Below are 144,179 nucleotides of genomic sequence, written 5' to 3'. Positions count from 1 at the left end.
ATGTGTGTGGCCGGCCACACTAAAGAGGGAATGGTTTTCATTTAGTGTGTATTGATGTGTGGTAATTATTTCATCTTCTTCCTAGCTTCTTCCTCCTCTTCTCTTGTTGTTGCCGTGGGTTCCAAGGGATGATGAAGGTGGTTGAGTGAGTTCCAAGAGCAAAGGAAGAGTGAAGATCACAAAGGAGGGATACTACTTCTTGAGTGTAAGACATTCCTTTTGCATCCTTTCTTTTCTTCCTTTTAAATCCTACCCGAGAGCCTTAGAAAGTGCTAGCACACTTGGGGCTCTCTTCTCTATCCTTTGAGTGTGAGAGACACTCCTTGTTCGTGTGGATATCACTAGAGAAGTATCTACCTTGATACTTTGGAGATCCGACACGTACCTTGGACGAGCGGGATTTGCGAGGGCACGCACCAAAGGTATAAAGTGTTTTCTTTGTAGATCTACTGTAGATCGTTGTTTATAACTCGTACTTGTGTTTTCTAAATTTTTCCTTGCACGGATCCTACGGCTTTGGGTGATTCGGGGTTTCCGCGACGCGAAAAGCGGTTTTCGCGGCCCGAAAAATCCAACACTCGGAGGACTCGGCACATCCTCCAAGAAGTACAGCAAGGATCGTGCGGAGGGCATCCGGGCGGACGATCATTGGCCAAGAAGATCCTCCTGGCCGGGTACTTTTGGCCGACTTTACCAGCAGACGTCGCTCGGACCGTGTCGACGTGCCTTTCATGCCAGAAGTACCATAACTTCAACCACCGACCGGCAGACGAAATGAAGGCATCTACAGTCTCGTGTCCATTCGACCAATGGGGAATGGATATCGTTGGTCCATTTCCTATGGCAACCGGACAACGGAAATTTCTACTAGTGGCGGTAGATTATTTTTCCAAGTGGGTGGAGGCCGAGCCGCTAGCCAGGATCACCGAACAAATGGTCAAAAAGTTCATATGGCAACACATCATTTGTCGGTTCGGCATCCCTCGCCGACTGATTTCCGACAACGGACGGCAATTCACATGGAAGGTTCTGGAGGATTGGTGCAAGAGCTACGGCATCAAGCAACACTTCACGTCCGTGGCTTATCCCCAAAGCAACGGTCAAGCCGAAGTAGCCAATCGGGAAATTCTTCGTATTCTGCGCGCTCAGCTCGACCATTTGGGAGGAAGTTGGCCGGATGAAGTGCCGGGCGTCTTGTGGGCCATCCGGACGACTCCGAAGGAAGGGACGGGCGTCACACCATTCCATTTGGTGTATGGTGGCGAGGCAATTATTCCGGTCGAAGTCGGCGTCGAGTTCGTCCGGATTCAGAGTTATGATGATGGCAACGCCGAACGGAGGAACATGGAGCTGGAGATTCATTAAATTAAAATTGACTTGAGTCAAAGGTTGGATTTAACTCAACAAGGAAGACAATTGGTCAAGTTTGACTTGACCAAGTAGAAGTTGAAACATCAAGTTTGACTTGATGTGTTGCCACATCATAAGGATGACTCATCCTTGCCACATCACATGCCACCTCATGGAGGTTACAACACTTCCCATTCCATTTAATGTGGCCGGCCACATTAAATGAGGGAGTTATGTGTGTGGCCGGCCACACTAAAGAGGGAATGGTTTTCATTTAGTGTGGATTGATGTGTGGTAATTTTTTGATCTTCTTCCTAGCTTCTTCCTCCTCTTCTCTTGTTGTTTCCGTGGGTTCCAAGGGATGATGAAGGTGGTTGAGTGAGTTCCAAGAGCAAAGGAAGAGTGAAGATCACAAAGGAGGGATACTACTTCTTGAGTGTAAGACATTCCTTTTGCATCCTTTCTTTTCTTCCTTTTAAATCCTACCCGAGAGCCTTAGAAAGTGCTAGCACACTTGGGGCTCTCTTCTCTATCCTTTGAGTGTGAGAGACACTCCTTGTTCGTGTGGATATCACTAGAGAAGTATCTACCTTGATACTTTGGAGATCCGACACGTACCTTGGACGAGCGGGATTTGCGAGGGCACGCACCAAAGGTATAAAGTGTTTTCTTTGTAGATCTACTGTAGATCGTTGTTTATAACTCGTACTTGTGTTTTCTAAATTTTTCCTTGCACGGATCCTACGGCTTTGGGTGATTCGGGGTTTTCGCGGCCCGAAAAATCCAACAGTGGTATCAGAGCCACGTGCAAGGCTTGTACGAGTTTGATTTTTGGTTTTATGAAAACTAAAGTTTCTGTAATTTTATGTAAAATTATGATTTTATAGTTTTTTATGGGTAATTTTTCCGTAGAAGCGAAGCACAAGTGTCTCGGCACTTGTAGGCTTCGGCTACCGGAAAGATTTTTCAAAACGGCTTCGTTTTGCCCCAAATCCATTTGGGACAGCGGGCTTGGGTGCCATTAGATCGCAAAGGAGCAACTCACAATGGTTAGATCGTGGGTAGGGGTACTTCCCCTAATCCCGCAAGGGGATTTGCTCCGCGATTGCACCCGAAATCGCTAAAAACGAACCCGCTGGGAAGATTTTTCCGAAACGGCAATGTCTCTGCCCAAATCGTTTTGGGACAGCGGGTTTAGGCGCTATTGGATCACAAAGGAACCCTCGTGATGGTTAGATCGTGGGTAGGGGCGCTGCCCCTGGGCCCCGCAAGGGAATCCGTTCCGCGATTGCGCCCGAAACCGCTAAACGGGACCGCCGGGAAATTTTACTCGTAAAAATTGTAAAAATTATTTTTAAAATTATAGAAAATTATGATAATATATAATTTTGAATTATATATTAATTTTGTGATAGTCATGGCCCAAAAACCCAATATGATTGGTTGTGTTGTAATTCATAATACGGCCTGCGTGCCGTTATGTGTTTGTGCGTGTTGTATGTTTTTATTTATTCGCGACCTGCCCGTCGTGCCTTCTCTTATATTCTTGTTGTAAATTAGATTCAGACTCGAATGTAACTCGAGTTTCAAATTGTAATGTACAACTTGGAGCGGTGGAGGGTCCACACGAGACGGAGTTCCGAGGCGGGCACGAGCAACACAAGGTGGTCAAAGGGAGGAGCTTGGAGAAGCTGTTGACCCTAGGTTGACCATTCGATCTTCTCATTGGCTTGAGAATATCGTAGTAGGGCCATGACTAAATCACAAATATATTAATTAGTTAATTGCTTATGTATATGATGCATGTTTAATAAGTAATTAATTAATTAGTGCCTTACGATTAGATTAGATCTAAGTCGTGCACATGATGCACCCTTGCGATTAGATTAGATCTAAGTCATGCACAAGATGCATCCTTTTCGATTAGATTAGATCTCGATCGAACCAACTCTAAATGCCTAACTGTGTCGTGATACCTATCACTACCTCGATCACATGTATTGTTGAATCTGCCAAAGCAGAGCAATACATATTATCTTGGTAGGGTATGGAGGGACAATCTTGGTCCCGCCTATCAACGCATGGGTGAATACAAACTCAATTAGATTGAGTATTCCTAGTTACTCGGTTGGATCGAGTCAACTATAGGCATTCTTCCAATAGTTGGAATGATAGGTCAAAATCACATCTTTATTAACTCTCGGGCGTATTAGCCAAAGCTAACTCGAGTTTTAATATAAATGCGGATATTGATTTTATAAACAAGAGTTGCATAGAGATGTAATTGGTAATCGTTACCTACCGATCATACTAAGCCTTGGGCGTATTAGCGAAAGCTAACTCAAGGGTTAGTATGATGTGGATCTTGTCTCACAAGAATTATAGAATTCAGTGGGAGCATCATTTAATTAAAGGTCTAATTAAATGATTTTAAAAGAATATGATATTTATTTCTGCAAATTTTCTGTTGTAGATAACCATGACGTCGAATACGAACTCTTTCTCCTGCGTTCTGTCCTTAAGAAGGACAAGCTCGAAGCAAATTTCCTGGTACAGGAACCCGAGAATAGTTCTCACTCGGGACGTAAACAGTACGTTCTGGAGCATTCCGGAGGCTCCTCCTGCCAACGCCACGCGAGCTGACCGGGATGCTTACAAGAAGCATCAAGATGACGCATTAGATGTGTCCTGTCTTATGCTCGCAACCATGAACTCTGAGCTTCAGAAGCAACATGAGTTGATGAGCGCTTACGATATGGTTGAACATCTTTGTCACCTATATCAAGGACAAGCAAGGCACTGGAAGAGGAACTCCAAAGAATACCTGGAAGATCTTACGAAGAAGAGAAATAAGATTTCTACTTCAGGTATACATGTTATAGAAGTCAACCTCTCTATTTCTTCATCGTGGGTATTAGATACCGGATGTGCTTTGCACATTTGTACTAATGTACAAGCGCTGAGAAATAGCAGGGCATTGACAAAGGGTGAGATAGACCTACGAGTAGGCAATGGAGCACGAGTTGCTGCTATTGCTGTAGGAACTTATCATCTATCTCTTCCCTCTGGGCTTGTACTAGAATTAGATGATTGTTGTTATGTGTTTGCCTTGACTAAGAACATAATTTCAGTTTCTTGTTTGGACAAGAAAGGGTTCTCGTTTATAATAAAGAACAAATGTTGTTCTGTCTATTTAAACGATATGTTCTATTGTAGTGCACCTCTGATAAACGGACTCTATATTCTAGACCTTGAGAGCCCTATCTATAACATAAATACCAAGAGGTTCAAGTCAAATGACATGAACCAAACCTACCTCTGGCACTGTCGCTTAGGTCATATAAATGACAAGCGCTTATCCCAGCTCCATAAGGATGGTTTGCTGGACTCATTTGATTTTGAATCATATGAGATATGCGAGTCATGCCTACGAGGCAAGATGACCAAGACTCCCTTTAGTGGGCACAGCGAGAGAGCGACTGATTTGTTAGGACTCATACATAGTGATGTATGTGGCCCTTTCAATGTCGCTGCTAGAGGCGGTTATAGGTACTTCATCACATTTACTGATGACTTCAGTAGATACGGTTATGTGTACTTAATGACACATAAGTCCGAATCCTTTGAAAAGTTCAAAGAATTCAAGAATGAAGTACAGAACCAGCTTGGCAAGAGTATTAAGATACTTCGATCCGATCGAGGTGGAGAATACCTTAGCCATGAGTTCCGTGACTATCTAGCTGAGTGTGAGATTCTATCCCAACTCACTCCTCCTGGAACACCACAGTGGAATGGTGTATCCGAACGGAGGAATCATACCTTATTAGATATGGTACGATCTATGATGAGTCACACAGATCTTCCAACATATCTATGGGGATATGCTCTAGACACGGCAGCTTTTATTCTCAACCGAGTTCCATCCAAGGCCGTGATAAAGACACCATATAGGATATGGACTGGGAGAGATGCCCAGGTATCTTTCATGAGGATTTGGGGTTGTGAGGCTTACGTTCGACGTCAAGTCTCAGACAAGTTAGGACCCAAATTCGACAAGTGCTATTTCATCTGATATCCCAAGGAAACTAAGGGATATTACTTCTACATTCCCAGTCAGCACAAGGTAGTTGTGGCAAAAACTGGGGTCTTTCTAGAAAGGGACTTTGTTTCTAGAAAGACTAGTGGGAGCGCGTTCGATCTTGAAGAAGTTCAAGATGCGAACAATAGCACTGAAGCCTCGATGGAAGTTGAACTGGAGCCACAAAGTGTTGTGGATGATGTTCCACAAGGAGTTGAGGAACAACAACCGGTTCAAGTAGACATACCTCTTCGCAGGTCTGATAGGGTACGTCGTCAGCCTGAGAGATACTCATTTCTCTTGTCTGACCATGATGACGTTATGCTCATAGAGGATGAGCCTACCACCTATCAGGAAGCTGTGATGAGACCAGATTCCGAGAAATGGCTAGAGGCCATGAGATCCGAAATGAAATCCATGTACACCAACCAAGTATGGACTTTGGTTGATCCACCTGAAGGGGTAAAACCCATTGGGTGCAAGTGGGTCTTTAAGAGAAAGACTGACATGGATGGACTTATCTATAAGGGTCGCTTGGTAGCTAAAGGTTTCAAGCAGATTCATGGTATTGACTATGATGAAACATTTTCTCCAATAGCGATGTTTAAGTCCATTCGGATCATGCTTGCTATTGCAGCCTACCATGACTATGAGATATGGCAGATGGATGTCAAAACCGCGTTTCTGAATGGAAACCTGCTCGAGGATGTGTACATGACACAACCTGAGGGTTTTGTAGATCCACAGCATACTAGCAGAGTATGCAAGCTGCATAAAGCAAGCTTCTCGGAGCTGGAATCTTCGTTTTGATGATGCAATCAAACAGTTTGGTTTCATCAAGAACGAAGATGAGCCTTGTGTCTACAAGAAGGTTGTAGGAGATATAGTTGTCTTCCTCTTATTGTATGTGGATGACATACTACTCATTGGGAAGGACATCCCTATGCTTCAGTCTATCAAGACCTGGCTAGGGAGTTGCTTCTCAATGAAGGACTTAGGTGAGGCATCCCGCATTCTAGGGATACAGATCTATAGGGATAGATCTAAGAGATTGCTTGGCCTAAGTCAGAGTACATACATTGACAAGGTACTCCTTCGGTTTGCCATGCAGAACTCCAAGAAGGGATTTCTGCCGATGTCACATGGCGTGAGTCTTTCGAAGACTCAAGGTCCCTCTTCTAGAGAGGAGAGAGACCGTATGGATCAGATCCCTTATGCCTCAGCCATAGGATCGATCATGTACGCCATGCTATGTACTCAACCTGATGTCTCGTATGCTTTGAGCATGACGAGCAGATACCAGTCAGATCCAGGTGAAAGTCACTGGATAGCGGTCAAGAATATTCTTAAGTACTTAAGAAGGACTAAAGAATATTTCTTGATATATGGAGGCAATGATGAGCTAGCTGTAAAGGGTTATAGTGATGCTAGCTTCCAGACCGACCAGGATGACTATAGATCACAGTCGGGGTTCGTGTTTTGCTTAAATGGTGGTGTTGTGAGCTGGAAGAGTTCGAAGCAGGACACAGTAGCTGATTCTACAACAGAGGCCGAGTATATTGCTGCATCAGAGGCAGCAAAGGAGGCAGTTTGGATCCGCAAGTTCATCACTGAACTTGGGGTGGTTCCTAGCATCGCTGACCCAGTTGAGCTCTATTGTGACAACAATGGAGCTATAGCACAGGCGAAGGAACCTCGCTCACACCAGCGGACCAAGCACATACTACGGCGTTTCCATCTCATTCGAGAGATTATCGATAGAGGAGATGTGAAGATTTACAGAGTACCTACAGAGGCTAACATCGCAGATCCCTTGACCAAGGCTTTGGCACAGAGGAAGCATGATGGTCACACTAGGTCGTTAGGCCTTAGAGCCTATACTGATTGGCACTAGTGCTTGTGGGAGATTGTTAGTTAGAGCCCTAGAGCCAATCATTTGATGATTGTATGGACTCATTGTATTATATTCTTGTATATTAATAAAGGCATTTGTTTGGTTATTATACTTATTTGTATTAGTGCCAAATAGACTAAGTATAATAGCGTCATTGAGTAGAAGGTTCATACCTATATCAATCGATTAGTTGAATCGATATTGAGATGATATAGGGAACACTACTCTAAATCATTCCTAGTCGAGTATTAACATTCAGGGACAATGTTAATACAATAAGACTAGCATGTAGGTCAGCTCGATGACTTGATCTCACAAGTCATGGATATAGAGATAACAAGCTGACACATGGGTATGCATTAGAGAATGTATACTGAATGACCCGCCATGAGAAAGTATCATGGATCGTTATATGAGTGTCATATACTTTCTCATGTGGCTATTAGTATGACTATTAGTCCTTAGACCTGAAGTCACCATGGATCCCTACATAAGGAGTTATGTACTTTGGTTTCGTCAAACGTCACCCGTAACTGGGTTGACTATAAAGGCGATTACTGGGTATGTAACGAATTATGCAGAGGGATGTGAGTGATGTAGATGGGATCTATCCCTCCCATATGACGGGAGCGACATCGATATTCTTGATAGAGTAAGACCACGAAGTGTATTGCCATACCCAAATGAGTCAATATGAGATATTGAGCTCATTTGATTGAGTGAGTCTACTTGGAGTTCAAGATTTAGATTGGTCAGAGGATGACACGGTCTATGCCTCACATTGATCAATGTAGATGTCTAGGATAGAAGGACACTTGTCATATATTGTGAGGAGTCACAATTAATAGTCACAAGGTGATGTTGGATCTCAACATTCTTGTAACTTGGGTAGCAATGATGTATTGCTAGATGCCGCTCATTGCTTATGTTTCTAAAGGAGTTTAGAAACATTGCCAACGTTACAAGAACCTATTGGGTCACACACAAAGAACAAGTGGATGGAGATTGAGTTCATATGATGAACCAATTGGATTCAAATTAGACTTATTGAGTTAGACTCAATTAGATTCAATTGTTGAATGAGTCTAATTTAGATTTGATTCATTGAGTCAATTTATATTAATGAATTGAGATTCATTAAATTAAAATTGACTTGAGTCAAAGGTTGGATTTAACTCAACAAGGAAGACAATTGGTCAAGTTTGACTTGACCAAGTAGAAGTTGAAACATCAAGTTTGACTTGATGTGTTGCCACATCATAAGGATGACTCATCCTTGCCACATCACATGCCACCTCATGGAGGTTACAACACTTCCCATTCCATTTAATGTGGCCGGCCACATTAAATGAGGGAGTTATGTGTGTGGCCGGCCACACTAAAGAGGGAATGGTTTTCATTTAGTGTGGATTGATGTGTGGTAATTTTTTGATCTTCTTCCTAGCTTCTTCCTCCTCTTCTCTTGTTGTTGCCGTGGGTTCCAAGGGATGATGAAGGTGGTTGAGTGAGTTCCAAGAGCAAAGGAAGAGTGAAGATCACAAAGGAGGGATACTACTTCTTGAGTGTAAGACATTCCTTTTGCATCCTTTCTTTTCTTCCTTTTAAATCCTACCCGAGAGCCATAGAAAGTGCTAGCACACTTGGGGCTCTCTTCTCTATCCTTTGAGTGTGAGAGACACTCCTTGTTCATGTGGATATCACTAGAGAAGTATCTACCTTGATACTTTGGAGATCCGACACGTACCTTGGACGAGCGGGATTTGCGAGGGCCCGCACCAAAGGTATAAAGTGTTTTCTTTGTAGATCTACTGTAGATCGTTGTTTATAACTCGTACTTGTGTTTTTGAAATTTTTCCTTGCACGGATCCTACGGCTTTGGGTGATTCGGGGTTTCCGCGACGCGAAAAGCGGTTTTCGCGGCCCGAAAAACCCAACACTCGGAGGACTCGGCTTACATCCTCCAAGAAGTACAGCAAGGATCGTGCGGAGGGCATCCGGGCGGACGATCATTGGCCAAGAAGATCCTCCTGGCCGGGTACTTTTGGCCGACTTTACCAGCAGACGTCGCTCGGACCGTGTCGACGTGCCTTTCATGCCAGAAGTACCATAACTTCAACCACCGACCGGCAGACGAAATGAAGGCATCTACAGTCTCGTGTCCATTCGACCAATGGGGAATGGATATCGTTGGTCCATTTCCTATGGCAACCGGACAACGGAAATTTCTACTAGTGGCGGTAGATTATTTTTCCAAGTGGGTGGAGGCCGAGCCGCTAGCCAGGATCACCGAACAAATGGTCAAAAAGTTCATATGGCAACACATCATTTGTCGGTTCGGCATCCCTCGCCGACTGATTTCCGACAACGGACGGCAATTCACATGGAAGGTTCTGGAGGATTGGTGCAAGAGCTACGGCATCAAGCAACACTTCACGTCCGTGGCTTATCCCCAAAGCAACGGTCAAGCCGAAGTAGCCAATCGGGAAATTCTTCGTATTCTGCGCGCTCAGCTCGACCATTTGGGAGGAAGTTGGCCGGATGAAGTGCCGGGCGTCTTGTGGGCCATCCGGACGACTCCGAAGGAAGGGACGGGCGTCACACCATTCCATTTGGTGTATGGTGGCGAGGCAATTATTCCGGTCGAAGTCGGCGTCGAGTTCGTCCGGATTCAGAGTTATGATGATGGCAACGCCGAACGGAGGAACATGGAGCTGGATTTGGTCGACGAGGAGCGAGCCAAGGCGTCCGTTTGGCTGATGGCGTACCGGCAGCGGATGAAACAAAATTACAACCGCCGTGTAATCCCCAGATCATTCCAGGTCGGCGATCTTGTCTGGAAGAAAGTCAAGCCGGTCGGCGATGTCGGCAAGTTAGAAGCTCCCTGGGCGGGTCCCTTCAAGGTTATTGAGAAGCTCTGATCGGGAGCATATTATTTGGAGGATGAAGACGGGCGGCAGCTGGATCGACCGTGGAGTGCGAATCATCTCCAGCCTTATCGAGCGGGATGAAAGGTGCATGAATGTAAATCATTTTTGTATATATTAGTCGCCCATGTCCTTGTAATGCAGGAAGCAAAATTAATGCAAAGGATGGCCAATGGATTTGCCGATCGGCAGCGTCAAAATTAACCTTGAAGACCGTCGAGCTCCGACGTTAAATATCGAGAGACGAGCCGGTGTCTATAAACGTCCGAGTGGAAGACCGTCGAGCTCCGACGTTAAATATCGAGAGATGAGCCGGCGTCTATAAACGTCCGAGCGGAAGACCGTCGAGCTCCGACGTTAAATATCGAGAGACGAGCCGGCGTCTATAAACGTCCGAGCGGAAGACCGTCGAGCTCCGACGTTAAATATCGAGAGACGAGCCGGCGTCTATAAACGTCCGAGCGGAAGACCATCGAGCTCCGACGATAAATATCGAGAGACGAGTCGGCGTCTATAAACGTCCGAGCGGAAGACCGTCGAGCTCCGACGTTAAATATCGAGAGACGAGCCGGCGATTATAAACGTCCGAGCGGAAGACCGTCGAGCTCCGACGTTAAATATTGAGAGACGAGCCGGCGTCTATAAACGTCCGAGCAGAAGACCGTCGAGCTCCGACGTTAAATATCGAGAGACGAGCCGGCGTCTATAAACGTCCGAGCGGAAGACCGTCGAGCTCCGACGTTAAATATCGAGAGACGAGCCGGCGTCTATAAACGTCCGAGCGGAAGACCGTCGAGCTCCGACGTTAAATATCGAGAGACGAGCCGGCGTCTATAAACGTCCGAGCGGAAGACCGTCGAGCTCCGACGTTAAATATCGAGAGACGAGCCGGCGTCTATAAACGTCCGAGCGGAAGACCGCCGAGCTCCGACGTTAAATATCGAGAGACGAGCCGGCGTCTATAAACGTCCGAGCGGAAGACCGTCGAGCTCCGACGTTAAATATCGAGAGACGAGCCGGCGTCTATAAACGTCCGAGCGGAAGACCGTCGAGCTCCAACGTTAAATATCGAGAGACGAGCCGACGTCTATAAACGTCCGAGCGGAAGACCGTCGAGCTCCGATGTTAAATATCGAGAGATGAGCCGGCGTCTATAAACGTCCGAGCGGATAGCCATTCACATGATACGATCAACGATAGCTTGGTCGTTAAGATCAACATACGGCTGAGCGGCTCGCTTATCAAATGTGTGCGGAAAACCTCTTTGGGGGTAAGGCACAGAGCAAAAGTTGGTCAGTAGAAGTTAAAAGATATTAGCGTGTAAACGCCGAGCGGCTTCGTTAGAATGCCGAGCGGCTGCTCAGTCGCATGATAAAAGACATTAAAAACAATCGACTTGTCTGGTAGAGCGTGATGCCGAGCGTGGTGCCGAGCGGAAGAGTTTTAAAGAACACTTCAGTCGTGTCGAGAAAAAAATTTCTTGCCAAAACAGAAGTTGAAGGAACAGAAAGGATTATCTATTATACACTGGGTGAACCAAAAAAGTTACTACAAAAATAAGTTCCAAACGGCGGATACACGTCGAAGTCAAAAAGAGTGTCGGGATGGCGCCCATCACGGTCGCGAGGTCCTCGGGATGGATGGCCAGCTCGGCGGGCAGGTGACCACCGCCTTGATCGCTTCTTCGAAAGTGAGGGATATCTTGTCGGTAAACTTCTCTCCGAAATCTTCCGAGTGGAGATACGCCTTCCTCACTTCGTCAGAACGGGCCGACTCCCCCTCTTGATATTCTTTGAGCGCGGCGTGGGCAGCGTCGCTGGCGGCTTGGAGATCCTTCAAGTCTCCATCAAATCTTTGGAGATCAGCCGAGCGGCTCTCCTTCTCGGTAGCCAGCAGAGCATCCAGATCCTTGATGCGTTGCTCCAGCCCTCGGATCTCCACCTTCATCCGGTCCATATCCTCGATGGCCTGGAGCTTCCGGGTGGTCGCCGTCTTGATCTCCTTATCTCGTTGCTTGATCATCGCCTCAAGCCGAACGACCTTGCTCGCCAGATCGGAAGCCCTTTTCCATTCGGCTTCCAGTGATTTTTTGGCCTTCTCCAAAGCGGCCGTCGATTGTTGGTTGTCCCCAGCGGCTTTAAGTTTTCGCAGTTCGTCCTCCAGCTCGGCCAACCGATTGCTAATGGCAATCTGCTACACCCAGTTCTATGAGCAAAGGTGAATAGGTTAAAAACTTAATTCAACTACACGAATAAAGAAGAAGAGCATACCTCGGTGGCCTGTTGGAGGTTGCTGTCGCCGAGCAGCCCAAGAGTCATCGCCTTTATGCGACGCCGAGCGTCCTCCCAAGCTTTTGCAAGGGGGCCCGTCAAGGTGATCTGCTGCTCGGGGACCACTGGCCGATCAGTAGCAGGCATGTATTTCTCTGAGGGGAGGCGCAGAACGGTCTTAATTAAATTCTCGCCGCTCGGCTCGCTCTGAGAGGCATCGGCCTTACCGGTGGACGAGGAGGGAAGGTCGCCCAAACGCCTGATACGGCGCAGAGTTCTAGAAGGGCTGGATGGCGGCACCTCAGAGCTGGCCCTCGAAGAGCCATGTGGGGTCGGAGTACTCTCGAGGGAAACCGTCCCGGACAACATCGGAGCATCCGCGCCCCGCTCGGGCTGTGGCTCATCAAGTGGAGTGGAGGCAGACGCAGATTCCGGGCGACGGCGCTTCCGAGTGACTAGCGGAACATCGTCGGCCGAACGACCCTCCACCTCGGCTTGGGTAGGAGGTTCGGTGTCGCCCGCTGCCTCCTCGTGGGAGGTAGTAGCTGCTACGACTTCAGGGGCATTCTGAGTCCCCTCACTTGCTTCGCCGATCGGATCAGCTAGACCAAGGCCCCGCTCGGCGACCTCTTTGTTCGTCACCGCCTCAATCTGAGCGGCTTTCAACTTGAGCTTCTCAGTCGCCTTGGCGCGCCACATGACTTCAGCTGCAGAAGCAAAAAATAAATCAGTTAGAACAAAACAAACGGGTAGATAAGGGAACTTACTCATACTGCAGGGCAGATCGGCTGTGGTAGAGGACAAGCCAAATATGTGCATTACTCCCGGAAGGAGCAGCTTGTCAATATGATAACGCTGACCAACCAGCCGTTCGGCTGCATGAAGGTAGGCCGCGTCGCCTCTAAATTTGCCGAGCTCCGGCTGCGCTGGCATCGCCGTCTGCCACTTGGTACGAAAAGTTGGCCGCTCGGGAAAACGTATATAGAAAAAGTGCTCCTTCCAATGTTTGTTGGAGCTCGGCATGCCGTCGAAGAGGACGAAACCTATCCTAGATTGAAAAACAAAAGTTCCCCACTCGGCCTGCTTGGGATAATAGAAGTAGTGGAAAATTTTTGGGTCTAAGGGGATGCCGTTCAGTTTGAACAAAACTATTACTCCGCTCAGCAGCCTTATAGAATTGGGAACTACCTGGCCGAGCGGAATGCGGAAGTAATTGCAGACTTGCAGGAAAAATTCATGAGGTGGGAAGCGTAGTCCGGCCAGAAATTGGTCTCGGAAAAAAAGAACTGTGTCGATCGGCGGTTAATGAGGCCGATCGGCCGGTGTGGCTAATACTATTTGGTGGTCGGAAGGAATGTCGTAAGTCCGAGCGAGACGCAACGCGTCCTCCTCGTCAAAACGACTTTCCCTGGTCGAGTACCATAGACCCGGAGCACCGCCGGTCGACTGCGAGGTGCTAGTCATGGTCAAAAGACAAGAATGCGGGACAAAAGGGGAAGGTTCAAGCAAGGAATGGGTGGAAACCGACTGAAGGAAACAATTAACAGAAAGAAGAAAACGCTGGGAGCAAGAAAAAGGGTCTTACAAGCAAGGAATGGGTGGAAACCAACTGAAGGAAACGATTAACAGAAAGAAGAAAACGTTGGGAGTAAGAAAAAGGGTCTTACAGCAAGGAAGATGGTCTGAAGAAGCTGTAGGGTCGCCGGAAAGCCGAAACGTAGGGTCGCCGGCGAAAGGAGGAGCAGCGGGATGTCTGGAAACGAGGAGGTCGAAATGCGGCGAAGAGCAGGGGTTGGGAGCTTTATATGGGCGGCCGCCATCTATTTCCACCGTCCGATTCAGGTCACCGATATCAAGGTCGTCATCCAGCCGTTCATTTCAAACGGCGACTGTCCCATTGGAAGTGATGCCACCGCCATACGCTGACAAACGCACGATCGCCACATGTCAGCAGGATACTGGCCGCATTTAATGAACTCCCCTTACCGTGCGCAGCGCACGTGATGGGTAATAGGGGAGAGCATCGGACATGGATTCCAAGAAAAACACAAGGCATGGGCAAGATACCGCCGAACGGATGAGCATCCTTACGCCTGGCCGAGCAGCCCAATGTAGCAATCATTGCTCAGTCAGATCGGCAGTCCAGTCAGTCGGACTCGAGGGGGAGGCAAGTGATCCGGTGGTAAGAGCCCGGGACCCCCTAACGAGGGGTCAATGCCACGTGGAGGTCAAAGGGCCAGGTGGTCCGTCGAAGAAGGGTGAGCCGACCGGACGCATGACAAAAGGGCAGGCCGATCGGCATGCCCGTACACGTCTGATAGTAAAAGACGCCCTGACAGGGGTCGGGGTTCCGACGCTCAATGAAGTAGTAAATGACCGAGCGGAAGGCCTAAGAGAAGGCAGGACATAATGGGCGCGCCGGCCGGCTGGCGCCAGAAATTAAGGCCGTCCGGACGACGCTCTTCGCGCCGGCCGGCCGGACGGACGTCCCGGCCGGGCGGTGGGTGAAGGATAGGAACATATTCTGACAGCCGTCAAGTCCTATGGCTAGGCCATACTCTAAGTCTGACTCTGTTGTCCCATCGAAGACGTGATTGAACTGTAGCAGTATGGTGTCAGGTAAGCTCTCTGACAGGTACATACCGAGGTATGGGCTGCGGACACGTATGTGCCTCGGTGGACGTGCATTAATTCTTTCACCGCTCTATATAAAGAGCCTCTTCCTTCGACGGAGGTACGCATTCTACAAGTTTTGGAGCCACCTTTTGTTGTCCGCTTACCTGACTTGAGCGTCGGAGGGTCGCCGCCGGGAACCCCTTCCCGGCCCGACTTCTGTGCAGGTTCGCCGGAGATTCGTGCGACCAGACGGAGGCCTACACCATCGACTAGGAGTGCGCCACATGCCCAGCGCCCTTTGGTTCGGCGATTCGGACAGGATCACCTCGCTTTTTCTTTATGCTTTTAATTTACTGCTTAGTTTATTTATGCAAGTGTAAGCTTAAAGAGTTCGAGGAGGGTTTGCTTTTTGACCTGAAGTCACCATGGATCCCTACATAAGGAGTTATGTACTTTGGTTTCATCAAACGTCACCCGTAATAGGGTGGACTATAAAGGCGATTACTGGTATGTAACAAATTATGCAGAGGGATGTGAGTGATGTAAATGGGATCTATCCCTCCCATATGACGGGAGCGACATCAATATTCTTGATAGAGTTAGACCACGAAGTGCATGACCATGCCCAAGTGAGTCAACATGAGATGTTGAGCTCATTTGATTGAGTGAGTCTACTTGGAGTTCAAGATTTAGATTGATTAGAGGATGAAACGGTCTATGCCTCATATTGATCAATCTAGATGTCTAGGATAGAAGGACAATGTCATATATATTATGAGGAGTCACAATTAGTAGTCACAAGGTGATGTCGGATCTCGACATTCTTGTAACTTGGGTAGTAATGATGTGTTGCTAGATACCGCTCATTACTTATACTCCTAAATGGGTTTAGGGCATTGCCAACATTACAAGAACCTATAGGGTCACACACTTAGGACAATTAGATGAAGATTAGGTTCATATGATGAACCAAGAGGATTAGATTCATTTGATGAATCAAATTGGATTAAGAGTAATCCTAATTGGGGTAACTTGAGTTCGACTCAAGTTGATTCATGTGTTCAATGAGTCTAATTTAGATTTTGACTCATTGAATCAATTTAATTAAATGAATTAGATTCATTATATTAAGTTGGCTTGAATCAAATGGTTAGATTAGATCAACCATGAGAGAGATTAAGTCAAGTTTGACTTGACTAGAGAGGAAGAGGAAGATTCAAGTTTGACTTGACTCTTTACCACATCATGAGTGATGTGGCAAGATGTGGACCGATGGTGTTGTTCCACATCATCTTGCTTTGCCACCTCATGGAGGTTACAAGCCTCCATTGTATTTAATGTGGGTTGGCCACATTAAATGAGTGGAGGTTACTCATTTGCCACATCATTGTGAGGTGGCAAGATGTGGACCAATGGTAATGGTCCACATCTTCATGATGTGCCACATCATAGGAGTTACACAACACCTCTTAATGGCTTCACATTAATTGTGATTAATGTGGAATGCGAGTTACACTCCATGGAGTGGCCGGCCACACAAAAGTGGTGAATGAAATTTGATTTTATTCAAGGCATTACTTCTTCTTCTTTCTCAAGAGAGCTCTCTGCCTCTCCTCCTCTTGCCGTGACCACACAAGGTGCTAGCACACTTTTTGTGTGTTTTCTCCATCTACGTGTTCGTGTGGATACTTCTAGAGGAGTATCTATTTTGATACTCTAGAGATCCGGCAATTCCTTGGACGAGCGGGAACGCGAAAGGGCACGCTTCGAAGGTATAACTCTCATCTAGTGTAGATCTAGAGTCTTTGAAACTCGTACTCGTATTTTCATTCGTTTTTCCCTTTACACGGATCTACGGCTTTGGGTGATTCGGGGTTTCCGCGACGCAAAAAGCGGTTTTCGCGGTCCGAAAAACCCAATAGTGGTATCAGAGCCACGTGCAAGGCTTGTACGAGTTTAATTTTTTGTTTTATGAAAACTAAAGTTTCTGTAATTTTCTGTGAAATTATGATTTTTATAGTTTTTATGGGTAATTTTTCTGTAGAAGCGAAGCACAAGTGTCTCGGCACTTGTAGGCTTCGCCTACCGGAAAGATTTTTCCAAAACAACTTCGTTTTGCCCCAAATCCATTTGGGACAGCGGGCTTGGGTGCCATTAGATCGCAAAGAAGCAACTCACGATGGTTAGATCGTGGGTAGGGGTACTGCCCCTAACCCCGCAAGGGGATTTGCTCCGTGATTGCACCCGAAATCGCTAAAAACGAACCTGCCGGGAAGATTTTTTCGAAACGGCAATGTCTCGACCCAAATCGTTTTGGGACAGTGAGTTTGGGCGCTGTTGGATCGCAAAGGAACCCTCGCGATGGTTAGATCACGGGTAGGGGCGCTGCCCCTGGCCCCGCAAGGGGATTCGTTCCGCGATTGCGCCCGAAACCGCTAAACGGGACCGCCGGGAAATTTTACTCGTAAAAATTGTAAAAATTATTTTCAAAATTATAGAAAATTATGAAAATATATAATTTTGAATTATATATTAATTTTGTGATAGTCATGGCTCAAAAACCCAATATTGTTGTAATTACTCTAGAGATCTAGCAATTCCTTGGACGAGCGGGAACACGAAAGGGCACGCTTCGAAGGTATAACTCTCATCTAGTGTAGATCTAGAGTCTTTGAAACTCGTACTCGTATTTTCGTTCGTTTTTCCCTTTGCATGGATCTACAGCTTTGGGTGATTCGGGATTTCCGCGACGCGAAAAGCGGTTTTCGCGGCCCGAAAAACCCAACAAATCACTCTCTCGAAAGAATTTTGCGATTTAGAAATTGAGTCACCGAAAAGGTGTTTCGGATTAAGAAATCTATTGTTAATAGATTCCTGTAAATTAGAATTTTTGTTGTTAAAAATTCTTGCAAATTACAAAATATTCTTTCGAACGAATTTTGCACATTGCCGAAAGAATTTTTTATATTGTTGAAAAATTTTGTCAAGTTAGAATCTATGCTATTTGAATATTTTTGTGAAGTTGAAATTCAAAAAATAATAGAAATTAACATGATACAAATTATTGCATGTTTAATATCTGTGGCTTTAAATTTGAAAAAGTGTAATTTGAGATGTTATGAAAAATTGAAATGGAAATTTAAGACTTGCTGATATAAGTATCAGTATAAAATAAATAAATAAATGCATAGAATTTTTTTTTTAATACTATCAATTTTCTTAAATTTTCTTGCATAAATTTTTGGGCTTAGAAAGATTTATTTTTGGTGAAAACTTAGAAATTTTTCAAAAGTCATTCTTTGACTTAGAAATTTTTTTTGGAAATATTTTTTCTCTGAAAAACATTGAAATAGATTTCTATAATTTTTTTTGTGTCAAACCCTTAGATTGTTTTTCTTGAAACCCCATTTTTATTGTGATCAAAGGGGAAGAAGGGAAAGTATAAGTCTAGGGGGAGGTAGAAAATTGAAAATTGAAAATTAAAATTTGAAAATTTTGAAATTCAATTTTTTCTATCATGTTGCATGTTATTGCAATAAATTGTTTTTATTCAATGTCTATTTGTAACCCTAGCTTAAAATGGGTTGATCACACCAAAATGGGGGAGATTGTTGGAACCCCAAGGTTGTTTTGGTGTGATCAACAAGTTAAGTTAGGTCTTGCGTTGTTTTAACCTTGTGTGTAAGTGTGCAGGAGCATAGGAGCACAGGTACTCGAGCGGAAGACGCAGCTAGCGAGAAGGACGGCACGCGGTGCGTCCGAGGGACGAGGCACTGCGGAAGAGTACCCCGATGGACGAAAAGGAAGCGTGCGGTGGTTCCGAGGGACGAAAGTCGGAGTGGAAGATTGCTCGGGGAGCAAGAGACGCAGCTAGCGAGAAGGTCGGCACGCGGTGCGACCGAGGGACGAAGACTACGGATGATTACGCTGGTGGACGAGAAGGAAACACGCAGCGATTCCGAGGGACGAGAAGCCGGAGCGGAAGGCTGCTCGAGAAGACCGGAAGTTGGGTTCGGGTGAGTCCTTTTCCGGATGGTAGAGATCACCCAAGTGAGCGGATCCGGAGGAGAAGAACCGGACCAAGGCGGGACTGAACCAGAGAAGAGGTCTCGGACGAAAAAGTCAATGCCTGTTGACTTTGGGCTCCGGGGCGCCCGGAGCCCTCCGGGGCGCCCGGAACCCTTCCAGGCACCCGGACCCTGATTTTGACCAGGATCATGATTTACGCGATCTGAACGTTGGGGGATAACGTTTTATCCCCCCAGGGCGCCCGGAACCCTTTCAGGCGCCCCGACCAAGGCTATAAAGATAGCCTTGGTCCAGAAGCTTCTCAACGAACTCATTGATTGTAAATCCAGTGCTTGCACACTCTCTTTTAGTCTAAGCTTCTATTTTCTGCGCTTCAACATTGTAAGAGGCTTCTTCGCCTGAAGGAGTTTTATTGAGCTTAATCTTCCTTGGATTAACAACCGCATCGGTTGTAACCAAGTAAATACTTTTATCTCGCTTTTTCTTTATGCTTTTAATTTACTGCTTAGTTTATTTATGCAAGTGTTAGCTTAAAGAGTTCGAGGAGGGTTTGATTTTGTTTTTTTTTACAGGGCTATTCAACAACCCCCTCCTAGCCGGCCCAACAGTCCTACAGGATTTAAGATTTTTGTATAATACTACATGATAATCCACCTCCAAGTAGATAGTGATGACTCTGTGGGTTATGAGCTCACCCAACTTCCGCTACTCTAATATTTCCATCTATTATGATACTCAGAAGAATACCATAAAGTCTGATAATTTTTTTTATAGTATAACTTTGCTAAATGATCTAAAGGATTTGTCCTACAGATCGGCAAAAACAAAGCAACTTTGGTTAATCAATCCATGATTACTCAAATTGTGTCATGCTCTTTCCATGTTTTGGGTAAGCCTACAACAAAGTCCATCATGATATGCTTTCATTTCCGTTCTGGTACCTGAATCTTCTAAAGTAAATCCACTGGTCTCTAATGTTCGGTCTTTGTTACGAACCGTAAGTGCATGGATTCGTCGTCAGTAATAAAAATATCGATCCCACAGGGACTGGTTATAAGCAATAGCAATTATTCACTTAGGTTTAGCTAGGCTACCAATGGTTGGGAACAATCTAAAGAAGAAAGGTCAGGAAGAAGAATCGAGAACTGGTAAGTCGAAGTGTTAAACTTGGTTATGAGTGTTGGATCGAGATGTGCTAGAGGGGGGGGGTGAATAGTGCTTGTGGATTTTTCACTTTTCGTATTCTGAAATCGTTCGAGAGTTTAAAGCAGCGGAAATAAAAGATAACACACGCGAACACAAGTATTTACTTGGTTCGGAGCCTGTGGCGACTCCTACTCCAAGGCCCACGCTCGTTGAGCGTTTACGGTGGGCAACAACTATATTTCGTAAAATCTATTACAAGTTAAGTACAAATTAACTGTAAATGAACTTTATACCGACAACAGCAAAATGAAAACTGAAGCTTCAGGCCGTCGGGATGTTGTTGCAGCACTTCGGGATCGTTTCGTAAGCAGCTTGCAGCGTAAGGATTGCTTGGAATTCGTTGATTGTAGCTGCTGCTCGAATACCCCTTTTATACAGTGCTGGAGGCGCCTCCATGCCTGTTCGAGGTGCCTCCAGGCCATCGAGTCGCACGCGTGGATCAGCTCTGAGCTGGTCACGTCTTATCCCATTGAAGGCGCCTCCAAGCTGCTCCAAGGCGCCTCCAACGCCTGGTCCAAGGCACCTTCAGCTTCCTCCGAGGTGCCTCCAGCTCCTCTGGACAGCTGGCTTCGGCTTGCACCCGAGGCGCCTCCAAGCTCCACGGAGGCGCCACGGACACTGTTCATCCGAGGTATAAATTGCTTCTTTGTTCCTGCAAAATGTGTTAGTCCCAAATACATACCCTGCAAACACAAAGTTAGTACAGAATAGGTATACTAAATGAATATTGACAATCAACAGACTGTCCGGATTTGACTTCGGATTTCCATACGAAAATCCTAGGTCGACCCGACGCCTACTGTTCCCTCTACGGGGAACGCGCCCTCGCCTACTCCTCTCAGGAGAATTACCTATTGCAAGTGCAATCATCCAGATCGACTGGACTTTTTCTCAACGTCCGATGCTTCCGGTCTTCATGCTGGATGTCCGGTCCTCGACCCATCCAGTCTTCTACCTAGTTTGCGACACCAGGATTTGAACCTAGGGTTACCACCCCCTAGAATTTTTGCCCAAAGCTTCGACCCGCCAAGACTTTCCGCATAGGGTTACCACCCCCTATGACCTAGGGTTACCACCCCTTAGGATTTTTCACCTTGCCTAACTGCAGCTAGGACTTTTGCCTAAGAAACCTTAGGACTTTTCTGCAAACTTGTTCAACATATTAGAAAACAAAACATTTTAACTTTGAACCCTTTGACATAATCAAAATATAGGTTCGATCGTCGGATGTTTCTCGTGTAACGCCCGCCCTCCCTGCTAACCCTAAGGGACGGGGCTACGATACTCTACATACATATTACAGCGGAAGACTTAAAATAATTTTTCTTAGATTAATAAAACTTTTCTTTTGTTTGCATACCCGAACTACACTAATATGGTTTCCATAACATGATAACAAGATAAATAGAAACATAACATCAAGTCACCCATTTAGTACTACAATTTAAGAAACCAAAGCGTAATTCTTAAAAGTTCTTAAAGCAGGTTCTTATTTGGTTGCCTAGCCACAGCCACACACATCTCCTTGCCTCTCCTGCTGCTCCTTTAGCACATCCATCTTTTTCCTTTATCTGTGGTACAATGAAAGTAAGCTGTGAGCACTCATGGCTCAGTAAGTTCCTTTCCTACTCACTAAAACCGAAAATCATCACATGATCAAAGAATATCTCAACATAACATGATCTCAACTAGTCATGGCATAACATATCATACTCTTTAAGCATATCATGCAACATAACAAAATCATATCTAATCAAGGCACATCATCTCTTAAAGCATAGCATGATACATAACATAATCATATCTAATCATGGCATATCATAGCATCATCATAAGGTAGCATGGCATATCAAGCATAGCATGAAATATAACATAATCATATCTAATCATGGCATATCATAAATCATAGCATCATCACAACATGATCATAAGGTATATGCAATATGATTTTGAAAACATGTATCCGAAAAACATGTGTATGTCTCATGTTCTTTAAAACCATTTCTTCTTATATATATATTTGAACGTAATATCAACATATTCAGGGCCCCGGATTGTACCATACATAGATAACATAGATGCACGCGTCCTAAGTATATCAAAGTAGTAAGTCTTGAATCATACTAGGAACTAGGTCAGGATCACACAGCCATAGACCTAGGGGCGTACTAAGGAGCCCATCCCTTACTAGCCTGGATCACACAGCAAGGCCTAGGGGTACTAAGGAGCCCATCCCTTTATTTTTACTAGCCCGGATCACACAGCCAAGGCCTAGGGACTGATTAGGAGTCCACCCTTGGTACAAGCCTTACAAAGTAAAGTAGCATGTATAAAAATGCATCATTTAGTCACATAGCATATCATAGAAGTATGCATCACTTAGGCATACATTATGTCATAAAAGTATGCATCACTTAGGCATACATCATATCATAAAAAGTATGCATCACTTAGGCATACATCATGTCATAAAGATATGCATCACTTAGGCATACATCATATCATAATATTATGCATCACTTAGGCATAGATCATAAAAACATGCATATCTTAAGCATAAAGCATATCATCAAGCATGCATAATTTAACCACATAGCATATCATGAAAGCATGCATATTCTAAGCACATCACATATCATCAAAGCATGTATATTTCTATCCACATAGCATATCATGGAAAGTATAAATCACAAGCATACATGTTTAAGCATAAGGGTGTATCATGTGATTATACTAACATAAGAAACATGGTAACATAGTTAACTTGGGTTCTAAGCTTCCTAATCCCTTGGGTTCTTATCATGGCCGAACCCCCTTAGATCTCAATTTAGGTAAAAACAACTTCCAAGCATGTGGAACCTAAATTATCATCACATCAATTTCATAGGAAGCATTATAAGCATGATTACCTTGGTTTCTAAGTTTTCCAAGTCCCTAAACTCATGTGGCCAAACCCTATCAGATGTGAAACAAGGTCTCAAATGTCATGAAAGCATGGAAACCTTAAACCATATTTATAGCATTTTTTCCAAGTGACATAGTAAGCACATTTGAGCTAGTTACTAAGTTCTTCAAGCCCTTAACATATGTCATGGCCAAACTTTTAACGAGTATTCCTTAGGGATAAAAACAAGTATACAAGCATGTGAACTTGAACTAACATCATGTATAAATTCATAATAAGACATCATACAATAGGTATGGCCGAAACTTACCCTAACCTCATTTAAGTCACTAAATAACATATAGCATGAGAACTTTGGTTTTCTACTTATCATATTTCATGTAGAGTGACATAAGCATATTTAATTTTTGTTCTAGGGTTTCTAGGGCATCTATCCCTTCATGGCCGAAATATACAATGGTCCATTTAGGTCATGGAAAAATTATACAAGCATGTGACACAATCAACATATTATCATATTTCCATAAGAAGCATTTTTAACACCATTGGTTTCAATTCTAAGGCTTCTAGGTCTTTTAAACCCTACTTGGCCGAGACTCATCAGTGTATAAACTTGCTTCAAATAGCCTAAAAGCATAAGAAGTCTTACAAGTCTCATAGCATATATAAAGACAAGCATAATAAACATACATGTGAATTGTGTCTTAGGCTTCCTAGGTTTCTTTCTCTTTTTCTTTTATTTTTCCTCATGGCCGAAACCTACCAATCCCTAAACTAGGTTTTAAGTGGCCTAAAGCATGGAAACCTAAGTAAGTTTCATGGTAAAAATTACTAAGAACATCATATACAAAGTTGGTTCATAAACAAGTTAGGACCCTTGTGATCTTACATGTCATATATCACGTAACTAAATTTTTCTATACTCTAATTAAGCATAAGAGCATCAAACAACTTCCATATCATAATATTACAGAGGTCTTGAGCATGTTAAAATTTTGTTTAAGCTTTTCTAAGCTATCCATCTTATCATGGCCGAAAATCTAAAATAAGAGTTCATGAATTTCTAGCAATATTCAACATGCAGTTCTTTAAGAGAACTCTATATTCTATCATACAAACATGGTTACTTAAATTTAAAGGTCTTCCTAACCCTAAGCCCTTTTCTTGGCCGAAACATATGAGTGGATTTCTTTTGGTTCCAAGTAACTTCCAAGCAAGAAAACCAATAAAAGACCCTTTACTGTTCATGGGGGAAATCTTGTACTAGTTTGGTTAAACAATGATTTCTCCAACCTTTTGAAAATATTTTTGGCCAAAATTCTAAGGTTAGGTACTCCTCTGATCAAGCATCATATAGGTATAAAAACATGAAGGAAAAACCTTCCTACATGGCATAGAAAAATATCATGAAGTGAGGACTTGTTTAAACCTTCCTAGATTTGAAAAACTCTTCTTTCGCCGAATTTTCTTAAATTCTTTTCTAGGTTTTCTAATCCTCATAAAATCCGAAAATCATATAAAAAGCCTTGTACCACAGGTGAGGGGAAGCTTACATCCTTTTCGCTTGTGGATCTAAGGTGTGATGATGGAAGAAGTAGCCTCTTCTTCTTGTTCCCTTCCCTTGATTCCCTTGCTAAGTCCTCCTTGTATCTTAGGCTTTCTTAGGAGAAAACCTTGGCTTGGGGCCGAAGATGGAGGAGAGGGGACTGAGGTTTCGGTGAGGGAGAGGGTGAATGAGAAAAATGAGAGAAAATAGAATTTTCCCTTTACATATTCTCTTTTATGTTAAGGGGGAAGAGGTAGCAAACTTGGTTTTCGCTTTCCTTCTCCCTTAGCCTTTTTTTTATTTTTTTTATTATTTTATTTTCTAATTTATTCTCATCATTCATGATGAAACAAGGGGGAATGAATCCCCTTAATTCTTCATTTAAGGTCACGGCAAGAGAGGGAAAAGAGAGAGGAAGGGAGGAAGGCAAATTGCCTTTCTCTTGCTCTTTTCTTGCTTTCTCTTCTTAGATCTTTACTCCTATCTTTATCATGCATTCCCTTTCCTTGCTATCAATATCTTCTCTCTATCCCAATTGGTTTCTACTAATTAATTCTATCTATTATAGTATAAGAGGTTCAAGGTTCAATCCTTGACCTCCTCTTCTTTTTATTTCACTTTATTTCTTTTTGCTTCAACTCACTTCTTATTATTTTTCTAAGGCAAAATTCATCATTCTCTTATTTATCTTAAAAGCTTAGTGGGTGTTACATCCCACACCAACAATGAGGAGTCCTAGGAGGTCGGTTTCATTACGGCGGTGTTGATGTGTCACGTTTTATCCTACACTCACTGTCCTTCAGCACGCATTTGTTGGAAGCTAAAGCGACTATTCTTATATACTAGAATAAAGAGGAACCCTAAGAAGTCCTATTACGATTTACCCCTTTCACTAGGGCGCCTCGGCAAATCTTGAGGACACAACTTTAATTGGTAATGTTAAGAATAGAGAATCAGATCTAAGCTTGGTCTCTCACTTCCTTGAGGGGAATTTGCCTCTCCTTTTAAGGAAGTATGCTAGATGTCTGTGAAAGGGTTACCCCTATCACTAGGGCCCCGTGGGAGTAAAATCTAGAGATAATCCCTCTACGAGGCTAACAAATTTCCACACAATCAATCGACATGCAATTAAGACAAAGCATAAGAGATCATCTAATGAGTATAAACATAAATACAAGTTTTACATCAAACCGAGCCACAACTACTCCCTAGTTGTAGAACAAGGAATCTACTTCATGAGTGCCAGAAAAATCCCCGAAAACATAATGTAGATAGACATACAATCTTCAAACATGAAGAAAGAAAGAAAAGATGTGCTTATCCAATGACAACGAGTGGCTTTCGGATCCAATTCTCTGCTCTTGGATTCGATGTGGTGATGGAAGATCGCTGGACAGAGGTCCACGACGGCGTGGGATGACACCAAGATGTTCTCCAACTGACGGCTCGTTTCCCCTCGCAGCCTCCCTGGAGACAAAGGGTTAAAACCCTTATATAGGCTAGGGCACGACTGCGGCGGCACGGCCGTGCCCTTTCCCTTCTCTAATCGCACTACACGGCCATGCAAATTGGCACGACCGTGTGGTGTCTGGGCTCGGCTCCTGGAGCACGGTCGTGCAAGGATGCACGGCCGGGCACTTCCTGGTCTCAGTCAAGGGGTGGCACGACTGTGTAGGGTTGCACGACCGTGTGCTGATCTGCCTCGGTCTCGGTTGCACGACCGTGCAGGGTTGCACGACCATGCACTTCTCCTCATCGGTTTGGTCACACGAGCATGCAAGATCGCACGACCATGTTCTTTGGCTTGTTCCGGTGCGTCGATAATCGTCGTTTTCGCTCCAAAAGTTGTCCCTGTCAACATAAAACCAAACAAAGAGTAGATATCCAAACAAAAGAGTATATATAATGAGTACAAGATGAAAGAGGCAATCATGCAATGAATATGTATGCATAAAGTAAGTAAATGTGCGCTAAAACATGCGTAAATGATCATAATATTTGCGTACATCACACCCCCAGACTTGAACCTTTGCTTGTCCTCAAGCAAAACACTACAAACTATGTTTATAAGTTTCTATAGTGCTTCATAATCCCTAGTGTATTCGCCTAAATCTATCAACTAGTTTCATTGATAAGCATGACTGTGGAGTAATCTAAGTATGGCCTAAGCATAAGTCCTTTGTGCTCGGTGCAGTAAGTAGCTCAAACCCTTAAAGTTTCAATTCTCTGTCCTAGTTAAGTCGTCATACAATTGAGTTCCTAATGTTCCCGGTGATAGGCACTTACCTGCCACACACTTGGTTCATTTTCCTTAAATCACACAAGGTCTCAAAGGATACTACTCAGAATCAAGAGAAACATAACATTCATTTCCCCAGTAACCTAACTTGGTCTCAAAAGGGTGAATTGTTAGTTTCCACTCATGACAACTGTTTTTTTATCCCTTATGCATCATCATTTTTTTAGACAAACACACATGCGAGCTACATATGTTGGGATTTAGAATTTTTCCAATGAGCTTCCATGATCCGAGGCCATCCAGTAACCAAAATGCAAACAAGGAATCACCATGGAAACAAAAGTACTAAACAATTTGGATGAATCATAACTATTTCAAAAGCATATCTACTATTCAAGCTTGAGTACTTAAGTGTAGTGAAACAATGATCCTTAAGGTTAGGCCAAAACTTATACCAAAATCCATAAAATACTTAGCTTATTTCATGCTACTAAAGATAGAGAAAGGAGATCCACCAAACATACTAACACTATTTGGACAACTCATGAACTAATAAAATGCTAGCCATTTTACTATCGGACAAGTAGCAGAAAAAGTAGACGGTTGATGTTCTCAAATATGCCATAAAATGGAAGGAAATTGCAAATGAGATGTAAAATAAAAATATGAAACAAGAAAAATGCAAAAAATATGAAATATGCAAAGCAGAAAGAAGATGCAAAAGAAAAGGGAAAGAAAACACGAAGAACCGACTCAGGTTGTGTAGACAGACACAACACCCCCCAGACTTAGACTTTTCATCATCCCGATGAAATCAATATGGTGGCGGAGGTGGGGGATAAGGGGGTCCCCGATGTGTGTTAGGGGGAAATCTAGGCATACCAGGAAAATGGCCAAGGTGTTGATGATATTGATATAGGGCATCTACTTGTTGTCTAGTGATATCTATATTATCCATAAAATTTCTCATCCTTTCCTAGTTAATATCATAATCCTGAACGAACTCTGTCACCTTACTATAGAAGTCCCTAGTGAACTAAAAATAGTCCTGTACCTCCCTAAACTGGTCGTCAGATAACTTGAAGCGACCCTCCAACAATCGTTGTTGGGTATTTTGTTTCTCATGAAGGGAGTCTAAAGAGGTACGGAAATCAGAAAAATCAAACCTAGAGGATCCCATGTCATAATCAAAAGAGTGTCTAGGAGGTTCTGGATATCCGGAAGGTTGCGAGAATCCTGATGACGAGGGCTCTTGGTGGTACTCAGGTTCTTCTACAATGGAAGGTACAATCTCGGAGTGTAAATCAGTAATCACCCAATTCGCGGGGTCACGAACTGAAGTGCACTCGGGGGCAAGGAAGGGGTAATGAAAAACCATTAGATCAAGGGAAAGCAAACCCATTCTCATACTGACAAATCATCTTCATAGCAAGACAAGAATCGATGTCAATCTTGTCATTACCATGAATCACCTCTAATCCATCAAGTGCACAACCCAGATTGAATGCTACTTGGGTAATTAATCCTCCAAACACTATCATCCCCAAAGCTGCCTTAGATGCCTTAGCTGCCTTCCACAAAGTTTGCAAGAAATGAAACCCCGAATCAAAATCAACTTTCTTTAACATCGCACAAAGAGAATACAGTTCTATCTTTCTAACCATCCCATCACTCTCTCCTCGACCAAAGATTATTTTTCCCATCACCCGGTGAAGGTATCTAAAGTCGGGTTTTGAATGCTGGATGCTTTGTCTCTAGAGGGCTCATAAGGGTCTTTTGATCCGGTTATCGATGTCCAAAATTCATTCCACCTAATTTCATTATCAAATCCTCGGGCACCACCAATGGGTAAACCAAAAAAGTTATAGAAATCACTAAAATTCTATCGAACTTCTTTATTCATCATCCTAAAAGTTATGATCCCTACATAGTCATCTTTAGAAGAGAATTTAACATCAAGTGAGCTCAAAAATTCAAGGACTAGGCGGGGGTAGGTCGGTGCATGAGCGTACATAATATCATTCCAAACTAAGGAGCTTATCATCCAATCTACATCATCCCTAATTCCTAACATGTCCATAGTAATAGTATCCATATATTTAGTGCATGTAATTTTCCTAGCGACAAGTATATCATTTCTAGCTTTTTGTTCATGATTTCTAAAATGATATTGAACTCATTTTCATTACCTTCGTCGCGTGCCACCTTTTTTCCTTTTCCTTTTGAAGTAAGAGTCTTCCCTTTGCCTTTGTCGCCTCCCGGTGTGTCTCCTTCGCCAGACCCACCGCTTCCTCGACGAAGTCTCTTCAAGATCTGCAACATGGTGCAAGGCTTTGAGGAGTTTCTTGTGGAAATGGGTCTTGAGGATGGAAATAGAGAGGAGAAGGAAGGGAAAAAAAGGGAAGTTTCCTCTCTCTTTTCAGTTTTGTGGCTTGAAGAATATTTAGATCTGGATGTAGATCTAAACAAAAGTGAGCTCTAGAGGTGGGAAATCAGGGATTGATAAGGTGTAGTAGAGAGGAGAAGGCTTTTGGGCGAGAGGGAGATGGAAATAGGGTTTCTTGGAAGAGGAGGCGAAGCGCGCGAGTTAAGACACGACCAAGTCAAGCGAGATGTCGCACGACCATGCCGATTGGCACGCCCCTGTCTTCTTCACTTCTGCATAGGTCGCGCGCTCGTGCCAATAGGCACGGCCTGAATCTTCTTCCTCTCTAGCAGTGTAGCATGGCTGTGCCAACTGGCATTGCCTGTGCCCCTTTGTTCTCTACACAGGCCACACAACCGTGCAGGGTTGCACAGCCCGTGGCTTTTGTTTCTCCGTTGGCTCTGCACGGCCGTGTGGAGTCACACGACCAGCTCCTTTAAGCTCAAAGTGATTCACCCTTCGTCATTTTGGTTCCTCCGATGCCTCCACGCCCATGAGACGCTCACGGTCAGCTCGTGGAGGTTGTGCACACCCTAAAAATGAAATTCCCAAAGTAAAATACTCAACTAAACCAACTAAAGGAATGAAATGAATAACGGGACAATAAATCGAAATGAAAAATCCTTGGGTTGCCTCCTAAGAAGCGCTTGTTTTAGGTCTTTAGCTCGACCCCGTTCAGTAAGTGTGGACTAAACCCATGGAAGCACGACCCTCCTCCTAGGGTTAGCGCTCCAGTCTACGCCTTTAGTTTTGCTCGTGCAAGACATATATACTTCTTATTGTTCACTGGAGGTGAACTCTGATAGGAGCTACATGCCTTAGCTCTATGCATGTTCATCCTGCTAGAGTTTTCCTGAGAAAAAGAGGCGCAGTTGGAAGAGTTGGATAAATCAAACTCAATCCTCTCCTTGTCGATCTCCAAGGATAACTTATGACTCTTCACATCAATTAGGGCTCCAGCTGTGGCAAAGAATGATCTTCCAAGGATGATCAATATCTTGGGATCCTCCTCCATATCCAGAATAATGAAATCGGTAGGAATGATACATCCACCCACCTCTACTGGCACGTCTTCTACTATTCCCATTAGATATCTACATGAGTGGTCAGCTAATTGTAGTGTCATGGTAGTCAGTTTAATGTTCTGGAGTCCTAGCTTCTTACATAGAGTATGGGAGTAAGCTAACGCTAGATCCCAGGTTGCAAAAAGCTTTCTGTATGAATTCAAAGCCGATTTTGCAAGGTATGGAAAAGCTCCCTAGGCCCTGAAGCTTTGGTGGAGTGTTCACCATAAGTATAGCGCTACAATTCTTTGTCAATGCCACGGTCTCGAAATCTCCTTTTTGCCTCCTGTTAGATAAAATTCCATTTAAAAATTTTAAGAACTTCGACATCTGGTGCAGCGCATCTATTAGTGGTACTTCTATGCAGATCTCCTTGATTTTCTTCAGGAAACGGTCGAACTCTTCCTCTTTCTGAAATACTATCAGCTTCTGAGGGAAGGGAACTATCTTACTCTGTGGAGGTATTTGAAGAGTCTTCTCGGTGATTTCCTCTCCACCCTTGTTCTGGATCTGGTTGGGCTCTCCCTCTGAGTCATGTTCTTTCTGGGAAATAATCTGGGGATCTCCCAAAGTTCATCCGCTCCTTAGCTCGATGCGGTTGCAATGTTCTACTCGATTTATATCAGGCTTTCCTGGGAACGTTCCTTGTACTCTTGAGAAAGATTGAGCTATCTGGCTGTCTTGCATCTTTTGATGTTTTTCAAAATTTTCCAGCCTCTGGGTCAGTTGCTTGATCTCATTCTTCATCTCCTTTTGTTCTAAGAGATCTTCCTCAAGCATCTCTTCAATTCTGGACAGTTGTAAAGGTTGCTGCTGTTGATAAGTCTGTTGTCTAGATTGGTACCCCTGTTTCCCAGGCTGATGACTTTGATGTGCTAGTCCTTGGTCATGATTATTCCGATATGAGAAATTGGAGTGGTTCCTCCATCCAGGGTTGTATGTGTTGGAGTACATATTATTTTGCCTCTGATTGTAGTTGGCTATTGCATCGCATTTCTCAAGTTGGTTCATCTGTACCTGAATCGGCCCAAGGGGCAAGTGTCTTGAGCGTGATCCGTACTTCCACAAGTGTCGTGGACACATGCTATTGCATTAGCTGTGTTGCCTCCCATGGCATCAAATTTCTTGGTCAAAGCATCCAGCTTTGCAAACATGAGTGTGACTGCATCCACGTCGAATTTCCCTGACGCTTTAATTGGATTCCCTATGAAAGAGCCACTAGATCTTTCAGACGCCCACTGATGGTGGTTCTGTGCCACATTCTCTATGATCTCTTCAGCTTCATCAAGGCTTTTGTTCATCAGTGCTTCTCCTGCTGCAGAATCGAGAGACACCTTCGCGTGATAATTGATTCCATTGTAGGTGTGTAAAACCAACTATTTTTCAAGGCCATGATGGGGGCACTGTCTCATCATGCTCTTGAATCTGTCCTAAGCTTCAAATAATGATTCTAAGTCAATTTGTTTGAAGCTAGCAATCTGGTTCCTCATGTGAGCAATTTTGCTAGGTGGGTATAACTTATCCAGAAATTTCTGTTCACATTGCTCCCAGGATGATATGCTATTCGCTGGAAGGGAGTTCAGCCACTACTTGGCTCTGTTTTTCAGGGAAAACCCGAAGAGAAGTACTCTAATTGAATCCGGGGGGACTCCATTTACCTTCATAGTGTAACGCCCGCCCTCCCTACTACCCTAAGGGACGGGGCTACGATACTCTACGTATAAATTTTTCTTTTTAAAAATAGCGGAAGACTTAAAATAATTTTCATAGTTTTAATAAAACTTTTCTTTTAAATTTCTTTTGAACTATACTATCACATGGCATCAAAATCATAACATCAAATCTAGTGGAATCATAATGTCAAGCCACACATGTTTAGGTATCACAAGTCATAAAATACCAATGCATAGTTCTTTAAAGAAACTTTAAGCAGGTTCTTAATTAGTTGCCTAGCCACCGCCACACACATCTTCGTTGCCCCTCCTGCTGCTCCTTTAACTCATCCAGCTTTTTTCCTTTATCTGTGGTACAAGGAAAGTAAGCTATGAGCACTCATGGCTCAGTAAGTTCCTTTCCTACTCACTAAAGCCAAAAATCAGCACATAATCAAGAATGCATCAACAAATCATAATCTCAACTAATCATGGCATAACATAGCATTCTATTCAAGCATATCATGCATCATAATATAATCACAACTAGTCATAGCATATCAAGCATCACCATGGCCGAAACATATACATAGTGCATTGCATAAAACATAGCTAGACATGGCATAACAAACAAGTATCATGGTATATCAAAGCATGGCCGAAACATGTATATCAAAGCATCATACTATGGCCGAAACATATACATCAAGGCATCATCATATCCATGGCCGAAATCTATATATCAAGCATCAACATATCCATAATCGAAACATGTCTATAAGGTATAGCATGAACATAACATAATCATACCTTATCATGGCATATCATAATCAAGAGCATAACATGAAACATAGCATAATCATAAGGTGTATGCAATATGATTTTGGAAAACATGTATCCGAAAAACATGTGTATGTCTCATGATCTTTAAAACCATTTTCTTTTACATATATATACTTGAAAATAATCTCAACATAAGGGGGATCCCGGCTATGTACCACTTACATATTGCGCGCAACCTTGTAGGTCCAAGGTAGCAAGTCTTGAACCCTACGAGGCAAACATACTAGGCCCTTAGTCCTAGGGGCACTTAGGAGCCCATCCCTAACGAGGTCCTTAGTCCCCGGGGCGCTTATGGAGCCCACCCTTGGTACAAGCCACTCACATATAAAGTAAAATACATGTCATACATATCATGTATCATAAAAGCATGCATCACTTAGGCACACATCATATCATAAAAGTATGCATCACTTAGGCATACATCATGTCATAAAAGTATGCATCACTTAGGCATACATCATATCATAAAGGTATGCATCACTTAGGCATACATCATGTCATAAAGGTATGCATCACTTAGGCATACATCACTTCATAAAAGTATGCATCACTTAGGCATACATTACAGCATCAAATCATACATTTTTAACCACATATCATAACATAAAGCATGCATTCTTTTAAACACTTAGCATATCATCAAAGCATGCATATATTAACCACATATCACATTCTAAAGCACGCACATTTTTAAGCACTTAACATATCATCAAAGCATGCATATATTAACCACATATCACATTTTAAAGCATGCACATTTTTAAGCACTTAACATATCATCAAGGCATGCATATATTAACCACATATCACATTTTAAAGCATGCACATTTTTAAGCACTTAACATATCATCAAAGCATACATATATTAACCACATATCACATTCTAAAGCACGCACATTTTTAAGCACTTAACATATCATCAAAGCATGCATATATTAACCACATATCACATCATGAAAGCATGCATATTTTAAGCACTAAACATAGCATCAAAGCATGCATAATTTAACCACATATCATAACATAAGCATGCATATTTTAAGCACAAAGCATATCATATCATAAAAGCATGCATATCATATCATAAGTCATAAATCACAAGCATACATATTAAGCATAAGGGTGTATCTTGTGATTATCCTATCATAGGAAACATGATATCATATTTATCTTGGTTTTAATCTTCCTAAACCCTTGTGGCCGAAACCCTTTAAAGCTCAATTTAGGTTAAACACAACATCCAAGCATGTGGCACCTAAATTATTATCATAACATTTTTATAGGAAGCATTATAAACATGATTAACTTAGTTTCTAAGTTCCTCAAGTCCCTAATTTCATATGGCCGAAACCTTAAGGTGTAAAACAAGGTTCCATATGACATAAAATCATATTTATGTCACCAAAGAACAAGGTAAACACATTTGACACATTTGAATTAGTTCCTAAGTTCTTTAAGCCCTTAACATATGTCATGGTCAAAATTTAACAAATTCTCATTAGGGCTACAAACAAGCATACAAGTATGTGAACTTGGACTAATATTATGTATAAATTCATACAAGGCATCATCCAATAGTTATGGCCGAAACATACCCTAGCATCATTTTAGGTCATAAAACAACATATAGCCATTGAACCTTGGCTTTCTACTTATCATTTTTCATGTAGAGTGACATGAGGATAATTAATTTAAGTCCTAGGGTTTCTAGGGCCTCTAAACCTTCATGGTCGAGACTCACAAAGGTCCATTTAGGTCATGGAAAAATCATACAAACATGTGACACAATCAATAGGTTATCATATTTTCATAAGAAGCATTTTAACACCTTTGGTTTAAATTCTAGGGCCTCTAGGTCATTTAAATCCTTCTTGGCAGAACCTCATCAGTGTTTAAACTTGCTTCAAGTAACATAAAAACATATGAAGTCATACAAGTTTCATAGCATGTGTAAAGACAAGCATAATGAGCATACATATGAATTGTGTCTTAGGCTTTCTAGGTTTCTTTTTCTCTTTTTCTTTTATTTTTTTCTCATGGCCGAAACCTACCATTCTTTAGCTAGGTTTTTAAGTGGCCTAAAGCATGAAAAACCTAAGTAAGTTTCATGGTAAAATTTACTAAGAAACATATATATAAATTTGGTTCATGAACAAACTTGGACTCTTGTGATCATACATGTCATATGTCATATAACAAATTTTTCTACACCCTAATTAAGCATGAGGGCATTAGACAACTCTCATATCTAAACATCACAGAGGTCTTGAGCATATTAAAATTTTGTTTAAGCTTTTCTAAGCTATCCATCTCATCATGGCCGAAAAACCCTAAGAAGAGTTCATGAAGTTCTAGCAATATTCAAACATACAAATCTTTTAAGATCTTTGTATTCTATCACATGAGCATGTTTATTTAAATTTAAGGGTCTTCCTAACCCTAAAACCTTTCTTAGCCGAAACATATGAGTGGGTTTTCTTTTAGTTTCAAATATCTTTTAAGCAAGAAAACTAATACATGATCCTTAATATTTCATAGGGAGAACCTTGTACTAGTTGGGTAAAACAATAAATTTTCCTAGCCTCTTAAAAATATTTTTGGCCAAAATTCTAGGGTTAAGTACTTCTCTGATCAAGCATCATATAGGTATTAAAACATGAAGAAGAACCCTTTTCCATGGCATAGAAAATCTATCATGTAGTGAAGACTAGTTAAACATCACTAGATTTTTGAAAGCTCTTCTTAGCCGAATTTTCTCAAACTTGTTTCTAGGTTTTAAAATCTTCTTAAAATCCGAAAAGCACATAAAAGCCTTGTACCACAGGTGAGGAGAAGCTTACATCCTTTTTCGCTTGTGGATCTAAGGTATGAAGAAGAAGAAGTAGCCTCTTCTTCTAGTTCCTTTCCCTTGATTCCTTTGCTAAGTCCTCCTTGTATCTTAGGTTTTCTTAGGAGAAAACCTTGGCTTGGGGATGAAGATGGAGGAGAGGGGACTGTGGTTTCGGTGAGGGAGAGGAGAGAATGAGAAAAATGAGAGAAAATAGAATTTTCCCTTTACATATTCTCTTTTATGTTAAGGGGGAAGAGGTAGCAAACTTAGTTTTTGCTTTCCTTCTCCCTTAGCCTTTTTTTTTCTATTTTATTTTTATTTTTATTTATTTATCTATCCTCATCATTCATGGTGAAATAAGGGGGTATGAATCCCCTTAACTCCTCTTTAAAATTTCGGCAAGATCTAAGAGGAAGAGGGAGAGGAAGGGAGGAAGGCAAGTTGCCTTTCTCTTGCTCTTTACTTGTTTCCTTTTGGTTAGCTTTTACTCTTACCTTTATCATGAGTTTCCCTCCTTTTCTATCAACATATTATTCCTATCCCAACTGGTTATTACCCATTAATCCTATCATTCACTTCATGAGAGGTTCAAGGTTCAATCCTTGACCACTCCCTATTTTTATTTCTTTTCATTTCTTTTTGGTTCAATATTCCACTAATATTTTTCTAAGGCAAATTTACCATTCTCATGTTTATCTTTAATGAGGCCATGTCCTCATTCATCCCCCATGAAATGGAGGAGGGGGAAAGGAAGGAAATTTGCCTTTTTCTTGCTCCCTCTCTTAACCATGAAAAAGAGGAAGAAGACTACTTGTTCTTTTCTTGCTCCTTTACTAAATTATTCTCTTACCTTTAACATGAATTTTTCTTCTTTTCTTTCCATCTATTATTCCTTATCCTAGTGATTATCATTCATAAATTTAATTCTATTATTAGTGGGAGGTTCAAGGTTCAAACCTCAACCTCACCTTCTTTTTCTTTCATTTTGCTTTCCATTCCCCATTTCCCTATTTTATTTTATTTTATTTTCCTTTTATCCTTAGGAAAATACTCTTAGGTATAGCTTAGCATATCGTGGGTGTTACACATAGTGCCACAGATCTCGTAGAACAGCTCTAGGTGGTGGTTTGGGTCCTCATGCGGTCCTCCTCCGAATTGATTTTGCTGGACCATGTGGATTACTACTGGCTTGATTTCGAAATTGTTGCATTCAATGGGCGGTCGGGTGATACTGGACCGAACCCCTCGTGCATATGATGTTGCGTAATCTTTAAATAGTTTGTCGGCCATTTCTGAGGATTCCTGTGTTGCTTGGAATGCCTTTTGTAGATTTCTTCTTCTCAGAAAGGCCCTGTCGATCTCTGAATCGAATGGTAGTAGTTGTCTTGAAAGGTTAGCTCTTCGCATGCAATAATAAGATATGGAATGTAGCAGCAGAATAAAAAGTACAAAAAAAATGCAAAAAATGAAGAAAAGAAGCAAAGCCTAGTCTAATCCAATATGATTTTGCTAATGTTATAGACGCAGTCCCCGGCAACGGCGCTAAAAACTTGTTACGAACCGCAAGTGCACGGATTCATCATCAGTAATAAAAATATCGATCCCACAGGGACTGGTTACAAGTAATAGCAATTATTCACTTAGGTTTAGCTAGGCTACAAATGGTTGGGAACAATCTAAAGAAGAATGGTCAGGAAGAAGAATCGAGAACTGGTAAGTCGAAGTGTTAAACTTGGTTATGAGGAGTCCTAGGAGGTCGATTTCGTTGTGGCGGTGTTGATGTGTCACATTCTATCCTACACTCACTGTCCTTCAACACGCATTTGCCGAAAGCTAAAGCGACTATTCTTATGTACCAGAAGAAAGAGGAGCCCTAAGAAGTCCTGTTACGATTTACCCCTGTCACTAGGGTGCCTCGGCAAATCTTGAGGACACAACTTTAATTGGTAATGTTAAGAATAGAGAATCAGAGCTAAGCTTGGTCTCTCACTTCCTTGAGGGTAATTTGCCTCTCCTTTCAAGGAAGTATCCTAGATGTCCGTGAACGGGTTACCCCTGCTACTAGGACCCCTCGGGAGTACGATCTAGAGATAATCCCTCTACGAGGCTAACAAATTTCCACACAATCAACTGATATGCGATTAAGACAAAGCATAAGAGATCATCCAATGAGTATAAACATAAATACGAGTTTTACATCAAACCGAGCTGCAACTACTCTCTAGTCCTAGAACAAGGAATCTACTCCATGATTGCCAGAAAAATTCCCGAAGACATAATGTAGATAGACATACAATTTTCAAACACGAAGAAAGAAAGAAAAGATGTGCTTATCCAATGATGACGAGTGACCTTCGGATCCGATTCTCTGCTCCTAGAGTCGATGTGATGATGGAAGATCGCTGGACGGAGGTCCAAGATGGCATGGGATGACACCAAGATGTTTCTCTAACTGACGGCTCGTTTCCTCTCGCGGCCTCCCTGGAGACAAAGGGTTAAAACCCTTATATAGGCTAGGGCACGACTACGGCGGCATGGCCGTGCCAATTTGGCACAGTAGTTCCCTTTCCCTTCTCTGATCGCGCTGCACGACCGTGCCAATTGGCACGGTCGTGTGGTGTCTGGGCTCGGCTCCTGGGGCACGACCGTGCAAGGACGCACGACCGAGCACTTCCTGGTCTCGGTCAAGGGGTGGCTCGGCCGCGCAGGGTTGCGCGGTTGTGTGTTGATCTGCCTCGGTCTCGGCTGCACGACCGTGCACTTCTCCTCATCGGTCTTGTCATTCGGCCGTGCGAGATCGCACGACCATGTTCTTTGGCTTGCTCCGGTGCGTCGATAATCGTCGTTTTCGCTCCGAAAGTTGTCCCTTTCAACATAAAATCAAACAAAGAGCAGATATCCGAACAAAAGTATATATATAATAAGTACAAGATGAAAGAGGCGATCATGCAACGAATATGTATGCATAAAGTAAGTAAATGTGCGTTAAAACATGTGTAAATGATCATAATATTTGCACATATCAATCTTCACTTATTAACATACTAAATATCGAACTGCAAAGTCTGTAATAATCTTCATCCTACTATTCCATTAATAGGAGCGCTTTGTGTCTTGATACAGTTCCTCGTAAGTATCCTGTGAATTATTATTGATATGCTTCTCAGAGTAGTTTTATGGTTAGGATATAACTACCAAACTTCAAGGACAACCCTTAATTTATTGACTAGAAGACAATACCTCCCTTGATGGAATTGATACTGCTAATTCCAAAACCACGAGGGCAACTAGTATCTGTCTCCATCATGACCTAATAATGATGTGATACTAAGGAAAAAATCAAACGCCGGATTTGTCACAAAGACAATCCACGACATTTAAGCATTTCACTTTTTCATCCTTAAACTGTTGCAATCTTAAGTGGGCACTCACAGAATGCATGACAATTGACATCTAGCTCAAAGGCAATAGCAGAGTGACTACAAATGACGAGAATCAATATAGCTAGTACATAAAAGTTGAGCAGTCCTAGAATCACATCTAGACCTCTGCAAAGTCAAGGAAGAACCCTGGATTGTGATTATTCTAATAATTATTAATCAAAAATGATTTCAGCATCCAGGATCACTAACAGACCACAATATTCAAGGACAACAATAAGTACATGGTAATATTGTTAAAAGAAGAATAGAAAGAAGAAAAAAATATGAGAGTAATAATTAATCTTATTATTCATTGATATTTGTTCTCAAGATAATATAATATATAGGGTTTAAACAAGTCCTCGGTCAATTAATCAATTAATAAATAACAGAATAATTCTAAAAATTATTCTGACAATTATTTTAATAATTATAATTGAATTATTAGAATAATCCAAAAATTAATTTGATTTGATTTGATAATTTGATCCGGTCAATTTTGATAATTTTCTTTTATCTCTTTTACCCTCGACAAACTTAACGGGAGATCTTTGACGTTGAGTTTGCTTGCTAACTTGTTGAAACATTGTCTGAATAATGGCTTAGTAAAGATATCAGCAATTTGATTTTCAGCAGAGATATAAGAGACGGATAATTGTTGAGTTGTCACACGTTCATAAATAAAATGAAAATTAATCTCCACATGTTTTGTACGAGCATGAAAGATTAGATTTGCTGTGAGATATGTTGCTCCAATATTGTCGCACCAAATGTTTGGTGCAATATTTGATGCAAGATGAAGTTCAGAGAGAAGTGATTGAAGCCAAATAATTTCAGACGTTGTATTTTGCTATAGCTTTATATTCTGCCTCAGTACTTGAACGAGATACCGTAGGTTGCTTCTTCGAATTTCATGAGATAAGATTTCGTCCAAGAAATATTGCATATCCACTATCAGAGCGTCTATCTTCAGGAGAACTTGCCCAATCCGCATCACATAGGCATGTAAATCTCAAGACAATTGACGATATAAAAGAAGACAATGTAGAATAGTACCTTTGAGATAGCGAAATATTCTTTTTACATTATCCCAATTTTGTTCAGTTGGAGCATGCATGAATTGACAAGCACGATTTACTGTAAAAGTAATATCAGGTTGTGTGATAGTGACATATTGTAAGGCTCCAACAATGCTTCGATAAATCTGTGGATCAGATGGAATAGGAGAGGATGAAGATGGAGAATTGTTTATAGCAATTGGTGTAGAGACCGGACGTGCTCCTTCCATTTTGGCTCTTTGAAGAAGTCCAGTAATGTATTTGCTCTGAGAGAGAAGATAGTCATACTCATGTGGAATAAGCTCAATACCAAGAAAAAAACGAGCAATGCCCAAATCTTGGGTAGGAAATTCTTGATTGAGAAGACTTAATAAAGTTATGATACCCTTGTGATCATTACTGGTTATCAGGATATCATCCACATAAATAAGAAAAAATATCATTGACCAATCATTATATTTGTGAAATAGAGACGAGTCAGTCTTTGATCCAGAAAATCCTTGAGCTTGTAACCAATTGGATAGTCGATGAAACCATGCATGAGGAGCTTGTCGAAGACCATATAAGGATTTCTTAAATTGGAAAATAGAATTATTAGAATAATCCTAAAACTAATTTGATTTGATGATTTGATCCGGTCAATTCTGGTAATTTTCTTTTATCTCTTTTAAATACTACACTAATACTAATCGCTTTGATATTCCATATCAATCATTACTGGTCCCTGTTTAAGACAAATTACAGACGATGATCCAACTCATTAAGAAAGCAATCTAGAAAAATAAACAAAAGCATTTCCCATTTACACTCATGTCTATGTCAATCCGATTAACCACATTTACAAACTCTGAAGTCCATATTATCAGATTCACAAACCATAAATCATCAAGTCTATCAATATCCCCTAGACAATATCAACAACTTCTTAATTACAAAACTATAGAATTAAACATCCACTAATAAACCATCAAAAGCAATATTTCACAAAATCTCTAAATTTCAATTCATCCTCGACATCAATATCTAAATCGTTCATTAATACCATTATACAATGTATGTTTTAGGTCACCCCAACGAATCAGTTGGCAGTAATTCAGATAAGAAGTTTAAATTCAATACCACCAATATTTGACCTAAAGTAACAAATGGTGAACCATTGGCTTGTACTGTATCGACTACATTTTTTTTTTTTTCCTATTAAAAGTATGTCAAGTGCTCATGCTATATGCATGCTAGACAAAAGTTGCATGTCATCCTTAAGAATGAATTCTAATCCCACAAGAACTATTAAACTTCATAAGAAGTCTAAAAGAGAAAAAAAACCAGATATATAAGGTCATTGCTTTCACTTCTCCCTAACCTATCTAATGCAGTCATTCGCATTCATCAAATTAACTATTTTTAACCAAATCTATTATTTATTCAGATGCTATATTAAACATAAACAGCATATAACCAAGATAAATTTCCTTCATCATTACAGCAAGACATACATGAAATGTAGTTAACAATTAGTAGATCCTTTCTCTTATATATGGAAAATCAAGATATTATGTAGGCATGTAACACATATGATCCATTTGTCTGATAATTAATGCACTTCAAACAACTATTTCCATCAAAGGACTGCGTAATAAACTAATCCCTTGTAAATAGTCCGAGGTACACTCCGAGGTCATCGATCAAATTTGTAAGTCTACGCGCAACACGTATCCATCCATGAATGCAATCAGAAGAAGAAATGAGGAGCTAACCCTTTAGCTATCTCACTTACGACAACTACTTTGATCCTACTTGCAACATTGTTGATCTCCATCTCACTTACTGCAATCTCCATTCGACCGTGCAATTAGCTTGCAACATTGTCCTGATGTCAGTGTATCCTCAAAAACTGTCAATGACTAATAATTTATTGAAGATATCTATATGTTTTCAGACATGGAACCACAATGGCTAGTTCACAAAGATGACAATGATATCAACAATACTGCTAGAGGAATAAAGTTATTTTTGAGATTAATTAAAAACCAGACAATATAATTTGATTAATGAATATTGGAATCTACCTTATGTTCTCATTGTCATTGATTTTGACTTAATCGACTTAAATGTTTACCATGTTTTGCTTGCAAATGTATCATTTGATCTCCAATAGGTTGTTGATAGACCCGACCCCTCATCCTAACTTGGTATCAATTGGCGCCAAAGAAGAATCAATATTCTCAGCCTTAAGTTCGCGTTTTAATTTAATGTATCAATTGGTCGCTTTCATGGTCGACCCCAACCATGATTGCTAATAGGGTTCACTCACTAAGTGTCATTGTGCTAAAACTAACTCAGCGAGTAATTAATAGATAGGTATAGAACTATCTACACAATCTAACTAAATTGGAGAGCATCAAACCAACCATATCTTAATTTCTACCACATTCAACTTGTCTAATAGTAATTTAAACAAGTAACGAACACAAAAGATAAGATAATCACTAGAGGTATACCTTACTTTCCTATAGCTCAGAGATGTCCTTCGGCTTGTCTTGTCCCAAAACTCAAAAAGTCATATCGAGAGAACAAACCATGAAATTCGAAACAAAAAAAAATAGGTTTCACAACCTGGACTCTGATACTAATAAAATTATCATGCCCCAAAGGTATAATTGTCCAACGAAACTAACAGTACACCCTAGTGACAATATATGATACAACATGCAATATAACAAATATGACTTTCTGCAGCACATCATCAACGACACACAATTAGTGCATGCCGTTAATAATAATTTTTATGGCGCACCCAATTATATGCGCTACAGATAGTATAATGTTTATATAAACGTCGTATAGAAAAAGTATATTGCTAATAAACTTTTCTACGACGTGCAAAGTATACCGTTAAAACTTAATATTAACGACATGTGAAGTGCACTGTTAATTTTATTATACTTATATAAATGGTAGCATGTAAAAAGTCAATAAATATTATTTATAAAAAATATTAACAGCATGCTTTGGACACTGTTAATATTATTATTATTATTTTTTTAATCCCTAAAACTTTTGTTCCCACCTCGCAACGAATCCTTAGCCAAATTCATTCTGCCAAATCCCTAAAGCCACCTCGCGACTCCCTCTTCACCAAAATTTTTACGCGACAAACCTTAATCCCTCTTCACCAAAACCCTTCCTCTTTGCCCGAAACCTTCCCCTCTGTCGAAACCTTCTGTGCTCTACCTCTGTAATCCACCTTCATCTCTACGGTGCTCCTCCTTCCTCGCTCTCATAGTTGCCCTAAGTCGCCGCAGGATAACTACACTCTCGCACTTCGATCCTTATGTTCTTCAGTGCCTAGCGATGTGAGTCCTCATCGACAGTCTCTTCGAAAAAAAGGATTTTGATTGGATAAAAAAATGTTCCTTTTACCCTTGATTTCTTTTGCAAGGAGGTTGATTACCAAACGCAACAATGTATCATGGATGGGGAACTCCGGTTTGAGGGATGGCCTCTCCGATCAATCGTATGGGAGGAGTCTCAGTAGTGGATTCTATGATGTTGGAGACATCATCAAGCTTACCTTCCCCCTTTCCTTCTCCATGACCATGCTCAGTTGGAGCATTATTGAGTACAATGCCAAATATGAATCCATCGAAATATGAATCCATCGAAGGTCTCCACCAAGTCAAGGAGGTCATAAGGTGGGGCATCAATTACATACTGAAAACCTTCAATTCTTTTGCAGACACCACTAATAACATCATTGTAGAGGTAAAGGAAAGCAAAAAAAAAAAAAAAGACAGTTTTTATAGAAAGAAACCCTAAATGGTGCTCTTAAATATTTAGTTTTTGCAGGTTGGGCAAGGTTTAGCTTCAAGTGGATCTAAGATAAATGACCACTACTGTTGGATGAGGCTAGAGGACATTGATTATCGATGCTGGTTGCCATCTGCTGGGTTAGGTGCTCCAACCTCGCCACAGAGGCTGCTGTTGTTGCGCTGCAGCTTCCATTGTCTTCAAAGACGACAAGGCCAACTCCCACAAGCTCGTCCATGGCGCTTCCACTCTTTGGAAGTTTGCCTCTAAAGACATCAAGCACAAAAATGTATATATTGGACAATGGGATGCCACCTCCTACAATTAGACTAGTTTAATTGCTTCTTTGAAATGAATTCAATTCCACTTCAATACATATTCATCAACTTACAATGAGATATTCACTATTCCTTGGATTCTTTTATGTGGTAGTTTGTTCTCTTAGACAAACTTATGATATTAATGTTATAGTTAAAGGAATGTGAGATTGTCTTCAATTCATAGGCATCTTTTAGTTGAAAAGATGGAAGTATGCATGCAAAAAATTCACAAAGAATTGGAAGTAGAATCTTAGATGTGCCCAAATTGTATCGATATTTATGTGGTAATGTCTTTATGTTTGAGATGATTGCTAGAACAATGATGTTTGTGATATTAGAAATACAATGTGTTGAAAAAGAATGAGGCAATTAGCAATGTGGTTGAGGGTTGTTTGTCATGCTCTAGGGTTTGTAGATGGTTAAAAGGAGATTTTCAAGAAGTGATACATGGAAAATGTACAAAAAGGGAAAAAAGAGAGGATATTTTCAAGTGTTACTGTAGTATCTTGTCACAATTTTGTAAATATTTTAAATAGAATTTGGTGCATCTATTTTAAATTTTTTGTAATACAATGTGCTACATTAGAGTTTTAGCTATGTTTGTGCTGTTTTTTCTCATCTAATCATAGTAGTATCTACTTTGCTCGTCAACCAACATTTTATGTTATGACCAAATTACTATTTTGTATGTGTTACTTGATTCTTTTTATATAATTAATGTTCACAATATTCTTTCTATATAATGCTCACAATATGTAGACATAGACGTAGGGTTGTTTAATCTCTGAACTATAAATTATTTTTAGGATAAAAATATTTGATGCTTTGTTTCCTTCATTATGTCTTGATTCTCTTTGTATAGTTGGCAATTTCTATGCTTCTCTTTGTATAACTACTTTTGAGATTCTAACTTTGTTATGTAAGTACATCTAGTAAATATTCACATTTGCAAGACATGATATATTACTAGTTTGGGTTAAAGACAAGTGCTTCCCTTTAATTTTCAATCTAGCTAATTCAGATTCTTTACACTCCTGTCAATATGTTACACTTTACTTACAATCCAGGAGATTGAATGAACAAAGTGCCTCCTCACAAAGAAATTTTGCACTAGGAGTAAAATATCAAATATGAAGTTAAGTATCCTCTCTTCTTTTCATTCTATTTCTTGCTTATTTATTCTCTTCACTAGGCCTTGCTGAATAGTACTTTTCTTTGTATCTCATGGGTGACTAGGTTGCAGAAGTAGATCCCTGAAAAGAAAAGGTACAAAAGGAGAACAAAAATGTGGAGAAGCTGAAGGGAGAGATCAATGAGAAAGTCCAAGATAAGATAAAGGCTAATATGAAAGTTTTGAGAATGACACGAACATTGATGGCTAGTGGAACGCTATTGGATGCATATTAGATTGAAGCAATGTTGGAACAATATTGATAGTGAAATCTTTGATTGTTAGTGATTCATGATTTTTTGATTTAGAGAAATTTGTGAGCTTTGTAAAAGAATTATTAGATGAATAAAAATTATGTATTCATATTTTGACTATATTTTATAATATTTTTATTTCTATTTTAAGTAATGGATGATTATAATAATATCTAAATTTTAAATTTAGAATATATGTAATAAATAAATATTAGTGATAATTATATGATATTTTAACTGCAGCATGTATCATGGGCTATAAATGCCCTTAACCGCAATGTGCAGTACACACTGCAAATGCTCTTAAGCGTAGCATGCAACCAGTGTTACGAATGTTGTTAACCATAGCGTGGGGCGCATTGTGAAAGTTATCAATTGCTCTTAACTGCAACACATGCCACATGTTGTCGATTGTTCTTAACTGCAACACGTGGCATGCACTGCGAATGCTTAACTATAGCACATGGTGTGTGCTGTCGATGTCTTATGACTTTTAATAACTTATAATTGTGTAGCGTGTAATGCACGATGTGAATAGTATAATCGCGCACTGTGAAAGTTATATTTATTGTTGTGATGGTATGAGTCCATAACACGGACATAAATAAACAGCGAAAGATAGAATATAGAGACAACAATAAAGAGAGATTTACACAATCCTCACACAACATAAAAAATATAAATGACTGCATGTCAGCATGGCTTAACACAACAAATATTACAACTGAATTAAAGTACACTATAAGACTAAAATCCACAAATAAACTCAAGTGCAAATATAAAGTACCAAAACATAATGTGGAAAAATGAAATATCGAGTGTGATGTGGGATTGACAGCCAAGATCTCTGAGCGGCATAATACATTCTCTATCTATTAACCTAAAAGACAAAGGAAAAGTAAGGGATAGTGAGTACAACAACTCAATGGGTATAAGAAGATAGTGCATATACTAAATATGAGGAGATCAAAGGATACAAGCTTAGGTAAAATACTTACTATAAAAGTAAGAATGTCGATATAATCGTCTGCTAATGAAAAGCATAACCAACAATAAAATGCTCCATTAACCTGCTTAACCAAGTATAACTAATAGATCGAGAGTACATACCATACATCCAAACCTACATAAATAAACACATAATCATCATATAGCAAACATATAACCAGTCCTGACTAGTGCAACAATATTCGATCATGAATGGGTCTTGTGGATAGTCAGGATATATAAATAGTCATTGTCCATGAGAGAACGTTTTACCACGGATGGTCCTATGGGCGGATAGAATGAGGTAGCTATCTAGCTTCTCAACCACTGACTACGGGAGAATGCTCTACTACGATAGTCCCGTGGGCAGTCAGGGTATGTCAATAGTAACTATTTACGGGAGAACGCTCTACTAGGGATGGTCCCATGGATAGTCTGGGTATGTCAACAGGCACTATCTATGAGAGAATGCTCTACCATGGATGGTCTCTTGGGCAGATATATGCATTATGATTGCTGATGACTCTCTCAGCCATAAATGGGAGACAATAGTGACAGGATATATTAATTGTCACTAACGACTCTCTCAACCATGAATGGGAGACAATGGTCGTTAGGATATAACAATGTAATGATAAATAAAAAGTCAATAATCACATCCAATATAACCCTCTAGAATCATATCTCGATCTAACTTTACTAGTGTATAGACATGAGCCTAAAGAACACACAACGGTCTAATAGGATACTGGATATCCTATAATATGGTATGATCTTACTAAATTATAGGCTTGCACCTAAATAACAACCAAGAATCTAATAGAATACTCGATATTCTATACTACAGTATAATCATACTAAAGTATAGGCCTGAGCCTATGTAGCAACCAAGGGTTTAATAGGATACTCGATATCCTATAATACAGTATGTTAGAACTAATACACAGACATGAATAAATATTAAGCTAGTAACCTAGTTCAATATTTTATAGCTATGTTGAGGTATAGTACCACTAGCATAAAAGGACAAACATAAATGACCATAAATAGCATGAACAATAATGAGACTACATGAATATCAAATGGATCAAAACATAAGCTCAAGTAATAAAAGATTAAGCTCAAGAAGTAACAGAGTAGATATCAAGGTAAAATAATGACTACTCAATCAATACAAATAATAGAATCATGCACTAAGGTCAAAGATATAAAAAAGACAAGAAGAAACTATCCACCTCAAATGTAGCTCGTGCTAAAGTAATCTCACGTCAAGACGCTCATCTCGAATCAAAGTCTTGAAATCAAAGAATGTACAGTTTAGCTAATCTCTTATACAACATCTAGCTAAACAAAATCTCAAACTAATTAGGGAAACCCCTAAATAAAATGATCATTAATTAATTCTAATTAATGATTAACTTCAATTAAATCTCCATTTCCTTGATCAATTAGTTAACATACAACCCAATCTCTTTTCGATTAAGAAAACCCCTAATTTAATTGATTAACCATGATTCACCAAATCCATTGATTGAATTAGATTTAACCCAACATCATCAACTCATTAATTGATCCATGTAAAAGTCCATTTACTAATAAGTCAACTCTTACTTTAATCAATTCTACAGCCATGTAATAAACCGATCAATTAGATTTGTCACTAGCTTTGTTCACATCATTAATCACTTAATCAACCTATTCAACCATTACCAATTAATAAAGGTATGAAATCAATAATTATTAATTAATTACATATCACTATTAACCACTTATTAATTAACCTATTAATTCAATCAAACTCTTTATAAATTAAACATATAGATTAATATCATGATCAATTGCTAACCAACCCAAATCTGATAATTACTCTAATCATTGATCAACTTAGGGTTAACCATACTATCAAACCTAATTAATCCATCCTATTAATTAGATTAGGTTTAACTCACATCAACCATAATCTTTACCCTTACTGTTAACATATGTTTTCAATTCAATGAAACCTAACTCATCCTCTCACTGTTAACTAGTGTTGCTCAACCTAAAGCACCCATAAATTCTGAATTCATGTAGTGAGATTGATGATTGTTAACAAGTTAATTCATCAGTTAGTTAACTATCATCACATATCAATTATAGTTAATTGAATATAGAGCATAACTTACCCAAATTCGAAGTGATGGATGATGGTATAAGCTCTCCTCTTCAAATCCGAAGAGGAGATGGCATTGCTGATGGTTGTCCTCCTCTCCAAATCTATAGTGGGAGGAGAAACAAAACTCCAACCGACGGTTGGTGCACAAGGAGCGACACTGGTCGTTTGATGTGTGTATATTATATATATTTTTATGTATTTTCTGATGCACATCTACTTATATTTTATACATATAATCTATATTTACTGCACTCTATTTTATGATTATGTTATACTTCCATTCTATTTGTTCATAGATTTGCTTTTTGTTTATTTTAATTGATAAGATGTGTGTTCAGAGCAAAAATGGAGTAAAAAAGCCTTAGAATGTGAAGTTGTAGGAAAGAGCACGCTCACACAAAACATACACAAATGAAAATTATTTCAAAACACTTTCAAATTAGAGATTTAATCAAAAACATATACTCTAGCCATGTTACTTAACATGTGCATGATCCTAGGGAAGAAATTTGATGGAAAATGGAGCTTAAATAGAGTCTAGAGCCTCCAAAAGGTTCGGGTAGTGCCTATGAGGCACGACCATGTGACAATTGTAACACCCGTAAATTTTCTTTCCTCTAAAAGAGCAAAAAGAAATAGAAGAAAAGAAAAGAAATAAAAATATATATACACAAATAACTCGAGTTAGGATTTGAACCCTAGACCTTTGATTTAAGATTGGTTTAAGTAGCCATTAGGTGGTGGTAAAGCATCACATTAGAAATAGGAAACTATTCATTATATGTTGATTTTGTGAGAAGAGATGCTTCAACTTCCACTTAGTATAAAAGGGAAGAGAAGAGAAGAAAACCTAATTCTTCATTTTCTCTTCTCCTCCCTAGCCGAAATTCCTCTTCTCCTTTCTTTTGGTTTTTGGCTAAGAACCCTAGGGTTCCAAGGTTCCAAATTTTAAAGCTTTTCAAGGGAAGAATCTTAGAGGAGGGTTTCTCCCAAGGAAGTAGTACGCGTGTGAGGGGCTATCCGGAGAGTAAGGCATACAAGAGAGGTCGTTCTCCCTAAACCCTAACGGTGTAAGAGTAAGAAATAGCAAGAGGATGTATGTACTACTCACCTGTAGTATAAGTTGCTTCGATGATGCATGTTGTGATATCTTTTATGCCTGATTAAGAAGACACATGTTATGATATGTTTCTTTTTACATGTTAAAGAAGATGTATGATATGATATGTAAGATTCCCTCTAAAGTTTTAGGACTAAGAGCATGTTTAGAGTATCTTGAATTGCTTCCCATTTAGTTTTGGGGTTAAGAAGCATATTCAAGTGCCCTAAAGTGTTTCCTTATAAGTGTGAGGGGATTAAGCGCACATAAGGTGTTTGTTTAAATGGCAAATAAGTGCAAGTACAAGAAAGCAATATTTAAAATAAAGTATTTTACTTTAAAGTGGCATGTACTGCACACAAGGTCCATGTGTGGGCTCCTAGATCGCCCCTAGACCCCTAGATCGCCTAGTTGTACCTTAATAGGTTCGGGATTAACTACCTTGGTGTTAGCTAGAGCCCTAGAGCCAATCATTTGATGATTGTATTTTGGACTTGTTGTATCATATTCTATATAAATAAAGGCATTTGGTTTTTGGTTATTATACTTGTATTGGTGCCAAATAAACTAAGTATAATAACGTCTTTGAGTAGACAATTCTCACCTATATCAATCGGTTAGTTGAACCGATAGTGAGATGATATAGGGAACACTACTCTTAATCATTCCTAGTCGAGTATTAACATTCAGGGACAATGTTAATGCAATAAGACTAGCATGTAGGTCAACTCGATGACTTGATCTCACAAGTCATGGATATAGAGATATCAAGTTGACACATGTGTATGCATTAGAGAATGTATACTGAATGACTCGCCATGAGAAAGTATCATGGATCGTTATATGAATGTCATATACTTTATCATGTGGCTATTGTTGGTTGCTACTCGAAAAATCTAATGGTTCCACTGTACAAAAATTTTGTACAAAGGTCTGAACCTTTTTCCTAGCTACCATGTGTTCTTTTAAATTAAACTTGGATCGCCTGCGGAACTTAACATGTTTGATCCAAATTTAATCTATTTGTTCTTTTAGGTTTTGACTTGGATCTCCTGTGGAACTTAACACGTTCGATCCAAATCACCTAGGTTATTAATTCCATTAAATATTAATTTCCAAAATTGGTTTCCAGTGTTGACGTGGCGAGGCACATGGCCTTCTTGGATATGGGAGCAACCACCACCGACTAGACAAAACCTTTTAAGGAAAACTAATATTTAATTTCCTAAAATAACTTTAGGTCAACCGAAAAGAACAATCAAATCACAAGGAAAAGAAAAACAAAAGAACATTACATCGAAAACAAATTTGAAACACTAAAATCGTATGCCTCTTGTATTTGGTATTATTTCCAAAAATAACTAGTATGATGCGGAAAGGAAAAATACTAGTTATACCTTCTAGAAAGACCTCTTGATCTTCTACCGTATTGCTCTTCTAACCTCGGACGTTGTGTGGGCAACGATCTTCCAAGATGAGGACCACCAAAGCACCTTCTTCTCCTCCTTGCTAGGTTCGGCCAAATCAAAAGCTTCACCAAGGATGAAGAAAAACACCAACCAAACTCCAAGGGATGAAAGCTTTCTCTCCTTCTTCTTCTTCTTCTCCAAGTAGTATCCGGCCACCACAAGAGCTCCAAGCAAGAGAGGGTTTCGGCCACCACAAAGAGGAAGAGATGGAGAGAGGATGGCCGGCCACAACACCAAGGAAAAGAGGGAGAGAATAATAGAGGTTGTGTCTCATGAAGGCACCCCAACCCCCTCTTTTATATTCCTTAGCTTTGGTAAATTAGGAAATTTAATTACAATAAAATTTCCTTAATTTTCCTTGACATGAATTAATTGAGAAAAATAAAATAAAATTTCCCAATTAAACTTGTAATGGCCGACCACCTCATGGATAGCAAACAAGACAATTTTCAATCAACAATTAAAAATTCCTTATTTGTCTTCGGAAATTTTAAAAAATAAAATTTCCCTTTAAAATCCCTTCATGGTTGATAAAAAGAAATTACTATAATTTTAATCTTTCAACATGTGAATAATTTTCAAAAAGAAAAAATAAAATATCTTTCCTATCTACAAATAAGGAAAGAGATCTAATCTCTTTTCTTAATCTTTTGTAGAAGAGATATTTTAATTTTAATTCTCTTCAATAAATTATTTCTTCCACATAAGAAAAATTTAAAATTAAAATTCTTTTAGATTTAATGGGGGCCGGCCACCTAAGCTTGGGTTCAAGCTAGGGCCAGCCACCCATGAACCAAGGCTTGGCCGGCCCTAGCTTGAACCACAAGCTAGCTTGGTCGGCCCCCTTATCATGGGTATGAAGGTGGGTATAGGTGGGTATAGTACTCTATAAATAAGAGGCTACGATAGGGACCGAGAGGAGGAATTGGTTTTGGTCTCCCGATAAAATTAAGCATCCCGTGTTTGCCCCGAACACACAACTTAATTTTATCAATAATAATTCATTCCACTAGAGAACTATTATTGAACTACCGCACCAATCCCAAATTACATTTTTGGGCTCCTTCTTATTATGAGTGTGTTAGTCTCCCTGTGTTTAAGATGTCGAATGTCCACTAATTAAGTGAGTTACTGACAACTCATTTAATTAATATTTTAATCCAAGAATAGTACCACTCAACTTTATCGTCACGTCGGACTAAGTCCAACTGCAGGGTTTAACATGACAATCTTTATGGGCTTATCTTGGGGATATTATCAACCTAGATTACTAGGACACAGTTTCCTTCTATAATCAACAGCACACACTATAAGTGATATCATTTCTCAACTTATCGGGCTTATTGATTCATCGAACTAAATCTCACTCATTGATAAATTAAAAAATAAATATCAAATATATGTGCTTGTTATTATATTAGGATTAAGAGCACACACTTCCATAATAACTGAGGTATTTGTTCCTTTATAAAGTTAGTATAAAAGTAACAACCTCAAATGGTCCTACTCAATACACTCTAAGTGTACTAGTGTAATTATATAGTTAAGATAAACTAATTCCTAATTACACTACGACCTTCCAATGGTTTATTCCTTTCTATTTTAGTCGTGAGCTACTGTTTATAATTTATAAGGTACTGATAACATCCTCTTCTGTATGTGACACCACATACTATGTTATCTACAATATAAATTAATTGAACAACTACAACTAAATGTAGACAATTTGACCAAATGTGATTCTTTATTCAAAATAAATGTTTACAAAAGCTTAGGCTTTCAGTATACACTCTAACAGCTATTAGTATGACTACTAGTCCTTAGACCTGAAGTCACCATGGATCCCTATGTAAGGAGTTATGTACTTTGGTTTCGTCAAACGTCACCCGTAATTGGGTGGACTATAAAGGCGATTACTGGGTATGTAACGAATTATGCAGAGGGATGTGAGTGATGTAGATGAGATCTATCCCTCCTATATGACGGGAGTGACATCGATATTCTTGATAGAGTGAGACCACGAAGTGCATGGCCATGCCCAAATGAGTCAATATAGGATATTGAGCTCATTTGATTGAGTGAGTCTACTTGGAGTTCAAGATTTAGATTGATTAGAGGATGACACGGTCTATGCCTCACATTGATCAATCTAGATGTCTAGCATAGAAGGACACTTGTCATATTTTGTGAGGAGTCACAATTAGTAGTCACAAGGTGATGTTGGATCTCAGCATTCATGTAACTTGGGTAGTAATGATGTGTTGCTAGATACCGCTCATTACTTATGTTCCTAAATGGATTTAGGGGCATTGCCAACGTTACAAGAACCTATAGGGTCACACACTAAGGTCAATTAGATGGAGATTAGGTTCATTAGATGAACCTAAATGATTACGTTCATATGATGAACCAAATTGGATTAAGAGTAATCCAAAGTAGGTTAATTGAGTTGGACTCAATTTGGTTCATGTGTTAAGTGAGTCTAATTTGGACTTAGACTCATTTAATTAATTTAATTCAATGAATAGAGATTCATTAAATTAAAATTGACTTAAACCAATGGTTAGATTAGATCAACCAAGGGAGAGAAGTGGTCAAGTTTGACTTGACTTAAGTAGAAAGATGAAGAGTCAAGTTTTGACTTGACTTTGACTTGACCAATGCCACATCATCAAGACTTCTTCATTTGGTCAAGTTTGACTTGACCAAATGCCACCTCATGGAGGAGATCAAGAGACTTGACTCTTGATATTCCATGGGGGTTACATGCCTTGAAGTGGCCGGCAACTTTTAGGTGGAATGAAAATTGATTTTTCATTCAAGTGGTTGTAACTCCATCTTCTTCTTCCTCTTGAGTTTTCTTCTTGCTTTCCCTCTCCTCCCTACTGATCTCTAAGGTTGCTAGCACATCCTTAGAGATTTTTCTCCATCTCTTGCTTGTGTGGATACATATAGAGAAGTGTCTACTTTGACACTTTCGAGATCCGGCGAACCGAGGACAAGCGGGATTGCGAAGGGCTTCGCATCGAAGGTATAAGTCTTTCTTCATGTAGGTCTAGGAGTAGATCTAAGTAGAAACTCGTACTCGTATTTAAATTATTGAAATCTATCCTTCGCACGAGATCCAGTGGCATGGGTGATTCGGGGTTTCCGTGACGCGAAAATGTGGTTTTCGCGGCCCGAAAAACCTAACACTCGGATCTTATTAGGGATGCGCGTAGAGTGGTACAATGCCCGGCCCAAGCAAGTTTATTATTATTTTCACTAATTATGTAATACAAAGTTTCCAAACTTCGTTGTTTGTCTTAGTGGAAGTTTTCCTAAGGTTGAGAACCTGAGTTATAAAGTGCAACATTGATGAACTCTATAATATGCTAAGATTCCTGTTTTCATTACATTACTAGCATGCTTTTAAGTTGATGTTTTGCATGATAAACCTATTTAAAAATACATGCCATTCACATATTTCCGAATTATGCGTTTTAGCGTAAATTACTGTCAAGTGCATGTTTGTGTTTTCCCCAAGCAGTTTGAAAAGCATGTTTTCATTGTTTGTGTTTTCCCCAAGCAGTTTTGAAAAAAGTATGTTTCCCTTTTGAATGTTTGTTTTGTGAGTAGATGATATTTGCTAAGCATTCGCTTATAAATTTACATTTCCTTATACTGCAGATGAAGGAAAAGGACAGGTCGAGTAGGAGGAGGCAACAGGAGCTGTGTTTTGTGTGTGTGTGTGACGGAACAGTGGAAGAAGATCAGGAACTTGTTATTTTATGGAACATGTCGGAACTTGGTGTTTAAGTAATTTCTTTTTTTCGCTCTACCTGAAATACTATCACTAATTGCCTAGGATGAAGTTGTTAGTTTGATGGTATAAGAGTGGCGAAGAGGGGAGCTCTTGGGTCTCCCCAAAGGGGAGAACAAACTCTTTTGTAGAGGAGGGTGTGACCTCCACACGGCCCTTGTCACAGCCGTGGGAATCCACACGGCCGTGTCACGGCCGTGGGAATCCACACGACCCCCTACTTCTTGCTCTCGACCAAGGTGACACGGCCGTGTGGATTCACACGGTCGTGCACCTCTTCCTCTCGGCCAAGGGGACACAGTTGTGTGGATTCGCACGGCCGTGCACCTCTTCCTCTCGGCCAAGGGGACACGGTCGTGTGGATTCACACGACTGTGCACCTCTTCCTCTCGGCCAAGGGGACACGACCGTGTGAATTCACATGGTCGTGTAGCTCTGCTTGTCTCCAGGTCATGTCCTATCAGTTGAAACAAGTTAGAGTAGATCTATGGACTGAGCAGTACATAATGTGTAAGAATGCCAAAATTTAGATATGGAAAGGGTAACATCTGTCCTGATAGGTAAGAGTGTGAAGGTCAGACGTTACAGTTTGGTATCAGAGCCAGTTCCACCCTTCCGCCACACACACATCAAGCAGTGATCCTGCAACTTCCAAGTAAGAAAGTACTTTCCACAACTTTTATGCATTTTATTCCTATTATGATTAGTAAGAACTATTTGTTAAGGTTAATCATTCTTATACTTGAAAGTATTACTGGGCAGCAAGTAAGAATGATGGTGGACTGACGTATGTCTCACTGGTTGATTATGAATATATAGATGGCTAGAGGACGGCCGGCTAGACAGCCAAAAGTTAATAAACCTCAAGTAGAGACAAATAAGTTTGTACCACCGGCCAATCTTTTAGAAGTAGTAACTCAGCTGCAGAGACAATTGGCAGAACAATAGCAGGTTATAGCCACCCTGACTACTAACCAGCGAACTCCTCCCATAGTCCCACTGGAAGCTAATGTGATGGCACCAATTGCAGCCGAGGTTCCATCAGTTACACCTGCAGCCCCTGTAGGGGTAGTGAGGCAGGAAGCATACCTTATTCAGTGGTAGAAACTAAAACCAGAGAACTTCTCTAGTACCAACGAACCGTGGGATGCTCAGGCATGGTTCAAAACCCTAGAGAGTATAATGGAGTTACTGCACTGGCCAGAGGTAGAAAAGATAAAGTGCACTTCCTTCTGCCTCACTGGTGATGCAAGAATGTGGTGGGAATGGGTCAAGGCAAAAAGAATAGTGAATCAAATGACCTGCTCTAACTTCGAGACTAAGTTTTTCAAAGAGTTCTTTCATATGCGAGTCACGAACAAACATTACGATGAGTTCATGGTATTCTGACAAGGAAGTTTATCAGTTGATGAAGCCGTGAAGAAATTCAATAGGTTGGCTCGCTTATGCCCCGAACTGGTCAGCATAGAACGAGAAAGGGTAAGGCTAATGCTCAAAATATTGAGGCCAGAGATAGCTCTGAATGTAGCTGGTGGAATAAATAGACCGTAGACTGTAGAAGAGCTGGTTAGTAGTGCCTTGATCACGGAGCATTACCAAAACAGTATCAAGCAGCAGAAGCCAGTACTGATTGAGAATAAAAGTCAAGGGAGTTCTGGCACTCAGAAACCTCAAAGCCAAGGTTCAACCTAGAAGGTGAGCTCTAAGAGGAAGCAATGGAGTAATAAAAAAGGAGGATCCGTAAGCAAATAGCCTAGGTATGCTACGTGTCCCACGTGTGGAAAGATGCATCCCAGAATCTGTCGCAAGGGCACTAGTGCTTGTTATACATGTGGTCAAGAAGGACATATGGCCAAGTATTGCCCGACCAAGATCAACCTACCTCTAGCACAACTTATGCAGTATGGAGGAAAGCAAGCACATCTACACCAGACGCAGGCTACGTTGGAGGGTCCTCATATTAGCAAATGCAGACTGGAGGCTCCACCAAGTTCTACAAATGCTCGAGTTTCCTCCCTTACCAGAGAGGATGTAGTAAACGCCTCCACTGTTGTCATAGGTCAAATATGCATTTTTAGTCAATATGCAACTGTGCTATTTGATACTGGGGTTGTTGGTGTTGGTTAGTCCTAGGAAAACGTACTGATTCCACTGTACAAAAATATTTTTGTACAAGTGTCGAACCTGTTGGATCGTGAAACATCGATAGAGGGGGGGGGGGGGTGAATATCGATTCGAAAAACAGTGTTAATAAGAGTTAAGCGCAGCGGAATAATAAAAAACTAAGAAAAGCTGAACACGGTGTTTTTTACTTCGTTCGGAGCCTGTGACGACTCCTACTCGAAGGCCCGTACTCCGTGAGAACTTTCGTTGGGCAATCACTATCAATTCAAATATTACAGAGTTAAGTACAAGAATTGACAGATAAAGAAAATACCAACAATAGAATTAAAACAAAACCATCACTGAGTCGAAGAGCTTTTCGTGGCGTCGCAAGAGCACAGAGCAGCAGATCTTGGATTCTGAGTTCATATCTAAGCTCTACCCTTGCCCCTTCTTTTATATGAAGCTCAGGGTGCCCCGGATCCCTTCCAGGCGCCCTGGTGAGACGTGGCAGGTCCAACCAGTGACCTCCACGTGGCAACGCGCAATCGGGATAAAACTTGCCTCCCGGGCGCCCGGATCCCTTCCGGGCGCCCGGATCCCTTCCGGGCGCCCCAGAACAGGTCCTTCTCCTGCAAGACAAGGTTAGTCCGAGGCAAGTAAAATAAATTTCCTGCAAAACAAAGTGTTAGCACAGTTCATGAGTTTGACATGAAAAAGTATGACTTAGATTCCGTCTTTCAGAGACCGGAATCTAGTCACGATCTCGACTTAGATATCCGAAATGGATCTAAGCCGGATCGATGCCTAATGTTCCCTTCCCGGGAACGCGTCCTCATAGTCACTCCCTTCTAGTGACTTACCTTTACTCACCTGCCAGATGTCCGGTCAGCCCTTCGACCCGTCTGGACTTCTCGCCAGCTATCCGGTCAGCCCATCGACCTAGCTGGACTTCTCGTCAAGCGTCCGGTCAGCCCGTCGACCCGCTTGGACTTCTCGCCAGCTATCCATTCAGCCCGTCGACCTAGCTGGGCTTCGTGCCAGACATCCGGTAAGCCCGTCGACCTGTCTGGACTTCTCCTGCACACTCGATCAGAGTGTTAGACAACAACATACTAACTTAACCTGATTTGTCATTCATCAAAACCTGGGTTAAATCGTTAGTGCTAACCGCACCAATAATCTCCCTCTTTTTGATGGAATTACAACCTGGTTAAGTTAATGAAAACATATGCAAAGAAAACATTTAAAGGGTTTTTTAAGTTAGTTTTGTATTTTTAATTCTGGTTTAGCTAACTTAACCACCTAACTCTCCCCCTTTGGCATTCATCAAAAATAAGCATGGATTAAGTAAGCATAAACATAGACTTCAGTAAGAAATTGTAAAATACCGGAAAATATGCGAATATTAATAAGGGAGTTTTCCAGAATTTTTGGAAATTTTTCGGGAATTTTTCGGAGCTCGTATGGAACAGTTGACGGGGATAAAAGCGGGGTCCGGAAAAAGCCAGTTTAGGCTATCCATTTAAGCGAGGAAATGTTTATAATTACATTTTCTTTTTCTTAATTTCTTTATTTGTTCTTTCTCGTCGAAAAATCCCCGCGCGCCTCTCTTCTCCCTCACTCCCGAACCCGAGGCTAAAAGGAGCCCTAACCGCCGGCCACTCGGCGGTTCTCTCCTCTTCTCCTCTCCTCTGCCGCCACCACAGCCGACGCCGAGCATCGGCCACAAGAGCTCCAGCGACTGCCTTTGTGCCCTAGCATCGGCCCGCCGCCGAGCCCTAGCCGTGTCGTCGCCACTCCGACCCAGAACCGCCGATGTCCGAGCCCTAGCGCCGACCTCTCCCTCTCTTCTTCCTTTACGAGCCGCACTGGACGGCGCCACCACTTGAGGCCGAAGGGAGCAACGTCGCCGTGATTTTTCTGCCCTAGCGCCGGCTGCCACCACCCCTGTGCCTATCGACGCTGCCACTTATTCCCGAGCCACAGGCTCCGCGTAGACCGCCGCCTGCTTCGGTCGATCTCAGCCGAAAATCGAGTATCTGAACTCTAGATTGGGTTTCTGTGCACCGTCCGAAGCTTCCCTTCTTGTGTCTCTGCTTGACAGTGCCGAAGACAACACAAAGTTGTGCCCTAGCCGGATCTTGGAGGTAAGTATGGTTGGTATTAGGTTAATAGGGATTTAATTCTATACGGTGTTGAATCCCGAATCTGAATGTGATCTTCACTCTTGACCTCACCTTTGATCCGAACAGGGTATAGGAATTCCAGATGAGGATAAGACTTGCTGTGGGGTTTTTTTTCTTGGATCTGGCAGTCACTGCTTCCAGCAAACTCTTTGATTTCCAGTAGCAAGAACGACTGTGGAATTTGAGGTAAGGGAAACACATTTCTTTTTGTGGCTGGATTGAAGTTGTGAGTGGATTTCTAGGTTGATTTATGATGTTCTTTGGATCTGGGCTGTGAGGAAGAGTTTCTAGCCAAGCATTGTGCGTTGTGGGGAAAATTTTAGCAAGGAGGTCTCGGTTGAAGAATTTGGAATCTGTTGAGGTGAGTTTGGGAAGATGAATTGGATGATTTCGATGGTCTGAGCTATTGGTATTACTTCTGTTATGTAAGCATAAGGTTAATTATATTAAATCCTGTGTAGATCTTATATGGTGACTTCCTTTGCAGACCTTGTTGGAGAGAGAGAGAGCACTAACCGCTGTGATCTTCCTTTTGTTTGATCCAGAGGTAAGGCTTAATGAATACAATCAAATATGTTGGTTGACTTTGATTGATGGTGTAATTAGGGTTAATGAAACTAACCCTAGATGGTTGATGGATTAGGAATTTATTTAGCTATTTGTTTATACTTAGCTAAATTGTAGGATTTATCACAGGACCTTGACGCGAGACGAGTTTTTCGACGTCCGGATTTGGACTGATTGGACCTTTCTTATTGAAGGCGGGTACTTTTGACTTTTTGTCTTTGATATGCTTAGTAATGAAATTAACATGTTGCATTAATTGTGTTTCTTACCTGTTTCAGCTAATCACTACCTAAATCTTGGTACATGCTTGATTGATTGATTGGTTTGCATCTCATGTATATTTTACCTGTTTATACATGCTTATAGGGGTAGTGATATACCATGCTTTATCATGTTCAGGACCTAGGTTTTATACCTTCTGTGTACCTTTGGATTGTTTTGGTTCGTTGACCTATGATGCATTTTTATATACATGTGGATTAGGTCAGGATATTTTGTGGTTAGTGACATGCACCATTTTCATGATTGCATGCTGTACGATAGTCCGCTCCATTATTGTTGAGCACATCGCCAGTTACATGGATCTGCACACACCACCACTCATGGGTTAGTAATCAATTCTGGCTGAGTGTGTTGCAGTAGGGACTCTGTTAGGCACCGTTGGTCCGCTCATGGGTAGTGTGACACAACGTGTTATCCGGCAGGGATTCCTCCCCGTCTTTGAGTACCGGGAGATGAGAGCATTGCGCTCTCCCATTTATGATTTGGGGTAGGAGGATAGGTGTACTCCGACAGCATCCCGTCCACTCGGTCACTCATCAGGAGTAGTGACGACAGAGTGCACGGTTGTCACAGCCCTACCCACTCGGCCTCACTATTGTGTGTGAGATGATCGACTGGCGTCAGGGGTTACCAGGACGCATCATTGGCATCATATGCATGATGCATTTATTGCTTGTGTTTGTGCTTGCTGCATTTATATGCTGCATATTGTTTGGATACCTATGTTTGACATGCATAAATGATTCCTATACCACTCGGACTGTTTGTCCTTATACTCAGGTCCTGGTTAGTACAGTTCCTCTCCTGTTTACTTCAGATGCATATTTTTATCTTTCTTATATCAGGAGACTGTACGCATGATTAGTGTTAGGTGTTATTTCTTTACTTTGCATATCAATTGTACCTGCTGAGTGTTGGACTCACCCTGCCTCCATTGTTGTTATTTTTAGGTTGATGCTGTCCGGAGGGAGTTCCAGTCGCTAGTCCTCACTGCACGTAGTGCTAGATCCCTGCAGACCTCGAGGATTTATTTACCATTTGGTTTGGTTTTTATTTGCTTATGTGTGTACTTGGTTATTTGGATACTTGGACATCGTATGTTTTTCTTTTGATATTGATGGATATTCTATTCGATATGTTTTTACTACATGCCTGCCTGGACGGCAGAAGAGGTGAGTTTCGTCGGATTTGAGTTTTACGAGTGTAGTGGAGTAGGGTGGATTTCGAGTCAGTGTAGTATTGTGATGTTACTATTATAAACTGCGTGGTGAATGTTTTTATTTATTGTTATTATTCCAGCCGCCTGTGGCTGAGGTATATGAGATGTAGAAAAGTTTCAGATTGTCCACCGTACAGGGGAGATGCTGCCGAAATTTTTCTCGGACAGGGACTCCTCTGGGGCGTGACAATTTAGTGGTATCTGAGCACAGGTATACGATCTTTTGTTTTCGTATTTTTGATGTTTAGGATAACCTGATACCAATTTATTTACTTGGTATCAGAGTGCCAAGTTTGGCGATACTTGTTGGATTTTTGTATTTTGGATTTTCGAGATTTATCTGATACCAATTTATTGGTATCAAAGCAGGTTATGGATACCTGCTTATGGTGTTCTGGATTTTTGGATGTCTATTTCGATTTGTACGGATTTCCGTTATGGTTATGTTTCGGACTTCCGTTTCAGATTTATATGGATTTCCGGCGATTTTCTCATTCGGAATTTTGAGGTCGGAAGTTTGGGACTGGACAGCGATGGAACATCTCCAGATGGAAAATAGGTATGATGTTTATTTTATGATAGTTAGGACATCTATTAGCACTTTATCTTTATTACCTGTCTGGTTGTTGTAGCCATATTACATGTGATGGGTTAGCCACTGATCTTGGTCGACCCTAATAGAGATCAAGGATTATAGTCTCTGGTGATTTTTCATATCATACCATCAGTAGTTTTAGCTTCTGTTACTACTATTAGGAGATGGAGGCACATATCAGCCTCTGCTATTGTTAGCTGGGTAATGGATGATACATATATATTCCTGTGGACTTAGCCAGTAGAGTTTTTATACTCGTATCTTTTGGATATTAGGGTATCCGATACGATGAAAATTGGTCATTGGAGAGTTATCATGTTTGATCATTGTTGAGAATGATTTGAGGTTGAGGGATATTGGGAGATCAGATATTGTGATGTGTTGATTTCTAAAGATTTATGAGAGTAAATGTTATGTGGTTGTTTGATGATCTATTACTAGATATTTGTTTTGATGGTCTATTAGTGGATAATTATTTTGATGATCTATTATTTGGTTGACGTTGATGGTGACATAGTGAGTGTCATGTATGATATTCACAGGTTTGATGATTATAGTTGGTGATCAGATATAGAGCGGGTGCTAGAGAGTTTACGGTTGAGTGTGCCTATAAATTTTAATAAATCTGGTTAGTTGTGGTTAGTTAACAGGATGATAAAATTGATATTTGCTTCCTCTGATATTGGACTATGTGGATAAATAATGATTTAATGTTTTGAATGCTAACTTGCTTTCATGGGGAGTAGAGACTGATTCATCTGATATTATGTGGGCTGATATTTTTGAGGATAAAAATGAGTGTCTTGATGTTTTTGAATTCTGACTTTATCTTTTGGGTCGTACATATTTATACATATGATTATTGTGGGTTTCTAGTTGATTATACCCGAGTGGTTAGACATACATATCTGATTGTTTATTGGAGGTATTTGTCAATTAAAAACTATGTTGTGATATGTGCAGATGTGTTCGGTGTAATATTTGAGGTATCTTGTTTATTATATTTGATTTGTGGATGCACTTGTGTCTATTAGGCTTTGTTGGAAGTATTACGTTGATTATACTCTTGACATAGGTGTATATATGCCAGGTGAGGTTGTTTGAGGTGTATTGTCGATTATACCTATGTTGATATATGCACACGGGTTCGATAGGTATTGTTGGAGGTATCACACTGATTTATACCTGTGTTATGAGTGTGTTTGGTGTGTACAAATTGGAGGATTATGTCGATTATACATATGTTGTGTGTGCATGTGTACCAGGTGTATGGTGGGTAGCATCATGATGATTCTACCTATGTTGAATGTAGAATGCTGAGTGTCTACATTATGTTATTGGTTGTATAAATCTGTCAACTAATTCTCCTATTAGTGGATGACCAACCCACTAGGATGATGATAGAGTTGACTATAGATTTGATTTGTGTACTAGGTTGTTTATACCTTTGGCTGCCCACAGTGATATGTGGTTGAGTGGTCTCGGGCAGCCTCTAGTTGGATAGTTAGGTGCCTTGGACACTTATGGATCGTTTGTGGTGGAGCGGAGCTCCCACATATACATATTTCGGATTGCTTGTAGAAGAGTATTTCTTCCATATCTATTGCAGATACATGTTATGGATTATTTGTAGTGGAGTGTTTTTCCTACATATTGAGGATTTCTTGTGGTAGAGCGTTGCTCCCACATATGTGGTGTTTTCTGTGATGGAGCATTGCTCTCACACGGGTAGATCTATTCTTGGTGATTTGTATTGTGGTGATTATATTTCAGACATATTGTCAGGGATCTTATGGTTAGAAATGTCTGTGATACGGACATTATGGGTCATGATTTTACCATTAGGGTTTGGGAAGTCTTAGATGTTTTCAGAGACTTGATGATTTTGGTATTCCCAGGATGTTTGGATTGGTTTCCAATGTCTTTGTTGACGATGTTGTGATCTATTTCGGATTCACGGTGAGTCACGCACATCATCTTTGCATAGTTCCAGAGATGTTTCGGTGGAAACGTCTAGATGTGAAGATCAGTAGTGCGTATTATGGTTGTCTTCTGTGAGATGTTTGAGACATACGGTCACCAGTAGGAGTATACCGTGGTTCCATAGGAGAACGAGGTTGTTACCGTTGGGAGTAGACGGAGTCTATAGAAGAGGCTCGCAACTTCTTTTGTTTGGCTCGATATTTCCGGAGATACGTTGAGGATTTCTCTCGGATAGTTATGTCACTGACACGCTTGACCTGGAAAGACGTGAAGTTCACTTGGATTGAGGATGACAAGACCAGTTTCTAGGAGCTGAAGTGGAGACTAGTGTCGGCTCCGATTTTGGTTTTACCTTCTGGAGAGGACGGATATGTCCTCTACACCGACGCATCTATTAAGGGTTTGAGCGCTATTCTGATGCAGCACGATAGAGTAGTCTCCTATGCTTCTCGTCGGTTGAAGGAGCAGGAGAAGAACTGCCCTGTACATGATCTAGGCAAGTCGCCATTATTTTTGCCATGAAGATTTGGCGACATTATTTATATGGCGTTACATTTGAGATACTCACTGACCATAAGAGTCTCAAATATCTGTTTACTTAGAAGGAACTTAAATCTCCAACAGAGGAGATGGATGGAGTTCCTGAAGGATTATGATTGTACCATTAACTATCACCTGGGGAGAGCTAATGTGGTTGTCGATGCGCTTAGCAGGAAGTCCGGAGGGACTTTAGCTTGCCACCGAGTTGTGGTCACAGACTTGATTTAAGGTTCCTCCGATTTGGGCCTTGAGGGGTAAGGACAGACAGAGCAGGGTACTCTGGTTACCATGGGTGCTTAGTCGTTGATCAGGACGAGGATACGAGAGCCCTAGGCTGCTGATCAGTATTTGTAATTTATTTGCAACCAGATAGCTTCCGGGCAGCAGACCGAGTTCACACGAGACGAGGAGGGTGTTATTCACTTCCGAGGTAGATTATGCGTACTTCAGTCTCATCCGGTCTTATAAGAGTTACTTCCGGAGGCTCATCGCCCATGATTTGCTGTCCACCCAGGCGGTACCCGTATGTACCAAGATTTGAGGCGTTCCTATTGGTGGAACGACATGAAGAAAGACATCGCGGATTTCGTAGTTAGATGTCTGCTTTGTCAGCAAGTGAAGGCTGAGCACCAGAGACCTACAGGATTACTTCAGTGGATTACTATTCCTGAGTGTAAGTGGGAACACTTTACTATGGACTTTGTGGTGGATTTGTCGAGGACACGACGAGGCCGTGACGCGACTTGGGTAATTGTTGATCGATTAACCAAATATGTGCACTCGTTAGCGATCCGGAAGACTGATTTCCTGGATCGATTGGTAGATCTGTTTTGCCGGGAGATCATCAGATCACGTGGTGTCCCATTGACTATTATTTCGGATAGAGACCCACGGTTCACATCTTGTTTTTGACAGAGTTTGCAGCAGGCCTTGGGCACGCAGCTCTGTTTCAGTACAACTGTCCATCCGCAGACAGATGGACAGTTAGAGCGGACTATTCAGACTTTAGAGGATCTACTGAGGTCATGTGTTATGGATTTCGGAGGCAGTTGGGAGGACTATCTGCCGTTGGTAGAGTTTGCTTACAACAACAGCTTTCATTCGGCTATCCAGATAGTACCGTTTGAGGCGTTGTATGGTAGACCTTGTCGTACACCCGTCCTCTGGGATGAGGTTGGAGAGGTCCAGATGTTGGGACCTCATAGAGTTCAGCATGAGGCAGAGTTGGTTCGTACTATCAGACGGGGGATGTCAGAGGCGTAGGACCGCCAAAAGTGTTATGCTGGTCGGAGACGCAGACTCCTAGCGTTCTCCATTTGCGCCCATGTATTTCTGCGAGTTTTACCCACGAAAGGGGTGAAGAGATTTGATCTCAGAGATAAGCCAGCTCCGTGATACATTGGATCTTTCCAGATCTTGGAGAGGATTGGAGCGGTAGTTTATCGACTGGCACTATCGCCGTCCCTGGCAGGAGTTCACGACGTATTCCATGTGTCTATGCTGATGAGGTATATATCCGACTCGACACATGTACTAACAGATATCACAGCGTCGTTCAGCCTGACGTCACCTATGAGGGGTTCCGTTACGGATTCTGGATCGGAAAGAGCGTCAGTTGCGGAACAAGACTATCCGGCTAGTTAAAGTCGGATGGCACCATCATTCGGATGAGGAGGCTACTTGGGAGCTCGAGGATACGATCCGAGCTCGATATCTCCATCTTTTCACTTGAGGTATTTGATTTATTTACCGTTCAGCATTCATACTTTCTACTTGAAGTTAGTACTTGCTGATGGTAGATAATGAAATTTGGGGACCAAATTTTTATTAGTGGGGGAGAATGTCAAATACCGGAAAATAGGCGAATATTAATAAGGGAATTTTCCAGAATTTTTGGAAATTTTTCGGGAATTTTTCGGAGCTCGTATGGACGAGTTGACGAGGATAAAAACGGGGCCCGGAAAAAGCCTGTTTAGGCTATCCATTTAAGCGAGGAAATGTTTATAATTACATTTTCTTTTTCTTAATTTCTTTATTTGTTCTTTCTCGCCGAAAAATCACCGCGCGCCTCTCTTCTCCATCACTCCCGAACCCGATGCCAAAAGGAGCCCTAACCGCCGGCCACTCGGCGGTTCTCTCCTCTTCTCCTCTCCTCTACCGCCACCACAACCGACGCCGAGCATCGGCCACAAGAGCTCCAGCGACTGCCTTTGTGCCTTAGCGTCGGCCCGCCGCCGAGCCCTAGCCGTGTCGTCGCCACTCCGACCCAGAACCGCCGGTGTCCGAGCCCTAGCGCCGGCCTCTCCCTCTCTTCTTCCTTTTCGAGCCGCACTGGACGACTGCCACCACCCCTGTGCCTGTCGACGCTGCCACTTATTCCCGAGCCACAGACTCCGCGTAGACCGCCGCCTGCTTCGGTCGATCTCCGCCGGAAATCGAGTATCTGAACTCTAGATTGGGTTTCTGTGCACCGTCCGAAGCTTCCCTTCTTGTGTCTCTGCTTGACAGTGCCGAAGACAACACAGAGTTGTGCCCTAGCCGGATCTAGGAGGTAAGTATGGTTGGTATTAGGTTAATAGGGATTTAATTCTATACGGTGTTGAATCCCGAATCTGATTGTGATCTTCACTCTTGACCTCACCTTTGATCCGAACAGGGTATAGGAATTCCAGATGAGGATAAGACTTGCTGTGGGGTTTTTTTTCTTGGATCTGGCAGTCACTGCTTCCAGCAAACTCTTTGAGTTCCAATAGCAAGAACGACTGTGGAATTTGAGGTAAGGGAAACACATTTCTTTTTGTGGCTGGATTGAAGTTGTGAGTGGATTTCTAGGTTGATTTATGATGTTCTTTGGATCTGGGCTGTGAGGAAGAGTTTCTAGCCAAGCATTGTGCGTTGTGGGGAAAATTTTAGCAAGGAGGTCTCGGTTGAAGAATTTGGAATCTGTTGAGGTGAGTTTGGGAAGATGAATTGGATGAGTTCGATGGTCTGAGCTATTGGTATTACTTCTGTTATGTAAGCATAAGGTTAATTATATTAAATCCTGTGTAGATCTTATATGGTGACTTCCTTTGCAGACCTTGTTGGAGAGAGAGAGAGCACTAACCGCTGTGATCTTCCTTTTGTTTGATCCAGAGGTAAGGCTTAATGAATACAATCAAATATGTTAGTTGACTTTGATTGATGGTGTAATTAGGGTTAATGAAACTAACCGTAGATGGTTGATGGATTAGGAATTTATTTAGCTATTATTTTATACTTAGCTAAATTGTAGGATTTATCACAGGACCTTGACGCAAGACGAGTTTCTCGACGTCCGGATTTGGACTGATTAGACCTTTCTTATTGGGGCGGGTACTTTTGACTTTTTTTCTTTGATATGCTTAGTAATGAAATTAACATGTTGCATTAATTGTGTTTCTTACCTGTTTCAGTTAATCACTACCTAAATCTTGGTACATGCTTGATTGATTGATTGGTTTGCATCTCATGTATATTTTACCTATTTATACATGCTTATAGGGGTAGTGATATACCATGCTTTACCATGTTCAGGACCTAGGTTTTATACCTTCTGTGTACCTTTGGATTGCTTTGGTTCGTTGACCTATGATGCATTTTTATATACATGTGGATTAGGTCAGGATATTTTGTGGTTAGTGCCATGCACCATTTGCATGATTGCATGCTGTGCGATAGTCCGCTCCATTATTATTGAGCACATCGCCAGTTACATAGATCTGCACACACCACCACTCATGGGTTAGTGGTCGATTCAGGCTGAGTGTGTTGCAGCAGGGACTCTGTTAGGCACCGTTGGTCCGCTCATGGGTAGTGTGACACAACGTGTTATCCGGTAGGGATTCCTCCCCATCTTTGAGTACCGGGAGATGAGAGCATTGCGCTCCCCCATTTATGATTTGGGGTAGGAGGATAGGTGTACTCCGACAGCATCCCGTCCACTCGGTCACTCATCAGGAGTAGTGACGACAGAGTGCACGGTTGTCACAGCCCTACCCACTCGGCCTCACTATTGTGTGTGAGATGATCGACTGGCATCAGGGGTGACCAGGACGCATCATTGGCATCATATGCATGATGCATTTATTGCTTGTGTTTGTGCTTGCTGCATTTATATGCTGCATATTGTTTGGATACCTATGTTTGACATGCATACAGGATTCCTATACCACTCGGACTATTTGTCCTTATACTTAGGTCCTGGTTAGTACAGTTCCTCTCCTGTTTACTTCAGATGCATATTTTTATCTTTCTTATATCAGGAGACTGTACGCATGATTAGTGTTAGGTGTTATTTCTTTGCTTTGCATGTCAATTGTACCTGCTGAGTGTTGGACTCACCCCGCCTCCATTGTTGTTATTTTCAGGTTGATGCTGTCCGGAGGGAGTTCCAGTCGCTAGTCCTCACTGCACGTAGTGCTAGATCCCTGCAGACCTCGAGGATTTATTTACCATTTGGTTTGGTTTTTATTTGCTTATGTGTGTACTTGGTTATTTGGATATTTGGACATCGTATGTTTTTCTTTTGATATTGATGGATGTTCTATTCGATATGTTTTTACTACATGCCTGCCTGGACGGCAGAAGAGGTGAGTTTCGTCGGATTTGAGTTTTACGAGTGTAGTGGAGTAGGGTGGATTTCGAGTCAGTGTAGTATTGTGATGTTACTATTATAAACTGCGTGGTGAATGTTTTTATTTATTATTATTATTCCAGCCGCCTGTGGCTGAGGTATATGAGATGTAGAAAAGTTTCAGATTGTCCACCGTACAGGGGAGATGCTGCCGAAATTTTTCTCGGACAGAGACTCCTCTACCGAAAGACAAACGATATCTAATTTTTCTTTCAAAAGTTCCCCCCTTTGCCTGATTGGTGGTTGCACCAAATCAGGGCGGTACCTACTCTGATACCACTTGTTGGATCGTGAAACGTCGATAGAGGGGGAGGGGTGAATATCGATTCAAAAAACAGTGTTAATAAGAGTTAAGCGCAGCGGAATAATAAAAAACTTAGAAAAGCTGAACACGGTGTTTTTTACTTCGTTCGGAGCCTGTGAGGACTCCTACTCGAAGGCCTGTACTCCGTGAGTACTTTCGTTGGGCAATCACTATCAATTCGAATATTACAGAGTTAAGTACAAGAATTGACAGATAAAGAAAATACCGACAATAGAATTAAAACAAAACCAGCACTGAGTCGGAGAGCTTTTCGTGGCGTCGCAAGAGCACAGAGCAGCAGATCTTGGATTCTGAGTTCATATCTAAGTTCTACCCTTGCCCCTTCTTTTATAAGAAGATCAGGGTGCCCCGGATCCCTTCCAGGCGCCCTGGTGAGACGTGGCAGGTCCAACCAGTGAGCTCCACGTGGCGACGCGCAATCGGGATCAAACTTGCCTCCCGGGCGCCCGGACCTCCGGGCGCCCGGACCACCTTTCTCCAGAACAGGTCCTTCTCCTGCAAGACAAGGTTAGTCCGAGGCAAGTATAATAAATTTCCTGCAAAACAAAGTGTTAGCACAGTTCATGAATTTGACATGAAAAAGTATGACTTAGATTCCGTCTTTCCGAGACCGGAATCTAGTCACGATCTCGACTTAGATATCTGAAATGGATCTAAGCCGGATCGATGCCTAATGTTCCCTTCCCGGGAACGCGTCCTCACAGTCACTCCCTTCCAGTGACTTACCTTTACTCACCTGCCAGACGTCCGGTCAGCCCTTCGACCCGTCTGAACTTTTCGCCAGCTATCCGGTCAGCCCATCGACCTAGATGGACTTCTCGCCAAGCGTCCGGTCAGCCCGTCGACACGCTTGGAATTCTCGCCAGCTATCCGGTCAGCCCGTCGACCTAGCTGGGCTTCGTGCTAGACATCTGGTCAGCCCGTCGACCTGTCTGGACTTCTCCTGCACACTCGATCAGAGTGTTAGACAACAACATACTAACTTAACCTGATTTGTCATTCATCAAAACCTGGGTTAAATCATTAGTGCTAACCGCACCAACAGAACCTTTCCTTAAATAACCTATTGTGTTCTTTAGAAGTTAAATTAGGAATCACAGACGGAACTTAACATCATTGATTCCAAATTTAACTTATCTGTTCTTAATGGTTTAGATTTGAATTGAAAGCGGAACTTAACACTATTGATTCAAATCTACCTAAGTTATTAATTCCATAAATATTAATTTCCAAAATTGGCTTCCAGGACTGCATGGCAAGGTACATGGCCTTCTTGGATATGGGAGCAACCACCGCCGCCTAGGAAAAGCCTTTTAAGGAAAGCTAATATTTATTTCCTTAAATAACTCTAGGTTAACCAAAAAGAACAATCGAATCACAAATTCGAAAAAGAAGAAAACATAAAATTGAAAAATAAATTCGATAAACTAGATCTAATTGCCTCTTGTATTTAGAATTCATACAATGAAAAATAACTAGTATGATGCGGAAGAAAAATACTAGTTATACCTTCTCTTTGTAAGCTAATGACCTCAAAATCTTCTGCCATATTCCTCGCCTCGCCTTGGACGTCGTGCGGGCGACAATCCTCCAAGATAAACACCACCCAAAAGCTTCCTCCTTCTTCTTCTAAAATCCGGCCACCACCACCACCAAGGAGAAGAGAGCAAAGGGAGAGGAAGGAGGGTGAGGGCCGACCACCAAGAGATCACCCAAGCAAAAGAATAAGAGTTGTGTCTCATGAAGCCCTCTCACCCCTTCTTTTATATTACTTATCCAAGGCAAATAAGGAAAAACTTTTTATAAAAAATAAAATCATCCAAGAGTTTTTCCTTTTCCCTTTTTATTTTTTCCTTTTCTTTCCTCTTGATTGAATCAATCACCAAATTTAATTTTGTGATAATTTTAAATAATTTAATATGGCCGGCCACTTGCTTGGGCACCAAGCAAGGTGGCCGACCACCTCATTAAGGGGAAAAAGGAATTTTATTTTTATAAAATTTTACAAGAAAAACTCTTATAAAATTTTACAAGCTCTCTTTCCTAAAATAGGAGTTAAAAAAGGAAAGTTTCTAAAAATTAAAACCATGTTTTAAAATTTAAAAACTCTCTTAAAAATTTCATTTTTTAACATGTGTATAGAAAATTTTAATTTTAAAACTTATCTCATTTTTTTTTCCTAAACCATGAGGATGGTTAAAAAAAGGAAAGTTTTAAAACTTTTAAAACTCTCTATTAAAACATGTGGCCAAATTCAAATAAGGAAAGTTTTAAAAATTAAAATCTCTATTTTAAAACTTATAGTTTTCTACAAAGAGAAGATTTTAAAAATTCAAAACAACCCTCCTATTAGAATTAATATTGGTCGGCCCCTACAAGCTTGGTCACCAAGCTATAGGGCCGACCCCTATAAGAGGATGTGGTCGGCCATTGCTTGGTCACCAAGCAAAGGTCCGGCCCCCTTCTTGGACACCAAGAAGAGCCTTACATTTGGATGGACTTGAGGCTATAATGAGGCTACGACAGGGACCTAGAGGAGAAATTGGTTTTGGCCTTCCGATGAGCTTGAGTATCCCGTGCTCGCCCCAAACACACAACTCAAGTTCATCGATAATAACTCATTCCACTAGAGAGTTATTACCGCACTACCGCACCAATCCCAAATTACATTATGGGCTCCTTCTTATCATGAGTGTGTTAGTCTCCCTGTGTTTAAGATTACCAATGCCCACTAATTAAGTAAGTTACTGACAATTCACTTAATTAATATCTAGCTCCAAGAGTAGTACCACTCAACTTTATTGTCATGTCGGACTAGGTCCACCTGCAGGGTTTTTTAACATGGCAATCCTTATGAGCTCCTCTTGGGGACATTCTCAACCTAGATAACTAGGATACATATTCCTTCTATAATCAACAACACACACTATAAGTAATATCATTTCCCAACTTATCGTGCATATTGATTTATCGAGCTAAACCTCACCCTTTGATAAGTCAAAGAAATAAATATTAAATATATGTGCTTGTTATTATATTAGGATTAAGAGCACACACTTCCATAATAACTAAGGTCTATTTCTTTTACTAAGTCAGTACAAAAAGAACTTACCTAAATGATCCAACTCAATACACTTAAAGTGTATCAGTGTAATTTATTAGTCAAGATAAACTAATACTTAATTACACTACGACTATTCTGATGGTTTGTTCCTTTCCATTTTAGTCATGAGCAACTTGTGTATAATTTATAGAGAACCGACAACATGATCTTCTGAGTGTGACACCACACTCCATGTTGTCTACAATATAAATTAATTGAACAATTACATTCAACAAATAAATGCAGATATTGACCAATGTGATTCTTTTATTTCAACAAATAAATATTTACAAAAGCTAGGCTTTTAGTATACACTCCGACAATCTCCCACTTATACTAAAAGACTAAGCTGCCATATCTGTTGCCTTACATCTGATTCCCATCCCCTCCACATGTCGATCAAAAGCTTTCGCTGGAAGGGCCTTTGTGAAAGGATCTACTAGGTTATCTTCTGATGCAATCTTGGTGATGACAACTTCTCCTCGCTTGACGATGTCTCGTATCAGGTGGTACTTGCCCTCTATATGTTTACTTGCCTTATGAGCTCGTGGTTCCTTCGAGTTTGCAACTGCACCGCTATTATCACAGTAACTTGTGATGATCTTGGGCAAACTAGGAATCACATCTAAGTCCATTAGAAAGTTCCTGAGCCATACAACTTCTTTGGCTACCTCAGGGCTGCCACATAGTCAGCTTCCATGGTTGGGTCCGAGATGCATTTCTACTTAACACTCCTCCATGCAATGGCTTCACCTTTTAGAGTAAGCACATAGCCTGATGTTGACTTACTATTGTCCCTATCTGATTGGATGTCCGAATCCGTGTAATCCACGGGGAGCAACTCGTCTGCTTGGTAAATTAGCATATAATCTCTAGTCCTTCTCAGGTACTTCAATATATGCTTTACCGCAGTCCAATGTCCTTTTCCAGGGTTACTCTGATATCTGCTGACCATGCTCACGGTAAAATAGATATCAGGTCTCATACACAACATTACATACATAAGGCTTCCTACAGCCGAGGCATAAGGAACTGACTTCATGTCCTCTATCTCCTTTGATGTCTTCAGAGACATCTCTTTAGATAAATCTACTCCATGCCTAAAAGGTAAGAAACCTTTCTTGGAGTTCTACATGTTGGTTGCTACTCGGAAAACCTAGAGGTTCCATTGTACAAAAATTTTGTACAAAGGTCTGAACCTTTTCCTAGCTACCATGTGTTCTTTTAAATTAAATTTTGGATCGCCTGCAGAACTTAACACGTTTGATCCAAAACTTAATCTATTTGTTCTTTTAGGTTTTGACTTGGGTCTCCTGCGGAACTTAACACGTTCGACCCAAATCACCTTAAGTTATTAATTCCATTAAATATTAATTTCCATAATCGGTTCCCAGTACTGACGTGGCGAGGCACATGACCTTCTTGGATATGGGAGCAACCACCACCGACTAGACAAAACCTTTTATAGAAAGCTAATATTTAATTTCCTAAAATAACTTTAGGTTAACCGAAAAGAACAATCAAATCACAAGGAAAAGAAAAAACAAAAGAACATGACATCGAAAAACATATTCGAAATTCTAGAATCGTAAGCCTCTTGTATTTGGTATTATTTCCAAAAATAACTAGTATGATGCGGAAAGAAAAATTACTAGTTATACCTTTTAGAAAGACCTCTTGATCTTCTACCGTATTCCTCTTCTAACCTCGGACGTTGTGTGGGCAACGATCTTCCGAGATGAGAAACCACCAACCACCTTCTTCTCCTCCTAGCTAGGTTCGGCCACAAAAAGCTTAACCAAGGATGAAGAACAAAATACCAACCAAGCTCCAAGAGATGCTAGCTTTCTCTCCTTCTTCTTCTTCTTCTTCTCCAAGTAGTATCCGGCTGCCACAAGAGCTCCAAGCCTTTGAGAGTTTCGGCCACCACAAAGAGGGAGAGAGGAAGAGGATGGCTGGCTACTCCAAGGAATAAAAGAGGGAGAGAAATAATAGAGGTTGTGTCTTGTGAAGGCACCCTCACCCCTTCTTTTATATTCCTTGGCCTAGGCAAATTAGGAAATTTAATTACAATAAAATTTCCTTAATTTCCTTGACATGATTTAATTGAGAAAAAAAAATAATATTTCCCAATTTAATCTCTAATGGTCGGCCACATTAAAAGAGATAAATTAGACAAGTTTTACTCAACAATTAAAACTTCCTAATTTGTTTCCGAAAATTTTTAAAATTAAAATTTCTCTTTAAAAATCTCTTCATGGTTGATAAAAGGAAATTTCTATAATTTTAATTTTACAACATGTGAATAATTTTTAAAGAGAAAATAAAATATCTCACCAATCTACAAATAAGGAAAGAGATCTAATCTCTTTCTTTAATCTTTTGTAGATCTTTTACAAGAGAGATATTTTAATTTTAATTCTCTTTAATAAATTATATCTCCCACATAATAAAAAATTAAAATAAAAATCCCTTTTTAAATTAATATAGTCGGCCCCTCTAGCTTGGGTTCAAGCTAGGGCCAGCCACCCCAATTTATACCTAGGCCGGCCCTAGCTTGGTTCCCAAGCTAGCTTGGCCGGCCCCCTATTGGTGGGTATAGAAGGTGGGTATAGGTGGGTATAGTACTCTATAAATAAGAGGCTACGATAGGGACTGAGAGGAGGAATTGGTTTTGGTCTCCCGATAAAATTAAGCATCCCGTGTTCGCCCCGAACACACAACTTAATTTTATCAATAATAATTCATTCCACTAGAGAACTATTATTGAACTACCGCACCAATCCCAAATTACATTTTTGGACTTCTTATTATGAGTGTGTTAGTCTCCCTGTGTTTAAGATATCGAATGTCCACTAATTAAGTGAGTTACTGACAACTCATTTAATTAATATCTTAGTCCAAGAGTAGTACCACTCAACTTTATCGTCATGTCGGACTAAGTCCACCTGCAGGGTTTAACATGACAATCCTTATGAGCTCCTCTTGAGGACATTATCAACCTAGTATCTCTAGGACACAGTTTCCTTCTATAATCAACAACACACACTATAAGTGATACAATTTCCCAATTTATCGAGTTTATTGATTCATCAAACTAAATCTCACCCATTGATAAATTAAAGAAATAAATATCAAATATATGTGCTTGTTATTATATTAGGATTAAGAGCACACACTTCCATAATAACCGAGGTCTTTGTTTCTTTATAAAGTCAGTATAAAAGAAACGACCTCAAATGGTCCTACTCAATACACTCTGAGTGTACTAGTGTAATTATACAGTCAAGATAAACTGATACCTAATTACACTACGACCTTCTAATGGTTTGCTCCTTTCCATTTTGGTCGCGAGCTACTGTTTATAATTTATAAGGTACTGATAACATTATCTTCTGCATGTGACACCACATACTATGTTATGTACAATATAAATAAATTGATCAACTACAACTAAATGTAGACAATTTGACCAAATATGATTCTTTATTCATAATGAATGTTTACAAAGCTTAGGCTTTCAGTATACACTCCAACAACCCTAACCCTAGCTTCTTCTTCTTTCTGTAGATCCGCCTCTTGACTTGGAAATGCATCCAAGAACCTTCAAGATCTGGCGGTGAGAACTCTGTGGAGAAGCACTGGAATCGCTGTGAAGATTAGAGATGAACAGTGCAAGTGTTGGCAGAGAAAGAGCTCGATAACGGCTTTAATCGACACCAACGATCAAATCCCAATCGATTGGATTGCTCCCAATCGATTGGGGAGGCTTTGGATCGATCGGCTGATCGATCTAGAGTGCCTCTGTGCTCTCGGAAAGTGTTTGGATCGATCGACTGATCGATCCAGGGCTTATCGCGCAAACTCGCAGCTCCCAATAGATCGCCCGATCGATTGGAGGCTCCCAATCGATCGGCTCATCGATTGGGAGGCTTTATGTTCGTGCGACACTTCTATCCAATCGATTCACTGATCGATTGAGAGGAGGTTTGTCGCGGGACTCACCCAATCGATCAGTTGATCGATTGGGCATGAGTCAATCGATCGGTTGATCGATCCAGCTCTTGTTTTTGCCCCAAAACAAGTCCAAGGTCCCCTAACCCAACATCCAGTCAACCATGACCTGTTGGTACATCATGCCTAACATCTGGTCACCCTTGACCTGCTAGAACTCCCTCACCAAGTGCCCGGTCAATCCCTTTGACCCACTTGGACTTTTCTCCTCGTGCCAAATGTCCGGTCATCCTTGACCCACTTGGACTTATCTCCACTAGGTGTCTGATCAACCTTGATTCACCTGGATTTCCTGTGCTTAAGTATCCGGTCAATCCCTTTGACCTACTTGGGCTTTCCAACACCAGATGTCTGATCAAACTTGATCCATCTGGATTTTCTGTGTCTGGCTTCACTCACCAGGACTTTCACCTAGCTTCACTCAATAGGATTTTCCTTCTGCCTAGCTTCACTCACTAGGACTTCTAATTTACCTGGCTTCACTCACCAGGACTTTCGATACTGCCTAGCTTCACTCACTAGTTCTTTCACCCGTCTTCACTCATCAGGATTTTTCGGCTGCCCGGCTTCACTCACCGGGACTTTCACCTAGCTTCACTCACTAGGATTTCCCATCTGCCTGGCTTCACTCACTAGGACTTCCATTTTGCCTAGCCTCACTCACTAGGACTTTCCCATCTGCCTGGCTTCACTCACCAGGACTTTCCTTCTGCCTAACTTCACTCACCAGGACTTTCCCATCTGCCTGGCTTCACTCACCCGGACTTTCCAGTCATGTATCCGGTCAACCTTGACCTACGTGACTCTTCTTCACAATCTATCCACATGAACAATTGCACCTGCAATCTCCATGTATTGTCAAACATCGAAACCCAAACATCAAGACTCGAGCTTGAACCAATTCAAGCTCAGTCAACCAGGTCAACCTTGACCTAGTGAATATTGCACCAACAGAGCTCAATGGGCGTCGATGCCGGCAGAGAAGATCACCGGAGTTGGAGCCTTGCTCCCGTCACCGTCGCTCGTTCGCGGGAGAGAACAAAGAAGGAAGAGAGGGGAGATCGGGGAAGGAGGTCGGGTCGGGTGGAGAGGAGAGTTCGGGATCGGAGATATGTTGGGGAAATAAGAAAAGGAATTTATAATTAAAACATTTCCTCACTAAAATGGGTATCCGAAATAGGCTTTATCCGCACCCGCCAATCGATCTCCTCAAAACCCTCCGTTCGAGCTCTGAAAAATTCCCAGAAAATTCCTAAAATTCCAGAAAAATTTTATAAGGTTATTTCTCAAATAACCCCATTTATTTAAATTTTCCGATATCTCACAATATTTTCAAAGTATTAATGATAATTAATTTTTAAAATCTTAATTAATTCTCCAATCATATTTTCAAATTATGATTACAAACTCAATTAATTTTTAATATATTTTGAAAATCTTTAAAATTTTAAATGTTTACTTATTTAGAATTCAAACTTATTTTAAATATAAATATTTTTTAAATGTTGGTAAAATTAAAGACAACTCCATCTCACACTCACTCATAAGCTGAACATGCTTGATAACCTAGAATGGGTGAGATGGAAAATTAAAAAAATATAAAATATTTTTTATTTTACATGCTGACTCTAGAATCCTCAAAATTTTTAAGCATTAATTAAGGGGGGCCAAAAGAAAAACTAAACTAAGTTTTGATCATTTTTTTAAAACTAAGCGTTTTATAATTTTTTAAGACAAGGTATTTAACTAAGTATCTCTGTACGTGATTCCAACTTATCAGTATCTCCCTTCAGCACATGTGCAGGACTACCCCTTATCCGGATATGATTCAGACTAGGCTTATGCTCATTCCATAATTCCATGGGAGTAGAAGGACTGTTTTAGAAGGTACCATATTCATAATGTACACTGCTGTTTCTAAAACATATCCCCAAAACGAATTTGGTAATTCTGAATAACTCATCATCGATCTAACTATTTCCATAAGAGTCCTATTCCTTCGTTCTGCCACACCATTCTGCTGGGGTATACCAGGTGTAGACAATTGAGATTGAATCCCAACTTCTGATAAGTAATTCCTAAACTCTCCAAAGAGGTACTCGCCACCACGGTCAGACCGTAGTGTCTTGATACTTTTACCAAGATGTTTCTTCACATCAGCCCTATATTCTTTGAACTTGTCAAAGCATTCAGACTTGCGGCGCATCAGGTAAATGTATCCGTATCTTGAATAATCGTCTATAAAAGATACGAAGTATTCATAACCACCTCTTACCTGGATAGACATAGGACCACACAAATCAGAATGAACCAGTTCTAATGCATCTTTGGCTCTATACCCCTTGGCCTTAAAAGGTCTCTTGGTCATTTTTCCTTCCAAGCAGGACTCACATATTGGAAAGTTTCCAACTCTAATGAACCCAAGAGTCCATCGGCTACAAGCCTTTGAATCCTACTTAAGTTAATATGTCTAAGCCTTAGATGCCAATGATACGTTTGGTTCATTTCCAAAGGTTCTTTTCTCTTATTAGAGTTAGAAGATGAGTTATTAATTTCCATATTTTACTTTGTGGGAGAAATTGGATTTAAAGTGTATAAATTGCCAACCAATGCACCAGAATAAATAATTACCTTATTTCTCTTTATAACGACATTGTTACTAAAAGAAACTGAATATCCATCCAAATACAGTTTAGAAACTGAAATTAAATTCTTTCTAAAACTGGATACATAAAGACAATTTCTTAAAATTAAATTTCTATTCCTATCAAAAGATAAGTAGATGTCTCCCACTGCAACAGTCGCCACTTTAGTAGCATTGCCCATGTAGACGGTTATCTCTCCATCAAATAGTCGTCGGGTTTCCTGGAACCCCTGCAAAGAATTGCAGACATGATCAGTGGCTCCCGTATCTACACACCAGGTGCTGGTAGATAACACCGCTAAACATGTTTCAACTACTAAAGTATGAGATATACCTTTATTATTCTGATTCCTACAAGGACAGTCCGCTTTCCAATGTCTAGACTGCTTGCAGATGAAGCACTTGCCCTTCGGCTTCTTCATTCCAGCTTTCTATCCTGTACCCTGAGGTTTATTCACCTTCTTTGCTGAAAAGACCTGTTTCTTCTTCTTCTTGCCTTTCGACTTAGAAGTAGAACCATTTTCAGCATAGTGAATCTGAGAACTGTGTTGAAATATTCCTTCTGCTGCCTGTAGTTCTGTCAGAAGTTCCGCCAACGTATACTCTCTTTTGTTCATATTATAGTTCAGGCGGAACTACTCAAAACTTCTAGGTAGCGTTTGGAGAATTATATCGACCTGGGTTTCCCCATCGATTCCTCCTCCAAGGACTTGTATTTCATTTAGATAAGCCATCATTTTGAGGATATGATCCCTTACGGGTGTCCCCTCAGACATGGTGGATGTCATTAGCTTTCTCATTACCTCTTGTCTAGTAGTCCGACTCTGGTGCCCAAAGAGTTCTTTGAGATTGTTCATTATATCATAAGTTGTTGGTAAATCTTGATGTTGATGTTGCAATACATTTGACATTGATGCCAAAATGTAACACCGCGCTATTCATCAGCTTTTACCCATTTCTTATGATACTCAATCTTTTCTGGGGTAGAGTCACCGTCAGGTGTATCAGGGCAAGCCTCAGTCAGTACAAACTTATAGCTTTCAGCAGTAAGAATAATCTCCAGGTTTCTTTTCCAATCAATATAGTTGGAACCAGTAAGTTTGTTCTCTTTCAGTATAATGGCTAGTGGGTTGAAAGTCATCCTAAGAATCACAAAAATAAACTTTGATCAAGACTCTAAATTTAGAATAATATTGATTCCTCAAACAATACTATTTTAAATTAACCAACACCTCAAATCACCATGAATATTGCATGCCACGTTAGTGTGGACGTATACAAATTCATCATTTGTAAGAGGAGGGTGTGACCCATTAATTTATTATCTTGTCATCCTAACTTTATGACAAATAAAATTAATAGTTGGTTTCACTTTAGTCACACAATACAATAGTAGTGACTCCGTTGGGGAGGATACTATTGAATGCGTCTAAGTGTATGCCATTACTTGATACTAAGTCCATTAAATAGGATTGTGCCCCTTTAGTTAGAGAAGATCACACACTCCTAAATAATTTTCTATAACCATCCATAAAAGGAAGTTTGATCTAGTGATCCGCAACAAACCCATCCGTTGTGGAGGGAGGCACTCAGAGCCAACACGCAAGCTTGTTGCATCACTTACAAACCAGTAATGGAGACCATGAGATTTATTAAAATCCCTCTCCCACTTAGTTATTTAAAATGAGGAATTTTAAACTATCCTAGCATACAAACATCACATGCATATAAACATCACAATAAATAAAAGCAATAAATTTGGAAATTAATTTTCCAACTATTATGACCTTTTTCATCACTGTCTTCAGTATTCTCCAACCCTAGCTACTGCCATCTTTAGCCACCGCCATCGGGTCGAGTTGTCACATCCATCTTGCTTCTTATTCCGCTGCACCTCTGGTGCTCCAAAAGTACCACACCTTGCAAGAATCTGATCCACAACAAAAATAAAATTTTACATATATCGATCCTATATTCCACGAGGGAATGTACATGTATTCTAGATCGAACAAAAAATAAAATTCTAAAAATAATACAGCTCCTGCTGTATTTTATACATACAATCATGCACACAATTAATGCCCTTGACATGTCCAAGGGTCCAATCACACACAATATCAATAAGCCATAATAGTTGGAGCCTGCAACCAAAGAGTTAGCACATCCTACTACTATCCAGCCTAAATTATGTATGACATGTGCAAAACCTATTTGAATTCTAAAAATACGCAGAGGCAAACCCTAGATTTGATACCAATTGTTGGTTAGTCCTAGGAAAACGTACTGGTTCCACTGTACAAAAATATTTTTGTACAAGTGTCGAACCTTTCCTTAAATAACCTATTGTGTTCTTTAGAAGTTAAATTAGGAATCGCAGATGGAACTTAACATCATTGATTCCAAATTTAACTTATCTGTTCTTAATGGTTTAGATTTGAATCGCAAGAAGAACTTAGCACTATTGATTCAAATCTACCTAAGTTATTAATTTCATAAATACTAATTTCCAAAATTGGCTTCCAGGACTGCATGGCGAGGCACATGGCCTTCTTGGATATGGGAGCAACCACCACCGCCTACTCAAAGCCTTTTAAGGAAAGCTAATATTTATTTCCTTAAATAACTCTAGGTTAACCAAATAGAACAATCGAATCACAAATTCGAAAAAGAAGAAAACACAAAATCAAAAAATAAATTCGATAAACTAGATCTAATTGCCTCTTGTATTTAGAATTCATATAATGAAAAATAACTAGTATGATGCGGAAGAAAAATACTAGTTATACCTTCTCTTTGTAAGCTAATGACCTCAAGATCTTCTGCTGTATTCCTCGCCTCGCCTTGGACGTCGTGTGGGCGACGATCCTCCAAGATGAACACCACCCAAAAGCTTCCTCCTTCTTCTTCTAAAATCCAGCCACCACCACCACCAAGGAGAAGAGAGCAAAGGGAGAGGAAGAAGGGAGAGGGGCGACCACCAAGAGATCACCCAAGCAAAAGAATAAGAGTTGTGTCTCATGAAGCCCCCTCACCCCTTCTTTTATATTACTTGCCCAAGACAAATAAGGAAAAACTTTTTACAAAAAATAAAATCATCCAAGAGTTTTTCCTTTTCCCTTTTTATTTTTCCTTTTCTTTCCTCTTGATTGAATCAATCACCAAATTTAATTTTGTGATGATTTTAAATAATTTAATATGGCCGGCCACTTGCTTGGGCACCAAGCAAGGTGGCCGGCCACCACATTAAGGGGAAAAAGGAATTTTATTTTTATAAAATTTTACAAGAAAAACTCTTATTAAATTTTACAAGCTCTCTTTCCTAAAGTAGGAGTTAAAAAAGAAAAGTTTCTAAAAATTAAAACCATGTTTTAAAATTTAAAAACTCTCTTAAAAATTTCCTTTTTCAACATGAGGATAGAAAATTTTAATTTTAAAACTTATCTCCTTTTTTTTTCCTAAACCATGAGGATGGTAAAAAAAAGGAAAGTTTTAAAACTTTTAAAACTCTCTATTAAAACATGTGACCAAATTTAAATAAGGAAAGTTTTAAAAATTAAATTCTCTCTTTTAAAACATATAGTTTTCTACAAAGAGAAGATTTTAAAAATTCAAAACAACCCTCCTATTTGAATTAATATTGGCCAGCCCCTACAAGTTTAGTCACCAAGCTATAGGGCCGGCCCCTATAAGAGGATGTGGCCAGCCATTGCTTGGTCACCAAGCAATGGTCCGACCCCCTTCTTGGACACCAAGAAGAGCCTTACATTTGGATGGGCTTGAGGCTATAATGAGGCTACGACAGGGACCTAGAGGAGAAATTGGTTTTGGCCTTCCGATGAGCTTGAGTATCTCGTGCTCGCCTCGAACACACAACTCAAGTTCATCGATAATAACTCATTCCACTAGAGAGTTATTACCGCACTATCGCACCAATCCCAAATTACATTATGGGCTCCTTCTTATCATGAGCGTGTTAGTCTCCCTGTGTTTAAGATTACGAATGCCCACTAATTAAGTAAGTTACTGACAATTCACTTAATTAATATCTAGCTCCAAGAGTAGTACCACTCAACTTTATTGTCATGTCAGACTAGGTCCACCTGCAGGGTTTAACATGGCAGTCCTTATGAGCTCCTCTTGGGGACATTCTCAACCTAGATAATTAGGACACCGATTCCTTCTATAATCAACAACACACACTATAAGTAATATCATTTCTCAACTTATCGGGCATATTGATTTATCGAGCTAAACCTCACCCTTTGATAAGTCAAAGAAATAAATATTAAATATATATGCTTGTTATTATATTAGGATTAAGAGCACACACTTCCATAATAACTAAGATCTAGTTCTTTTACTAAGTCAGTACAAAAAGAACTTACCTAAATGATCCTACTCAATACACTTAAAGTGTAACGGTGTAATTTATTAGTCAAGATAAACTAATACTTAATTACACTACAACTATTCTGATGGTTTGTTCCTTTCCATTTTAGTCGTGAGCAACTTGTTTATAATTTATAGAGAACCGACAACATGATCTTATGAGTGTGACACCACACTCCATATTGTCTACAATATAAATTAATTGAACAATTACATTCAACAAATAAATGCAGATATTGACCAATGAGATTCTTTTATTTCAACAAATAAATGTTTACAAAAGCTAGGCTTTTAGTATACACTCCAACAGTTGGTGCGGTTAGCACTAACAGTCTAACCCAGGTTTTGATGAATGACAAAATAGGTTAAGTTAGTTTTGTTGTTGATCTAACACTCTGACCGAGTGTGCAGGAGAAGTCTAGATAGGTCAACGGGATGACCGAATGTCTGACATGAAGCCCAGCTAGGTCAACGGGCTGACCGGATAGTTGGCACGAAGTCCAAACAGGTCGAAGGGCTGACCAGACGTTTGGTACGAAGTCCAGCTAGGTCGACAGACTGACCGGATAGCTAGCATGAAGTCCAAATGGGTCGAAGGGCTGACCTGACGTCTGGTAGGTAAGTAAAGGTAAGTCACTGGAGGGGAGTGACCATGAGGACGCTTTCTCGGGAAGGGAACTTAGGCGTCGATCTGACTTAGAACCATTTCAGAACTCTAAGTCGAGATCTTGACTAGATTCCGGACTCAGAGAGACGGAATCTAATTAATGCTCTTTCTGTTAATCTATAAATTGTACTAATAATCTATTTTGTTGGAGATATAAGTGCCTCGGACTAACGTTTTTTTGTAGGAAAGGAAGCTGCTGGAAATCAAGGTCCAGGCGCCCGGAGGCAAATTTTATCATCTTTACGTCGTCCCCATGTGGAGCCTCCTGGTTGGGTCGGCTACGTCACACCAGGGCGCCCTGAAGGTTTCAGGCGCCCCGAGCCTCCTATATAAGGAGGGTCAAAGGTGGAGCTCCAATAATAACTCTCAATTCGATCTCTGGTGTCCTGCGGCGCTGCGAAAGCTCTCCGACAAAGTTCTAGTTCACTTTTTCTTTACTAATTGTCGATTTTTATTTTTCCTAATTAATTCTGTACTTAGTCCTGTAGTAATCTTTTGAATTAATTAGTGATTGCCCATTGAAAGCACCCTTGTGTGCGAGCCTTAGAGTAGGAGTCGACACAGGCTCCGAACTAAGTAAATCGAACTGTGTCAGCATTGTTCTTTTCGCTTATTATTTTTTCGTTGCTTAACTCTTTACGAAAGTTTTTTGATATTCACCCCCTCCATCGAACGATCACGATCCAACAGGGGCAACCCATTCGTTTGTCTCCATAGCATTTGCTGAAAGAATAGGTATACCTCCGGAGGTCCTACACGAACAATTCTTGATGACACTACCCTCGGGAGAGATAATGACATCTACGCACTGGCTACGTGCTGTGCTAGTCAAAATTTCAGACAGAGAACTGTATAGTGATCTGATAATACTGAACATGTCTAATTATGATGTTATTTTTGCGATGGACTTTCTAAGCAAGTATGGTGCTTCCATCGAGTGTCGTAAGCAAAGAGTACTATTTCAACCAGAGGCGAAGTCTAAGTTTGAGTTAATTGGAGAATCAAAGAAGAGAACCCAGAAATGCTTATCGGTCATGAAAGCTTAGAAAATGTTAACCGATGGGTGTGCTGGGTTTCTAGCTGATGTGGTTAATACCCAGCAAGAAAGAGATCAAAAGCTAGAGGAAGTTAGAGTCATATGTGACTGCCCAGAAGTGTTTTCGGATGAGTTGCCAAGCTTAGCTCTAGATAGGGAAATTGAATTTAAGATTGAACTCATCCTTGGTACCCATCCAATCTCAAAGGCACCCTACCGGATGGCTCTGACAGAATTGAAAGAACTTTAGGGATAACTACAGCTACTCAACAAGGATTTTATTCGCCCTAGTCACTCACCATGGGGAGCTCCGGTGTTGTTTGTAAAGAAGAAGGGCGGGTTCATGCGAATGTGTGTGGACTACCGAGCGCTGAACAAAGTAACAATTAAGAATAGGTATCCCCTGCCTAGAATTGATGATCTATTTGATCAGTTAAAGGAAGCCACAGTCTTTTCCAAGATAGACTTACGTTCTGAATATCATCAAGTGAAAGTGAAAGGGGATGATGTATCGAAGATGACATTCCGAACGAGGTATGGGTATTATGAGTTTGTAGTTATGCCTTTAGGAGTGACGAACGCTCCTGCTACGTTTATGAATCTGATGAACATAGTGTTCAAAGCATATTTGGGCAAGTTTGTAATTGTCTTCATAGAAGATATCCTTATATACTCCAGAACCCAGGAAGAACATGTTGAACATCTGAGGACAGTATTACAGATTCTTCAATAGAGCTAGTTGTATGTAAAGTTCTCCAAGTGTGAGTTTTGGCTCGATTAAGTGTCCTTCTTAGGTCACATTATTTCCAAAGATGGGGCTATGGTGGATCCAATAAAAATAGAAGCTGTGAGTAACTAGAATAGACCTAAGAATGCCAGTGAAATCAGGAGTTTCCTTGGGTTAGCAAGCTACTACAGGAAATTTGTAGAGAACTTCTCAAGGATCGCTTCCCCATTGACAGTACTTACCAGAAAGAACAGAAAATTTGAGTGGACAGAGGATTGTGAGAAAAGTTTCACTGAACTGAAAAGGAGACTGACCAGTGCTCCAATCCTGACTCTTCTAGAGAATAACAAAAGCTTCGATATTTACAGCAATGCTTCTAAATTGGGGCTCGGGGATGTATTGATGTAGAATGGCAAAGTCATTGCCTATGCCTTGAGACAACTCAAGGATTATGAGAAGAACTATCCTACTCATGACCTTGAGTTAGTAGCGGTAGTCTTCGCTATCAAGATTTGGAGGCATTACTTATACGGAGCTCAGTACAAGATTTACACAGATCACCAGAGTCTTAGGTATTTATTCACATAGAAAGACCTGAACATGAGACAGCGGAGATGGTTGGAGCTGGTCAAAGACTATGACTGTGAAATCCTCTACCATCCAGGGAAAGTGAACAAAGTGGTAGATGCACTAAGTAGGAAATCTTGTGCAATGTTATTGTCTATATCTGCTATGCCCATCCCTTACAGAAAGAAGTAGTAAATTTTGGGCTTGAAATTATTACTGGGCAGCTCTCCACTTTGACACGAGTGTCAACCCTGCTTGACGTTATACAGAAAGGGCAAGATGAAGATCCTAATATTCAGAGGATTAAGGAGGGAATACAGGAAGGAGAAAATGAGAAGTTCCGAGTATCAGACTGTGGGATACTATATTATGGTGATCGCTTCTGTGTCCCTAACCAAGAAGAACTATGACAGAAAATTCTAGATGAAGCTCATGGAATGTCCTACGCTATGCATCCTGGTTCCACCAAGATGTACCAAGATGTAAAGGAATGCTTCTAGTGGTCTGGAATGAAAAGAGATATTGCAAGATATGTCAGTACCTACCTGACATGCCAATCGGTTAAAGCAGAACATCAGAGACCGAGCAGAGTTCTGCAGCCTATCTAGATCCCAGAGTGGAAGTGGGAGGATATATCTATGGATTTTATAGTAGGGCTACCCAGAACCACGAATGGTTACGATGCCATCTGGGTAATAGTGGACAGATTGACCTAGTCTGCTCATTTTCTAGCTATTAAAATATCCTACTCTATCAAACAACTAGCGCAAATATATGTTAAAGAGGTTATCAGATTGCATGGAGTTCCCAAAACTATAATTTCTGATAGAGATGATCGCTTTACTTAATACTTCTGGGAGTGTGTTCAGAGAGCTCTTGGCACTAAGTTGCGATTTAGCATGCATTTCATCCTCAAACTGACAGGCAAACTGAACGAGTAAATCAAGTTCTGGAGGATATACTATGGGCTTGTGCCTTAAATTTCAAAGGAGCTATTGTTGATATCTATTCTTAGCAGAATTTGCATATAATAATAGCTATCAAGCTACTATCGGAATGGCGGCCTACGAGGCTCTATATGGGAGGAGATGTAGATCTCCTATATGTTTATATGAAGGTGGTGAAAAGAAAGAAATGGGACTCCAGATAGATCTTATTGAGGACACTACTAAAGTCATTCAGAACATTCGCTAGAGAATAGAAACTGCCTAGAGCCAGCAGAAAAGCTATGCGGATGTGCACCGTAGACCGTTGGAATTTGATGTTGGGGACTCAGTGTTTCTCAAAGTAGCTCCTATGAAAGGAGTGATGAGGTTTGGAAAGAAAGGAAAGTTGAGTCCACATTTTGTGGGGTCATACCTGGTTACTAAAAGGGTTGGCAATGTAGCTTATGAGCTGGAACTACCTCAGGAGATGTCGGCTATCCATAATGTATTCCATGTCTCAATGCTGAAGAAGCATGTTCTCGATGTAAACCAAGTGATTGATTCACAGTCTATACAAGTTCAAGAGGATCTCAGTTATGAAAGTCGACCTATACAGATAATAGATCGAGAAGTTAAGAAGCTGAGGAACAAAGAGATACTGTTAGTGAAAGTGCTGTGGCAAAGCCAACAGTATGAAGAGGCGACATGGGAATGCGAGGATGATATGAGACGGAAATATCCACAATTGTTCTAAGCTTGAGGATGAACTTTTTATAAGGTATGGGGATTGTAACACCGATAAATTTCCTTTCCTCCAAAAGAGCAAAAAGAAATAAAAGAATAGAAAAGAAATAAAAATATATATACACAAATGACCCGGGCTGGGATTTGAACCCAATACCTTTGATTTAAGATTCATTTAAGTAGCCATTAGGTGGTGGTAAAGCATCACATTAGAAAAAGGAAACTATTCATTATATGTTGATTTTGTGTGAAAAGATTCTTCAACTTCCACTTAGTATAAAAGGGAAGAGAAGAGAAGAAAACCGAGCTCTTCATTTTCTCTTCTCCTCCCTAGCCGAAATTCCTCTTCTCCTTTCTTTTGGTTTTCAGCCAAGAACCCTAGGGTTCCAAGGTTCCAAGTTTTAAAGCTTTTCATGGGGAGAATCTTAGAGGAGGGTTTCTCCCAAGGAAGTAGTACGCGTGTGAGGGGCTATCCGGAGAGTAAGGCATACAAGAGAGGTCGTTCTCCCTAAACCCTAATGGTGAAAGAGTAAGAAATAGCAAGAGGATGTAAGTACTACTCACCTATAATATAAGTTGCTTCGATGATGGATGTTGTGATTGTTGGGTTTTTCGGGCCGCGAAAACCGCTTTTCGCGTCGCGGAAACCCCGAATCACCCAAGCCACGGATCTCGTGCAAGGTAAAACTTTCGAAAACACAAGTACGAGTTATAAACAATGATCTACAGTAGATCTACAAAGGGAAAAACAATTTTACCTTCGAAGCGTGCCCTCGCAAATCCCGCTTGTCCAAGGTACGCCGGATCTCGAGAGTGTCAACGTAGACACTCCTCTAATGATATCCACACGAACAAGGAGTGTCTCCTACACTCAAAGGATGGAGAAGAGAGACCCCAAGTGTGCTAGCACTCTCTCTAGGGCTCTCGGATGGGAAATAGAAAGGAAGGAAAAAGAGGAGATGCAAAAGAATCTCATACACTTACTAGTGGTAACCTCCTTTGTGACCTTCACCCTTCCTTTTTGTTGGAACCCACTCAAAACATCTTCTCCTCACCATGGATGTCACGGCAACCTCAAGAGGGAGAGGAGGAAGAAGCAAGGAGAGGAAGATGGAATGAATGCACACAAAATCAAAAACCCCCTTCACTAATGTGTGGCCGGCCACACAATGTAACCCCCACATTTAATGTGGCCGGCCACATTAAGTGGTATGAGTGTGTAACCTCCATGAGGTGGCACACCATTATGAGGTGGTGATGATGTGGCAAGGATGTGTCATGCCATGTAAGATGAGTCAACCTACATGATGTGGCAATGCATCAAGTCAAACTTGATGTTTCAACTTCCATTTGGTCAAGTCAAAATTGACCAATTTCTTCCTTGTTGAGTTAAATCCAACCTTTGATTCAAGTCAATTTCGATTTAATGAATCTCAATTCATTAATATAAATTGACTCAATGAATCAAATTTAAATTAGACTCATTCAACAATTGAATCTAATTGAGTCTAACTCAATAAGTCTAATTCGAATCCAATCTTTGGTGCATCATATGAACCTAATCCAATTGGTTCATCATATGAACCCAATCTCCAACCACTTGTTCTTTGTGTGTGACCCAATAGGTTCTTGTAACGTTGGTAATGTTTCTAAACTCCTTTAGAAACATAAGCAATGAGCGGCATCTAGCAATACATCATTGCTACCCAAGTTACAAGAAATGTTGAGATCCAACATCACCTTGTGACTACTAATTGTGACTCCTCACAATATGTGACAAGTGTCCTTCTATCCTAGACATCTAGATTGATCAATGTGAGGCATAGACCGTGTCATCCTCTGACCAATCTAAATCTTGAACTCCGAGTAGACTCACTCAATCAAATGAGCTCAATATCTCATATTGACTCATTTGGGTATGGCCATACACTTCGTGGTCTCACTCTATCAAGAATATCGATGTCTCTCCCGTCATATAGGAGGGATAGATCCCATCTACATCACTCACATCCCTCTGCATAATTTGTTATATACCCAGTAATCGCCTTTATAGTCCACCCAGTTACGGGTGACGTTTGACGAAACTAAAGTACATAACTCTTTATGTAGGGATCCATGGTGACTTCAGATCTAAGGACTAATAGTCATACTAATAGCCACATGAGAAAGTATATGACACTCATATAACGATCCATGATACTTTCTCATGGCGGGTCATTCAGTATACATTCTCTAATGCATACCCATGTGTCAGCTTGATATCTCTATATCCATGACTTGTGAGATCAAGTCATCGAGCTGACCTACATGCTAGTCTTATTGTATTAACATTGTCCCTGAATGTTAATACTCGACTAGGAATGATTTAGAGTAGTATTCCCTATATCATCTCACTATCGATTCAACTAATCGATTGATATAGGTATGAACGTTCTACTCAAGGACGTTACTATACTTATTTTATCTGACACTAATACAAATAAGCATAATAACCAAAAACCAATGCCTTTATATATATATAAGAATATGATATACATGAGTCCATACAATCATCAAATGATTGGCTCTAGGGCTCTAACTAACAGTGATATCTTTTATGGCTGATATGTAAGATGCCCTCTAAAGTTTTGGGACTAAGAGCATGTTTAGAATATCTTGAATTGCTTCCCATTTAGTTTTGGGGTTAAGAAGAGTATTCAAGTGCCCTAAAGTGCTTCCCTATAAGTGTGAGGGGATTAAGCGCACATAAGGTGTTTGTTTAAATGACAAATAAGTGCAAGTACAAGAAAGCGATATTTAAAAGAAAGTATTTTACTTTAAAGTGGCATGTACTGGACACAAGGTCCATGGGTGGGCTCCTAGATCGCCCCTAGGCCCCTAGATCGCCTAGTAGTACCTTAATAGGTTCGGGATTAGCTACCTCGGATCTTATTAGGGATGTGCTTAAAGTGGTACAATGTCGAGCCCAAGAAAGTTTATTATTATTTTCACTAATTATGTAATACAAAGTTTTCAAACTTCGTTGTTTGTCTTAATGGAAGTTTTCCTAAGGTTGAGAACCTGAGTTATAAAGTGCAGCATTGATGAACTCTATAATATGCCAAGATTCCTATTTTCATTACATTACTAGCATGCTTTTAAGTTGATATTTCGCATGATAAACCTGTTTAAAAATACATGTCATACACACATTTCCGAATTATGTGTTTTAGCGTGAATTACTGTCAAGTGCATGTTTGTGTTTTTCCCAAGCAGTTTGAAAAACATGTTTCCACTGTTTGTGTTTTCCCCAAGCAAATTTGAAAACAGTATGTTTCCCTTTTGAATGCTTGTTTTGTGAGTAGATGGTACTTACTAAGCATTCGCTTATAGATTTACATTTCCTTATACTGCAGATAAAGGAAAAGGATAGGTCGAGTATGAGGAGGCAGCAGGAGCAGTGTTTTCTGTGTGTGACGGAACAGTGGAAGAAGATCGGGAACTTGTTATTTTATGGAACATGTCAGAACTTGGTGTTTAAGTAATTTCTTCTTTTTTTCTCTTCCTGAAATACTATCACTAATTGCCTAGGATGAAATTGTTAGTTTGACAGTAAAAGAGTGGCAAAGAGGGGAGCTTTAGGGTCTCTCCAAAGGGGAGAACAAACCCTTTTGTAGAGGAGGGTGTGACCTCCACATGACCCGTCTCACGGCCGTATGAATCCACATGACCCCCTACTTCCTGCTCTCAGCCAAGGTGACACGACCGAGTGGATTCACACGGTCGTGCACCTCTTCCTCTCGGCCAAGGGGGCACGACCGTGTGGATTCACACGGGTGTGCACCTCTTCCTCTCGACCACGGGGGCACGGCCGTGTGGATTCACACGGCCATGCACCTCTTCCTCTCGGCCAAGGGGGCATGACCATGTGGATTCACATGGTCATGCACCTCTTCCTCTCAGCCAAGGGGACAAGGCCGTGTGGATTCACACGACCATGCACCTCTTCCTCTCATCCAAGGGGACACGATCATGTGGATTCACACGGTGGTGCACCTCTTCCTCTCGGCCAAGGGGACACGATCGTGTGAATTCACATGACTGTGCAGTTCTGCTTGGCTCCAGGTCATGTCCTATCAGTTGAAACAAGTTAAAGTAGATCTATGGACTGAGTAGTACATAATGTGTAAGAATGCCAAAATTTAGATATGGAAAGGGTTGTTAGTGCAATCGACCTAGATTTTGAAGTGTGTGTTAAAGAGTTTAAGTTAGGCTTTCATATGTATTTGATATGTGTTTAAGTCGTGCAGGACTTGCAGAAACACATGAGGAACTTGGTATGGAAAGCTCATCCAAGGGCTCGGATCCTTGAGTCAGTGAAGGATGGTGTGGAAAACATCCGAGGGACCGCCGGACGAGGAGCAATGGAGTGGAGCCGAGGGAAGTGGACTTCAAGGTAATGTGAAGGATGGCACGGAGAGGAGCCGTGGGCTCGGGTGCATCTGAGGGATGAAGCTCGAGGAAGAGGACTTCAAAGGTGACTCCGAGAATGAGTGTGTGAGAATGTACTGGGACCAGTCGACTGGTCATTGGACCAATCGACTGATCCTATTTCACAGAATGCCAGAATGATTCTGTGCTTGTCGACTACGGGGACCAGTCGACTGGTCATGGGACTAGTCGACTGGTATATGGCCGTTGGCAGAAATTGGCTTTCTGCAGAGAGCCGTTGGGTGTGTCCAACAGCACATCAGTCGATTGATGTGTGGACCAGTCGATTGGTGTCAGGTATGAGTTGATTAGTGATCAACTCTCTCCTCTTATTTAAGGGGAGCTTTGGGCCATGAAGAAAGTAACTCATGCACATTGAATAACTTCTAGTCTCTGCCCAAAGCTTCCAAAGTTCACTCTCTTCTTCCTAAACCTAAACTTCATCTTGTAAAGAGGGAGAGATTATTTGTGATAGGTTTGCTCCACTGAGAAGGAGAAGCTCTAGCCGGGGACTGATCCACAGAAGGATCAAGGGCTCGTCCACCTCAAGGACACGTCGTGGAGTAGGAGCAAGCAATCTCCGAACCACGATACATCGACCTTGTTAGCGTTTGTATTTTTCCTTGATTGCTTACATTGTTTTGTTTAGTGTATTCCGCTGCGTACTAACCTTCTTGTAGAGAAGAAATCGATTTGGGAGTGGCCTAACTATCCAACTCCCCTTAAAGCCCACCACCGATCCTCCAACAACTGGTATCAGAGCGAGGACACCCTTCAACGGACTAATCGCTGAGAAGAGCAACATTATCAAATGGTCGGCTCAAACATTCATCCACCCAAATTCGAAGGCGACTTCTCTTGGTGGAAGAAGAGAATAGAGGTATTTTTCAATACCGATTTTGACATTATGCTAATTATGAGAAGTGGTTTTGAAGAGCCCAAGGATGAACACAATGAGACCATCGACATAACAAGATGGACCAATAGGCAAAAAGAAGAGCATCTAGCAAATTCCAAGACAATCCATCATCTACTAAATGTTCTTCCCCAACAAGAAGTAACAAGGGTTGGAACCTACTCAAGTGCTAAGGAGTTATGGGAAAAGCTAGTGGAGCTTCATGAAGGGACATCAGAAGCAAAATTGGCAAGAAGAGACCTCCTTCAAACTCAACTCAACAATATCAAGCTTGAGAAAGGAGAAAATGTATCAATTTTACATTCTAGAATTAAGGAAATTATTAATGGACTAACAAGTGTAGGTGAGACACTTTCAAATCGAGACATGATGATGAAAGCCCTAAATGCTTTCCCAAGAACCACAACTTGGATCTCCATTGTAGATTCATACTACATATCAAAGGACCTAGAGAAATCCTCTCTAGATGAACTCTTCTCAACAATGGAGCTCCACGAAACAAGAGTTGAAGGATTAGATGGAGAAGCTCATAGATCAAGAGGAGTAGCCCTTGTGGCAAACAAGGGAAAGGGTAAGAAGAAGAAGTCATCATCCCCACCATCCTCCGACTCCGAAGAATCAAGTGCCTCAGTGGATAGTTATCAAGAGGTGTATATGGTAAGAAAAATGAGAAGGGCATTTAAAAAGTTTTCTACTAACAAATCTCATGCTAGGAAAAGCTCAAGAAGCAAAAGTAGAAGAAGGAGGATAATTTGCTATAATTTCCAAGGAGAGGGACACATAAGAGATGATTGTCCTCTCTTGAAGAAGAAGGAAGGGAAGAAGAGGGAGGAGAAGAAGACAAAAGAAAAGGGGAAGAAGGCTGAAAACCTAAAAGCAACATGGGATGCTCCTTCATCATCATCGGAGGAAGAAGAGCATCATGTAGTCAATTATGCTCTAATGGGAATTGATGATATAGCCTCCACCTCATCCGAAAATGAAGAGGGAAAGAGCTCAAGTGAAGATAAAGAGGGGAGCTCAAATGAAGGGGAGGTCAAACTTCGGATTCAGACTTCTCGGTAAGTGAGGTACATAATTTTCCTCCCCATATTTTAATCAAAATTATTTCAAGTACAAATGATGATTTGTTTAAAGCTAAAAGGAAAAATAAATCCTTGAAAAATGATATTTGCATGCTTGAAGCAAGATTAGAATCCATGTGCTCTAAGGACAACAATATGCATGCTTCTTCTAATTCTTCAAATGATTCATGTTTAGAAGAAGAAAATAGGAAATTAAGGGAAAATGTAGAATACCTTACCGATACCCTTAGGAAATTTGAAATTGGCTCTAAAACCCTAAATATGATCATTGGGAGCCAAAGGGCAAGTTTTAAGAAAAATGAGTTAGGATACAATGAACCCAACAATGAAAAGACCTACCATTGTCTACTTGCTAGGGGGCAATCAAAAACCAAGACCATAGATAGAAAATGGATTCCCAAGTAATATTTGGTTAACCCAATTAGAAAGAATTTCCATTGGGTACCAAAATCAATCCTCAAGGGTTAGAGGATTTTAGGTCAAGTCAACCATAGAAATCATAATTCAAATCCTTGAAAAAAAAATGGTTGACTTGAGACCTTAAGGGGGAGCACTTAGTCTTGATAGAGATTCATGATCAAGAGGGCTAAGTAGAGGTTACCTTTATCTCACAATGACTTGCACTATTTTCTAACCATAAATGTGAGATTCTAGGATGATACTATAATTCACTTATGCTTATGGCATTTTGATGAGTTATGAAGTGTATCAAATTGTTAGTAATCATAGACCGACTATGGAGAAAGCAAATGTTTAATTAATGGACATCTTGCCCATAGATCATAGTTGGATATTTCAAATATTTTGAAAATAATTCTATGTTTATTTACTATGGAATAGCTATATTGAAACATATGATTGCAAAACTAGGTGTTAATTTGATGCCAACTTGCATGTTTTTGATACTTTTGAGATTTTGTCAAAATTTTAAAAATACTTTGACTTTTCATGAAGACATATTTTTATTAGTTAAAGGACATTTCAAGAAATATGTTTTCAAAATTTCATAATTTTTAAATTTTTTTGGAATTTTCTATGAATTTCTGAATGTGGCTTCAGAAGGCTGAAAATAGATTTCAGAGTGTACCAGTCGACTGTGTCAAGTACCAGTCGACTAATACCAGCCTTCCAGCATTCTTATGGCTTATGAAATCAATTTTGTGGTCAAAATTTGGTTAGAGTTGGTGCTATAGAATACATGATTGATTGGTACAATTTTTTTGATGATGTCAAAGGGGGAGAAATGGGTAGGTTTAAGTTAGAAACCTACTTGTGTACAAAACTTTGACAAAATTTTGAAAATTAAGGTTGAGAGCAAATTTTAAGGGGGAGCTTGGGTTTTAGGCATCATGTTTACAAATTGCTTGTAATTTTTCAAAGTTGTTATTTGTGCCTAACTTAAACATATTGCCACACATCAAAAAGGGAGAGATTGTTGGTGCAATCAACCTAGGTTTTGATGTGTGTGTCAAAGAGTTTAAGTTAGACTTTCATATGTATTTGATATGTGTTTAAGTCATGTAGGACTTGGAGAAACACATGAGGAACTTGGTATGGAAAGCTCATCCAAGGGCTCGGATCCTTGAGTAGGTGAAGGATGGTGTGGAAAACATCCGAGGGACCACTGGACAAGGAACAATGGAATGGAGCCGAGGGAAGTGGACTTCAAGGCAACGTGAAGGATGACACGGAGAGGATTCGCGGGCTCGGGTGCATCTGAGGGGCGAAGGCTGAGGAAGAGGACTTCAAAGGAGACTCCGAGGACGAGTGTGTGAGAATGTACTGGGACCAACCGGCTGGTCATTGGATTAGTCGACTGATCCTATTTCATAGAATACACAGAATGATTCTGTGCTTGTCGACTACGGGGACTAGTCCACTGGTCATGGGACCAGTCGACTGGTATATGGCCGTTGGCAGAAATTGGCTTTTTCCATAGGGTCGTTGGGTGTGTCCAACGGAACATCAGTCGACTGGTGTGTGGACCAGTCGATTGGTGTCAGGTTTGTGTTGATTAGTGATCAACTCTCTCCTCTTATTTAAGGGGAGCTTTGGGGCATGAAGAAGGTAACTCATGCACATTGAAAAACTTCTAGTCTTTGCCCAAAGCTTCCAAAGTTCACTCTCTTCCTCCTAAACTGAAACTTCATTTTGTAAAGTGGGAGAGATTCTTTGTGAGAGGTTTTCTCCACCGAGAAGGAGAAGCTCTAGCCAGAGATTGCCGGGGACTGATCCACCGAAGGATCAAGGGCTCGTCCACCTCAAGGACATGTCGTAGAGTAGGAGCAAGCAATCTCCGAACCACGATACATCGCCCTTGTTAGTGTTTGTATTTTTCCTTGATTGCTTACATTGTTTTGTTTAGTGTATTCCGCTGCGTACTAACCTTCTTGTAGAGAAGAAATCGATTTGGGAGTGGCCTAACTATCCAACTCCCCTTAAAGCCCACCACTGATCCTCCAACAACTGGTATCAGAGCGAGGACACCCTTCAACGGACTAATCGCTGAGAAGAGCAACATTATCAAATGGTCGGCTCAAACATTCATCCACCCAAATTCGAAGGCGACTTCTCTTGGTGGAAGAAGAGAATAGAGGTATTTTTCAATACCGATTTTGACATTATGCTAATTATGAGAAGTGGTTTTGAAGAGCCCAAGGATGAACACAATGAGACCATCGACATAAAAAGATGGACCAAAAGGCAAAAAGAAGAGCATCAAGCAAATTCCAAGACAATCCATCATCTACTAAATGTTCTTCCCCAACAAGAAGTAACAAGGGTTGGAACCTACTCAAGTACTAAGGAGTTATGGGAAAAGCTAGTGGAGTTTCATGAAGGGACATCGGAAGCAAAATTGGCAAGAAGAGACCTCCTTCAAACTCAACTCAACAATATCAAGCTTGAGAAAGGAGAAAAGGTATCAATTTTACATTCTAGAATTAAGGAAATTATTAATGGACTAACAAGTGTAGGTGAGACACTTTCAAATCGAGACATGATGATGAAAGCCCTAAATGCTTTCCCAAGAACCACAACTTGGAGCTCCATTATAGATTCATACTACATATCAAAGGACCTAGAGAAATCCTCTCTAGATGAACTCTTCTCAACAATGGAGCTCCACGAAACAAGAGTTGAAGGATTAGATGGAGAAGCTCATAGATCAAGAGGAGTAGCCCTTGTGGCAAACAAGGGAAAGGGTAAGAAGAAGAAGTCTTCATCCCCACCATCCTCCCACTCCGAAGAATCAAGTGCCTCAATGGATAGTGATCAAGAGGCGTATATGGTAAGAAAAATGAGAAGGACATTTAAAAAGTTTTCTACTAACAAATCTCATGCTAGGAAAAACTCAAGAAGCAAAAGTAGAACAAGGAGGGTAATTTTCTACCATTGCCAAGGACAGGGACACATAAGAGATGATTGTCCTCTCTTGAAGAAGAAGGAAGGGAAGAAGAGGGAGGAGAAGAAGACAAAAGAAAAGGGGAAGAAGGCTCAAAACATAAAAGCAACATGGGATGATCCTTCATCATCATCGGAGGAAGAAGAGCATCATGTAGTCAATTATGCTCTAATGGGAATTGATGATATAGCCTCCACCTCATCCGAAAATGAAGAGGGAAAGAGCTCAAGTGAAGATGAAGAGGGGAGCTCAAGTGAAGGGGGAGGTCAAACTTCAGATTCAGACTTCTCGGTAAGTGAGGTACATAATCTTACTCCCCATATTTTAATCAAAATTATTTCAAGTACAAATGATGATTTGTTTAAAGCTATAGGAAAATTAAATCCATGAAAAATGATATTTACATGCTTGAAGCAAGATTAGAATCCATGTGCTCTAAGGACAACAATATGCATGCTTCTTCTAATTCTTCAAATGATTCATGTTTAGAAGAAGAATATAGGAAATTAAGGGAAAATGTAGAATACCTTACCGATACCCTTAGGAAATTTGAAATTAGCTCTAAAACCCTAAATATGATCATTGGGAGCCAAAGGGTAAGTTTTAAGAAAAATGGGGTTTGATACAATGAACCCAACAATGAAAAGACCTACTACTGTCTACTTGCTAGGGGGCAATATGTAATGACCGCACTTCTATACGCTGACACAAGCCACGAACGTTACTCCTTTCATACTACTATGGACATTATTGTATGTACACTGTTGGGTTCAGAGAGCTACTCTGAACTTATTTCTACTGTTAAGTCGTGGTTCGGGAGCGAAATAGAGCTAAGATAAAGTTTAGAACTGCTTGAGAATCTAGGTCGTGTGGTGATGACTAGCCGTGTAGCTTTACTAAGCGTTTGGGCACGGCCGTGTAAGGCCCTCCCTGCTGGAGCAGGACACGACCATGTGGCTTCTACACGGTCGTGTCACCTTGGCTATAATGAAGATGGGCATGGTCGTGTGGCTCACACGACCGTGTCACCTCGGCTGAGTCAAAGGGGTGCACGGCCGTGTGGATCCACACGGCCGTGTCATTTTGCCCGAGGAGGAGAGGTGCATGGCCGTGTGTGGCACACGACCGTGCAACCTTTCCAGAGACTAAGCCTTGCATGGCCGTGTGTGGCATACTGCCGTGCAACTTTTCCAGAGACTAAACCTTGCATGGCCGTGTGTGGCACACGACCATGCAACTTTTCCAGAGACTAAACCTTGCATGGCCGTGTGTGGCACACGGTCATGCAACCTTGGCCGAGAGGGAGAGGGTTGGGGCCGGGTGCACGTCTGTGTGGGAGTCACGTCCTGCACGCAAAAAAGAGTGGTTCTCCCCCTTTGTACGCCTTCTTGACTTATCATTTTATCCCACAACCTTAGGGAGAATATTTGACACTTCAACTACTACCAAACCGCAAATTCATTGTACACCATTCTTAATAGGACTTTTACACTAAGCGGAGATAAGAACATATGTCCATCAACACCAAAATCTAACATGGTCAAATACTAGCAAATTCCAGGATTATTTCCCACTATTCCGTCACCCCTACCATCAAACATTGCTCCTGCTGCCCCTTCTTACTCCATCTTTCCCTTACCTTTATCTGCAGTATAAGGAAATGCAAACTATAAGCAAAGGCTTAGTAAGTACCATCTACTCACAAAACTACGCATTAAGAGAACATGTCTTTTTATTGTAAAACTGCTTGGAAAGAGAACAACAAACATGCACTTGAGAATAGTTCACGCTAAAATATATGCTTTGTAAATATGCATTTGATATGTATTTTTAAACAGTTTTAAAATGCTAAACACCAACTTAAACCATGCTAGTGATCTAACGAGAACAGAAATCTTAGCATATCTTAAAGTTCATCAATACTACACTTTATAACTCAAGTTGTCCACTTAATGATGGTTTCACTTTAACAAACCAATGAACTTTGAAACTTTATAATACATACTAGTGAACATAATAGTCAACTTTCTTGGGCCCGACAATATACCACTTTGCGCGCATCCTTAATAAGATCCGAGGTAGCTAATCCCGAATCTATTAAGGTACTACTAGGCGATCTTATGCCTAGGGGCAATCTAGGAGCCCATCCCAAGGACCTTGGTCCAGTACATGCCACTTCAAAGTAAAATACTTTTTTTTAATAGCATTTTCTTTTACTTTGCACTTGCTTGTCATTTCAACAAACACTTGATGTGTACTTTATCCCCTCACACTTATAGGGAAGCACTTTTAGGGCCTTTGAATCTGCTTCTTAGTCCCAAACTAAATGGGAAGCAATTTGATACTCCCTACACATGCTCTTAGTCCCCAAAACTTTAGAGGGCTTCTTACATAATATGATAAGCTTCTTCCTTAACATGTCTAAAGCATAACTCAACATAAATCTTCTAAATCATGCATAAAAGACATTACTAAATACTTCTTCGATGCAACTTATACTGCAGGTGAGAGGTACTTACATTCTTTTGCTATTTCTTACTCATACACCGCTAGGGTTTTGGGAGAACGACCACTCTTGTATGCTTTACTCTCCCTGGTTAGCCCTTCTAAGCGTACTCCTTCCTTGGGAGAGATCCTCCTCCTAGATTCTTCCCTCGAAAGGCTTTAAAAACATAAAGCCCTAAATTCTGGCCGAACTTGAGCAAGAGGATGGAGAGAATTCGGCTAGAGAAGAAGACGAAGATAAAAACTAGGTTTTCATCTCTTCAACTCCCTTTTATACTATGTGGAAGTTGAAGCATCTCTTCACACAAACTCCACATATAATGAATTGTTTCATATTGCTCATGTGATGCTTTACCACCACCCTAATGGAAACTCTAACCAATTACATATAAGAGGCCTTGGGTTCAATCCTACCCAAGCCCATTTTTAAATCTATTTTTTTATTTATTATTTATTTCTTTTTTATTTATTTTTCTCTTCTTCTAGTTCTTTTTGCCTTTTTGAACAGAGAGAGAATTTACGGGTGCTACAATCCCTCATACCTTATAAAAAGTTCATCCTCGAACTAGAACAATTGTGGATACTTCTGTCTCATCTCGTCCTCACGCTCCCAGGTTGCCTCTTCATTCTGTTGACTTTGCCACAGTACTTTTACTAACGGTATCGCTTTGTTCCTCAATTTTTTAACTTCTTGATCTATTATCTTAATAGGTCGACTTTCATAATTGAGATCCTCTTGAACTTGTACCGTCTGTGGCTCAATCACATGATTTGCATTGGGAACATGCTTCTTCAACATTGAAACATGAAATATATTATAGACAGCTGACATTTATTGAGGTAGTTCCAGCTTATAAGCTACCCTGCCAACTCTTTTGGTGATCAAGTATGGCCCCACATATCGTGGACTCAAATTTCCTTTCTTCCCAAACCGCATCACTCCTTTCATAGGAGCTACTTTGATGAACACTAAGTCCCCAACCTTAAATTTTAGTGGTCTACGGCGGACATCCACATAGCTTTTCTGCCGGCTCTGAGCAGTTTCTATTCTCTGGCGAATGTTCTGAAAGCTTGGGTGGTGTCTTCGATGAGATCTGTCTGGAGTCTCATTTCTTTCTTTTCACCACCTTCATACCAACAAATAGGAGATCTACATCTCCTCCCGTACAGAGCCTCATAGGGTGTCATTCCGATAGTAGCTTGATAGTTATTATTGTATGCAAACTCTGCTAAGCATAGGTATCGACACCAGCTGCTCTTGAAATCTAAGGCACAAGCCCGTAGCATATCCTCCAAAACTTAGTTCACCCATTCTGTTTGCCCGTCAATTTGAGGATGAAATGCAGTGCTAAATCGTAACCTAGTGCCAAGAGCTCTCTTAACACACTCCTAGAAGTGTGAAGTAAAACGACCATCTCTATCAGAAATTATGATTTTGGGCACTCCATGTAATCTGATGACCTCTTTAACATATATTTGTGCTAACTGCTCAATAGAGTAGGATGTTCTAATTGCTAGGAAATGAGTAGACTTGGTCAATCTGTCTACTATTACCTAGATAACATCATAACCGTTCGTGGTTCTGGGTAATCCTACTATGAAATCCATAGCTATATCCTCCCACTTCCACTCTGGGATCTGGATAGGCTGCAGAACTCCGCCTGGTCTCTGATGTTCTGCTTTAACCCGTTGACATGTCAAACAGGTACTGATGTATCTGGCAACATCCCTCTTCATGCCAGACCACCAGAAGCATTCTTTTAAATCTTGGTACATCTTGGTGGAACCAGGATGCATTGCATAGGGTGTTCTATGGGCTTCATCTAAATTTTTTTCCGCAGTTCTTCTTAATTAGGGACACAGAGACAATTACCATAATATAGTATCCCACTATCTAATACTTGAAACTCTCCATTTTCTTCTTCCTGTATTCCCTGCTTGATCTTCTGAATAATAGGATCTTCCTCCTACCCTTTCTGTACGTCGTCAAGCAAGGTTGACACTAGTGTCAAAGTAGAGAGCTGCCCGGTAATAATTTCAAGCCTAAAGTTTACTATTTCTTTTTGTAGGGGATAGGCCATAGCAGATATAGACAGTTAGGCAACACAAGATTTCCTACTTAGTGCATCTGCCACTTTGTTCGCTTTCCCTGGATGGTAGAGGATTTCATAGTCATAGTCCTTGACCAGTTCAAGCCATCTCCGTTGTCTCATGTTAAGGTCTTTCTGAGTGAAGAAATACTTTAGACTCTGGTGATCTATGTAAATCTTGCACTGAGCTCCGTATAAGTAATGCCTCCAGGCTTTGAGAGTGAAGACTACTGCTGCTAACTCAAGGTCATGAGTGGGAGAGTTCTTCTCATAATCTTTGAGTTGTCTCGAGGCATAGGCAAATACTTTGCCATTCTGCATCAGTACAGCTCTGAGTCCTAGTTTAGAAGCATCGCTGTATATATCAAAGCTCTCGCCATTTTCTGGAAGAGTCAGGATTGGAGCACTAGTCAGTCTCCTTTTTAGTTCAAGGAAACTCTTCTCGCAATCCTCTATGCACTCAAATTTTTTATTCTTTCGGGTAAGCACTATTAGTGGAGAGGCGATCCTTGAGCAGTTCTCTACAAATTTCCTATAGTATCCTGCTAACCCAAGGAAACTTCTGATTTCACTAACATTTTTGGGTCTATTCCTGTTACTCACAGCTTCTATTTTTGTCGGATCTACCATAACCCCATCTTTAGAAATAATGTGACCCAGAAAGGACACTTGATCAAGCAGAACTCACACTTAGAGAACTTTGCGTACAACTGTCTCTGTTGGAGAATCTGTAATACTGTCTTCAGGTGTTTAGCATGTTCTTTTAGAGTTCTTGAGTATATAAGAATATCGTCTATGAAGACGATCACAAACTTATCAAAATACTCCTTGAACACTCTGTTAATCAGGTCCATGAACGTAGCAGGAGCATTCGTCACTCCAAAAGGCATAACTACAAACTCATAGTGCCCATACGTCATTCGAAATGCTATCTTCGGTACATCATCAGCCTTCACTTTCACTTGATGATATCCAGACCACAATTCTATCTTGGAAAAGACTGTAGCCCCCGTTAAATGATCAAATAGGTCATCAATTCTCGGCAAGGGATACCCATTCTTGATTGTCACCTTATTCAGCACTCGGTAGTCCACGCACATTCGCATAGACCCGTCCTTCTTCTTTATGAACAACACCGGAGCTCCCCAGGGTGAGTGACTAGGGCGAATGAAGCCCTTGTCGAGTAGCTCTTGTAATTGTCCCTGAAGTTCTTTTAATTCTGTCGGAGCCATTTGGTAGGGTGCCTTTGAGATTGGATGGGTACCAGGAATGAGTTCAATCTCACATTCAATTTCCCTATCCGGAGCTTACCCTGGCAACTCTTCCGGAAACACTTCTGGATAGTCACATACAACTCTAACTTCCTCTAGCTCGTGATCTCTTTCTTGCTGGGTATTAACCACATGAGCTAGAAATCTAATACATCCATCGGCTAACATTTTATGAGCCTTCATGGCTTATAAAAATGTCTGAGTTTTCTTCTTCGAATCTCCATGAACTCAAACTTAGACTCTGCCTCAGGTTGGAATAGAACCCTTCGCTTATGGCACTCAATGGAAGCACCATACTTTATTAGGAAGTACATCCCAAAAATAGCATCGTAATCAGACATGTTCAGCAAGATCAGATCAATGTACAGTTCTCTGCCTGAAATTTTGACTGGCACAGCTCGCAGCCAGTGTGTAGATGTCATTATCTCTCCCGAGGGTAGTGTCGTCAAGAATTGTCCACTTAGGACTTTCGGGGGTATACCTATTCTTTCAGCAAATACTATGGAGATAAATGAATGGGTAGCCCCAGTATTAAATAACGCAATTGCATATTGATTAAAAATGCATATCTGACCTGTGACAACAGTGGAGGCGTTTGCTACCTCCTCTCTGGTAAGGGAGAAAACTCGAGCATTTGTAGAACTTGGTGGAGCTTCCAATCTACCTTGACTAATATGAGGACCCTCCAATGCGGCCTGCATCTGGTGTAGCTGTGCCTGCTTGCTTCCATATTGCACAGGTTGTGCAGGAGGAAGATTGATCTTGATCGAGCAATTCCTGGCCATATGCCCCTCTTAACCACATGTATAACAACCACTCGTGCCCTTGCGATAGATTCCAGAGTGCATCCTTTCGCAGATGGAACATGTGGCATACTTAGTTTGCTTGTTTACTGATCCTCCCTTCTTATTACTCCACTGCTTCCTCTTAGAGTTCCCTTTCCATGTTGACCCATGACTATAGGATTTCTGAGTGTCGGAACTCCCTTGACCTTTATTCTCCATTAGTACTGGCTTTTGCTGCTTGATACTGTTCTGATAATACTATGTGATCAGGGCACTACTAATCAGCTCTTCTACAGTCTGTGGTCTATTAATTCTGCCAGCTACATTTAGAGCTATCTCTGGCCTCAGCATCTTGAGAATTAGCCTCACCCTTTCTCGTTCAGTGCTGACCAGCTCAGGGCATAGCGAGCCAACCTATTGAATTTCTTCACAGCTTCATCCACTGATAAATCTCCTTGTCGAAATTCCGTGAACTCGTCATAATGTTTATTTGCGACTCGCATATGGAGGAATTCTTCAAAGAACTCAGTCTCGAAGTCAGACCAGGTCATTTGATCTACTTTTCATTTTGCCTTGACCCATTCCCACCACATTCTTACATCACCGGTGAGGCAGAAGGAGGCACACTTAATCTTTTCTACCTCTGGCCAGTCCAGTAGCTCCATTATACTCTCCAAAGTTTTGAACCATGCTTGAGGATCCCATGGCTCATTGGTACTAGAGAAACTCTCTGGCTTCAGTTTCTGCCACTGGATCAGGTATGCTTCTTGCCTCACCACCTTAGCTGGGGCTACAGGGGTAACTGATGGTGCTTTAGCTATAGTAGGTATTACCATATTGACTTCCGGTGGGACTACAGGGGAAGCTTGCTGGTTAGCAGTTAGAGAGGCAATAACCTGCTGCTGCTCAGCCACTTGTCTCTGAAGTTGAGCTACTACTTCTAAAAGGTTGGGTTGTGGTGCTGACTCATTTTCCCCTGGTTGAGGCTCATTAACCCTCGGCTGTCTAGCTGGTCTTCCTCTAGCCATTTTACATATCATAAGTCAAAACTAGTGAAAACATACGTCAGCCTCTCATCATCCCTACTTGCTACCATTACTACTTTCACATATGAGCATGCTAAAACTTAACAAAAATTTCTTACTAAACATAACAGTAACTAGGTACATGAAAAAAAGGTACTTTCTTACTTGGAAGCTGCAGGATCAATGCTTGATGTGTGGGTGGCGGAATGATGGAACTGCTTTAATACCATAATTGTAACGACCGCACTTCTATACCCTGACACAAGCCACGGACGTTACTCCTTTCATACTTCTAAGGACATTATTGTACGTACACTGTTGGGTTCAGAGATCTACTCTGAACTTGTTTCAACTGTTAAGTCGTGGTTCGGGAGCGAAATAGAGCTAAGATGAAGTTTAGAACTACTTGAGAATCTGAGCCGTGTGGTGATGACCGGCCGTGTAGCTTTACTAAGCGTTTGGGCACGACCATATGTCCCACACGGCCGTGTAAGGCCCTCCCTGCTGGAACAGGGCACGGCCGTGTGGCTTCCACACCGTCGTGTCACCTTGGTCGTAATGAAGGGGGCATGGCCGTGTGGCTCACATGGTCGTGTGGCTCACATTGTCGTGTCACCTCGGTTGAGTCAAAGGGGTGCACAGCAGTGTGGATCCACATGGCCATGTCATTTTGCCCGAGGAGGAGAGGTGCATGGTCGTGTGTGGCACACAGCCGTGCAACCTTTCCAGAGACTAAGCCTTGCATGGTCGTGCGTGGCACACGACCGTGCAACTTTTCCAGAGACTAAACCTTGCATGGTCGTGTGTGGCACACGACCGTGCAACTTTTCTAGAAACTAAACCTTGCATGGTCGTGTGTGGCGCACGGCTGTGCAACTTTTCCCAAAGACTAAACCTTGCATGGCCATGTGTGGCACACGGTCATGCAACCCTGGCAGAGAGGGAGAGGGTTGGGCACGTGTGACTCCACACGGCCATGTCAAGGCCGTGTGGGGGTCACGCCCTGCACCCAAAAAGGAGTGGTTCTCCCCCTTTGTACTCCTTCTTGACTTATCATTTTATCCCACGACCTGTAACGACCACCCTTCTTACTACTACTATTCTCTAAGGATGACCGTTACTTAACTACTAACTCTACTTAACCGGTATGATTAAAAATCACATGGAAACCCTACCAAAAAAATTTCGGCAAAGTCTCCCCTGTACCGGTGACCATATTCAACAATACATGCAATATATATACTCAGCCACAAGCGGCTGGAACACATAACAATCAACCACGCAGTATAATAATTTTAACTCTGCAACAATAAAGGAAAACTAATCCATGCCACAACTGAATAGCAAATACAGTATTAAGTGTCCTTATAAACAGTTATCAAATTTCCTTAACACATAAAGACTTAATTAACTCAAAGAAACAAATCATAATTTATTTTATTCGCAAGAATCCCTAGGACTTCCATAATGCAGAGATCACACACTCCTCTTGCATCTCCTTGTCGCCTTCCTTTATATTAGCTTTCCTTTTTCTTTATCTGCAGTAGGAGGAATGCAAACTATAAGCAAAATGCTTAGTGAGCGCTATCTAACTCACAAAATTTCGACATGCATGTATATAAATAAAAACATGCTAAAACTGAATGCTAACATGTAAAGCTACTCATGCTCATAAATAGCAAAGGAATCATACTAACTGAAATACTAAACATGTATAGCTAATCATGCTCATAAATAGCAAATAACAGTAAACTAACTCATGCTCTTCTATTAGTAAAGAAGCGTACTGAAAGGCTAAACATGTAAGGCAAGTCTATACTATCATGCTTGCATAAAGAACTTAACTTACTGAATTCTAAACACCTTCTGTATCTTATTTCACTTGCTTAAAGACTTATTCTTTAATACTTATGTGAAACTTATCTTACTTGTTCAAAAACTTATACTTATAATACTTCAAAATAATAATCAACTTCTTCTTGGACCCAGGCTTAGTACCATCTTATGCGCGTTCCCTAATAGGTTGGGGTAGCGAGCCACCAATCCTAAAAGAGCAGACCTTGGTCTACCAGGGCCAAGACCTTGGAATTGGACACCCGAATTTGTTTAACGACAACCTTGTGGAGTCGGGTACTAGCCTCTTCTTAAAAGTAAAATACTTATAATCTTAATTACTTCTTCTTTAAATGCCTTGACATTTTAATAGACACCTTGTGTGCCAAAATCCCTAAAGTCTTGACTTTGGAATTTACTTAAGGTCTTGACCTTTTCCTTTCTTTCCTTTACTCATACTTCTCATAATCCTTTCTTAGAGCTTACTAGAACACTGTAAGTTAATCTAACAAGTTGAGAATTGCAATTAACTAAGCATGCTATATAAAATAAAGCAAAGCCAATCAACTACAAGATAAACTTAATAACTGTTCATGTTAAACTAATCATGTTTAATTATTAGCAAATGAAAGCTAAAAGATCTGCTCATGTATATCTATATAAACTAAATTTGCTACACAAAGGTGCTAAAAATGAAGGTCGTTCATGCTTGTTCAAGTAAGGAAAATTAACTGTATGTTTCACTTTAAAGAGCTTTTAAAAGCAAATGAATACATATATGCATATATATCAAAAATCCCCACAGGAAGCTTAAAGTAAGGAATGCTAGTTATCTAAACCTATTACACGTGTTAAGCTTAAGGTTGTCCTTGAAACATGGATTTACTAGAACAGAACCTGAGAGATACTACTCATTCTAAATTAATTCCTTCCAAGCAAAGCATAAAGGAACACTACTGTTGCCATCACAAATTGACACGTGCTGGAGTTTTAAAACCCACATAAAACTTGTTTTCATTTCAAATACCCAGCACATACAAAAAACCAAAACCTACCAAAACTAAAGATTCCTGTAACTTGTTCATAACTATACTTTTATCAAGCAACATAACCCTTTAAACTAATTACAGCAGAATTAAACAAAAGAAACCCAAAACTCAAAATTCCTCATCGAGCAACAGATCTTTAAACTGTAAAATTCCACACGAATAGAGCAGGGTATTCCTTCGTAAGAAGCATGGTGAAAAGAACAAGGATCTGAAATGTTTCAAGAAAATGAAACAACCTATGAAAACTTATTCCCAGCTTATGTTTATATAGAGTAAAGGAAACCTTTAAAACATGCCACAATGCTTTCAACTACTGAAAACTAAGACATCAATTGTTCTCCATCCTATGTGCCACGGCAACAAAAAGAATTGAAGGTTGCTACTGCTCAGTCCACGACAAAGAACCAAAACAAAAGATTTCTCATTGCCTAGTATAACAAAATCCAAATTCAAACTATAAAGCTTGAGATATTAAACCCACATGCTTGAATTTTACCCATCCTATTCCTTCTTTGAAGGTCACGGCGGCAAACCCTAAACCAACACCACAGAAAAATTTGGAAACAAATGAAATAGAAATCCGAAACTATCCTACTGCAGGTGAATAGCGACTCACCCTTGTTCTTTAACTTACAACCAAGAAGATGGCTGCTAGGGTTTCGGATAGGTGAAGGTTTCGGCTCTTCTTTGTGTTTCCGAGATCCCCTTGTCGAGGAGACCTCGAATCTGTGAAGAACCCACGGAGAGAAGTGCTCGCCGGCCACCGGAAGTCAATCCCTAGCCGCTGCTACGTTTTCGCCCGAGAGAAGCGTCGTCGCGTGAAGGAGGAGAAGAGAGGATTTCGGGTTCGTCAAAGACTAAGTTTTCCTTTAAAACTAGGGTTTTTTTTATTATCAACTATAGCTTATATATTTGTCGCTGCCTATTTAATTAGCACCGATCGCTAGCCCAGTTGGTCAGCTAGCTTTTAACTAAATCAAAGGTTTGGGCTTCGATTCCTCCGCCGCGCACTTTTATTCCAATTTATTTTAAACGTTCCAACTATAGCTTAAATCTATTTCTCTCCATACTTGGTTAACAAAACCCGCGTAGCTCAGTTAGTTGGCTGCGTCCGGTTGGGTCAGGTCCGGCCGGAGGTCTTGGGTTCGAGTCTCACCTTCAACGTTTTTTGTCAAAACTTCTTTCTTTTTGTAAACCTACTAAACGACCTCTAAAAATTGCATAAAAATACTCTAAAAATTCCTAAAAATCTCTAGAATATTATAAAAGTATTTCTAAATATTTTTGAGGACATTTAGAACTCGAAATAGGGAAAATTGGGCCGTTACAATCCCCCATACCTTATAAAAAGTTCGTCCTCGAACTTAGAATAGCTCTGGATACTTCTGTCTCATACTGTCCTCCCGCTCCCAAGTGACTTCCTCGTGCTTCTGATTCTGCCAGATGACCTTCACTAGTGGTACTTCTTTATTTCTTAGTCTCTTAACTGCTCTGTCCACTATCTGTGTAGGTCTGCTCTCATAACTAAGATCCTCTTAGATCTGCACTGACTGAGGCTGAATCACTTGGCTCGGGTCGTGAATACACTTCTTTAGTATAGAGACATGAAATACATTATGTATTGCCGACATGTCCTGTGGTAAATCCAGCTTGTAAGTTACTTTCCCAATCCTTTCTGTGATCAGGTAAGGTCCTACATAACGAGGACTTAATTTGCCCTTCTTGCCAAATCTCATCACTCCCTTCATAGGAGCGACCTTGAGAAAGACTGAATCCCCTACTTGGAATTCAAGTGGCCTACGGTGTGTGTCAGCATAACTCTTCTGTCTACTCTGGGCAGACTCAATCCTCTGTCTGATCTTATAAATAGTCTGAGTAGTCTCATCTATCAGTTCTGTCTGAATGTCCAGTTCTACTTCCATTTCTTTTCTCTCACCTGCTTCTTGCCAGCAAATGGGTGATCTGCACTTCCTACCATACAACGCCTCATAAGGTGCCATCTTGATAGTGGCTTGATAGCTATTGTTGTAGGCAAATTCAACTAAGCACAGATACTTGCACCAACTTCCCTTGAAATCTAGTGCACAAGCCCTGAGTATATCTTCTAAGATCTGGTTTACTCACTCTGTCTGTCCATCAGTCTGAGGATGGAAGGCTGTATTGAACTTGAGTTTGGTGCCTAGTGAAGTCTGAACACACTCCCAAAAGTGAGAGGTGAAGCGTCCATCTCTACCGGAAACAATAGACTTCGGAACTCCATGAAGTCTGATCACTTCCTTAACGTACATTTGTGCCAACTGCTCTATAGAGTGGGACACCTTGATGGCTAGAAAATGGGCAGACTTGGTCAATCCGTCCACTATTACCCATATTGAGTCGTATCCATTCGTGGTTCTTGGGAGACCTGTTATAAAGTCCATGGATATGTCTTCCCACTTCTATTCTGGTATTGGAAGAGGTTGCAGGACTCCTCCTGGTCTCTGGTGCTCTGCTTTGACTCTCTGACATGTCAGGCAGGTACTGACATATTTAGCAACATCTCTTTTGAGTCCAAACCACCAGAACCTCTGTTTCACGTCTTGGTACATCTTGGTAGAACCAGGATGCATAGAGTAAGGTGTACCATGAGCTTCTTCTAAAATTTTCTTTCTCAACTCTTCATCATTGGGGATACAATGGCGGCTCCCCTGATAAAGAATTCCACTGCCTGATACTCGAAACTCTGAATTTTCCCCTTCTTGTATCCCTTGCTTGATCTTTTGGATATCTGGATCTTCACTTTGCTTTCTCTGTATATACTCAAGCAGGGTTGACTCTAAGGTCAATGCAGAGAGTTGCCCATAAATAATTTCCATTCCAAAATCTGACAACTCCTTCTGCAGTGGTAGGGCTAATGATGACAAAGACATCAGGGATGCACTGGATTTTCTGCTTAGTGCATCTGCCACTTTATTAACTTTGCATGGGTGGTAGAGGATTTCACAGTCATAATCTTTGTCCAACTCTAGCCACCTACGCTGTCTCATGTTTAAGTCCTTCTGAATGAAAATTCTGCACTGAACGCCATACAAATAATGTCGCCAGAGTTTTAGTGCAAAGATCACAGCTGCCAGCTCAAGATCATGAGTGGGGTAGTTCTTTTCATAATCTTTGAGTTGTCTGGAAGCATAAGCTATCACTTTTCCTTCCTGCATGAGTACAGCTCCTAAGCCCATCTTGGAAGCATCACTGTAGATATCAAAACTCCTGTCACTTTCTGGAACTGTCAGGATAGGAGCGCTGGTCAGTCTCTTCTTGAGCTCTTGGAAACTCTGCTCACATTTATCTGACCATTCAAACTTCCTGTTCTTTCTGGTGAGGGCTGATAGTGGAGAGGCTATCCTGGAAAAGTCCTCCATGAATTTCCTGTAGTACCCAGCTAAACCAAGGAAGCTTCTGATCTCCCTGATGTTTTTGGGTCTACTCTAGTTGTTGACTGCTTCTATTTTGGCTGGATCCACTTGGATGCCTTCTTTAAAAATTATGTGACCTAGAAATGCCACCTAATTTAACCAGAACTCACACTTTGAGAATTTAGCGTAAAGCTTCTTTTGCTGAAGAGTCTGCAGTACTATCCTCAAGTGCGTGTCATGCTCCTCTAGGGTTCTGGAATAGATTAGAATGTCGTCGATGAACACAATGACAAATTTGTCAAGGTATTCTATGAACACCCTGTTCATTAGGTCCATGAAAACTGCAGGTGCATTAGTCACACCAAAAGGCATGACTACGAACTCGTAGTGTCCATATCTGGTCCTGAAAGCCGTTCTGGGTATGTGACGGCCCTTGTGGTGGCCCTTATGTCGTCGACCCATTTGGCGACCTCTCATGTCATCGACGGACGACCCTTTGGCCGTGCCGTTACTCACTAGGACTTTCCACCCCTGGCAATGGATTTTTGCCTCCCCCAGGATTCGAACTCTAAACCTCCAGGCTTAAGTATTAGAATTTATGAATCCTGGTAACCAAGTGAGATGATCTCACTTGGTTACCAGGATTCATAAATTCTAATACTTAAGCCTGGAGGTTTAGAGTTCGAATCCTGGGGGAGGCAAAAATCCATTGCTAGGGGTGGAAAGTCCTAGTGAGTAACGGCACGGCCAAAGGGTCGTCGGTCGATGACATGAGAGGTCGCCAAATAGGTCGACGACATAAGGGCCGCCAGTTGGGCCACCACAAGGGCCGCCCAAGAGGCTAAAGGGCCGGGTCGTTACACGACCTTAGGGAGAATATTTGACACTTCAACTACTACCAAACCATAAATTCATTGTACACCATTCTTAATAGTACTTTTACACTAAGCGGAGATAAGAACATATGTCCATCAGCACCAAAATCTAACATGGTCAAATACTAGCAAATTCCAGGATCGCTTCCCACTGTTCCATCACCCTTACCATCAAACATTGCTCCTGCTGCCCCTTCTTACTCCAGCTTTCCCTTACCTTTATCTGCAGTATAAGGAAATGCAAACTATAAGCAAAGGCTTAGTAAGTACCATCTACTCACAAAACTACGCATTAAGAGAACATGCCTTTTATTGTAAAACTGCTTGGAAAGAGAACAACAAACATACACTTGAGAATAGTTCACGCTAAAACATACGCTTTGTAAATATGCACATGATATGTATTTTTAAACAGTTTTAAAATGCTAAACACCAACTTAAACCATGCTAGTGATGTAACGAGAATATAAATCTTAGCATATCGTAAAGTTCATCAAAACTACACTTTATAACTCAAGTTGTCCACTTCATGATGGTTTCACTTTAACACACCAATGAAATTTGAAACTTTATAATACATACTAGTGAACATAATAGTCAACTTTCTTGGGCCCAGCAATGTACCACTTTGCGTGCATCCTTAATAAGACCTGAGGTAGCTAATCCCGAATCTATTAAGGTACTACTAGGCGAACTTATGTCTAGGGGCAATCTAGGAGCCCATCCCAAGGACCTTAGTCCAGTACATTCCACTTTGAGGTAAAATACTTTCTTCTAATATCATTTTCTTTTACTTTGTACTTGCTTGTCATTTCAACAAACACTTGATGTTCACTTTATCCACTCACACTTATAGGGAAGCACTTTTAGGGCCTTTGAATTTGCTTCTTGGCCCCAAACTAAATGGGAAGCAATTCGATACTCCCTACACATGCTCTTAGTCCCCAAAACTTTAGAGGGCTTCTTACATAATATGATAAGCTTCTTCCTTAACATGTCTAAAGCATAACTCAATATAAATCTTCAAAATCATGCATAAAATACATTACTAAATACTTTTTCGAAGCAACTTATACTGCAGGTGAGAGGTGATAGTTAGAGCCCTAGAGCCAATCATTTGATGATTGTATTATGGACTTGTTGTATCATATTCTTATATAAATAAAGGCATTTGTTTTTGGTTATTATACTTGTATTGGTTCTAAATAAACAAGTATAATAGCGTCCTTGAGTAGAAAGTTCTCACTTATATCAATCGGTTAGTTGAACTGATAGTGAGATGATATAGGGAACACTACTCTTAATCATTTCTAGTCGAGTATTAACATTCAGGGACAATGTTAATGCAATAAGACTAGCATGTAGGTCAACTCGATGACTTGATCTCACAAGTCATGGATATAGTGATATCAAGTTGACACATGGGTATGCATTGGAGAATGCATACTGAATGACCCGCCATGAGAAAGTATCATGGATCATTATATGAGTGTCATATACTTTCTCATGTGGCTATTAGTATGACTACTAGTCCTTGGACCTGAAGTCACCATGGATCCCTACATAAGGAGTTATGTACTTTGGTTTCGTCAAATGCCACCCGTAATTGGGTGGACTATAAAGGCAAATTACTAGGTATGTAACGAATTATGCAAAGGGATGTAGTGATGTAGATGGGATCTATCCCTCTTATATGACGGGAGTGACATTGATATTCTTGATAGAGTGAGACCACGAAGTGCATGGCCATGCCCAAATGAGTCAATATGAGATATTGAGCTCATTTGATTTAGTGAGTCTACTTAGAGATCAAGATTTAGATTGATCAAAAGATGACACGGTCTATGCCTCACATTGATCAATCTAGATGTCTAGGATAGAAGGACACTTGTCATATATTGTGAGGAGTCACAATTAGAAGTCACAAGGTGATGTTGGATCTCAACATTCTTATAACTTGGGTAGTAATGATGTGTTGCTAGATACCGCTCATTACTTATGCTCCTAAATGGGTTTAGGGGCATTGCCAACGTTACAAGAACCTATAGGGTCACACACTAAGGAAAATTAGATAGAGATTAGGTTCATATGATGAACCAAGAGGATTAGATTCATTTGATGAATCAAATTGGATTAAGAGTAATCCTAATTGTGCTAAGTGAGTTGGACTCAAGTTGATTCATGTGTTCAATGAGTCTAATTTAGATTATGACTCATTGAATCAATTTAATTAAATGAATTAGATTCATTATATTAAATTGGCTTGAATTAATTGGTTGGATTAGATCAACCATGAGAGAAATTAAGTCAAGTTTAACTTGACTTGAGAGGAAGAGGAAGAGTCAAGTTTGACTTGACTTTATGCCACATCATTTGTGACTTGGCATTAAGTGGCCAATGATGAGGTGCCACATCATCATGTTTAGCACATGTGTGTGCCACCTCATGGAGGTTAAAAATCTCTTTAATGGCCACATTAAATGAGAATGGGGAGTTACAATGCCATTGTGGCCGGCCACTTCAGTGATTGAATTAGAATGAATTTTTCATTCAATTGTATTCATTCTATCTTCTTCCTCCTAGAGCTCTCTCTTTTTTGCTCCCCTCTCCTCATCTTGACGAGACCTTCTTGGAGTGCTAGCACACTCTAAGGTTCTCCCTCCTTCGAGTTATTCGTGTGGATACTTCTAGAGGGTTGTCTACTTTGACAATCTTGAGATCCGGCACCTTGGACGAGCGGGATTCGCGAAAGGCACGCATCAAGGGTAAAAACTCATACTCTAATGTAGATCTAGAGTTTGTAAACTCATACTCATAGTTTTTCGAAAGTTTTATTATTCGCACGGATGCGGTGGCGGGGTTTCGGGGTTTCCGCGACACGAAAAAGTGATTTTTGCGGCCCGAAAAACCGATTTTTGCGGCCCGAAAAATCGATTTTCGCGGCCCGAAAAACCCAATAAGAGGTACTTACATTCTTTTGCTATTTCTTACTCTTACAGTGCTAGGGTTTAGGGAGAACGACCCCTCTTGTACGCTTTACTCTCCCTGGTTAGCCCTTCTAAGCGTACTCCTTCTTTGGGAGAGATCCTCCTCCTAGATTCTTCCCTCGAAAGGCTTTAAAAACATAAAACCCTAAATTCTGGCCGAACTTGAGCAAGAGGAAGGAGAGAATTCGGCTAGAGAAGAAGAAGAAGATAAAAACTAGGTTTTCATCTCTTTAACTCCCTTTTATACTATGTGGAAGTTGAAACATCTCTTCACACAAACTCCACATATAATGAATTGTTTCATATTGCTCATGTGATGCTTTACCACCACCCTAATGGAAACTCTAACCAATCACATATAAGAGGTCTTGGGTTAAATCCTACCCAAGGCCATTTTTAAATCTATTTTTATTTTTTTTATTTTTTTTATTTCTTTTTCTCTTCTTCTAGTCCTTTTTGCCTTTTTGAACAGAGAGAAAATTTATAGGTGCTACACAATCAAAAACCAAGACCATTGATAGAAATGGATCCCCAAAGAATATTTGGTTAACCCAATTAGAAAGAATTTCTATTGGGTACCAAAATCAATCCTCAAGGGTTAGAGGATTTTAGGTCAAGTCAACCATAGAAATCATAATTCAAATCCTTGAAAAAAAAATGGTTGACATGAGACCTTAAGGAGGAGCACTTAGTCTTGATAGAGATTCATGATCAAGAGGGCTAAGTAGAGGTTACCTTTATCTCGCAATGACTTGCACTATTTTCTAACCATAAATGTGAGATTCTAGGATGATACTATAATTCACTTATGCTTATGGCATTTTGATGAGTTATGAAGTGTATCAAATTGTTAGTAATCATAGACCAACTATGGAGAAAGTAAATGTTTAATTAATGGACATCTTGCCCATAGATTATAGCTAGATATTTCAAATGTTTTGAAAATAATTCTATGTTTTATTTACTATAGAATAGCTATATTGAAACATATGATTGCAAAACTGGGTGTTAATTTGATGCAAACTTGCATATTTTTGATACTTTTGAGATTTGCTCAAAATTTCAAAAATACTTTGACTTTTCATGAAAATATATTTTTATTATTTAAAGGACATTTCAAGAAATATTTTTCAAAATTTCATAATTTTTAGAATTTTTTGGAATTTTCTATGAATTTCTAAATGTGGCTTCAGAAGGCTGAAAATATATTTCAGAGTGTACCAGTTGACTGTTTCAGGTACCAGTCGACTAGTACCAGCCTTTCAGCATTCTTATGGCTTATGAAATCAATTTTGTGGTCAAATTTTGGTTAGAGTTGGTGCCATAGAATGCATGATTGATTGGTACAATTTTTTTGATGATATCAAAGGGGGAGAAATGGGTAGGTTTAAGTTAGAAACCTACTTGTGTGCAAAACTTTGACAAAAATTTGAAAATTAAGGTTGAGAGCAAATGTTAAGGGGGAGCTTGGGTTTTATGTTTCATGTTTACAAATTGCTTGTAATTTTTCAAAGTTGTTATTTGTGTCTAACTTAAACATATTGACACACATCAAAAAGAGGGAGATTGTTGGTGCAATCGACCTAGGTTTTGATGTGTGTGTCAAAGAGTTTAAGTTAGACTTTCATATGTATTTAATATGTGTTTAAGTCGTGTAGGACTTGGAGAAACACATGAGGAACTTGGTATGGAAAGCTCATCCAAGGGCTCGGATCCTTGAGTCGGTGAAGGATGGTGTGGAAAACATCCGAGGGACCGCCGGACGAGGAACAATGGAGTGGAGCCTAGGGAAGTGGACTTCAAGGCAGCGTGAAGGATAGCACAGAGAGGAGTCGCAGGCTCGGGTGCATCTGAGAGGTGAAGGCCGAGGAAGGGGACTTCAAAGGCGACTCTAAGGATGAGTGTGTGAGAATGTACTGGGACCAGTCGACTGGTCATTGGACTAGTCAACTGATCCTATTTCACAAAATGCACAAAATGATTTTATGCTTGTCGACTACGGGGACCAGTCGACTGGTCATGGGACTAGTCGACTGGTATATGGTGGTTGGCAGAAATTGGCTTTTTGTAGAGAGTTGTTGGGTGTGTCCAACAGCACATCAGTCGACTGGTGTGTGAACCAGTATACTGGTGTCAGGTTTGAGTTGATTAGTGATCAACTCTCTCCTCTTATTTAAGGGGAGCTTTAGGGCATGAAGAAGGTAACTCATGCACATTGAATAACTTCTAGTCTCTATCAAAAGCTTCTAAAGTTCACTCTCTTCCCTAAACCTAAATTTCATCTTGTAAAGAGGGAGAGATTCTTTGTGAGAGGTTTGCTCCACCGAGAAGGAGAAGCTCTAGCCGGAGATTGCCTGAGACTGATCCACCGAAGGATCAAGGGCTCGTCCACCTCAAGGACATGTCGTGGAGTAGGAGCAAGCAATCTTCGAACCACGTTACATCGAGCTTATTAGCGTTTGTATTTTTCCTTGATTGCTTTCATTGTTTTGTTTAGTGTATTCCATAGTGTACTAACCTTCTTGTAGAGAAGAAATCGATTTGGGGGTTGCCTAGCTATCTAACCCCCTTCAAGCCGGTCACCGATCCTCCAACAAGAGTAACGTCTGTCTTGATAGGTAAGGGTGTGAAGGTCAGGCATTACAACAATAATATTTTTCCCATTGTCTGACTGTGCCTCTCAGGCATGGCCATGTCTGAAAAAAGTCATGGTCGTGTCTTAAAATAGTCATTGTCATGTGAAATTTTCTACACTGCTAACTAAAAGTAAAATGACTATAACTTTTTGTTTAGTTGGAGTTACGGGTTGTTCCAGATATCAAAATGTAAATAACTTAGAGATACAACTTTATTTCAGACTTCAACCAAAGGAAACCATGTCTAAATGGTCTTAAAGATATTTCCATGAGACATAGCCATCCTAGGGCTTGCCAAGGTCAATCTTTTTCATAGGTCCATGAGACACGACCATGTGAAATCACACGACCGTGCCTCCCATCTAGAGTCTATTCAAAAGGAGGTCGTGTGAAATCACAAGGTCGTGCCTCCTTTACCAAGCCTATTCATACTTTGGCCATGCTAAAAGGCACGGTCGTAACATGGCCTAAGTTGGGGTTGTGCCTAGTGCTATATAGGGGATTTTCTCCCTTTTTCACTCATCTTTAGCTTGGGGCTCGACCCCATTCCTTGGAGAAGGATTCTACCACCTTGGAGAATCCTAGAAGCTTCTTCTTCGCTGATTCATCCACCTTCAGAGCTAGGATTTCATCTAAGAAGACCGATGATGCATAGATAAGCATTCTCCTCTCTTTATCTCATGTATTGAGCTATAGATTCTTATTCTTCTTGTCTCTTGATTGTATTTCCAACGTAATGGAGTAAATCTCTAGATCTAGAATATAGAAAGTAGTTATGTTATGATATTGATGTATGAACTATGTATTTAAATATTTCTTATTCAATGAGGTGTTTATGTCATGTTCTATGTGTGTTGTATCTTCTATGTGTTTAATGAAATATATGAATAGTGTAAACATGTAGATGTGTATTGAGTTTTTACTCTATAGAGGGAATATTCTTGATTGTATAACCAGGGGCCCTAGGGACAAGGATATCCCTTTAAGCAGACATCTAGAGTATCGCATTATAAGGGAGGGCAATTCTCCATAAGGAAGCATCTAATTAGGCTTAATGGGTTATCTCTGATCCTATGTTAATAAGTATTTTGTGTAATCTAGAGATTATATGACTAGGAGGCCCTAGTGACAAGGATATCTCTTTAACCGGGCTTGCTTACCTCTTCTACTTAGTGGCATCGGATACTAATAGGGGTAGCACTTTGACATAACTATTGCGGGGTAGTGTTGGTATTTAGTTTGACTTCCTACATGTGCATAAGGATAGAGGTAAGGAGATGAACAATGTATAGGGATATTAACTAGGATCTTAGTAAAATCGAACTCCTAGAATCATTAACCCAAACTAACTCATCTCTCTCTTACTCTCTCTCTCTCTTCCCTCTCTCACTTAATCTCTTGCCTTCAAGCTCTCAACCAACCTTCTATTGTCTAGATAATTTACTATGCTAAGTCAATTAATGCTTAATCAACAGTCCCTGTGGGATCGATATTTTATTACTTGACAATAATTGTGCGCTTACAGATTGTACACATCAAGTTTTTGGTACTATTATTGAGGATTGTTTCTGAATAACTTTAGTTGATTAGTATATAAGTTAATCTAGACTTGTTAATAGATTTCACATTTTCTTGTTTATTTTTTCTGCATTTACTCTTATTATTAGTTTATAGTTTAATTTTTTTTCTTTCCTTAATTTCTGTATTTTTTTTTTTGCTCTTAATTCTGCATTTTATTTTCTTTTAGTTAGTCTTTACATTTTTGTTTATCCATGAACACTAATATGTCAAGCAGACCTTTAAGAAAATTTTCTACACCTATTTCTATAATATTTATGTTTCCTATTATGCAACGTTATATCGACGTAAAAAGTTTTCAACTGGATTTAGAATTAATTACCATGATACAAGGTCATAAATTTGGAGGAGAAGTATCAAAAACCCCATACTTGCACCTTGAAAAATTTCTTGAATATTATAACATGGTAAACTATGAAGGAGTGTCAATGGATGTAGTTCAGTTGATGTCATTTCCTTTCAGTATCAAGGATAAAACAAGGACTTGACACTACAACAAAATCGCTCATAGACATCGGTGGAACAACAACGGTTTTAAGCAAAAACCGATGTCTTTGAGTATTTTACACCGATTTTTCTAAAAACTGATGTCTATGAGCACAGATTTTCGCTCATAGACATCGGTTTTTTAGCTGGTGTCTATGAGCGCCCTTTTTTTTTGTTAATAGACACCGGTTTTAATAGCGGTTTTTAAAATCCGATGTTAATGAACCAAAAAAAAATAATTTAATTTTTTCACAGACCAAAATTTACAACATTTCAGAAAATTCCCTCCAAACCTAAACCAATATCCCTTCTCTCAGCCTAAACCTAAACCTCAGCCTCATCTCCATCTTCCCCTTCCGCCGTCCCCTTCGTCTGCAAGTCCTGGTACCGCGCCTCCCTCGACCCTAGCTGCTGGCGCCGCCTCAACTTCCACTCCCTCGATTTCACGCCCTGGAGCCCTTTCTCCCGTGCCTTTGCGCTCCGCTACCGCCTCCACTCCCCCCTCTCCTTCTCCGCCTTCCTCCGTTTCGCCCTCCACCGCTCCCACGGCGTCGTCGACCAACTCGCCTTCCCCCTTTCCTCTGCCGTCTCCATCCACGACCTCGCCTATGCCTCTGTCAAGTGAGTCTACGCCTCCTTCTGGTTTCGTCGCCCTCATCGCTCACTACCTGTTCGACGAATTTGCTCATCGATTATTAGCGCAGATGCTTGAGATTGAAGGCGCTGGCTTTGCCGGACTACCTGATGCTGGAGGACGACCTTCGAATCCCGGAGCTGGTGTGGCGGTGGAAGGATCTGGAGCATCTGGAGATGGAGACCAAGCCCTCCTCGTTCCTGGAGGCGGTCGCCGAGATCGACCGTAACTGCCCGCGGTTCGTCGGGTTGAAGGTGCGCGGGCTAATCAGGCGCGAGGATGCCAAGGCTCTGGCTCGGTGCCTGCCGGAACTGAAGCACCTGGAGTTGAGCAAGTCCTACTTGACCAAGGACGAGCTGTTGGTGGTCATCGGCGGCTGCCGGAAGCTGGAAATGTTGACCGTAAAGGATTGCCTCGGATTCCAGGCGGACGACGAGATTCTGAAGCTGGTGTCGCGCATCGAGCGGTTCGAGCACGAGGGGTCGACGCTCGTATATTCTTACACCTGTTCGAACATTGGCAGTAGGTCCGCTTTACAGGTCTCTTTCTTTTTATCTACTTTAGATCCGTAATTCGTAGCCAAGGGGTTTGATGAGATTCATACTGTGAACTATAGAATTATCGAGGGTCACAGTTGGAACTGCACTTGAGTTTCTTTCTGTTCCCTCAGTCCCTAAACACGACCCTGTCTTCGCTTTCTCTTTATCTTGCAGTGTGTTTAGAGAAGGAGAAAGAGAGAGAGGATAAGTGAAGTGAAGTGAAGTGAAGGGAGGAGGTCATGGGAGCTACGCCGGACACCTCTTTACTCTCTCCCGGTTATGTGCACCGATCAGCAGGAGGTCATCCACTTCGACTTCGCTTTCTTGTGATATCACGACTATCTTGTTCTTGCGATTGCCAGGGGATGATATAATGGATGATCAATTAATGTCAAATAAAGCACGCATTTAATGGCGTTTAATTGGTTTTGAAGGACATCTATTGCAAATGCTCTTTTCGTGAAAACCTCTACTTTTTTTTTCCTGAAACTTGTCTCTTCTTATCGCTTCAAATCTTTATGGTTCTTGATGGTTTCTTGAGATTATCCTGTCGTTTTGCCTTTCTTTCTTTAATTTCAATGACAAAGAGAATAGCCAGTCTGATGACTTGGTATCGTTCTTAGCATCTTTAGAATTGTGACATCGCTGCGTTTCCTCTATAAAGAAATGTCGTTTTGTTTTGTGTAGGATATTCTCGGACGTTGCTGGGGATGTAACTATTTATGTGGATGGCCAATCATTCCTATTGCACAAGGTATACATTCTTAAACTGGCTCTGCAGACATATCTTGATATTGTTTTTCATAACTTCCTTTTCAATTTTTGCATATTGTTGTCCTAAGTTCCCTCTGGTTTCACGAAGTGGAAAAATCTGGAAAATGGTAGTTGAATCCAGGGAGCCAGACCTTATTCCAGTGGTGTCTAACATAGAACCTGCAAATTTAGGAGAATTAACTTGATCGTAATTGTGAAAAAACAAGTGCTCATACAGAGTACATTTTTTACGTACTTAGATAGGAAGAAATATATTCCAAAGAATACCCACAAGGCAAATGTAAGTAGCCAGCAAAAGATGATAGACCTGTCAGATTAGAAAGATAATGTTGGATTTTACATTAAAAATACGAATTGGATTTTTGGAGATCTTTATGATCTCTGTTATTTTACAGTGAGATCTGAACTCTTAACTGACTTGACGACTAGTTAAATTTGCTTACTTACAGAGAAAAAGTCCGGCTAAGTCTTAGTCTCAGAGGCCTCAAGACTGCAACAAGGAAGGAAATAAAACAATTAGATGTAAAATTAATGTGGTAAAAAAATTAATAAAAGATGGTTAACGCAAGATTTACCAACAACTGCAAGAACAACTATAAGATTTGGCACAATGATGAAGATGGTCATCATTTTCCTGCAAAATGGACCATTGCCAATGTTATTAAAGACAACAGTTTGATGTTCATTTCCCTCTTTGTTTAGTGTTCAGTTCTTACAATATGCCAATTGCCCTATCGACCAGGTGCATGCTCTTCTCAGCCTTTTGCTGCATGTTTGCAGCTTCGTCATTAAGAATTTGCGACCTGGAATTCAAATAGCTGGATCCTTCAAGGCTGCCATATTGATATTGTGCTGCAACACTTTCCATGTCGCCTATAGCTTTTGTCACGTTGTTTATGGTTTGGGAAGCCTCTTGTGATGTTTTTACGATGATGTTCTTGATGGATCGCACTCTTGAATGAAACTTAGAGCTTCCACCAAGCACAATACCAGATGCTACTCTGCATATTAACTTTTTTACAACATTTGTTTTTGGATAAACATTCTCATCTCATAATAACAGGCTTACATGGCGAGGCATGCCAAGATGATCCCAAGCACCATTGCCCAGACATGGTGTCTCTTAGAACAAGGGAGTTCTTTCTTTTGCTTCCTTTTGACTTACTGTCCTTTTGACTTACTGTCCTTTAGAACATGGTGTCTATTAGCATTGGAATACTTCTGTTAACTGCTGCTATAATTTACTGTCCTTTTGACTTTATTCCAGTGGTTTCTTGACAAAGCATCAATTTTTAGAAGAGCTGCTGAGGATGACTTTCTCAATATATGGGATTATGAAGGTATTTGTTTATCTATAATGAAGGTTTTGGAAAGTCATTTTCCCATATATTTTTTTGAAGCGAGTCTTTAAAGACAATAGAGGACCACACTCGTCTTCTGTCCATGTGATGATGCCATTCATGCTCAACACTAAAGGCATTTTTTTTGGTGAAATAAGCATCACTCCAATCTTCCATCGCCTCTATTGTCGGGGGTTGTTAATGTAACGACCCAATTTTCCTTATTTTGAGTTCTGAATATCCTTAAAAATATTTGGAAATGCTTTTAAAATATTCTAGAGATTTTTAGAAATTTTTAGAGTATTTTTATGCAAATTTTGGAGTCTGTTTGGTATTTTTACCGAGTGGAGAAAGTTTAAAAAAAAAAGGAAAAATAAAATAAAAACCAAAGTGCAAGAGCTGGGATTCGAACCCAGCTTCTCGGGCCCAAGCAGTAAGCGGCCCAACCAACCGAGCTGAGCTCGTTTTGTTAACTAAGTGGGGGAACAAATATATTTAAATAATAGATGGAACCAAAATAACCCAGGTTATTTAAGGAGGTAAATTTCTTCCCGAGCCCTAAAAAAAAAATCCTTTTCCTCTTTTTTTTTCTCTCCCGACGGCGCTGTTCTCCTCTCGGGCGAAACCGCAGCCAAGGCTAGGGTTCCTCCTCCCGACGCCGGTGAGGGGTTTTTCCGGCCGGTCTCCAACCGTGGGTGACCTTTCCGGCAGGGAAAGCTCGGGGAACACAAGGAGAAGGGAGAAACGAAGCTCTACCGAAACCCTAGGGCATTTCTCTTCGGTTGTAAGTTCAAGAACCCGATGTAAGTGCTTCTCACCTGCGGTAGGAGTAGCTTTTGGGGTTTTTGTTCGCATTTTCTTGTTGTTGTGTAATGAACAAGAGCAGCCCTTCATTCTAACCTATTGTCCAGATTTCAACCTTTGCTAGCATTTCGGTTTGGGCTTTGGTTCAAGTTCTTTTGCTGTTTTTAGATCACGGACAGATTTTTTTAAGTGTCTTCTTGATTTGTTACAGCATGCTTATCTAAATGTATTTACCTTACATTTCAAGCATATCTAAGTAGTTATGTTTCCTTCAAGTCATGGTATGATCAAAGAATTGTTAAGATTCAAGAATAAATTGGTTTTACAAGTTTGCTATTGGGAATCTGTTTGCTGCCGTGGACCTGACCAAACATATTTCATATGACCATGTAGTCTTTTAAGTACTGTTGAGTTTTGTTTTGAATATATACAGATATATATATCAGTGCCATGTAGTTTAAAATCTCTTGTTTGCTGAATAAATGAGAGAAGTACAAGAAAAGCAATACTAAGATACAATCTGATCCTAAGGTTCAGAATTTAGAACCAAGGCACACTAAGTGCTTAAATAAATGCCAAGGCATTTATTTAGAAGAAGTATTTAAAGAAGGATATAAAGAAAAGTATTTTACTTTTAAAAGGGCATGTACCGGACACAAGGTCCAAGGGATGAGCTCCAAGTTGCCCCTAGACATAAGGTCTAGAAGTGTCTTAATGATTTTGGGATTAGCTACCTCAATTCTCATTAAGAAAGGCGCGCAAAGTGGTACAATGCCAGGCCCAAGTTAAGTTGAATATTATTTTTAAAGTATACAAGTATTAATTTGGAAACAAACAGAACAAGTTCTTTTATCTAAGTTGCAAATTTTAGCAAATTAAATTGCTGTTTCCTTTAGAGATGCATGATGTAGTTCTATTTGCTATTTTCATGTTGAGCATGTATTTCCCTGCTTTCTTTTATGCTTATGCATTCCGTATCGGATTTTGTGAGTAGAAAGCACTTACTAAGCTTTTAGCTTATAGATACTACCTTTCCTCCTACTGCAGGTATGGATAAAAATAAAGGAAAAGCTAAAGTGGTGTAGAAGAAGGCGACAAGGAGACGTTGATGATGTGTGTGTGGGAGGCTGATATGGAAGCTTGGGACCTTGCTAGAAGAAATTAGAAATCGTGCCTGCTGGGGTTTTTGTTACTGCTAGAGTAGAATTTATCTTGCATTACTAACTTCGTTATCTTCCTATCATTTAGTTGGATTAACTGTTTATGCTGGGAACATGTTCTTTTCCTTATTTCTGGATTAGTTTTCAAGTTTTGTGAAGTGAATTCTGCTTTAATAAGAATCTGCCGTATGATTCATCTTAACTCTTTCTGCTGTAGAGATAGATTCATTTGCTGTATTTGGTTTGTTTTAATGATTCTTTTGTTATGGTTAAGTGCTGCTTGGAATTTCTACAGTAAGACTCGTCTCCATGATCAGCAGGTTGTATTTAAATAAATTTATTGGTTACCTTGTATTGTTGAAACGTTTCTTGGTACTGGTTGTTTTTAATTCGGACTGGTAATTGCTGAAGTTGAGTCTCTTTGAAATCTGTTGTAAATGCATGCAAATTTAGTATAGCAGAAATCTGATGCATAACCAGTAGTATGCAAGTAGGAAATTTGAAAGTTGCTGGAATTTTATTCCCATTACAAATGCAGCATGCAATATAGAATTTTCCTTGTTATGTTGTTGTCTTGAAACTTAAGTACCGTAGTTTTAAAATCTCAGAATGAATCACTACATTCTTTAATAGATATGGAGCCATGTTCTACATATGATAAGTAGACAAGTAGCTATGCTTATTTAGGTACAGTAGGCATGTTTTATTTGATTGGGCAGTAGAAGTATATAAGCTATATATGTCTGTATGCTATGCTCGCTTGTGGTCTTACATAAATGCATATCTGACCTTGAAAAGAGTTTAAAAAAAAAAAAAGTCTGAAGAAATTATATGATGCCATTTAGAGACATGTTTCCAATAGTTTAAAGTATCTCTAGTATTAGAGTAGGTAGTACCAGTTATGTGTAGATAGCAGAATCAGTAGCGGTCACCCTCAGAGTAGTAGTAAGGAGGGTGGCCGTTACAGTTGGTATCAGAGCAGGTCCATTTTCCAGCAACACACACACATCAGCATCATCCTTGCCGTCTTCAAGTAAGAAAGTATTTAAGTTCTTTCTTTATTGCTTTCCTTTATTATTATTATTTGCAGTATGGATGGATTGTTTATAAGTGATTAAGTAAGATAAGAGTGTTTAGCTATTTCCTTTCTTAATATATAAATGTGTATGTTTAGAAAGGGTAGAGGAATTATCAAATTTCTTATTTGTTTAACTAGATGTCGAGAAGAGGACGTCCCCGTACTGCTCGTACTGAGGACCAAGTTCAGGAGAAAGAGGGGCCAGGCTCACCTGAGCCCAATCTTTCTGAAGTTGTTGCCCAACTTCAGAAACAAGTAGCTGAGCAGCAGCAAGTAATTGCCAATCTGATGGCAAATCAACAACCAGTTCCTCCTACGCCTCAAACAGTAACTGTGGAGACTCCAGTGGTAACTGAGGTTCCACCAGCTGCCCAAGGAGTCATCACAGCATCCCAGAGACAAGAATCCTACCTCATTCAGTGGCTGAAACTAAAACCAGAGAGTTTCTCAGGCACAACTGAGCCCTGGGATGCCCAGGCTTGGTTCAAAACACTGGAGAGCATCATGGAGCTTCTTGATTGGCCAGAAGTCGAGAAAGTCAAGTGTGCCTCCTTCTGCCTGGCTGGAGATGCACGCATGTGGGCAATCAATCAGATGAAATGGATTGATTTTGAGACAGAATTCTACGACGAGTTCTTTCGCCAAAAGATCACCAACAAGCACTACGAGGAGTTTATGGAGTTCAGACAGGGGGATCTGACAGTGGAGGAAGCAGTTAAGAGATTCAACAGGCTAGCTCGTCTCTGCCCAGAACTAGTAAGTACAGAGAAGGAGCGAGTCAGACTAATGCTCAGAATGCTGAAGCCTGTGATATCACTTAATGTGAGCAGTGGGACTCATCAGCCCCTGACTGGAGAAGAGTTGGTCAGTAGAGCCTTAGTAGCTGAGCACTACCTGAGCAGCATGAAGGCACAAAGAGAGCAACACAAGCCAATCAAGATGGAGACCAAGACTGGGGGAAATCAGAAACCCCAGTCAAATAATCAGAACTGGAAAGGCAAGGGCACTAAAAGAAAGCAGTGGGATTCAGGAAGTAACCAGAAGGGAGGACCAGAAACCAAGCAGACTAAGCTCCTTCCCTGCCCTAAATGTGGGAGAACACATCCAGGAGCCTGCCTCTTGGGTAAGACTGGATGTTATTCTTGTGGTCAAGAAGGACACATGGCCAAACAGTGTCCTAACAAGTTCAAAGCACCCCAGCCACAACCAATACAATATGGAGCCAAGCCTCAACTACATTATATGCCTGCAACTCTGGAAGGACCTCAGATCAGTCAAGGAAGGTTGGAAGCTCCACCAGTTCCAGCCTTTGACAATGCCAGAGTATTCTCCCTTACCAAAGAGGAAGCTGCTAGTGCCTCCACGGTCGTAACAGGTCAAGTAGTTATTTTTCAGCATATAGCTACTGCACTATTTGATACTGGGGCGACCCATTCTTTTGTATCCATACCTTTTGCCAAGGAATTACAGGTACCTACAGAAAGCATGAATTCCAAGTTCCTGACAACCCTACCTTCTGGGGAAGTCATGGAATCTAGTCAGTGGCTTCGGTCTGTACCAGTCAGAATTTCAGACCGAGAGCTATGTGTTAATCTGGTAGTCCTCGCTATGCAGGATTTCGATATCATTTTGGGTATGGATTTCCTCAGCAAGTACAGTGCTTCAGTGGACTGCCGCAGAAGAAAAGTGATCTTTAGTCCAGAAGGTGAACCATCCTTTGAATTTACAGGAGTACCAAAGAGGAAGACCCAGAAATTCCTCTCTTCTCTCACAGCTCACCAGATGTTAGCTAAAGGGTGTGCTGGTTTTCTTGCATTCATTGTGAGTACAGAGGAAGAAGAAAGACCTAAGCAGGAGGAAGTTCGGGTAGTCTGTGAGTATCCAGAGGTGTTCCCAGAAGAGCTACCTGGACTACCTCCGAATAGAGAGGTGGAGTTTGAGATTGAACTGGTTCCTGGTACCGGTCCAATTTCAAAAGCTCCATATCGCATGTCTCCAGCAGAGCTAAAAGAGTTACAAGAGCAACTTCAGGAGCTACTTGACAAGGGTTTCATTCGCCCTAGTCACTCACCATGGGGAGCTCCTGTGTTGTTTGTCAAGAAGAAGGATGGATCTATGCGGATGTGCATAGATTATAGAGCTCTAAATCAAGTGACCATCAAGAACAGGTATCCACTGCCCAGGATCGATGATTTATTTGATCAATTGAAAGGGGCAACAGTGTTCTCTAAGATAGATCTGCGCTCTGGGTACCATCAGTTAAAAGTAAAGGAGAGTGATATACCCAGAACTGCTTTCAGGACCAGATATGGACACTATGAATTCGTGGTTATGCCTTTTGGTGTGACTAATGCACCTGCAGTCTTCATGGACTTGATGAATAGAGTGTTCAGTGAATACCTTGACAAGTTTGTCATTGTGTTCATCGACGACATTCTAATCTATTCCAGGACCCCAGAGGAGCATGATGCGCATTTGAGAATAGTCCTACAGACTCTTCAGCAGAGACAGCTCTATGCTAAATTCTCAAAGTGCGAATTTTGGTTGGAGCAGGTGGCATTTCTAGGTCACATTGTTTCAAAAGAAGGCATTCAAGTGGATCCAGTCAAAGTAGAAGCGGTCAGCAACTGGAAGAGACCCAAGAATGCCAGGGAGATCAGAAGCTTCCTTGGTTTAGCTGGGTACTACAGGAAATTTGTGGAGGACTTTTCCAGGATAGCCTCTCCACTTACAGCCCTCACCAGGAAAGATAAGAAGTTTGAATGGTCAGATAAATGTGAGCAGAGTTTTCAAGAACTCAAGAAGAGACTGACCAGTGCTCCTATACTGACTGTTCCAGAGAGCGACAAGAGTTTTGACATCTACAGTGATGCTTCCAAGATGGGATTAGGAGTTGTACTCATGCAGGAAGGAAAAGTTATAGCTTATGCTTCCAGACAACTCAAAGACTACGAGAAGAACTATCCCACTTATGACCTAGAGCTGGCAACTGTGGTCTTTGCACTGAAACTCTGGCGACACTACTTGTATGGAGTCCAGTGCAGAATCTTCACAGACCATCAGAGTCTTAAGTACTTCTTCACTCAGAAGGACTTAAACATGAGACAGCGCAGGTGGCTAGAGTTGGTCAAAGATTATGACTGTGAAATCCTCTACCACCCAGGTAAAGCTAATAAAGTGGCAGATGCATTAAGCAGAAAGTCCAGTGCATCCTTGATGTCCTTATCATCGTTAGCTCTGCCACTACAGAAGGAATTGTCAGATTTCGGACTTGAAATTATTTATGGGCAACTCTCTACATTGACCCTAGAGTCAACCCTGCTTGAGGATATACAGAAAATGCAAAGTGAAGATCCAGATATCCAAAAGATCAAGCAAGGAATACAAGAAGAAGGAAATTCAGAATTTCGAGTATCAGACAATGGAATTCTTTATCAGGGAAATCGCCTTTGTGTTCCCAATGATGAAGAGCTGAGAAAGAGAATTTTAGAAGAGGCCCATAGTACGCCATACTCTATGCATCCTGGTTCTACCAAGATGTACCAAGACGTGAAACAGAAGTTCTGGTGGTCTGGACTCAAAAGAGATGTAGCTAAATATGTCAGTACCTGCCTGACATGTCAGAGGGTCAAAGCAGAACACCAGAGACCAGGAGGAGTTCTACAGCCTCTTCCTATACCAGAGTGGAAGTGGGAAGACATCTCTATGGACTTCATAACAGGTCTCCCAAGAACTACGAATGGATATGATGCAATATGGGTAATAGTGGATAGATTGACCAAGTCTGCCCATTTTCTAGCCATCAAGGTGTCCCACTCTATAGAGCAGTTGGCACAGTTATATGTTAAGGAGGTGATCAGACTTCATGGAGTTCCCAAATCTATTGTTTCTGATAGGGATGGGCGCTTCACCTCTCACTTCTGGGAGTGTGTTCAGACTGCACTAGGCACCAAACTCAAGTTCAGCACAGCCTTCCATCCTCGGACCGATGGACAGACAGAGCGAGTAAATCAGATCCTAGAAGATATGCTCAGGGCTTGTGCACTAGATTTTAAAGGCAGTTGGTGCAAGTATTTGTGCTTAGCTGAGTTTGCCTACAACAACAGCTACCAAGTCACCATCAGGATGGCACCATATGAGGCGTTGTATGGCAGAAAGTGCAGATCACCTATATGCTGGCAAGAAGCAGGTGAAAGAAAGGAAATGGAAGTAGAGCTGGGCATTCAGACAGAGCTGATAGAAGAAACCACTCAGGCTATTCAGAAAATCAGACAGAGGATTGAGACTGCCCAGAGTAGACAGAAAAGCTATGCTGACACACGCCGTAGGCCACTGGAATTTCAAGTAGGAGATTCAGTTTTTCTCAAAGTTGCTCCTATGAAGGGAGTGATGAGATTTGGCAAGAAGGGCAAATTAAGTCCTCGCTATGTAGGACCTTACCTGATTACGGACAGGATTGGGAAAGTAGCTTACAGACTGGACTTACCACCAGACATGTCAGCAATACACAATGTGTTTCATGTCTCCATGTTAAAGAAGTGCCTCCATGACCCTAGTCAAGTGATTGAGCCTCAGTCAGTGCAGATCCAAGCGGATCTTAGTTTTGAGAGTAGACCTACACAGATAGTGGACAGAGCAGTCAAGAGACTAAGAAGCAAAGAAGTACCACTAGTGAAGGTCGTCTGGCAGAACCAGGAACACGAGGAAGTCACTTGGGAGCGGGAGGATAGTATGAGACAGAAATATCCAGAACTATTCTAAGTTCGAGGACGAACTTTTTATAAGGTATGGGGAATTGTAACGACCCAATTTTCCTTATTTTGAGTTCTGAATATCCTTAAAAATATTTGGAAATGCTTTAAAAATATTCTAGAGATTTTTAGAAATTTTTAGAGTATTTTTATGCAAATTTTGGAGTCCGTTTGGTATTTTTACCGAGTGGAGAAAGTTTAAAAAAAAAGGAAAAATAAAATAAAAACCAAAGTGCAAGAGCTGGGATTCGAACCCAGCTTCTCGGGCCCAAGCAGTAAGCGGCCCAACCAACCGAGCTGAGCTCGTTTTGTTAACTAAGTGGGGGAACAAATATATTTAAATAATAGATGGAACAAAAATAACCCAGGTTATTTAAGGAGGTAAATTTCTTCCCGAGCCCTAAAAAAAAAAAAAAAAATCCTTTTCCTCTTTTTTTTTTCTCTCCCGACGGCGCTGTTCTCCTCTCGGGCGAAACCGCAGCCAAGGCTAGGGTTCCTCCTCCCGACGCCGGCGAGGGGTTTTTCCGACCTGTCTCCAACCGTGGGTGACCTTTCCGGCAGGGAAAGCTCGGGGAACACAAGGAGAAGGGAGAAACGAAGCTCTACCGAAACCCTAGGGCATTTCTCTTCGGTTGTAAGTTCAAGAACCCGATGTAAGTGCTTCTCACCTGCGGTAGGAGTAGCTTTTGGGGTTTTTTGTTCGCATTTTCTTGTTGTTGTGTAATGAACAAGAGCAGCCCTTCATTCTAACCTATTGTCCAGATTTCAACCTTTGCTAGCATTTCGGTTTGGGCTTTGGTTCAAGTTCTTTTGCTGTTTTTAGATCACGGATAGATTTTTTTTTAAGTGTCTTCTTGATTTGTTACAGCATGCTTATCTAAATGTATTTACCTTACATTTCAAGCATATCTAAGTAGTTATGTTTCCTTCAAGTCATGGTATGATCAAAGAATTATTAAGATTCAAGAATAAATTGGTTTTACAAGTTTGCTATTGGGAATCTGTTTGCTGCCGTGGACCTGACCAAACATATTTCATATGACCATGTAGTCTTTTAAGTACTGTTGAGTTTTGTTTTGAATATATACAGATATATATATCAGTGCCATGTAGTTTAAAATCTCTTGTTTGCTGAATAAATGAGAGAAGTACAAGAAAAGCAATACTAAGATACAATCTGATCCTAAGGTTCAGAATTTAGAACCAAGGCACACTAAGTGCTTAAATAAATGCCAAGGCATTTATTTAGAAGAAGTATTTAAAGAAGGATATAAAGAAAAGTATTTTACTTTTAAAAGGGCATGTACCGGACACAAGGTCCAAGGGATGGGCTCCAAGTTGCCCCTAGACATAAGGTCTAGAAGTGTCTTAATGATTTTGGGATTAGCTACCTCAATTCTCATTAAGAAAGGCGCGCAAAGTGGTACAATGCCGGGCCCAAGTTAAGTTGAATATTATTTTTAAAGTATACAAGTATTAATTTGGAAACAAACAGAACAAGTTCTTTTATCTAAGTTGCAAATTTTAGCAAATTAAATTGCTGTTTCCTTTAGAGATGCATGATGTAGTTCTATTTGCTATTTTCATGTTGAGCATGTATTTCCCTGCTTTCTTTTATGCTTATGCATTCCGTATCGAATTTTGTGAGTAGAAAGCACTTACTAAGCTTTTAGCTTATAAATACTACCTTTCCTCCTACTGCAGGTATGGATAAAAATAAAGGAAAAGCTAAAGTGGTGTAGAAGAAGGCGACAAGGAGACGTTGATGATGTGTGTGTGGGAGGCTGATATGGAAGCTTGGGACCTTGCTAGAAGAAATTAGAAATCGTGCCTGCTGGGGTTTTTGTTACTGCTAGAGTAGAATTTATCTTGCATTACTAGCTTCGTTATCTTCCTATCATTTAGTTGGATTAACTATTTATGCTGGGAACATGTTCTTTTCCTTATTTCTGGATTAGTTTTCAAGTTTTGTGAAGTGAATTCTGCTTTAATAAGAATCTGCCGTATGATTCATCTTAACTCTTTCTGCTGTAGAGATAGATTCATTTGCTGTATTTGGTTTGTTTTAATGATTCTTTTGTTATGGTTAAGTGCTGCTTGGAATTTCTGCAGTAAGACTCGTCTCCATGATCAGCAGGTTGTATTTCAGTAAATTAATTGGTTACCTTGTATTGTTGAAACGTTTCTTGGTACTGCTTGTTTTTAATTCGGACTGGTAATTGCTGAAGTTGAGTCTCTTTGAAATCTGTTGTAAATGCATGCAAATTTAGTATAGCAGAAATCTGATGCATAACCAGTAGTATGCAAGTAGGAAATTTGAAAGTTGCTGGAATTTTATTCCCATTACAAATGCAGCATGCAATATAGAATTTTCCTTGTTATGTTGTTGTCTTGAAACTTAAGTACCGTAGTTTTAAAATCTCAGAATGAATCACTACATTCTTTAATAGATATGGAGCCATGTTCTACATATGATAAGTAGACAAGTAGCTATGCTTATTTAGGTACAGTAGGCATGTTTTATTTGATTGGGCAGTAGAAGTATATAAGCTATATATGTCTGTATGCTATGCTCGCTTGTGGTCTTACATAAATGCATATCTGACCCTGAAAAGAGTTTAAAAAAAAAAAAAAGTCTGAAGAAATTATATGATGCCATTTAGAGACATGTTTCCAATAGTTTAAAGTATCTCTAGTATTAGAGTAGGTAGTACCAGTTATGTGTAGATAGCAGAATCAGTAGCGGTCACCCTCAGAGTAGTAGTAAGGAGGGTGGCCGTTACAGTTAATATTAATATAATTAACGTGATGTGTTTGTCTTAATTATTTGGGCTTAACTATATGGATCTTATCTTTCCATTGAACTATATGCAATATTTTATCACTAGGAATATTGAAATTAATTGATATTAGCTCTGAGTGTACAACCTACATTAACTTTTTTGGATTTTTCAGGTTAAATTATTTATATCCTATCAAAAAAAATTATGAGGAGATAAATAAATAAATTTTACATTCCAACTTTTGCCAAAATCTATACTGACAATTTTATTTCCACAAATGGAATTAGGGCAGTATATTTCACTATATGCCCACATCAGGCTACATCAAAAGTTCATAAGTACTTGTTTGTGTTCTTGATTCAATGGGGGTTTCAATGCATTAGTGAATACAGTTTTTTTCCATTAGATATTGTCCTTTCTGATACTTTGGCTTTCATATGCCTTCTCTACACCTGTCAACATCCACACTTCCAATCAAAACTTGACACTCTTAATTTGATAGCATGTAAACGTTTACAAAAAGCATTAGATGTTTTGTTTCACAAGAGTGAAAACTAGTTGCTTCTACTTAATATGTACATGGTTTATGCATATGGCTTAGGTGAAAAGGAGAAAAGAACCCACACAAATTGGGATGAATTTAGCTCTGACATAGCATGTACAGTAGCTTAGGGATGACCTTAAGCAATTCACACAACATAAAACACATGAATTAAACAACCCATATTAATTGACCTACATCCCATTAAAGAAAATTTATATGTTGACTTAAGCAATCCTTATGCAACCATTAATGAGTGTAGCATTCTCTCATTTCATAAGCTTATATGGTTGCTTTATTTGCCTAAAATAAGTTACAAACTGGATGCTATGCTTTTGTTACAAACCAGATACTAGTTGGAGACTAAATGATTGCCTAAGAAGAAAGGAATTAGAGATTAGGAGCTGCAGTGAGTAGAGTGGCTGGATAAGCTATCTTAAATGGTAACCTTAGGATTAAAGTATTGATTACATTTTTTTAACCTGCTCAACTTCCTCTAAATATCTAACACATTGATACTCGAATTTAACCTAACCTATTAAGATAAATGGGTAATCAAACCTAAAGGGTACCCATTACCATATTTAGCTATACCAATAAATTTCAAGTTCAACTAGAAGTAAGAGTGAGTGTCAATATGTCTGTGGGCACCTCAAGAATAGGGAACTCTTTGTTTTTATGATTTAACCCCTCTTCATTATTTTACTCACCTCTTTTGTTTTCACCTATATTCATGTTTTTCATTAATCAGATAGAGACCCCTAACTACATTATTTAGGCTACAAGCTCGACCTCTACCATCAAGTATGACCCTACTTTATTAGATGCTATCATGTTTCTTTATTAGAGAAAGTTTTTTTTGTAAGTGTGATATGTTAGGATCTTTATGTTCTTGAATTTGGGATATGTTCTTTATGTTCCAGTTGATCTAGTTTGTTATCTTTCACCCAACTGTCAAATTCAAGAAATATGATCACTGAAAAAGAAAAAGAGGAGGATTAAACTATCTAGTCATGTAGGTAATAGAACAGTGGAAATACTTGTCAAGTATTTGGAGTTCTTCCTGATATCTACGCTGAGAAGTTTCAAAGGAACCCAATGCCAATTCCACTAGATCCCTATCCTTTATGCTATAACGCCTATTTACAGGTTCAAAAAAATCAGGAGCATAATATGCAGAAAGTTGAAGATATCATTATTGCCACACATTATATTGGAATCTTACTCGTATGAAGTTTTGAGAACTTGCAAGTTGCCAAGAGTGAAGTTCTCAATGGTATTTTTATGCTCTAAACGTTCCACATTGGACCAAATCGGAAAATTTAGAGCATAATCCACCTGAACAAAACTCCAAATTTATGAATGTTCAGACATGATTTTTCTTTGCAAGTAATATCCATTTACCTCTTGTAAACGCATCTGGTACTGTTCGTGATTTCGGTTGGTGGTTAATGCTTCTTTCAAAAACATTCTTGACCAGGAGGCTAATTTGTCTAAACCTTGCTCGTAGGGAAATATTTTGATTTGTGATGCCTTGTACAATTCTAATACAGTGTTCACATCCTTCAGATATCCTTGCAATGTATTGTTAAAATAGTGCTCAGACTTGAGTCATGATTTGCTGCAGTTCCACTTAATTAACACTTTCACTGCATATCAACCCACCTTGTGTTTGCCTGCTTCATTGATTGTGTGGTGATGGTGAATTTTATAGCTTTTGCTCCTTATTGTATTATGTCTATTAGCCATGTGTATACAAAGGGCACAGTTGCATTCTTGCTTATGAGATTTGGAAGATGGCATCAGAGGTAGTACAATAAATAGTATATCTCTTCATTTGCTTGTTAACTATGAACATTTTCTTTGTTCTTCTATGCTTCCTTCACTGTTATATTCGTTATCTTCCACAACAGCCTTTAAAAACTCAGTATTCTATTTTATTTGATACATGTACACATTTGTTTTAGTTATTTGACATATGGTGGATTTATGTGTTTTTACAGTTTACAAATCTCAAGTACTCCAGAGTTGAAATTGATGAAGTGCGGTTCGAGTGGGCTGAATGCATGCTAGATTACATTTGAGACAGTTGTACCTTGATGTGTTAACAGAATGTTATACTTTGATTTTGATATCTATTAGCTAGCTTTTGATGTAAAAAGAATGTTTGGGTATTTTATGGATATTGTTGTAAGAAGATTATTTATATAATTTGTGAATATTTGTGTATTTTATGGATATTATTGAATGAAGAATATTTGTACAATTTGTGAATATTTGTGTATTTTTTTTTTGTTATTGTCGGTTTTAAAATCAAATCTGTGCTGTTAAAAAAAATACATATTACATCGGTTTTCCACCGATATAAAACCGGTGTTATAAAGTAATATTACATCGGTCATTTACCGCTGCCAAAACTGGTGTTATTAACATATAATATTATATCGGTTTTACACCGTGTATGAAACGGTGTCGTTAAGTGATACTACACCGGTTAATAACCGATTCGAAAACCGGTGTCGTTAAGTGATACTACACCGGTTTTAACCCGATGTCTAAAATGGCAGACTTTTAACATCGGCTTCATAGACATCGGTCGAAAATCAAATAGACACCGGTGGAAAACCGATGTCTATGAGCGATTTTGTTGTAGTGTGATTATATTCTCTCCGTCCACAAAGCATTACATGTTGGGAAGAATTGGAGCAACGATTCCTGAATTACTTTTTTCCTCCAAGCAAAATAATGTACATGAGGAATTGCATCCAAAGCATTGTTTAAATGGATGGGGAATCAATATTTAAAGCATGGGACAAAATTAAGAGTTTATTGCGACAGTGTCCTTATCATGGTTTGGAAAAAAGGTTGACTCTACACATATTCTATAGGATTTTTTTTCAAGTAAGAGATTTTTGGATTCAACTACTAGAGGTTCTTTGATGAATAAAAGTCTAGATAAAACATACACGTTAATTGATCAAGTGACACTGAATCTCCAAGAATGGTCAAATAAAAATTTGAAGACACCTTCTTCAAGAATCCCAAATGTGCATAATAATTTCAAGATGAGAAGTGGCTGGAATAGCAATGAATTTTAGAATAAAGATGGGTATGGATATGAGATGAGGAATAAAAGAGAATCACAAAATCTCACCTCCATGACTCTAACAAAAGACTATAGGTCAGCAATACCATTTCCTCAATGGTTATGAGTTCAAGCCTAGAGAAGCAATTTGAACCTCTCTTACATATTCAAAGAGAATCTGTAGAAAAAAAAAAGATAAAACAATGCTACCATCTTCACTGAGAACAAATGTACCACTCATCCCCTTTCCATAGAGGTTAGTGAAAACCAAGAAATATTAATAATTTGATGAACTCTATAATGATGTGGTGGAAAATGCAACTTTTAGATATAGCTACTAAAGTTTTAGGTGGTTATAATATTTTAGATTCTTCTTATAGAGATAGTTATTATAATGTAGTGGCTTTTAAATTTTTGGATTTACTTATTGGGGTTAAAGGTTGCTATAGTGATATAGAGTTTTCAAATGATGATGTTGATGAGTATGCTTAGCATGTAATTTCTAATGATGTTGTTGATCCTTCTATTGATGATATTGATATTACTGTACTTTTCAATGTCATGAATAAAAGTGTATGGAAATTTTCTATAGAAGCAACATCCCAAGAATCAACTCCTTTGATCATACAACCACTTGGTACAATGGAAGTTGCAGAGATTGAATTTGTTGAAGATATATGTACAAGGACTTTTGCAGTAGAGGCAGAGTCCCAAGAATCACCTTCTTTAGAGGCACCACCACTACAGCCAGAGCAAGAACCTTTACTTGATCCAGAGGGAGTCATATTCAATTGTTTAGAATGTTCATGTACCTTTCTGCAATACAAAGTATCACTAGTGATCTTTTAGAAAACTTCATAAAGGTACTCGTTATTAATTTTATTAGATGTGATTCATCTTTTGATACATGCTTTGTTAAACCTAATATTTTTATAGTTCTTTCTTATCTTTATCTTGTATAGGAGGTGTGCTCTTTCTTTTGGTGTGCAAATTTTCATGGGGCCTATAATTGGAAGCTCAATCTGAACCATCTTCGATGACCTAAAAGAACCCTCAAAAAGACGAAGATGGAGAGAGCGGTGCTACACTACATTGATCTAATAATGACAACTCTCTTCATAATAATATAGGCCATTGGAAGAAAAGTCCAAAAGTTTCTCACTCTTACCAGAGTGGGATTTAGATGAGCTCAAATAAGGGGTCAATCTTATGACCTAAAATAATAGCTTCTTGGGAGGCAACCCAAGTTTTTCTTTCCTATTTTCATCTAAGTTTTTTAGTTCCTTTTTAGTTTACTTTTATTTCTTCACAATTACCCTAAACCCTTTACTTAATTTCTCTTTTCTAATTTCTTTTTATAGGTTTCAAAATTATGGAGGAATGTGAGCATTAGATAGAGGAGTATTTCCAAGGATATAACATAGCCTTGGAGCTAATCACTTGGTAATTTCTCTTACTTCAAAACCTCCTCCATATTAAATTTCTAGTTTTCAATGGGATAATGAAAAGTTTAAGTCTGGGGGGAGTTTTTGAATTTAGTTTTTGTCATATGTCTTTTTGTATAATAAAAATTTTCTAGTTGTATCATTCATCACATCATGATTGATTGTTCTTTAAAGCAAAATACCAGCACGCTTGTTCTAGATTTCATGTGGTTTATTGATTATTTATGGTGCTAGTATATTTAGTGATCTATCATTTCCTATCTATGTTAGCATGAAGCAAGTACTATTTTTTACTATAGAAGTTTGAGTGTTGGCCTTGTTTTAAGATCTCTAGACACTTTGCCTAATTTTGAAGGTAGTTAACTCTGAAAATAGTTATGATTCATAGAATTGGACTAGTACTTGTGTTTCTAAGGTAACCTCTCAATTATATTTTGGCTACTTGATATCTTAGATCATGGCAACTCACTTGGAAAAATTAAAATCTCTACATTTGTATTTATATATTTGTATTTGTGTTAGTGATTCACATTTAAAACGCCAAAAAAAAAAAAAGAAGAAAAATTATTTGAATAAGGGGTAGAAAATAGTTGTCATGAGTGAAAACTAATAATTTACCCCTTTGAGACCGAGTTAGGTTACTAGGAAATAAATGTTTTATTTCTCTTGATTCTAATCTTGTGTAGTATGAGAGGGAGGAAACATGCATGTAGCAAGTAAGTGTCTATCTCTAGGAACATAAGGAACACAATGATATGATGACTTAATTAGGCTTAGGGATTGATACTTGACAAATTTAGGCCACTATTGCATTGAATATGGAGAACTATTACTTAGGCCATACTCAAATAAATTTTGTATCTTGCTCACCAATGAAATCATTTGATAGGATTAGATTTACTTGCTAGAGATTATGATGCACTATTTTTCCACTGAAGTCTAGAATGCAATTTTTGCTTGAAGACAAGCAAAGGTTAAAGTCTGGGAGTGTGATGTGTGTAGATTATATATATTTTTATGCATCCTTTGACGCACATCTACTTATATTTTATGCATATAATTTATGTTTAATGCACCCTATTTTATCATTATATCATACTTTTATTCTATTTATTCAGAGATCTTCTTTTTATTTATTTTGATTGATAGGACATGTGTTTGGAGCAAAATGGAGTAAAAAAGACTTAGAACGTAAACTCAGAGGAAGGAGCATGCTCAAACAAAACATACACGAAGGAAAAGTCTTTCATAATAATTTCAAATTGGAGATTTAATTAAGGAATATGCTCTAGCCATGTTCCTTGACACGTGCATGATCTTACGAATGAAATTTGATGGAAAACATAGCTTAAATAGAATCTAGAGTCCTCTAAAAGGTTTGGGTCGTACCTATGAGGCACGACCATGTGAAAATCAAGTTTTTCCCATGGTTTAGCCATGCCTCTTAGGCATGGCCGTGTCTAAAAAAAGTCACAGCTATATCTGGAAAAAGTCATAGCCTTGTGGAAATTTCTACATTACGAACTGAAAGTAAAATGGCCATAAATTTTTGTTCTGTTGGAGTTACAAGTTGTTTCAATTATCTAAATGTAGATAACTTCAAGATATATAACTTTTCTTTAGACTTAAACTAGAGAAAACCATATATATGTGGTCTAAAAGATGTTTCCATAAGACACAGTCATCCCAGGGCCTTACTAGGACCATACCAAGGTCAAGTTTTTTCACAGGGCCATGCCTCCCATCCAGAGTCTATTCAAAGGGTGGCCATGTAAAATCATACGGTCGTGCCTCCTTTCTCAAGACCATTCATACTTTGGCCATGCCAAAAGGCATGGTCATGATACTGCCCAAGCAAGGGTCGTGCCTAGTGCAATAAAAGGGTATTTTCTCTCCTTTTCACTCATCTTTGGCTTGGGGCTCCACCCCATTCCTTGGAGAAGGGTTCTCCCCAGTTGGGGGAACCCTATGTAGGTGCAGTGGAGGCCGACAAGAGCTAAAATCAAAAATAAACTATACCCTCCTCGGATTCCAACTCAGAAATAAAATCAGCAGTAAAAATAACTAGCAACTATATAAAATTAAAGATAGAAATAAAATGGGAGACCAAGGTTTAACCTGGTTACAACCAAGGAGGTTGTTAATCCAGGACAATCGAAGATCGCATTAGCAGAGTCTCCTTCACTGTAGGCGGAGAAGCCTTTTTACACACTTAATGAACTCACAATTTGCTAGGAATTGAAAGCTTGAATCAATGAATGAATTCCTAGGTCCAGGGGTCCTTTTATAGCCCCTGGAAAGTCTATCCCGAAGCTCCAAGATGCCTCCGACAATGGTCCAAGGCGCCTCCAAGCAAGTGTTCGGATAGAACTCTATCCGAAGCCAAACGGTCGATTTGGCCAGACTCAAGGCGCCTTAAACAAGCCTTGAAGGCGCCTTCAAGTTGAAGGCGCCTTCAAGCATGATGAAGGCGCCTTGAGCTGCCTTTTCAGCTCCTTTGCTTCTTTGCTTCGTCTTCTGACGTCTTCCGTAGTTCCGGTCGTTTGGGTGATTCCAGCCAACCGAAATAGGGCTCACCCGAACCCAATTTCCGACCTTCCTTGAGCAGGCTTCCGTCCGACTTCTCGTCCCTCGAACGCCACGCACGTTCTTCTCGCTCCACCGGAGTACTCATCTGTAGCTCTCTCGTCCTTCGGACGCACCGAGCCCGTCGGCTCCCTTCCCGTGCCGTCCTTCTCGCTAATTGCGTCTTCCGCTCGACTTCCTGTGCTCCTAAGCTCCTGCACACTCAGACACAGGGATCAGACAAAACGCAGGACCTAACCAACTTGGTTGATCACATCAAAACACCTACGGGGTCCAACAATCTCCCCCTTTTTGATGTGCATCAACCCAAGTTCAAGTTAGGGTAAATAGACATAAATAGTAATTTTAAAGGAAATTACTAAAATAACATATTTAAGCATAAATTTGCAAAAAATAAAATTACAACACAGTTTAGAAAAAATATTAAAATTTTTAATTTTCGTACTCCCCCTAAACTTGTACCTTTCTCTCCCCCTTTGATCATAGCAAAAATGGGGTACTAATAAGAGAATATTAAGCAAATTATTAAGGTAGAACAAATTCTGAGCAAAAGTGAATTTTTAGAAAAATTTTCTAAGTTAGATTAAATTTTTTAAAAAAATTTCTAAGAAAAAATGAATTTTTTTAGAATTTTATAAAAAAAATTCTAAGTTTAAACTGAATTTTTTTAAAAAAAATCTAAGTAAAAAAAAATCCTAAGTAAACTGTTTGAATGTTCCCAAAAAATTTCTAAGTCAAATGAAGTTATTTAGAATTTCTCCAGAAAAAAATTTCTAACTAAAATAAAAAATTTCTAAGTTAGAATTTTCAAGAATAGTTTCCAAAAAAAATGTTTGATAAACTTTCAAAGCATTATTTAATTCTTGTTTTTAATGTTTTTTCAGAAAGTTAATTAAACATTTTCTTTCAATATTTTAGCTTCCAGGTCGTGGCGAGGCACTATGTCTTCTTGGTTATTGGAGCAACAACCACTTCCTTAGACAAAGCTTCCATAAAGAATTTCAATGTTTAATTTTCTCTCTTAAAGCTTTCAAAAACATTAATTTAGCACAGATTTTGGAACCCAATAGAGGTTCCTTCCTACAGGGTTATTCAAAAATTTAGAGGGTACATAGTTACTTGGTACTTTTCTAAGTTAACCCTGATGGTTTCTAATGTACCAATTTAATTTACCATAAATTCTAATTTTTGAATTTGGAAACTTCTTTAAGCATGTATCATTTTCCAATTTTTCAATATCATTTTTTAATTTTGTATTTTCTAATTTCAAATTTTCATTTTCCTTTTCAAATTTATCAAACTCTTTAGAAAGTGCTTTTATAAATTTAAAGGACTTAGTCGGGGTTAGATTGCGTACCTTACTTACCTGACTCGGTGATGCTCCCCCTTCACTGTAGCTTTCCTCTTCTGACATTCCTCCCCCTTCGTCGATGCTCATCTCTGAGTTGGACGTTTCTTCTAGCTAATGGTTGGCCATCAGTGCTAGTCCTGAGAATTCTTCGACTTCCGATTCGGAGGATGACGAATCATCCCACGTGGCCTTTAGGTTGTGTTTGGTTCGAGCTGGCTTCTTGCTCCTTTCCT

At 40.3% G+C, this 144,179-nt stretch overlaps 1 protein-coding gene and 1 non-coding gene across 2 annotated transcripts; both read left to right on the top strand.

The window, feature by feature from the left end:
* Positions 1-31,932: 31,932 nt before the first annotated feature.
* Positions 31,933-32,038, top strand: LOC122030669. Its single transcript, XR_006125533.1, has one exon. It is a non-coding gene; the product is annotated as a small nucleolar RNA R71 (small nucleolar RNA).
* Positions 32,039-44,277: 12,239 nt separating this feature from the next.
* LOC122029175 (F-box/LRR-repeat protein At3g48880-like) lies at positions 44,278-122,281 on the top strand. The gene is made up of 3 exons (XM_042588117.1): positions 44,278-44,416; positions 121,411-121,691; positions 121,775-122,281. Exons 1-3 carry the CDS (start codon positions 44,278-44,280, stop codon positions 122,279-122,281), a joined length of 927 nt encoding a protein of 308 aa, XP_042444051.1.
* Positions 122,282-144,179: the final 21,898 nt, after the last annotated feature.

The sequence above is a fragment of the Zingiber officinale genome, chromosome 10B (assembly GCF_018446385.1).
Source record: "Zingiber officinale cultivar Zhangliang chromosome 10B, Zo_v1.1, whole genome shotgun sequence".
Lineage (NCBI taxonomy): Eukaryota > Viridiplantae > Streptophyta > Magnoliopsida > Zingiberales > Zingiberaceae > Zingiber > Zingiber officinale.
Note: the sequence above shows the minus strand (reverse complement) of the source record. Positions and strands in the feature narration are given on the sequence as shown.

Bases quoted from the DNA above. Each gene is read 5' to 3' on its own strand.
- LOC122029175 (XM_042588117.1), top strand. From the start codon at position 44,278: ATGCTGGTTGCCATCTGCTGGGTTAGGTGCTCCAACCTCGCCACAGAG. The intron at 44,417-121,410 runs GTTTGCCTCTAA...CCTAAACCTCAG, and splicing joins GGCGCTTCCACTCTTTGGAA to CCTCATCTCCATCTTCCCCT. The intron at 121,692-121,774 runs GTCAAGTGAGTC...ATCGATTATTAG, and splicing joins ACGACCTCGCCTATGCCTCT to CGCAGATGCTTGAGATTGAA.